This window comes from Polyodon spathula, chromosome 4, assembly GCF_017654505.1.
Source record: "Polyodon spathula isolate WHYD16114869_AA chromosome 4, ASM1765450v1, whole genome shotgun sequence".
In the NCBI taxonomy this organism is placed as follows: Eukaryota; Metazoa; Chordata; class Actinopteri; order Acipenseriformes; family Polyodontidae; genus Polyodon; species Polyodon spathula.
The window spans coordinates 37,114,699-37,236,594 of NC_054537.1; the positions used below are offsets into that span (position 1 = coordinate 37,114,699).

Consider the following 121,896-nt stretch of genomic DNA (forward strand, 5'->3'; position numbering starts at 1 on the left):
GGCAGCAACTGCTGAGGGGTGTCGCATGCTTGCCTTTAACAAATGACAGCACTTGTTTTAGTAAGGAAACAAGAACCACTATATTTAGGCTTTTTTGGTGCTGTGGAATGTTTACAAATGTTTATTCCATAACCTACCTGTGAAAAATACGTAAATTTACTGTGATTTACAGCCCCCCTACTCATAATGTATCAGAGTAGAAAAATGCAACATGCCTAAGACTTTTGGGTGGCAGTGTGTGTGTGTGTGTGTATATATATATATATATATATATATATATATATATATATATATATATATATATATATATATATATAATATTCTTATATTATGGTAATCTTTCTTAAATAAACCATTCTAAAGTTGTAGTTGTGTAGAAAAATGCTGTTGTTAATTGTGTCTCAACAGAGTATATTTATTCAATAGAACTTTTTATAGCTTACAGTGACGTCTTACGGATTGGGTAGCCCTCTATAGTATGGAGAACTAAAGTCACCTTTTCATTTAATATTTATATCCACTAGCACACAGCCCAGGCTCCTCCAATGGTTACATAGTTATTATCTGATAGCATAGTATGTACCAACAAAATGTTCAAGTAGAAAAATACAACCCAAGCACCTCTGGCTCCAAGCAAGCGAAACCAATTTCAACTGTCAGTGGAATTTTACCCAATATACATTGTGTAGTTGACCTGTGTACAGAACACTAGGTGGCTGGCATTGCAGATCTTCAGCAATTAAATTAATACAGTAAGTGTTATTCCCAATACAACTTATATCATTATAGCCATGTTTTACTGGCTCAATTGAATAAAGACACTTAAAATTAGTTTGGTTAGTAGCATTCTTTCATCCATACCCCAGATATGATTTTAATCTATCATCCGGACACATAATTAGTTTGCCTCATATTACATCCCTCTAAGCGTTCAACTTCTAGTTTTTATGTATGTATTATCAGGCTGTGTCCTCTCTGAACTTCATATAGTATGGAATGTTTCAGAACCTTGAAGTAGCTCCCCAAAGCCCTGAAGCCTGTCTGCAAACACATAGACACCTTAACTTTAATGGTTAGTGAAAAAGCTACCAGGCCACTTTAGACCTACAGTATCAGTGACAAGCATTTGAACACAAGACCCAATGAAATCAAAATGTCTATATGCTTGGTCTCTGGAGGTCATTTTTTCATACAGTTTGAAAATGGTCCATATGAATGTTTCAATACTGAGTATGGGCTTCTCTGGTGTGGATACACTCTCTACATCCACAGGATATGCTTCTAATGAAGCAGCAGATGATATACTGGGGGATCCTGTCCAGTTCTTCAGTCAATACAACACCTACAAGTGAGACCATAAGTGTGATGCACAGTTCACCCCCAAGTCTGTAAGTCACTTTGGATAAAATCTTCTGCTAAATGACTAAATGAAGAAGAAGAAGAAGAAAAAGAAGAAGAAGAAGAAGAATTTAATTGGGCAAATTGTTCTCCATACTCAAACAAGTTGATCACTAGTGGAAAGATTAAATCTTGATCAGTGAAAAAAACAGGAGCCCAGTGATGGAGCTGGCAGTTCTGGTGATCAGATCTATATTTAGTGGTCTCTTCATTGTTGTGGGGTCAATGGAGGCTTCTGTTTCTCACTATCTAGTTGCTTATAGTGACTAGTTGCTGACCTGATCAGTGGATATTGAGTGGAGTGGTGATGTCTTTACTTTCTATTTTATACGAAAATATAACTCATGGATTACATGTCATTACAATTATATCATTTTATGGTTTACCCATGGTTAAACCAGACCTTGTTGGCTTTGCTGTCCGGTTGCTTTCTGTGCAGATAGTTACACAAGATACTTGTATTTTCCAAGTTATTCCCTTTCAGAAGTTCTGTGAATTAAAGGTAATCCACAGAACAAGATCAAGTGCTGCAGGGATAAAGAACCCCAGGAATTGACAATAGAAGTGCTTTGTGGGTATATGGTTTTCCACTTGGCTCGCAGAGGTGAAACCAAACTAATCAGTCTCCAAGGTTGGGAAGCAACTGATACATATTCCAAGGGGAACCTAGAAGTGAGTGAATGAGAAAATGAAAGAGAGTTATGCGGGGGTCCCCCTAGCTCCCGCCCCCTGAATCACACTGAAGACAACAATTAAATATTTTAATTGCAACAAAACAAGTCAAGTCATCTCCTGCCATGAATTGTGGGATGTAGTCCAGGGCAGGATGTAATCTCTGATTGAACTCGACAAAGAAATACGTATCCCAGTATGCACAGTTGTAGCTCTTAAGTTAGGTCAAAGGAAAGGTCACAAGCACGTGACAAATCAGTTTCACAGCACATTTTCATTGTCAGTAAAAATGTAAGCACCCTGAAAAAAACATTCACTTCCAAGCGGCTTTCAAATCACTCAATGTGGAAATGAGTTGCCACTGATTGGTATTAAATTGTAAAGGTGAGTAAAAGGCAGCGTTTCTTGTTGTTAAACAATATTTAATAGGTTTATTTGGATGTATTTAATACCTGATGACAAAATTCATTAAAAAAAAAGAATATCTGGAACACCTCTAATGCGTACTGTAGATGAAAAAGTGGAAAGTATTTGAGTTTCAAAGGAAAATTATTTTAAAGGTAAATAATTGCACAGTTAAGGTACAATAAAAGGATCAGCAATATAAAACCAGCTGAGTACATGAGAAACATGCAGGGGTCAACTACTGTCAGCTTGCACTGAAAAACTGTGACAGAGAAAGATAGCCAGAGTGCAGGGAAAGTAAGGGAAGCTGTGTATCAATCAAGTGCAGCTTTTAGAAAGTTTTCAATGTGTGCTAAATTGATCTATGAAGAATCTGGCATAATTCTAAATTAGGAAAGATGGAGCATAGTGGGGAGACAATTGATGAACTTGTTAATGTTGGTGTATAGATATTGCTGCACGGGATATAAAAGGGTCTGTGTAGCACAAGTGATTTAAAATATATAATTGTATTTAGGCATGGGGATTGCACAAACACTTCACGTGCATTTAAAGTATGTAATATATATGTGAGCGCTGGGATTGCTAAAATTATTTGACATGCTGGGATTCAAGTGAATAATTAATTAGTAATTGAATCTCAGCACAACTGTATATACAGATGCATGTTTCACTCACTCGGGGTTGGGTGTTCAGGGAGAAAGAACAAGAGTAAGAAGGGGAAGAAAAAAAGGTTAGATTCAACCTACAAAGAGCCTATGTTGTTTACTGTGATACCAAACGTAAGTGTTGTGTTTGTTTGTCTGTCAAAGTAAAACTGTTTGTTATTTCTGGACTACTAACACAATCCGGAGCTGTCGCTATTCAGGCTGCATCAAACCTGGACACCAGCACTTTCCCTTTGTTCATGGAGAACTGTCTGCACCACGAGTACTAATATCACTCACTGTTACCTGTGTCTGTTTTGTGTTACGTGATGATATGCTGGACTTTTGGTTACGGGTCAAACCCGGTGATTATAAATACAAAGTGATACACGCCACTGTATCACTCCAGCTTTATTATTTACAGTTGTTTGCCATCAGGCTCTGGACATTGTTCATTCAATAAACACCCTTGCTCCTGTATATCGTTGTCTGTCTGTTCATTCTACCCCATTGCCTTCACCTGCACTCATTTACCACTTTGCCACAGTTTCTTGTCTCAAATTTTTGTTCTAGCAGATAGTGTATTGTAGGTACTGGTCTATTGAAAATATAGCAGCTTATCATCTCAGTGTTTGTACTACTTCTGCAATAAAACCCATTTTTTGTGTGCAAAATCTGTCAAGCATATGGTAAGCTGTACTTCACTCTAAGTGTAAACTTCAGCACCTTTGAAACATGGAAAAAAGATACATGAAAGAACACAAGATGAAAATACACTTAATAGAGATGATGAAGCTAATTCTATTTAAACCGACATGAAGCATGGATTCAATGCAGTAAGTTAAATGTAGTATCCAGCTTTATAATGCTGTAGTCAGGAGCCATATGAAAGAGGTTGTGCAATTTGTGTTCCACCTTAAAATGAAAAACTGTAATAAAATAATAATTTCAAAAGAAATTAGTGTGTAAACAGGTATATGTACATGCACAACTGTAAAAACAAAAGCAGTTTTTAATTAAAAACAAAAATAACATATGTTTTCTCTTGTGTGTGTCACTCAGTGCAGCACAGACTCCAGGTTGAGCTGCTGCAGCCTGCTGCTTTGCAGTTTTCTGATCAAAAGTTTTCTGCCGAAGCGCTGTGGCTAGCTTCAAGATGAAATCTCTCCTACTGATATTTTTCCTGGTACATTCCTTGTACAAAACGAAGAAATTGATGGCCTCCAGGTCCAGTAGAGCTAACAGGTTAGTATATATAAATAAAACAAAATATTGTAGGTCGTATTCAAAACAAAAAACATGCATTGTAAAATGCAGTAAAAATGACTGCTTTGGCGGTTCTAGATGGGCGGGATGATTATAACGTCTTTATTTTTGTGATCCTGCCTTTTGGATGCCGTCACGGTATTTAATACATGTATTTAGGAAAAGTCATAAGTGGACAACGTTAGTTTATTTCCATAACCCTTGTTCCCTGAAAAGAATGACAACCATTACCGAACAGGAAGAGCCTCTCTGACCCGTCAATCACTGAGCATATATGAAAAAGCTGCCCTATCAGGGCCCTGCTGTGAGGAGGAAGTCCCTCCCACCTCCTGCTGAAGAGGGATGTCCTCACAGTAGCATATCGCCATTTTCGAAATCGAAGGTCAGCTGGGGACACGACCTCGAAGGGTAATCGTTGTTATTCTTTTCAGGGAACCAGGGTTATGGTAAAAACCTAACGTTTCAAGTGAAATGACAACCATTACCGAATGGGAAGCTGTACCAAAGCTGACGTGGCTCCAGATTACCGACAGTACAGCCTCACGGTGATAGCCTCAGAGCCCTCATGACGCCTAAAGGCATGCCGCCTGCAACACCCTAGAGCCCAGAGGGCCTCGCTCGGTTTGCAACATCAAGGTGGTAAAAACGTGCAAATGTTTGACTACCTGTCCATGTAGCAGCATTGCAAAGCTCATCCAAGGAGGCACCATGAAAGAGAGCCCACAAAGTCGCTTGGCCCCTGGTAGAATGGGCCATAATGTCCCCCAGCATGGGGGAGTCCGCCTGTTCATACGCCAAGCATATGGCATCTGACACCCAGTGTGCTAGACATTGCTTCAGTAGAGCTTGACCTCCAGAGCAGGACCAATAGCAGACAAACAGCTGGTTGGACTGTCTCCAGGAAGTTGTCCTATCCAGATAACAGAGCAGAACCTGGACCGGGCAAAGCGGGTGCTAGCTACGGTCCTCCTCTGACTTGTGCAGGGGAGGTCTGAAGCTTCCAAAACCACTGGTTGGTTCATATGGAATGATGAGACCACCTTTGGCAAAAATGCTGGATTTGTTCTTAATGTTACCCGCGAGTCATTTCCTGTGAAAGCCAGACATGTGTCATCGCTGGACAGAGCATGAAGCTCACTTACTCTTCTGGCAGACGTAATGGCTAATAAAAACACCACTTTCAGGGAAACAGGGCGAAACTCTGCTGAGGCCATGGGCTCAAATGGGGGATTCGTAAGGGTGTTTAACCCCTCTGGTGAAGGTGGATCCTTGCACCAGCACCATAACCGTGTCCCCAATGGGAGGGAACGTGCTCAGGCCAGCTTCTTGGGCTCCGGCAGTGTGCAGCAGGGACTCCGTTGTTCTGGGGTCTGAGGGAGCAGGGTGGCTCCATGAATAGCAAACCAGCTCTACAAAGTCCTGACACAGAGAGAGGGCGTGTTGTGGGTGCCCTTTCTTCTTCAGGAAGCAGTTCCCCTTCCCCTCCTGTTCCACCAGCCAGGGAACGTCCGTGGCAGCAACTGCGCACTTCATCAGGGCCCGGAAATCCTCCCTTTGAGAAGTATGAGGTATGGGCGGTATGGATCCCACCACTGTAGCCTGCCCAACTGAAGTGACGGGGTCAGACACGTCCGACCTCGAGTCTGACCGAGTAATCTGTGTCGCTATCTGCCAAAATGAGTGCGGACAGTGCAGGGCTGTTGATCAGTGCTGAGTCAATCGCCCTCAGCGTTGAAGGAGAGCACACTCGGTGCCGAGCAATTGGTGCTGAGTCAATCAGCGCCAATCTCTATAGAGGGGTCAGAACCAACTCTAATAAGTAAAATCTACCGAAGCAAGACAAAGGCAACTAACAGTCTCAAAAACAGGTCGAAACGGTACAAATGAGCCAATTTCCAGCACAAAGAAAAGCACAAGGCAATCAGTGTGTTGTCTCAATGAGGTGAGAGAGAAAATGGTGATTTGCTACTGAGAGGACGTACATCTTCAGCAGGAGGTGGGCGGGACTTCTTGATAGGGCAGCTTTTTTATATATACTCAGTGATTGATGGGTCAGAGAGGCTCTTCCCGTTCGGTAATGGTTGTCATTCCACTTGAAAGGGAACAGTATTACTTTCAGACACACAGAGTAATTTAAATTTGAAAAGCTCAAACTGTCAAAATGACTGCCGTGGCGGTTCTAGTGTTATCAAAAGAAATTCTTACGTTCAGGCTAGGCAGTTACTGATCCTCTCAATACTTTCGCCATACTCTCTTTCTCACCAAACAAAGGCTTTGTTTGCCTTTTTATACATGTGACCATTCCCAATTAGCACCCAATTATTTAATCTGGGAATGGCCACATGCTACACATTAAATTTATATAACAAAACATGTTTACAAGTAGGGCTTCCACCCTGCCATGACTATGTTATTATTTTGTGTTGTAATAAAGGTATCCACTATGATGCTCCTCATTGGCAGTTGGACATTAAACGTGATGTAATGTGAAACGATTTGGATGTCATAATAGAAAAATACTGATAGACAAGTCTATTAATGTGCTTTTTCTTGACCAGATGTTCAGATGAAAAAAAGGTAATATACTGTTTTTAATGAACAGCAAGAAACAAATACTTAGCATATGTATAATTATGTATGATTTAGTATGCCTGAAAGAAGCCACGGTAACTGAAGCTACATTATCTGTGCTGTACTAAAAATGCCTAAATGTATAGATAATATGGTTGTTTATTGAAAAGATAAAAATGGATACCAGAGATCAGAACTAATGACACTGACACCTGAACTGCTACACTCATTAAGCTTGAGTAACACTGAATCAAAAGTGGGCAGTGGCACTACAGGAGTGCCAGACAAAGAAACAGTACGCTTCATCATTAGTGTTCCGCACCTTTGCTACCCTGTAAAGACTGTAGTGGAGAGCACAGTTCTGAGACATTAATTATGTCAGTTTTTTACTGGTTTGTGAAATTTGTCTTCAACCCTGGCTGGCACACCACTGTCCATTCATAAAGCATGAGCTTTCTGATTTTTAAATAGCTGTTCACTAAACATGGTTAAAAAGCCTTTTTTAATTGATGATTTAAAAAAAAAAAAAAATGATGATGAAGGCATTTCAGAGTGTGGTGCAGCATAGCAAAAGTATATGAAAGGAAGGTAAAGCGAAGGCACCCATGCTACACCACTGAGGTACAGTAAAGCCCAAGCTTAACCTCTAAGTCTGGTTATTGCTTTTGCAATCTTGATTTTTTGGTTCTTAAAAATTCTGTGATATTGTGTCATCTGTTGATGCTACCTGCTTCATGGTATTTCCAGCTTGATGTCCTTTTATATGCACAATTAGGGTGCAGATCTTTAAAACACATGAAACTGTAGGATTATTTAAAAAATAAGTAGCGGGGTTTCAAAAAATATAGCGTTACATGTCCTCACATGTTCCTACAACTGTTTAAATAACATAATGTGACAGAGAGAGAATGTTCTAGTCAACAATCTCCCTCCCGACCTGTGAGGGCGCTGTGCAACAGGAACAGTGTGCCCCGGACTGGATGGTTTGGCAGTTCATTCCAGGGTCAGTCAGAAGCCAGCCATCCAAGGAGGAGGCGGAGTCACAATACCAGAAGCAATCACCTTAATGCGGTAAGCGATGTGTCAGTCATGGATTGAAGGAGGCGTGATTGAACTCGCTACCGAAGGGGGCGGGACTGAAGGTATATCAGGGATGTGACAAAGCAATCTGTTCCTTGTGTTATGGGTACTCATCAACCTATGAGGAAAAACCTTGCATACTAACCGCAAGTGTTTTGTTTGTTTTGTCCTGTCTAGTAATTGTTGTATTTGTCATTGTTAGACAACTAAATTATTTGGGAGCTGTTGCTAAAAGGCCAGTTTCCAAACCTGGACTTCACATCACTACTGAGCACATTACCTGTATTTCACCACCTACACTAACAGCACTTACTGGACTTGTGACTGTGTGTGTGTGTGTGTGTGTGTGTGTGTGTGTGTGTGTATATATATATATATATATATATATATATATATATATATATATATATATATATATATATATATATATACACCGTGATATATTATTTCCAGGACTGAACCCATTGTGTTGCATGGAGTGATACACATTGCTGTGTAGAGCCTGTGCTTATTATTTAAGTGTTGCCGGCATGCAACCCAGCCAAATAAAGAGATGTTTTCCTGTGAACTGTAGTGTGTCTATTATTCCTGAGCACCGCATCACCACTAGACCTGTGCACTGCAAACCACTTTGCCACACATACCTGTCATTTTTCTTTTCATTGTTAACATTCTGACAGCTTTTTCCACCTATAGCTTTAAAGTCTGTTTTAAAGCTCTTTTCCAAATCCCCTCTAGTGCATTGAGGTTTGAGCTCTGTCTAATCAAGGAATGATTTAAAAAAAAAAAAAAAAAAAAAAAACAAGTACCGACCGAAAAGACTTTTGTGTAGCCATAATGACAAACTTAAACTGTTGTATATATGACCTATATATTTGATATATATATATATATATATATATATATATATATATATATATATATATATATATATAATATATATATATATATATGTGTGTGTGTGTGTGTGTGTGTTGTTTATATTATGATTTGTATTATTATTTTTTGCGGCGCAGACGAAAAGCCGTTATTTGTTATTGTTTTGTATTTTTGATTTTAAAACCTTGTGAGGATGCGTGACTGATCAGCTACTGATTGTTTAACTAGCTGACAGACTCGCACCCTTATTTAACTCATACAAAATGTTACCGAGGGATAATAAGATAATTGATAGCTAGTTAACCCCTCGGCCAGAATATAAAAGCCTGCAGCTTTCCTTGTTCGAGGTGGAGAACGAGTGTGGAGAGGAGGTAACAACGAAAACGCAGAGCGATAACAATTGCGAAGCGTGCTGGTTAATAAACCAGCACGATACCTGTTATCGTTTACTGTTTGTTTGTTTGTTTGTTTGGCCAACATGCCATTTTGTTTTGTGTTTTGTTTAGATCTTTGTTTTATTATTTAATAAAAGCTGAGTGCCGTAGCGTCTCAGTTTCACCCACCAGTACTATCTGTGTATGTGTTCCATTCTGGTCTGATGTCACCCCTGCAGCCATCCTGTTCACACTCCTGCTTACAATTCTACTTACACATTTATAGCATATTGTTCACAGAAAATCATTCCATGTGGGCTCCAACAGTATATGGTCTGATCACTTTACAATTGTACGAAAATTACAAGTCAGTGTTTCAAGTACAATATAACTGAAAATAGACATGAAAGTACAAAACTAAACAGTATCTAGAATAGAAAACTGATGTTTAGTCAGTCATCGCTACGACCAGGCGTTTCTAGCATCTAGCAGGTACCATGGAACCTATAATTCAACTATTAGAAAATATAACAATGTTTTAAAACAATGACTAATGCTTTTTACAACATTGTAATTAGGGCTTCTAGTTTTGGGGTTTTATTTTTGAAAACATGATGTCCCTTTAAACATATTTTAAGCCGATTCGCTTTTTTAATTAAACACTAATTACCAAAGGAAGTTGTTTCTTTTTACCCTCCTATCTTGATTGAGTTAACAAACGACGTGCATTGATCTCAACTGATTCTGTTTGACCCTGCATTTTGTTCTGGCTCTAATCGCTGAATTCAGCTTATTAATTTAGTGTTAGTTTCTAGTAGTGCATCATTAATTTAAACAATCTGTTAAGACTTAACAACTATTAATTAAGGTTTAATGGGAGGCAGAGAGAAGGAAAATAAAAACCAAAAACTAGAAACCCTAATTATAATCCAGCGATTATACTGACAGTAACTATATAAAACAGTATTGAGTAATTTTATAACTTATTTTGCAATATTACTTTAAATATAGTAATTACCTGTAACATTTAAATATAGGGTGCTACACTTACTCTAGCGTAGATATTTAAACATGGCTCAATTTCCCGTCCTTCCTAATTTTTTTTCATATATTCATTTCAAATACACACTTTCTACAGTTGTGGTGTTTGTATGTTATCCAAAAATAAAACATGTTTAAACATGGATAAAATATTTGCTTCACTTGTCAGTAATGTAATCTACAAAAGAAATAAAACTCAAGTGAAAGTGGCTTTAAAACAAAGGGCCAGATATTCAGCAAGGGCAGTTGAGGGGATTCTTCTCGTGAGTGGAATTTAAAATGGGGGTTGTGGCTTGTCTTAGTCTGGAAGCATTTTGTATTAAAAACTTATGAAAATGTATTTTTAATATGTAGAGTACAGTAACGGAGTAATCACATAATATAATTTTTAATACTTTCAATTTCTTTTTGGTAAAATCTTATGTTTAGTTTTTTTTTTTCCCCTTTTTTGTCAGCTATTGTTATAATCCACTCTTAATTAAAGTTCCCCTTTCTATGATTTTAAATCCTTTGATCCTCATTCTTTAATTTTAACATTCCTGTATCGATTCACATTTTTTACACAGAAAGGTTTATCCAATGTTTATCAGAATTGTTGTAGCAAGGAATTTCAACAATAGTGTTTTGAAGCTACTTTTACACATTGCATTTTTTTTCCCTCTGAAATGTGGATAGCATCATTGTTGCCGGCAGGAAGTAGACTCGGAGACAGGATTTTTGCAGTTTAAGCACTAGAGCACATATTTATTAACAATAATTAAAAAATGAACCAAAAGGGTTAAACAAATAAATCAACTAAAGACCAAATAAACAGCACCCAAGCAAAAGCTGCCTTGGTCCTTCAGCTGCAAGCACACCCTGCTACTCTTAGCTTTTATATCCCTACTACCTCCTCTAAACTATGGGCTTATACCACGTGGCTGGGACTTGATTGGCCATCAATGAATCAATCAAGACCTAGACACATTCCACATGTGGATCTGGCAGGGATCGGATTTTAACTAAAATATGCAGGATTGCTGTGGATTAGCAAAGCACAAATCTGAAAGCAACTGTCGTTGCCCTAAGAAGACCCATTGCACTGAACTGTTAACAATTTGGTGAAAAACAACAATGCACAGTCTCAATTGACTTTTGCAACTGGTTAAAAAGATAATGATGACCATGCGGAGACCAGCTAACTAGACACCTTTGTCCAGTCTCTTGGAGATGCTATAAATGAGCTAATTTCTTTCAGACTGTCATGATAGTTTATTTCATCTTATGCCTTATCCGAGCAAAAATTTGTAAAGCGTTTTTTCTAGCTATTATGCTGTTCCAAAAATAAAAATTAAAAGTAATTCAATATGATAACTTATTACAATTTTAATGATATCTAATTATTGTAAAAATCTGTTCAAGTCCCATATCATTATTAACTTCATTACTCATCATTACTTTATTACACAGCTGACCCTTTGCCCTCCCAGAAAAATATGCACTTACATTAAGAGATTGGTTTCAAAATGAAATATTGAAAAATTGAAATATATGACTTTTGCATTTCTTTTATTTTTATTATTATTATTTTTTTTTTGTGAGTTTTGGTTCTCAAACATATAAAAAAATGCTGATAATTATCATTTGCACATGGGCAAAGCGTTTCGTGTTGATATAATATATATCTATATAATGATGCTGTATCCCCCTTACACTAGTACAGGGGCAAAGCATGTCACAAGGGGTGATCTCTTTCCATGTGAAATAATCACGGAATTTCAAGACTACCAGAGAACAATACTAATGTGCAATGCCACAATGTGCACCACAAATGGAGTATTTGCAGCTTCTCTGTGATTGCTTTCCACATGTATTAAATCAAAACATCTGCTGGCATCTGTTATTCATAGTTTTCACGTTCTTACGATGACCTACTATTATTCTACAATGTAAAAGTAATGTAGGCTATTAAACCCACAACAACAAAAAGGGCTTATATATTTTCAGGTGAGATACATCAATTATTTAAATAGAAAATACATGTTTTCTTCCCTTCATTTTGTGCAGATCCAGAATCTTCTGTTTTTCAGTCAAATTTACCGTACCATCTTGAGAAGGAAAAAGAGAAATGGCCTACTCAGGATGACAGTTTTAATCCCTCGGTGGGCGGGACCGATTGCATCACCCCAGGAAGGGGCCTATCAGCAGCTCTGATATAAAGAGCTCAGCAATACCTACCCAATGGGTAGGCATATCCTATTCATAATGTCATTGGTGGTTGTCTTCGAATTGACAGGGAACCAAGAATTCATGGAAAGTTCATCAGATAATGTAAATTCAGCTACATCAACATGCATAAGCTATTAAACAGTACACCAAAACCAATAACATAAACACTATTGCTTTCGACTACTGATAAGTTTAAATGTTACTTTAGAGTACACAACTTGCAGTACATATTTCAGACCGACAATATTTCTGATTGGAATTGGGTCTCTGACCTTGTGCGACATATGCGACAAGATCTACAATCTTTCGACGTGTGTCTTTTTTGAAAAGGCGTACAACCTTAACATATTGTCAAACCTTTCACCTGTTATTCTAAAATACTTAAAATATCTCTCACTGTCACATACACACATCTTTCTAATTAATGTTTGAAATTCTCCCTTTCGGGTTGTTGGTTGAGAGGACATATTTTTTTTAAACTTCTTGAATCAGGGGTACAAACTCAGCACATCTACTTAAATGTAAATATATCCAATTTCGCAGTCTGTATTTAAAGTATGAACAACAGCTACATCCACTTTGCGCGGTCAAATGGGCTGCAACCCGGTGCATCCCGTACAGCAAATAGTGAAGCTGCACAGCTTTTATAGCCATCTGTGCCTGTCGTATTGCATTCATCTGCGACAGAAGTATGAACCAGGCTTTAGAGTTTTCCACGATTCTGAAACCCTATGTTGTAACGAAAGCCTCTGAAAGTCAGTAAACTTCTGTTCTCTGTTACATTTGTCATTCGGTCTTTAAAGAAAACAGCTCACTCACAATTTTCTTGTATTTTAGCTGTAACCCATTTACATGCTTGGTCGCTCAGTTATCTCATTCACTGACCTACATAGTTACCAAACAATTTACAGATACTCACAGATTTGTATTTTCAATGAATGACACACTGCAAAGGAAATAATCCTACCTAATCAAATGTGTTTTTACATCCATTTCCAAGATTTCACTGACTTTATTAATTTTCACGAGAAAATCATAGCCTTACCTGTGATAGATGTTACTTAAGGCTAGTGTAACAAGAATTCAATTTTATCTTGCTGCTACAGGACAGAAAAGCCTAAGTTTAAAGCAATCAGCTATTCGATCATCAAACATGAAAATAACCTGCTCTTGTCCCAAATGGCGAGCTGGCACAATGCCAGCTGAGAGTCCCAAGGCGGGCTGGCATAATGCTAACTGGTGTAAAGGTAACACGCAGTCCCACAGCGCTGCCTGGACTGTCACAATATGGAAAGGCTTTTTAACTTGTTGCATTGCAAAAAGAAACCTTTGTTTTTAGTCAATATGCATGGCTTTTTAGTGTGAGAAGTGATTTACCCACCCTACGTCACATTCTCATGACAATGGAGATTTGCAGTTTCTAAACTGCATGTAAACCAATCTACACACGGAAAGAACAACACAAATTGGCTGTGTGTATACATAGCTGTGTGTTTTGTGAAGCCCAAACAGCCAGTCACAGAAGAAGCTTCATAGTGCTCTGATAAAGAGTAGAGTAGGAGCAGATGCGAGACTATTAAAATCATTTCTTGTACTGTTCACATTGCACAGAATATATAAGAGATTACCTTTCCTGGTTATTGCAACAGAAAATCTGACTCTTAAAGTCAACACAAAACAAAAGCAGCAGGTATGCTCTGCGTTTTGCTTGCAGCCATTCGTAAACTGTGAAATGTTCTATGTAAATTTAGAAATGATTTATTTCTGTAAAGTGCAGTATATGTAAGGTACTGTATAGCATCATAACGTGTCATTGCAGCACCATGATCTATTTTGTGTTAATTGTGTATTAGGTAGGCTACAGTAAAAAAAAAAAAGAAAAGAAAATGTGCTAAAATAATGTAGTTCAAATTTTAAATGATTGTATTATTGCTGCATTGTACAGTAGTGTGTACAATGCAGCAGCAGTGTTTATTTTGTAGCCTATAGCTAAAGCATTAATTTGATTTTACTACCGTACTGCATACTTTACTATATAGACTTAATGTTTATATTTTAGATTGATATTTTTACATAATGTAATGTGTACAGAGAACACATTAATGTTATTTCAGTACAATGATGTGTACATTTAAAATAAACTGTGCACTACAAATGTAAGTATGCAACTTAATCTTTTTTAAAAGTGGACACCTTGTTATTTTGAACAACTTCTTTCCTGACATGTCCGTTTCCTGACATGTCCGGTTCAGCAAGGGACTACTGTACACACATTTGTAGTGGAAAATTACATTTCCTTAGAGATATTTCAGTTTTAGCCATTCCCACCCACCAGCTCACCATGTGCCCCGGTTGAGCATCCCAGAAATTTGGTAACATAAATTAACATGTTCTCGCTCTGGCTCAGGGCCATCTCTACTTGCTTGAAGGGCAACTCTAAATGTTATGTATACCTTTTAAAGACTTTGATATGCATACCGATTTTAACATGATTTCGAGCAATCACAAAACGCTGGGGTGTGCATAAACCCCAGGCCTTTTTATTGTTATACACAGAAAGAAGCCAACCCATAACCTTGAACTGTGACTAACCATATCTGGTCTACCACTGTGAGAAATTGCAAACAAGATCAAGGTCTCAATAGAGGGCTCTGTAATGTAGCTCCCCCTGCTGTGCAGGCACAGAACATCCCATTTTAAGGATCAGAAGGGCTGAAAATATTAGTGGCACTCTTTTATTAGAAGTTAAGGTGTTAGGCCATTGACTGTTTAAGAAAATAAACAAAATAAAACCTAACTCCATTGGAATCCAACTTAAAAGCCTGAACAGATGAAAGAGTGGTCATGTGAACATTGCTGCTTCCGGGCTTTGCATACACACATTGTGTACTTGCTTCTGTCACCCAGGTCAACCCTACTTCTTCAAAAAGCATTGTGAAATCACATAACCGACCCGCATGACACCAGTCCTGAATAGAGCATGCCAGTGTGAAAGGGGCTTATGACTGGTTTGGCTGAAGTAAAACTCAGAGCAGAAGCGACAATTAGCTAACTTTTTTTAAGCAAATAACCAAAATTCTTGTCTTAGAGACTTTGTCTCGGCTGTTATCCACTGGGATGCTTGTTATCTTCTTGTACACTTGTAGTTATCGCTTCAATAAAATGTCAAGTGTCAAGTAAAATGTGAAGTGACCAGTTTGTGCTAGATGACTGACAACACAATACTGTGGACTGCAGCAAAACGATGCTTATAAGAGAATGCATTATTTTTTAAACACTGTGAAGGGTTAGTTTTGTGTGACAGGGCTAAAAGTACGATAACTTGAAATACCCTGACACACATTAAAGTCAGAGGAGGCAGCCAATCCTGGTGAAGTTTGTGTTTAACATTTTATACTGTACTTCGTTCATAGTCAAGGGCACTGTCATAGATCTGCTGATGCAAAGCTTCAGCAATTATTGTCCATCCAGGCAGTTATGGAGGAGGTAGTATCTTTTTTTCTGGTGCGGATGATGTTACAGGGACCAAAGATTATTATTACATTATTCTGCCAACACATGTCTCGTCATCTTGGCAGCACTTAACTGGGCTTGTAGCAAGAGTGTATTTAAAAAGTAAAGAACAGGTACACAATATGATCCTAAAACCAGCATACACTGGAAACTTTTTGTTACGAAACAAATGTTGCAACACATTTTAATACACACAGCTGCAACTTTTCAGGCTTATAATTTGTTAACTCATCCATTCTTTACAACTACTGTAATATCACAGCAAGTTTACAAACATAAATTACTGCTCGTTATGCAGGAGAGATCAGAATTTGCATCTCATTATTAATAAGAACATAAGAAAGTTTACAAACGAGAGGAGGCCATTCGGCACATCTTGCTCGTTTGGTTGTTAGTAGCTTATTGATCCCAGAATCTCATCAAGCAGCTTCTTGAAGGATCCCAGAGTGTCAGCTTCAGCAACATTACTGGGGAGTTGATTCCAGACCCTCACGATTCTCTGTGTAAAACAGTGCCTCCTATTTTCTGTTCTGAATGCCCCTTTGTCTAATCTCCATTTGTGACCCCTGGTCCTTGTTTCTTTTTTCAGGTCAAAAAAGTCCCTTGGGTCGACATTGTCAATACCTTTTAGAATTTTGAATGCTTAAATTAGATCGCCGCATAGTCTTCTTTGTTCAAGACTGAACAGATTCAATTATTTTAGCCTGTCTGCATATGACATGCCTTTTAAGCCAGGAATAATTCTAGTCGACTCTTTCTAGAGCAGCAATATCTTTTTAATAGCTAGGTGACCAGAACTGAACACAATATTCAAGATGAGGTCTTACTAGTGCATTGTACAGTTTTAGCATTACTTCCCTTGATTTAAATTCAACACTTTTCACAATATATCTGAGCATCTTTTTTATAGCTTTCCCACATTGTCTAGATGAAGACATTTCTGAGTCAACAAAAACTCCTAGGTCTTTTTCATAGATTCCTTCTCCAATTTCAGTATCTCCCATATGATATTTATAATGTACATTTTTATTTCCTGCATGCAGTATCTTACACTTTTCTTTATTAAATGTCATTTGCCATGTGTCTACCCAGTTCTGAATCTTGTCTAGATCATTTTGAATGACCTTTGCTGCTGCAACAGTGTTTGCTGCCACTCCTTCTATTTTTGTGTCGTTTAACAAGTTTGCTTACTATTCCAGAATCTAAATCATTAATGTAGATTAGGAACAGCAGAGGACCTAATACTGATCCCTGTGGTAGATTCAAAACACCAAAAATCAAGATTTAGAACTTCCTTCTGGCAAATATAAATGAGTGGTAAAGTGAACAGAAAGCAGTAGTAGGCAAATATAATAGGATTGAGCTATGGCTTCTGCAGACTCCAACCTTGATGCAACTATGGTACCGACCAAAAAGAAAAAGAAAACAAATTTCCACAAAGATGAAATTGATCTGTTAGTGAAATCGAAAAAACATTAAGAAACAAAACATGGAAAGAAATAACTAACAAAATAAATTCACTGAGACCAGTTCTGGCACTATGATTGACCTAGCCCTGGTGCAAGACTGAAGTAACCCCCACCCCACCCCACCCCAAAAAAAACATTTTGAAAATAAATAAATCAGCAGCAAAATCAGAATCGGTCAAAAACATAGTTCATTTTTTATTCAGGTAACAGTATATCCAAACATTTTAATAAATCAATTTTGTAGCAAGCTTAATCTATTTGTTTAATAACTTGACTTAGTGGATATTGAAACATATTAGTCACAAAACATATTAATCATAGGCATCCATTGGATTTTTTAAATTAATGTTATGTTTGTGTTTAATTAAAGAACTCTGCAATGATTTGTTTCCATGCTTTCCTTCATTAATAAAGCACCTTAACATAGAAAAGAAACCAAAACAAAATGTATATATTGCCAGTTATTTAACATAGACTATTAAAAAAATGTATATATAGGTTTCTTTTATATTTTATGGTGCTGTATTTTGAAGTAACTAAAAGCCTGTGAATGTTTAAACAGGAGGTTTCACATACGAGCAGCTAGTTGAATCTATGCCAGTGAGAGGCATGCGTAAAATAACAGCAACAAACCGAAGTCGTAAATCAAGAAAAAATGACAATACATCAAGGGTGTGCGAAACTTTGATATTATAATGAGATTTGTACATTTGCATACGAGGGCCATTTGAAACGAACAATCATAACTGAACTACCATAGCAGGGATAAAACTAAGTTACAGAAGTGTAAATTACTTTAATACATCGCGGATGTCTACAAAGTCACAAAAACCACAAGAAGTCAAGCTACGAAAGAAAAGTCAATGATACATATAGCCCATTATCTTATCTAAATTTCACAAAAGGGTTTTTTATTGCATCCTAACATCAGCAAGACAGGAAGAAAGTACTTTAGGTGTCATCGAGGTTGACACTGATTGACTTGTCTTGGGAGTGATTATTTGCTTTCTTGGCATTATAATAAGTATAATTGCTCCAAGAATCCATTACCCACACATATTATGTTCATAAATGTACTGGTATGAACAATGAATTGAAGATACTAATTGTTTGTGATATCACTATAATTTTTTTTTTTTTTTGCAGCTGCTGCTCCTGGGTTTTCCAGTTCTAATTCAATATAAACTACCTCCCTCTAAAGGGACAAAATAATTTGCTAACTAATAACATAAACTGGGAACATTTAAATAATAAAGCAAACCTGGGAACTGCCACCAACGCATTGACATCTATGAGTGCTTTGGAGACTGGATCCTTTACAATCTGTACTCCCAGAGCAAGAAGGAAAAGCCCTGTTTTCAGATCTGCGATGACAGCCAAAAGCACCCGGTTCACCCTAGGGAGTCTATTATAATCCTAACAGTAAGAGGAACTAGTCCACAGTTGGGATGCTAACTACATTCAAAATGCCCTGTAAACTCCATTAGGAAGTTTACAAATAATGTTTCAAGTGTCTGGCCAGATTCTATTCATGAATTTAGAGACTCCTGTTGGTCCCTCTCACATATATATATATATATATATATATATATATATATATATATATATATATATATATATATATATATATATATATATATATTTATATTATATTATATCATTTTTATTTTTACTAGTGATGGGCACCAATATCAGTATTTTAATGAGATCGATATTGTTCGATATCAACAATAATTTCCATATCGTGATATTGTGGGATTAAAAAAAAACATTCACGTACACTCGCAGAGACATACTTTGTATTGCTAATACTGCTAAAAATACAAACGCAGTATAACCACGTTGATTTTATATGAAGATACAACAAACCCAATGCATGCCAATCCTTGTCAGTCTCGTAAGCAAACACCACACTCTAAACCATTTCATTGATTGTCATTTAGGTACCAAGCTCTATTTGCATGCTGCATTATTTTGAGTTATGCACATACATAAGCGGTTCATTGCATTTTGTCTATGTGATTACTTACGCTATTGTTAGTGTATTTTTTAAATAAGAACTTTCAGTATTATAAATGAGATGTACTTTTAAACATCAAAACACATCTCAAAATAATTTAAAATCCGGCTTGACACCGTACCTAATACTTTTAGAGGTGTCGTGAGGCAACATTTACACACAGCAGCTGAAGATTCAATTGCTTCCAGATTGGCTAGAAAGTGTGCATTGTATAGAAATATTTCAGTTTTGAGGTAGCTGATGATGGAATAGTTAACCAAATAACAAGCCTTGTTTTTCTCCATGGAAGTTGTGAAGCAAAGCACGACTAAGTTAGATATTGCAATTGTGTTATTATATTTTTCTGTGTTTTGGAATTATCAATATCAATATTGAAGTATATCGATATACAATTTTCATATTGTTGCCTACCACAAAATTTTACTTATGCAATAAGACCAGACAGGGTATCCATACACGTCAAATATACAAATGCCTCAGGGCGTTGCGTGGCAAGAGACAAAGTTGAATGCCTACAGCCTCCGAGAAGTCAGTCTGTGTTTTTCTTTACCATTTACAAACTGCTAAAAAGACATTATTTAAAAAGTCAGAGTGAGTGAGTATAAAGACTTTTTAGGGATATTTTGTTCTGTCAGTTCATTTACTTGTTCTTTATCTAAATTGTCTACTTACTATGTTTGGGATGTTTTGCAGGTAATTGGTCACTCAGTTTCGTAATTACAGATGTACATCTGTAAATGTAAGCAAGATGGCTACTGGTACTTTCTTTAGAAACTATATAGATTTCTGCTTTTTTTATGAAACGTTTATAAGCCCATTTTATAAAAAGCAATAAGGCACTTGAGGGCATTTCTTGGTGCGTCTCGTGCCTAACAACGCACCAAGGTGTGACAATATTCAGCACAACCCATGCCCTCTTGTGCCTTATTCCTTAAATATATGCCTTTGTGACAGGAACTGGTTGATCTGCACTGCTGTTTGATAAACAGGAAGCCTTGCCCTAGGCTGAGTTGATCGGGAGGTCCTGATGGGCTGTGGAGCATGTCAGGGGACCTACATCAGTTTAGGAAAGCAGCAACACCACAGTTCGAGGCTACTGCAATGCCATGGCCACACAGACGGGTGCTTTTAGTTTGGCTAGTGCTCATCTTGTGTGGCAAATATTTATTTATTAGCTTTGTTTGGTATCTTAGTGTCGGCGCCTGTGTTGTTCATCATGAATACAAGGAAATAAACAGACCTACAGGTGAATACCATTATCTTATTAGCGCATGCTAAAAAAAAAATTGTTTACTAGCAATTAGAATTTGGGGGACACACAAAATATGAAGAAAACCTAACTTCTATCGGTTATTGACTATATGCATGTTACGTTATTCATAACCATTTCTTACTTAAAACTATATATTACAATTATATTCATTGTGAGCCACCCTTCATTCAATTTCAGAACCTTTTATTTTCAGATAATGGTTATTTTTAAACCTGTTAGTTTCTACACTACAGCTCTGCCAAATGTGTCACTGAACCTTCTGACAGTGGATTTAAAGGAGCACTTAACTCAAAACTCCTCTGTATTGCCTGGTGTATATTAACTGTATACCCCCATGTGGTGGTCCCTTATGGGAAACCATCATGGGGTTGTTTTAACACCTTTTAAGCAGCAAGTTTCATGGGGAGGGTAACAATGTTGAATGAAACACCATGGGAGTTCCAGAGGTTTGTATGATATCTCATGGGGTAACAACAATGTACCTAAACAGGAAGGTAGAAATTGGTAAAGCATAAGTAAGCATTGTAAAGCACATAGAGGAATGCAAAAGTATATTTAAAAACATGACAAACTATGGTAAACTTGGGTAAACATGTAGTTTAACCTTGGGAAAAGCCTAGGAAAACTGTAAAATTACCACACACATTTTCTGTGGTAAACATTTACAGCATAAGGGTTTATATTGCAGGGAGGACACACTTGGACTTGACCTGTGACTATTCCTCGTCACACTACAGGGAAATCAAAGAGTGTGTTAATCTCAAGTTTACAACTCCTAGTCCAAGAGGTTGTTTCAATACGGAACTAGTTATCTTTAAAAAAGAACATTTGAAAAAATTCTAAAGTGGTGTATACAGCAAGTACAGGAAGTTGAATTAACATGAACCATTATACATGCTTGTTCTTTATTCCTACATTAACATGTGCTACTGAACCTGCTACCTGGTTCTGTTGTTTGTGCATTCTTTCCCTACTCCATAACTGAAAGTCAATGATAATACCAAAGATGTATTAAGACTGTTTAAATGGAATTCTAAACAAGATTAAATAATTGAAAAGTCTACAAGACTTCTGCACATGGTAAGTATTCTATTTTCTGGTTTAAACATGTGGTGCTTATTTGTTGGTGTCTGGTATCTCTATGCATGCGTAGATCAAATTAATGTAATGTGCTGTTAAATGTAATGTACCTGTCTCAGCCATCTCTACTGGATGCACTCACATCATTTTAATCTCAACCTCTCCAAATCAGACCTCCTTTTCTTCCCTCCTCTTCCTCCCCCACAGTTGATCTATCTGTCTCTATTGCTTTTGATTCCCTCCCTCCTCATCTACCAAGAACTTCTGCATCATCGTCAACCCCCCCCCCCCACCACCCTTAGCACATCTCTACTCTGACATGCTCCTGTCGCTTTTTCCTCAGCAACATACGTAGAATTCACCCCTTGCTCACCAGCTACTCTACGCTGTAATGAGGTTATATCTTTGTTCTGGGTCTTTCTGATTGCTAATTGGTGCACTGTGGCTGGCCTATCTTGTTGCCTTTCTCTGGGACAGACTCGCTTTCTGGAACCTGCGCGTCAATAGGAAGAGATCATGGAATCCTCAGCTCTTGGCGAGACAGCCACCAAATACAAGCGCTGCTACCTGGAATCTGAACTCATCCACAATCCGGCTTTTCACAACACGATTCAAACCCCCTCTGCTCCTCTGCCACCAGACACAGCCACCTGACCACCTTCCGGTGCCTTCGCAAGGCACATCTGTTCAGACAGCTTCTGTAAACCTCACATGATATTTTGTAACAACTGTAAGTCGCCCTGGATAAGGACATCTGCTATTAAATAAATAAATACATAAATAAATAAATACAAAGGTCAGCGTGTTAGCAGTTTTTGCTTGTAGACTAGTTCCCTATTTTCCTATATTTGCATATTAACAGGATTTCAACGTTGGGAGTAAAAACTATAGTTTTAGATATCACTAATTATTAATGATATCTTTTTGATATACCATTAAAAAAGTGGTTCCTATAAATAAATATGTATCTTTGCACTGAGGGATGTCTCTTTCTTTGCCTACTGGAACCTTTTGGGGAAATCCCTTTACTCACGGAAAAGTCTGTAAAATCATTGTATAGGCTATCCTTTCAGGAACATGTACTGTATGGGTCCACGTAATTTAATTTGAGATATCTCTTAATAATGTAATTGCAGTGCTCCCTTTGGGTGAATAATGGGGATCTTATAACAAATGTGTATGGAGCTCATAATAATCAAGTGTTCCTCATAAAACATTTATAGGAACCCCATGGCATATTGGCCAAGAACTGTTTTTTGTTTGTTTGGGTTTTTTTTTAAATCAGTGCTTTGAAGGTGTTCATGATCTTTTATAATATAATACCCTAGTTGAAGTGGAAAAATATGATTAACAGGATTTTAGCTAAATGTAATGTTAGCGTTAAGCTTTATTAAAGTGAGTGTTAAGCAACTCTGGAAACTGCTGTACGGAACAAGAAAGATAGAAGCAGGTTTCTGGGAGTACAGCCAAGCAAAGCCTGTGGTTCATAAGCCGGTACACCAGCATGGGGGAGAAGCTGTTAGCCAAGAAAGAAGCTAGATAGAAGCAGTTTTGTACACTGTTGAAAAACCAGTATTTATTACATAGGGTTAAGTACGTAGCATAGAGTGTTCCAGAAGATTTGGGCTGACACTACTCCCGAGGTGGGTGTGCTGTGCTTAATTCTCCAGCTACAGACCCGTACACCTTTACCCAAGCTTGCTTACTAGTTTTTGCCTGTGTTGAGAGACGCGTACAAGCAGCCACAGAGGAACACCATCGCTTCCACGTCACTCGGCTTGCCTACCAAAAATGGTACATGAATGTCCCTGGCATCGGATTCTATTGTTAATGCACACATCTTTATGCCTGTCTGAAAACTGTCAGAAGGCACGTGTTGTTGTCCATCCATCAACAGTCCAAAGCACCTTTGACCTTTGTTCCATAGTCCAATTTCTGTGTTTTTGTGCATATTTTTGCCTTTTAGTCTTGTTCCCCTTTCTTAACAGAGGTATTCTTACAGCAACACATCCTTTCAGTCCTAATTTCAAGAGTGACCTTCACACTGTTGATTTGATAGACAACAACACCTGTGCCTTCTGTTCAACACTTCTCTAATTTCTATTTTTTAAGGATATTATCTTCAAGTATTGCTCATCCCCATTAGACAGCTTTTGGGGTCTTCTACTCCTGGGTTTGTCAATTATAGATGATGTTTCTCTATACTTTTTGATTATGCTTCATCTACCACACCTTGAAGATTGAGTGATGCAAGCTATTTCACTCAATGTTTTTCCTTCTTTATGCAAGTCAACGTTGTTATAATAGTAGAAAACATTAGTGGGGCTTTGAGTAAATTGTTGATGCTCATAATGCATCACTGTAGTAAAAATGCAACATAAGCCCTGCTTCAAACTCTTCAAGGTAGTTTTGTTGGACGATTTCAAGACCTTCAGTTGAAAAGACCTCAGGTTAGATTTGTGGTTGACCCTTTCCATGCTGAAGCAGACTGTTTAAAGTCTGTGTTAGTTGCTGATGACTCAGTTTCTCAAATGGAAATCACTGAAGCTTTAGAAAGATGACAGATTCTAAAAGAGGGAATGCTTCACTTTTGGAGTACTGTGCCAAAGAACATATACCCAAACATAAGGCATGCTGCCCTCTGACTTATTTCAATGTTTTTCTACTCTCAAACATGTCAAATCCAAGTAGAGTCCTGTTCTGACTGATGCACGCTTACGTGAACTGTTGTGTTCAAGCACAACTGAGTACAAGCCACATTTGAAGAAAAAAGTACAAAATAAAGAATGCCAAAAGTCACACTGAGTACAGTTCCTGTCTGTGTATCGTGCAAGTTAAGGAAGTTTTATTATTGATATTGCTGTAGTCATTATTTTTTCTAATAAGAAAATAAACGATAGTTATCTGCTCACCCAAATAAGAAACAAAAACAAAACTTTCCTTTTATATATACTGAAAATGTATTTGTTTGGATATCAATATTAATTATGAATTGGAAAAAAGAAAGGTTAGCTGCATTTAATATATCATTGAAATGATCATTGAAAAGCACTTTTTAAAGTTTGTGGCTCTTTGTCACTGTACATTTTATTTTCTTGGCTCTTGGTCTGTGAAAGCTTGGCCACCCCTTCTATTTAAATGACCAGCTTTGCATCTTGCCGGGAGCCAGACACTGCACGGGGGGCGTAATTCCTTTGTTCTAAACTGCACACAAGCGTTTCCCAGAGACCTTTCTCCATTTTATGCTGCATATCCGGTGCAGACTGTTTGTTTACTTTTTTTATTTTCTTATGTCTAGAGTGTTGTAGAACTTCTTTTAGTTTTCTGATTCCTTTTTATTCATTTATCTCAATGAGATTTGAGCGTGATAATACAACGCATTGTAGCTCAGGCACGGTTTTGTTTATGCTTATTTTTGGTTATGGTTTTGTTTTGCTAAACTTGCTTTGTTGACTTTAACTACACTTTCACTTAGTATGTTTGATTTAATTTAATAATCTTTGTTTGTTACTGTTTAATAATATATTCACTGTGAATGTATTTTGGCTATTGGCTTTCTTGCACTGTATATATTATTTGTCCTATTTAATGGCCAGTAGGCGGACCACACCAACTACTCAGTAGCAGCTGGTGCACCAGCTGCCCAATGGCAGCCAGTGAAAAAATTCAGGTTTAGCATCCCCTAAACAAAAGGGGGTGCTAACAAAGACTGGCCATTAACTAATTAAAAAAAAAAAGTGGAACTTGCTTGTATGAAATAAACCATCTTGCTTATTAATGCTAATTACTCTCTAGATCCATGACTAATAGCATACTACTCAATGTAACAGTCTTTTGGAACTAATGGTATTATCTTGTGCTGTATTTTAAGGTATAGCTGATAATCTTATTATTCTGATTATATTATAAGTAACTGTTTTTAGATATCCATTCTCTCTTGATCTTGAAGAAAGTTTCCAGAAGTTTTGTACTTGAAAAGCTGCTATATGACTAATCTTTGATCTTTTAATTGCCTCATCTTTCATGTTCTTAAATTGTATTGGCAAATAAAGTTGCATATTTTGTCTCTGTCTTTTTCCTTTGATTGAAAAGCACCCGCAGTGGGGATAAGTGTTGTGGTCATCATATTTGCAACTAGGGTTTTTCACCCTTGGTTGTTACAGATGGAAAGATTTAAAAAAGCTCTAGATAGAAAATGTATTTATCTGATTATGGCTAACAAATTCTGTTTAATTGTGGATTTCATGTTCAGCACCATGTGCATCTGATTTGGGTGATTGGCTACTGGCATGATAATTCCACGATATGAATGTGACAAATGTGATACAGAACCTATATTCATTAAAGTTGAACTTCCTTATGAATTACATAAAAAAGATGCATTGTATTTCTGTTGGGTTTTTTTTTTAGGTGCTTGTCAAAGCTTTCATTTTAATAAGTGGAACTGTACATGGTAGAAAATCTGCTGTATTATAGCTGTATTATACCCCTCAAATACACTTTATTTAATGCAAATACAAAAGAGAGACATTTAAATAACATATTTAGAAACAATTGCTGTAAAGCCATCAATATTTGTGACCAAAATATTTGCAGACTCACACCCATAAAACCTATTTTGCTCCAGAAATGTTGACGACCTTATGCAATATGAAGTATGTATTGTTAGTTGAATTTGATATTCGTGTGTGGCGCTGTGCCCTGTCCCTGTGTGTATTTTGTGTTTTATGTTGTTATGTATGTATGTATGTAGTGGTGCACAAAGTGAGGGTTATGTAGCACAGTTGATTTAAAATGTATAATTGTATTTAGGCACGGGGATTGCACAATCACTTAACGTGCAGATCAAATGTGTATTAATATGTGAGCATGGGGATTGCACAAATTAGTTCACGTGTTGGGATTCAAGTGAATGATTAACTAGTAATTGAATCTCAGCACAGCTGTATATATAGATGCACGAATCACTCACTCGGGTTGGTGTGTTTGCAGTGGAGAACGGGAGAGAGAGAGAGAGAGAGAGCGAGAGAGAGAGAGAAATAACAAATAACAATTGCTACTTGTGCTGAAACACAAGTAGCAATTGTCACTTACAACAACATCTCACCCGAAAGACGGAGCACATGGAGGTTAAGTGACTTGCTCAGGGTCACATACAGGGAGTCAGTGGCTGAGCCAGGATCTGAACCAGGGACAAACTTGTTTCTTTAACCACTGGACAACACAGCCGCCTTATAACACATTTATTTTTGGAAAAAAATAAGGTATATAAATGATGGACATTGATGAAATGCTTTTGGTTTCTTTTTAATCACTCATTCATCCTTGACCATGACACGCTTGAAGCATATGCACTTAATCACCTAATTACTGAGACAGTTGATAGGACACTGGATATTGAGTGATTTCAGCTGTTGAATTCCAAGCTTGAATAAAAGCAATAAAGAAAATCACAGAAAAAAAAAAAAAAAAAAAAAAACAATATGCCACGTCTGTCAAGAGAGCAGCGCCCTCGTGCAATCGGCATGTTGGAGGCTGGACTAGGGCAGCGTACTGTGGCTCACCATCTTGGGTGTGAAAATGAACACCAATTCGATTTTCTGGCATATTTTTGTGAGTAGGGCGTGTGTGTGTTTATAGGTTATTTAATCTTAAATTTACTCCTCAGATTTTAATGGTAATATGTTATAAACATTTCCCAAATCAGTTTTCAGACATTTCCTTTGGTGTTAAGTTGAATGTTTGTATGTTGGAGTCTGAAATGGTCACCTGTTTTCTGCTACAGTGCTTCGCACCAACCTGAGACACATGTAATTTGTTGTTTTTAAGCCACACAGTACTTTGAGCTATATGGGCATACCATAAATATAAAATTAAAATGGGGAGCTATACGGGTTAGGTTTCAATAAACATCCCATTCTAGACATAGAACATTTTGATACATTGCTTCCCATCACCTGTATAATTGATGTAGTTTCTTCACAACCTTCCCTATGCACTTTTTAAAGGTTGTCATACCGGTGCCTCTTTTGACCCTTTTTTTCACATAATGGAGAGCTAGTAGTTGTGCTTGAATAGTGACAAATACTTTACCTATCTGTAAATTCACTTGTTCCACTGTGTTATAAAAGCTGTAGGAAATGCATGGAGTACTACATTTAAATATTTTTAGAATAATATGCTTGACATACTTTTATACTATTTAGCCTATACAGCTGACATAATTATAGTGATATTACTTGTTTCAAAGATTAGACGAAGTTGTGTTGTTTACAAAAATTTATTCATACAAATTTTACAACACTTTAGACATTTATAAATGTTACGTGTGTATTTAAATAATGATGCTTTGTTAAAATCCATTTTCCACACAAGAGTAAGCTTTTTTTAAATTATCCACAACTATTAATAGTGCTTCATATATATATATATATATATATATATATATATATATATATATATATATATATATATATAGTTTTGTAAGGCTTTTGGCGCTTCAAAAAATGTACACAATATAATTACGATTATCATAATGCTTGCAGCCATTTAAAAATATAAACTAGAACTCCTAAACAAATTCAAAGTGAACGCACTTTCAAGCCTAATCCTGACACTACTAAAATAAATATTCAGCGCATTACAATAATTACCACTAAAAGAAATGTAAGCTGATGGGTTGCAGCATTGTAGGGCCACTAAATAGCCATCTGTGAATCGTGGCGATTTTAAAGTCGAAGCAAGGCACCAAAGCTGCAAGCTGCATCCTGCGTCACATAGCCTGGAGGAGAATGCAAAATTAAAGTAAGATTGATTTCACACACAAGGCTCAGGTACAGATCGAATGACTGGCAATGTCTGTATGGCATTGGTCTGCTAACTAAATTTCCCCTTTGACTCACACTTCACATTTAATAAATTGATAAAGGAAGTATTTTCTTCTTGTTTTTAATCATTTTAAATAGGCCAGTCTTTGGATAATTTTCCCAATGTTTTGTTTGTTTGTTCGTTTGTTTTATTGTGTTTTTTTTCATTTAAAACAAGATTTATGAGCTCATAAACAACACCCTCCATCCGTTGATCGAAACTTCCGCACTTTCTAACTTCCTGATGCATTTGTGAATCCAAGTTATTCAGTGCCACCTCTTTTAATTAGGCCTGACAAATCTGAATCATCACTATTCCTGACTGCAGTCTTTCATGAACAGTTTTTGCAATAGACTAAAGATGAGAAGACAGGAGGTTTGCCAGTTGTTGGTAAATTTACATTCAATATGAAAAAAGTTATGTAACAAAATAGCGATTTTTAAGGAAGGAATCTTGAAAAAATAAAACATTTACTACAGTATACAGAGTACAATGTAAACAACAATCAGTGAGAAAAAATAAACTGTGGCTTTAGGTTGCATACTGATTTAGTGGCTTTTACAATTGTTTCCTTGGTTTTGTAATAAGAGTTTACATGAAGATTTGTTTACAAGACAATAGATACATGAGGTACAATCATGAAACTAGGGTGTTTAACACTGTTCTGTAAGGTTTGAAAGAATAAAGAGCAGATGACAAACAAGGTCAAGTTTAAATTAAATCCAGTTAATTATGAACACCTTAAATATTTTTTTTTAAGATTTTCATAAAACTGATTTAAAAACATGGGTAGCACTGGAGAGTAACACAAATTACTTTGCACAAGGTATAAGGACACAATTGTGGCTCTACCGAATTTGGGTGGAAATAAATCATATTCTTTATATAAAACTTGTTCATTATTTCCATCTCTCTGGGTTTGCAAGGTTTGTCTTTGGGATATTTGTTTCTGTATGGGACACCTTGCCAAAAACAAAATCTGTACTTGTTTTAATAATAGAATAATTCATATATAGTTATACCTTCTGTTACTCCTTTCCTATGCACATACATGTTGTATAAATTTAGAAATGTAATGATTTTCTAGAAGACCAATAGCACGAATTAGGAAAGGGAGAAATAACTGAGTAGGAGGTACAAGTGACAGGGCAGCATTGAAGCGTAAAGAAGGGGGGACAGTTCCCCCTGGAGACAGGCTTGTGCAAAGACAGCCTTTATATTCTGACTCACCGATGGGGGGGGCGCTTTCAGCCATTGTCCCCAATCACAAGCACCATAATCCCCATGAAGCAGGGCATCAAACATGTCCAGTAGCAAATGCTCAAAATTAATGTCTTCAGGGCTGTCATAAATAAAAACACTAACCTTTTAATGTCAGCTATAAAAATAGTGGTAACATTCAAAACAATGATTGTATTTTTCGATTTGTTTCATTATAAAGGATTAAACAGCTCAAGTTAATTAGTTTTGTGTGCACACTTGATTGACTTGATATGAATATATATATATATATATATATATATATATATATATATATATATATATATATATATATATATATATATATATATATACAGTCAAAAACATAATGGTTGGTCCACAAAGTAGATCTGTGTGGTCTCAAGTGCTTTTGTAGAAAAGAAAAACAATATAATTAGCAAAATATTCATTTTAATGGCTTTACTTCATACATAAATGCATGTTTAAATAACACAGGAGTGATCGATGATTGTTCGGTTATCTCAAAATGACTCTTCCGACTTTAGGGGTGTATACATAGGTAACTCAACGCTACAAATAGGTCAGTCGGCGTCCTTTATTTCTAACCCTTTGTCTATACCTTTTCCCCAGGACTGCAGCAAGATATTTCTTGACAGCCATTTGTTTCCTGTAGCGGCTGTAGCTGTCTGTAAAGATGCCATCCGAGTGTCTTTTGGATAAAGGTTCTGAATCTTCCTCCATACTACTGATTCCACTGCAAAATAGAAAGGCAGAACACATTTTGAACACATGTGGTTTAAAACATTGTTTTCAATTGATTTAAATGTTTATAAACAGTGCAATTTAATTTCTCTGAATACGTTTTTGATCTGCCAACCAAAGGATTCTTATTGTTTAAATAAAGTCACAAATCTCATAAAGTGTATAAATGAAACCTAGACTTGGAGACAAAATCGCAATATAAATTATTCATAGAGGAAATTGAATTTATTCAAGCACGTGGTTTCTTCACAGTGCTCATTAGAGGAATATTAATAAAGCAGACTTCTATTGTCTTACTTGCCTCCTTTTGAAGTCCAATTAAAAACAAATAGTTTGCATTTAAGTTGAATGCTGCAAGAACAACCACATGCTTGAGATATTAGTGAAGCATTGTAGATTATATTTTAAGGGCTGGGATGAAATGGGATGAAAATATGTTTTAAGAAAAGGAAAATACAAGCCATGGCAAAACAGACACAGTTAAATAAACTAAAGAAAACGCTCTGAGGAAAACTCCTTACCCTACACGCTTTTCCATCAGAGAATGTAGATATTTTCTTGCTGACAACTGACCCAGCACCTTCCTATAGGCTTTATTAAATATTCCATCAGCATGTCTTTCTGTTCTGAGATAATAAAATGCCAAACACAATTACCATCAGTGACCCGTCACAGAGGCAACATACCAAAATGAATTTGCCATTAACGGTCAAGAATGTAAAGTTGACTTATTAATAATTATTTACCCGGAGGGGGTGGTATTGCTGGTACATTGCTCTTTGTATACGTTTCTTGAAATTTGTGAGTAATTCACTATGATGTATTTTACAAATGACTATCTTTCTGGTAGTCTACTACAAGTTTTTGCATTCCAGAAACATGTGAATATTTAAACAACAGAAAACGTTTAACAGAAAAAAAAACAATGTAGTCATATTAATGAAATACCCTGCATGCATTGCATGAAAATTTTGTTTTTCAATCACCTCTTCTCTGGTGGGTAATATAATGTATACACATCATCAATGACAGATGGAGGGTTTCGTATAGCAATCTGATCACTGTCAAAAGCCAAGTCTGGTAATGAGTTTCCGTCTTCATCATATACTTCATTTTCAAGTCTGGAAGAAAGAAAGAAAATAAGTTAAATAATTACCTTCTCTCCTCAGGTCTTGATTAATCATAAATTTATAATAACTTGAGCAATGCTCCTCGGATTCTGTTGCCTGGAAGAGGTTTGTTTCTAATTTATGTGTACAATCCTTTATGAAGATGGCTCAATGTTGAGATTAAGGCACACCAGTGTAGGAGTCCACAGAGACCAGCATCAATCTGTCACATCACCCCTTAGAGAAAAAAAACTAGTTCAGCCAACCTGTAGTGATTGTATATTATAAATAAATGTCACTTTTACCTCTCAATATAAAGTTCACACAATCATTACGTCTAGTGATTTAAACCCATTTTGTAATGATTAGCAAACTATAATTGGAATTTTACCTTGTGTCTAAAAACGGCAAGTTTACATGTTTGCATCTCTAAAGGCAGAAAGGATACCATATAATGGCCAAATTGATGTGTAACAGGTATGTAAAGAAAAAAAATCACAACATATGTATTCAGGGTACTTGGCTTGCTTTGATCTACCATTGAAATCTGTGCATTATTCTGTAAATTAACTTGGATTGTTCAGGATCTGGTAATAAAAAAGGGAATAATATTTCAAACGGTTCTCGTGAGTAATGCACACTTAACATGAAACTTCAATGCAGCTATAACAAAACTGAAAAAGAATGTACTCATAGTCAAATTTAACAGATCAAAATGTATTTTCTCCCTGGATTTTGAAAAGCAAAAGCAAACTCCTCTTAGTCCGTTCTAATGAAATGCACTCTGCAGTCGATGGGGACTCTGCTTATTGATTGATGCTTTGAAACAGCATCCACCTCATGCATTTAATGATGAGCATTGCTGTATGATCTTGCGATTGGGCGGTGTAGCAGCTTCTCGTTCACTTCTCCCCATGCTTCAACTAATGACATGATCCCACCTATACCCAAAGGATTTCGGTCCTGTAATTATCTTTATCAAACTCCATTTACAAAAGAGGAGAAAGTATTTTGTGGTTTAAAACTCCCCGTTAATTGTTATCTCGGTAGCAATTAGACTCACTGTAGTGAATAGTAATGTTGAAAACATTTAACAAGCTTAGGAAGAGGTATTGTGCTAATACGTTTGCCCATCAACACAACTAAATTGTTTTAAAAATGCACTTATTATTAATAATAATAATAATAATAATAATAATAATAATAATAATTAATAATATTATTATTATTATTATTATTATTATTTATTATTATTATTATTATTAGTAGTAGTAGTAGTAGTAGTAGTATTATCTGGTAGGTACAACTAAATAATACATCATATATACATTATTGAAGAACAGAACAGAACATGTATTCTTATACATAATACTGCAATAGGTATAAAATGCATCTGATGATCGTTAATATTTTTATAACTTTTTATAAACGATTTTTATAATGTCGTTTTTACGAATAAATCTTGTCCTACAAAAACAATGAGCATTTTCAAGCATTGCCTTGCTGAAAGCAAACAATCTTTAGGTCGAGGCAATCAGAAGACAACGTTAAACAAATGACAACACACACACACACACAACTACAAATCACATTAAAATAATGAAATACACAAATAAGTACAAAATAGAAATATGACATACCTAATTTTAGGATAACTAAGCCCAGTAGGTGAACAGTAGATGCTGCAATGCATTATGATCCCGTAGATGAATAATGCTAAAGTCGCTTTACTGGACATTGCCATTCTGCAAAAAGAATACCAAAAAGTTAAAGTGAACAACAGTGAGCATAAGTTCACGTTGAGATATGCTGTAGTTACAACCTCCTGTTGCAACTCAAGAAAGGGAACATAAGTTATATACCTAAATACGAACCCACCAAAATACACGAATTATTACAACTTTACAGCACGAGTCGAGCATAAAGAATACCCTTTCCCTACTACTGCTAAAATCCAGTTATGTCTCAAATCAGATCTTCCTGTAGCAGCAAAAAAACAAAGACAGATAGAGATTTTTTGCACTGTAATTCGTTATTTCCTCCCGCCCCCCTCAAAAACTTTTTGAAAATCAAGAAGTCTCAACTGTCTTCCCAAAGGTAAAATGGAGAAAAGCTCCCGCTTTGCTGCAAAATCCGACAGATGTACTCCACGGGTTTTTTTTTTTTTTGTTTGTTTTCTTTTTTTTTTTTTTTGGGGGGGGGGGGGGGGTGTCTTTTTTTGTCATTTTTTAAAAAGCCTTTAGTAGAACTTGATTTTGCAAAGATCGAGCATTGCAACGTACCTATTGCAGTTGAGTTGAGAGCTGTGCAGTAGGATGCGATCCGGATGAGGCGGAGGTTGTGAGAATGAGATCAAATCTTTCTCACGGCACTTCTTCACTGAAGCGCCTCTGCTGTTTTGTATGTGCCCGTCAACGTGGCCAGCCTCCACACTTTTATATACAGAATGAAATTATCAATCTGTACAAACACTGCTTTATGAACGGCAGTGTAAACATTTGTCTACATATTACCTTTATCCAAAACTTTTGTTTGTTGTACCGATTCACCTGGATTTATATTCAGAATCCGAACAGCTTGCCTTTTTTCAATAAGTCACATTAATGATGCTACGGACGTCATCAAGCCTCCCTCCCGGAATATAATAATACTTTTTCTTCCTCATCGATGAAGTAGTCAGGGTCATAAACCACTCACGTGCGCTGTTTCATGCTTAGAAATATGCTAATATTTGTCAATGTACCTTTTAGGGTCACGGGAATATATTCGGAACGGGATAATTGAATAACTTCTGAATAAGTCAAGTTACATTACAATAATGACAGATTTCAATAAAATGGTATACAATACAGACTATTGGAAAAGACTGGGTGTTGTGTCAAAATAACTCTACTACTTTCTGACAGTAGAGTGGTGTGTAAAATTTGCTTTGTTGTATCTGATTGTAGAGTTTTTGATTAAAATTGCGCTGTCCACTCTGTGGTGCTGAATTGGAGTTACACGTTAATTATAAGTGTTATGGACTTTAGCTATTCAGTTCATTATTTTTATTTTTTATTTTTGTATTTATTTATTTGAAATCCAGTTATATCTGATAAAAGTATTTACTGTATCTGGCTTTTAGTATACATGGAAATTATATGATCACGTTTCAAACCACTAAACAAAAACAGATTAAAATCGTATTTCTCTTTGTAGAATGTGCAGTACAGTGACAGTGATGTGACACCTTTTTACTGATGTTTGATTCTTTACAAATTAAATATCCATACACCTAATTCTCAATGATATTATTGATCAGCAAGTTGTTGCTTTATTCACAAGCTATTGTATTTCTTTTTAAGACATGTTGTACAAGAAAATATGGAAATTGCATTTACATACATAAGACGTGAAATTGAATTACACATGTTTTATTATATAAAAAAATAAATAATAATTTATTTTTAAAGGTTAAACTCTGAAAAATGTGTTTTGCGTCAATAATAAATTCTGGCAGAGATAGACACATGTTTGAAAACCCTAGGGAATAGACTCGGTGCAAAATTGTAGAGCCCCGAATGAATAGTCTTCTGAGAAATAAATTATTAGATATACATTTGTGTTTTTATGGCACTATTTTTAATCTACTTGGTGTCTACATTTTTGAACCATTCTAATGATAATACTGTTATGGTTATGCAAAGTCATAAAGTTTCCAGGTGACCGTTAAATATAATAATAATAATAATAATAATAATAATAATAATAATAATAATAATAATATAATAATAAATAACAATTTGATTAAAATAAAATGTAATCATATGGGGGGAACTGAATGAAACAGGAACCAGTCCCTATTATGAATTGTTCGTGCAAGGATGTATTGATTCAATTCGGCTTAAACTTTTCATTGACGTGAAAGACATTTTGTATATAGCTATAACCCTAAGAACATCTTGATTCTAAACCATATGCGTACAGAAAGCAGTAGCATAGCAAAAGGATATGTTAAGAGTGCCACCTGGCGGCGGTAATGTGATACAACTCTTCCAAATTAACCTGTGGTTTTCTTGCTTAGATTTCAAACATGAAAATTAAAAATAAAAAGTATTTTTTATTCTTTAAGCATTTTAGGATCGTAGGCCGATATCAAGCTGGGTAGTGTATTTATTTTATTTCTTGTTTGTTTGTATTAGGTTTTCCTGTGAGGAAGATTCAAGCCGGCTCATTAATGGTAAAACTACCAGAAATGTTAAATAAAAGATCCATCGTACTTGGAGCTGTTGTGAGTCCATTGCTTAGGTGCGGCTGCGCACTCATATTTTGCCGAATTCATGAAGGGTTACTAATTAAATCGCTCGTGTGCAGTCTAATAATACTATTAGTATTATTAGACTGCCTAATAATACTAAAGAAAATATGTTAGATTTCTTGAGGACTATATATATATATATATATATATATATATATATATATATATATATATATATATATATATATATATATATATATATATATATATATTGTACAATGGAGAATGGTTCTTCGTGAGCATGCTCGAGAACAAACGTTTCGTATTTTGAAAAACTCATCAAAGGTTCTGAATTTATAGCATCAGATATGGAACCACATAACTACTTTTTTTTTAATCGAATGATTCTATTTAGAATACTTTTATAGATTAATGTGTTATACAGTGTAATGCTATTAGATGTTATATATAGATTCCCTCTTTTCTAAAACACATATATCTCTATACACATATTTCCCGTACCCTCCTTAGTGAAATAACTGTGCATATTACAACTTTATTATTGAGCGCCATTCAATACTTTCTGATATTAAAATGTATTTCATTTTATTAATAAGCCTTTTTTGTTTAATTTGTGTTGTAAAGCCCAATTCCTGTTTTCAAATTATTATTAATAAAACATTAGATTGTGTTTATTACTATTTAAGCCTAGTCTGATTATACAACTTGCCAGATAACAAGCCCGTACGGGTGTACACTCATATTTACTTTAATTACATATGAAGTTTAATTAAAATCAGGTTAACAGCAATTTTTTATTCTAGCTATTCCTAGAGTGAATGGCTTGTATTTACATTTCAAAACTCTAGATTAGTTTCCGATTTAATTAAATGGTCTGGGATTAGTTTTGTTTATAAAACACCCACTGTTATTGCAGAGTGCTATAAACTGAGTCACCCCCTTTTGTTATATGACTTGTTTATTCTCCACCCCCAAGGTTGAATTGTATTACTTTATTTGACAGCACCTCCTAGGTCTACACAGACCACAGACTACTCGATTAATGTATCACTCTGCTGGACCGTGGTGTCTCTTCTGAGTTGTTTCCTGGACCCCAGTGACTAGATGGTGGCAGGAGAGTCAATAGCAGCGAGAGAGGTGTTATGATTGGTTCATCTTGTCCGCCATCTATACCAGAATCCTGGTCAAGTTGCACATGCCCTATGTGGTGATGGCACAGACCTAAATGCCACTAAAGAGATGGAGCAGGAAATAAACAAGAGCACAGCTTTCCAAGGTTATATGATATGACAGTAATACATTAAAGTTGCTTATTTAAGTGTAAACAAGATAACAATCACAAGAGCAAGTGTCATCTGCAGAAAACCAAAGGCAAAATGTTACACTGTTCCTCCGACTCATCCCTCTCCACCTCTCCAACGGCATTTTTGTTTGCCCTTGCCATCTTTACTACACCCAAATAATCACTAGGTATGTGCAAATAAACACTGATGAGCACTGAAGCACAAGTTTCCCACTTGGTTGTAAATGGATAACATTTGGGGTAACACTGTGAGACAGATTCCTGTTTCAAATCTTTTACATATCCTAGAAGAGGAGATGATTATCAATTCAGAGATACCGAGATGTTTAGTGAAGAATACAGGGCAATAAATGCCCCACCCCTGTGAGGTGACATGATCAATACATTCATATTTTTAATGTGGAGATGTGACGGGGTGCCCTCCCCTTGGGGTTATTATGTATGTATATATTATTATTATTGTTATTTTTATTGTATATTGTTTTTGTGTGCGGATGGACAAAAGCCGTCTGACATTATTGTTTATTGTTTTAAGTGTAGCTGGTGTGGATGGGGTTAAATACCCATCCCAGTAAAGCCTGTGGGAATGCGGCTGGAGCCTTAATAAGGTAATTGTCTAATGGGTAATTAAGGCTCCAGTCACAATAAAAAAGACCCACTCCAGGCTCAGACAAAGGAGAGAGTATTAGAGGGTTGTAAGGAGAATTATAGTAAAGAGTAAATGCTATCAAACATGCGAACAAGGTACTCATTTTTATAGTAAGATTTATAATTGTTGGTGTTATTTTTTACTTTGGCCAGAGTGCCCTTTTCTTTTTGTGTTCTGTTTAAATCTTTTGTTTTATTATTTAATAAATATACGACTGCGGCAATTTCAGCCCTGTACCTTTTGTTTTGACTGCTGCTTCCTGAACCTGAGGTCACCACCCACACTCACCACTCTAGACATCCTGTTACAGGAGATCATTAACTATTCAGGGATCTGAGGGGTCGGGGGTCTCCTGTAGGACACTATATTAACATGGATGGTTGCAATGTGTAAGTATTGCTGCTATATTGTTGCTAGGAATACTGTATGTACTGTTGTTAAGGACTTCAGAGGCTATAGTTCAAACACTACTAAATATTTGAATATTCTAACAACATTTTTTTTTAAATAATAAAATAACCAAAACCTACATCAATAAAGTAATATAATAAATTGGTGACTGTGCACCTAAGGATAACTTGGTTATGGGTAATAATGTTTAGTGGTTCGAAAAGTTGTATGTGTATATTACTAAACCTCAATTCATTTCTGAAAAACAAAGGGTTTTACATTATAACCTTGAGTTCCTGACATCATTGGATGTACAGTCAGATATTGCTAATCCACCAATGCAGAGGAAACAATCAACCAGATTTCTCATCTGTAAGACATGGCAGTCACTTGGTTTTGCGTGGGCAAGTTACTTTGTTGGATAATACTGTGGTAGATTTAACCTACGCATTTTACATTGATTTGGTTTATGAATGCATGCAAGGTTCATTGTCAGGGATGTGTTTCCACTCAAAAACTAAATTACTACACACAAAAAGTACTCTCACATTAAACTTTTGTCGTGGTCCAATATCTAACAATAGAAAGAACTATGCCGCCATGTAACCTTTAACTGATTCTTGGTCTGACAAGTTACCATGGTACTGCTAAGCCTCTTACTATCAAGACTTTTATAACTCAGTATGATTTGTACATGCACTGATGCCTTCCATTGCCAACAGGTGGTTGAATTAGATTTTTAAAAATTGCTAAATAAATTAAAATAAAATGTACACAGATACCCCCGGCTGGATGTTTAACACAATACAGCTAACTAATTACAGTACATTGCTCAAAGTACATTATGCATTTAGGCAATCCTCCAGTTGTTTATCTTGTAGTGCATCACTGTAAGGGACTGATTGAGTAGTTAGGCTCCACCCATTTAAAATACAACCACCCAACATAGGGGGCACTAAACACAGCTGCTTTCCCTAGCTGTTAGCAGAAAAGGTTGTTGAAAGTTAGATTTCTCAGTCCCATGCTTACTGTATATAGGGAAATAACAGCTGCTAGTGGGCACTTGGCAACCACTGCTCACTATTAGAAAGGATTCCTTGACGTTCTACACAGAACTATAAAATTATTTCGAAAATACAATTTCATTACATTGGTTAAGGGCAGTCCAGACAGCCACTCAGCTATGAAATGTATGTTCTTTATTTTCTAAATGTAAATACCACAATTAGCCTGACATGGTCATTCGCTTCCAGTCTCAGGGGTTGGATTACTCAGCCTAATCTACTTTTCCTTTGTGGTAATTCAGAGGTCAAATGTGAAAAGTATTATCTAATTCAGGGTTGGGCAATTCCGGTATCCGATGGCCGGTGTCCCTCCTGGTTTTTGTTTCAACTGTACCCTGAATTACGTAATTGGACCAATTAAGTGCTTTTTAGAAGCTTAATTGGTCAATTGGAACAAACACCAGGAGGGACTCTGGCCCTCCAGGATCGGAATTTCCCACCCTTGATCTAATTGGAGAAAAGTGACACACAAAACATATGGTCCAAATAAGCTGACTGTTTGGTCCATTTGATAATGGTTTTAAGTGACCTTTGTAGAGAAAAATAAAACTGATTATTATTATTATTATTATTATGATGATGATGAATGTATAATATTAATAAGTATATGTTTATTTGTATAGGTCAGAAAATAATAATTTTAAATGGACAGTGTCGCGTACTCTGAGCTACAGAGAGATTGAAACTGAGCACCAAGCAATACATTCTATGCAGTTTTGTAACTTTCAACACACGTCCTTGTGCTGATGTCATTTATGACCCCTCCTTCCTCAACTTTCTGTATTCCTGGTACTTTTCCAAACCTACACAAAGACATTGCTTTGTAAAAAGAGGGCATTTTCCTTCTGAATCTCTTATCAGTGAGAATCACCATCCCCCATGCAAGCAGAAGCTCTTTTCACATTCCTGAGCTGAAGCACCACACTCAGCTTCTCAGTTTAACAAATTAAAAGAATAATTAGTTATAATATAAAAACTATTACAAAATGCCTTACACCTGGAACGTAACCAGTAAAGAGAAAACAGTGCTGTGATTTTTAAAAAAAGACAACATGAAATATCTCAATATCATTTTAACTACATTTCCTGTTTATGTTTTTTTTTGTAAAAAAAAACGACGGTTTACTGCTATATTTACCTACTATGTGATATATGTATATATATATATATATATATATATATATATATATATATAGCCTTTCACAGGCAATCAGAAAATAGGAGAGACAGACACGCTTGGTTCTCATTCCAATAGCTTCTTTATTCAGCACTCGGTCACACACACAGCTCCCTGTCAGCTACTCTGGAACCATGGCAACCATGACACAATAACAATAACAGGGCGTCGCAGCGCCTTTTATAACCCCAGCCCCCTGCTACTTTATTTAGCCTTACACATCCCATTGGTCCTCAGCCGCACACTTCGGGCCAATGGGAACACAATGAACACATGAACACAGTTACCATAGATGGGATCAATCACGGGGAGACACAAACCATTCCCTACATAACTGATACAGAGGGAAGGGCCAGTCACAGGGGAGACACAGAACATGCCCCGCGTGCAGGCTAGGGTCACACAGCAACAGAGAGAGTTAAAAAATGTCAGGAAATAGAGAGAGGGAAGGGAATACAATCACAAACAACAGGAACGACATGAAACACACATACACAGAAGTACAGTACAACACAAATGTACAGATATACTGTTTCCATCTTAAATGTGGTTTTAACTTTATAAATGATGTGGTAAATGTTGCTGCAGGTTTCTATTTAAAAATAATAAGAAAAGTATGAATTAAAGCATCTGTTAAACCTTGAAACACAGCTTGATCTGCATTCGGTTTCCAGATGGCAGAGCAGAAGGCGTGTCAGGTGTTCAGACTCGTAGTTTTCCATGTCTTCTCCAAGCCTGTGCTTATGGTAGCAAAAAATACCATTTGTTATGCCCATTTTGCCTGTTAAGCATGTTTTGCACCTTTGCCAGTTTAAGAAGTATATAGTTTCTTTTTTTAAACACCACACAAAAAGTAAAACGTTTATCATTCAACTCAAACATTTTATGCCCAATCGAGAACCTTACAATACAAACAGAAACTATTAGAATGAAAATAGGGGAGTAACTGAGTCAAATTGAGTATGTCATCAAACCTATGAAAGAAGAACAGGAACCAGCAGCAAACAGTACCGCTCTGAAAGCACAGAGCACACATAACAATCACAATGAGGCAGAGCAAATAAGAAATTCATGTCTTCATACATAATTTGGGTGATTCCATTACATCATAGATGACTTGTTGCCTCCTCAACTACCACACTGTAAAGTGACAGCCTCAGTACGGCAGTATGGCATTGTAAAGGTGGGGGAAGGTTTTATTTTTTTATTTTTAAATCAATTTAATAAGCAATATATTTATTTAATATCTGCAGATAAATACTTGTTTAAAGCAATTATGAGTTCTTTGATGTGTCATAGTCGTGTGGGGATTATCATATATATAGATATATATATTATATATATATATATATATATATATATATATATATATATATATATATATATATATATATATATATACTGATCACATTTTTACAGGAAACACATACAAGCTATATTATCAGCAGGCTCATATGGTAAACACCATTTTCAAAAACATTATTGCAGGTTATGTTTTGGAAATGTCATGAAGCTTCACTGAGATTTGACAATTTCATCAATCAAGTCACTTCATATGATTAAATAAGCCTCTGTACTGTAATTTATGAATGTTCCTATTCCGGTATTTTAATGCGCTGTGTTTACTGTAATGTTCATCTGTAAGTGGAAAATGCTAACTTTCACCTTCTCTGATCCTTTTTATATTAACATTAACAATTTACTGCCAGTTCTGGGAATAGTGTCAATTTACCATAAACACCACTTTATGCATTTAAAAACCATGTGAAAAGTGTTGCAATTAGGCAAACAATGGGGAGGGTGTCAGTAAAAATAATAACATTGGTAGCAGGGTATATAGACAGTGAAATATTCACTGTAAGAATAAGTACTGTCTGCTTTAACATGACAATCACATTTAAAAATAAAGTCTTGTACAAACGGATGCTGGTTAGTGGTTCAGTAGGTAGAAACTCACAGGTTCAAAGCATTTCATTGTGTCTTTAGACACAACTCTTTCCCCATTCATCCACTGCAGGAAAAAACATAATCCCATCTGCTTCATGGATTTTGATTATTACACCGCTCAGGAAACTGTTGAGCATATTTCCACAGAACCAGACAACAAATGCCTGCTTCACATTAACTTTCGCATGCTGAAAAAAGCATTGTCACTGTGTTGATTGAACATGGTTTCGGTAGTTTAAATAGGGTATAAGTAATGCAATTCAAGGACTTCTCAAGTTTTTGTCTCAGTTTTGTTAAAATTAACATTAGGATTATTTTAAAGGAAACTCTGTGACAATAGAGAGGGACTCTTCTGGAATTAGCATACTGCACTGTACACTGTTGCATAGCTCTAAACCTCATCTAATCTCACGGATCCAAACAAAACTCTCACTCAAAACCAGCAGGTCAAACTGCCAACCTTGTTTCAGTTCTTTCCGCACCAGCCAATTCACTCCCTGCCAGCTTGAATGACGCCCCGCCTCCAACAAAAAGTTTCAAGTCCGACTCTATTCTACACAGACTATTCAACAATTGTACAGTTAATTTATCTGGCAATATCATAATAGTAATAAAAACTGTTTTCTCTATGTTTATGTCGTTTTTCTATTCTTCTAATTATGTTAGGGACTATTTTCCTCAGCAGAAGGTTACCCGGCGAAATATCAGAAGTTCAAGGTAAATATAGGTTTTAAAGTTTTTTTTTTTTTTAAAATAGAAAATAAAGAAATAAATAGTTTTCTAATAATGATAGTTCCCTCTTGATGCCTTCATTACGGTGTCCTGTCACAGACATATGATTTTTCTTGTCTCAAGACCAGTGTCAGAAAGTATGTTTAAGTAGCTTTTTATGTTATCAGATTAGTTGTTGATTAGAATGTCTTCATGCACGGATTGATTTAAAATTGAATTCATAGTTAAGCACTTCAACGTTCCAGCGGGCATCTATACAACATAGAAGCCTGCTAGATCTGGAAGCTGATTGACTGTTCGCACTCAATCGTTTTCTAATACACCATAACCCAAGAATGTGTTACGTAACATGAGAACGTGTTAATTTCTACCTTTGCTTATGAGATGTCATAAGCATGCAGGGAAAATAACACATTCTGTTTTATTTTTGGAGGACCTCTTGAAACCCCCTCAAGGTCCCCTAGTGCAGATATATTTTAGCACAGTTCACCTTCACATCCCCTTATATACCATCAATCACGCCCCCTTGGTTAACGATCGCAACCACTCCTCCAATATGCAGCTGCCACATTGTTTCCCTGCCGGGTTGATGATTTAGTATACTGTAGCTCTGCCCCCTTTCTAGATGGCCAACTTCTGCCTAACCCTGGGAATGAATTGTCTAATCATCAAGTCCAGGGCACTCTGCTCCCTTTACACAGTGCCCTCACAGGTTGGGAGGGAGATTTATCACCAAGAATGATTCTGTCTCTGTCACACAGCATCACATGACCATGCATATATATGTAGCGTATACCATGGTTTGCATACTAATGAGTTGCTTCACACTGAATAAATCAATACTCACCACTACATTAGAAATTCTGTGACAAACTGCCATTTTATTTGTTATCAGTTACAAAACCACTGCCAAAAATGAGTGACATTCCATCCATTTCCTTTAATATATTTGGGGATGAAAACAGATAACTGGTACAACACCAACTTGCTGAGTGAAGACAGCAGCCCACCTGAAAAAAATAAAATAAGTACAAGAGCAGAACAAATTCACCTCAAATTCCAGCTTCAACATCCATCGCAGCTACTGTCCTGAAACTCCGCCCAGACCATCAACATCATGCGCAGTCCTCTAATTTTAAGATGCTACCCTTGATGCATATATTCACAATAAACAGAGACTTGGAATTTATTTTTAATAAGTGAACAATACATTAAATTAAATTAAATTAAATGTGGGACTATATTGCACTGCAAATATATACACAATATAAGTTTCTGGTTTTGTCTTAATTTAAAATGTGTTTTAATTATTTTAATTATTTAAATTCCCAGTATAAACAGCAGAAGCAGTATAAACCACTTTGGTCTGTGCAGTTCCGATGATATATACCACTTCTGGGGTGGATAGAGGCCATATCACCACCCCAGGAGTGGTATATATCATGGGAACCGCACTGTCCATCATGGTTTATACCTTACATATATAATCTCCCTCTCATGCATATCGGTAACTGGATTGGACAGCTTCATTTAAGTGTTTTTTCTCCTACAGAATAGCTGTTTTAAAACCTCTAATGAATGTTGTCCTACAGTGGTCATCAACCTATTTTGTTATGTCGCCATCTGCTGGTAAAGAAACGAAATTACAACGATTTGAAAACGAAAGCAGCGTGACACAGAAAAGTTCTGCGACGTCGAGCATATCGGTAAATACATTTTACAAGAAGAGACCACTGCAGGTAAAAAAAAACAAAACAAAAAAAAAAAAAAAAACAGTATATTCAATAAAAGTGATAAAGTATAAAGAACACTTGGATACTTCATGATTGTCTTAAACCAAACGGCCACTTCAGTGGAAGTCATGCACTTACACATTAGTAACGTTGTTTTTACTGCTATTTCCAAATATGTTAGTATTATCACAGCACACATATCACAGTTGTGTCTGTGATATTATTGAAAGTATGCTTAGTTTCAACTTTTCTGGGGCACAACATTGATTTTCATCTACTTTTAACTTATATTGATGTATTCAGCTAAGAACACGTGTGAACATGCATACATACTTATTATTATTATTATTATTATTATTATTGTTATTATTATTATTATTGACAGTAATGATTGGCTGCCAGACTTGCAGGGAGAAAGCTGAAGTAACACCAACATGATCAGGGTATCTAAGCAACTGGCAGATGCTGAGCAAACAGGCTAATGAGAGCACAATTTACTCTGAAGAGTGAGAAATAACTAAAGGAAGAAGGTAGAGGTTTAGGTTACTAAAAGTGACAACATCACCATTAGACAATGGCTGTACGGTTCTGTGATACATGTTGCATCATGCTGTGCAGCTACGGAACCAATGGATTCTGCTCTGAAGTGGAGCAAGAAACTACTAGCTACTAGCACAATAAAAACAAAGTATATTTGCATGAAGTGCCAGGAGCCATTGTGTCCAGGTTGCTTAGCATACTTTCACACCGAGCACTAACATCCACAAAATTCAGTTTACATGTAAATATTAAACAGGAAATGTATGGTACGTTGCACTAAATGAAGTATACTTTGAAGAAGAAAAAATATCGTTTAGCTATATATATATATGTGTGTGTAAAAAAAAAACAAAAAAAAACAAAAAAAAAAAAATGTGTGTGTGTGTGTGTGTGTGTGTGTGTGTGTGTGTGTGTGTGTATATCTATATATATATATATTACATTGAGGGTCATTTTTAGTTTACAATGTGGATGAAAATGTGAACAAAATGCTACAGTATTCATTGGACTGGTACAGGGAAGCTATACCATTTACATTTATGTTTACTTTATTTGCACATATAAGAATTTCAGATTTCGCTTTACAGCTAGCTGTGCCAACAGCATGGAGTAGTTCTTTATCTCCATAATGCATGATGTCCACTAAAATGTACACTTCTGTAACTTATTTAATTTTTGCTTTATTTTTCTTCCTGCTAAAAAACATTTCATGTTTATTTTTTTTATAGTCAACATTTAGGACTTTCTAGTAACACACTTGCGCCAAAATTAAAATTTACGTTTGCACAAGTATATTTTCAGTCGCACTGTAGAGCCCATGTTATTAGTTATTTTATTTCCGATTACTGAGAATAGTCTCCGCAATTATTATTATTGAGGTGTACTTGCCGCTCGTTGTGTTACTGTTTTCTGTAAAACTTTGATATCCTGTCAGGCTTAATGCAAAAGCTTGTTTTAACATTGTCTTTACTACGACTGACAGAGACCCGCTCTTACAACTGTATTGTCATATTCTCTACATTTTCTTTAAATTCTCAAATTAATAAATCGAAACCCGGATAGTAAAAATAGACTTGGGTAGCGTCGTGTAATTTAAAACCCGTGCAGACCTCTAAGATATATATACACCACCCACTCGATATATCGCGGGTGTCGGGGTCCAGTATAAATCCGCTATATATTGAGGGCCACGATATAGCGAAAGACCCATAGAAAAACAAATAGGCTATTAACAAATACTGAACAACCTTCCCCGTTTTATCGGGGGCGTCAGAGTCCGGTAGCGTCACACCTTTTTAATTCGTACTGGGGAGGGTAATTGCTTCTCATCAACTTAAGTCGCCAATTAATTTCACGAGTCTTCCTGTCCTTTCTCAAATGCACAAACCCGCTGCATTGAAATAATCCATTCCCAACATTTGAGGCTTTTTGCTGGGGAGCTGACGTCACTGCCCTGTGACTTTAGCTAATGTATTTATTACCTCGACAAGTAAATACGTTGGCTAAAACAAAAAACACTTCAGCAAGTAGATATTTAATTAGCATCGTATTATTGTGCAATAGGTGTGTATGTGATAACGGTACGTTATTAATGTTTTGTTTTTAATTGTTTTGTATATTTTTGTTTGATGTGCAGTGCAATACGAAATAATAATGAATAGTTATTCTAAGAGCCTGTGTATATTGTAGCTAAGACATAGGCAGTTAGACAGTATAGCGATGGGGGGGTGTGTGTGTGTGTGTGTGTGTGGTATATATATATATATATATATATATATATATATATATATATATATATATATATATATATATATATGAGCATCAAAAGAAACTTATCAGTTATATTTAGATAAAATTCATTAAATGTGAATCAATCCTGGCCCATTCCTCTTGTAGTTCCTGGATAAGCATCTGCCTGTTCATTGGTCTCTGAGCCCTAGAAGTCACACGCCTCCCAGTTCATGGCCTGTCATTGACAAAGTGTCTGGTTATACCGTCTTGCCCGGTTTGAAATTGCTGGCTGTGAGCACTCAAGATGGCGAGCCACAGTATGCCGCCCTAGTCCGGGCTCCAACATGCTGATTGCTCGAAGGCACTGCTCTCTTGACCGACGTCGATTTTCTTTATTGCTTTTATTCAAGTTTGCAATTCAACAGCTGAAATCACTCCATATCCAGTGTCCAATCAACTGTCTCACTAATTAGGTGATTAAGTGCATATGCTTCAGTCACAGTCACTCAAGCATGACATGGTCAAGGATGAATGATCGAGTGATTAAAAAGAAACCAAAAACATTTCCTCAATGTCCATCATTTTCAGTATATACCTTACTTTTTTTTCGATAATAAATGTGTTCTAATACTGATGTTTCTTTTGCTGCTCAGTATATATAATGTATATGGTGTGTCATGGAATTGTATTGGGCGGGGGGGGGGGGGGGGGCTTAGAAGGTTGAGAACCCCTGTTCTAAAGAAAAAGTTTGATTTCATATTTGAGTTTGTCTTACATTTATGAATATCTGTAAATGTGACTTACTCTGAGTTTGTGGTATCAGTTATGGAGCAATTTGCATCACCAGACTTTTTTTTTTTTTTTTTTTTTTTTCAATTTAATGTATTGATAAAGTCAAATAGCCTGTGAAGTAGTGGTGTAGTGTTTGAATGCCACTTGATGACAGTGTTCAAGGTGTAATATCTTTGTGAATCATTCCTCAGAACATCATCAAACTAAATTGTCTTGCGTTCTTAATCTGGTCAAGATATTTCACTATATTTTTTCCTGGGGCTGATTAATGTTTAGTTATGATGTGGGCAATCATTTTGAATTCTGTTACTCCAGTATTGAATTTTAAACATCTTTCTCTGCAAAAGAATCAATCTGGCATGATCTGAGCCTAGCCTGTAGAATCCTAGTTAATGGAGTTACTTTTCAATTTATCAGTCCAACCTGCTTCTGACTATTACGACTGTATAATAAATAGACTTAAGGCACCTTCCAGAAAATAATGCAGAACACTATTGCAGAAGGTGAGTCAGGATTTGAGGCTTGTGTTTTTTCAGTTTCTAAGTCAGTGTTTTTTGTTTTTGTAGCTATTTTTTTTTCATTTTTCAGAATTTGTTGAAACTTATCTTTAGTTAGCTGAGAGAAATATGTACTGTTGATTATATGTACAGTTTATATATTGGTTCTACTGAAAGACATTTGAGACTATACTCTAGTAGAAACTAATATGTCTTTTAACAAATCACAAGACAGATTATTTTTTTAATTGTGTGCCCAAATATTTTACCTCCGATTTTCTCCCCAATTTAGAATGTCCAATATATTTTTCCCCTCACCACAACAAATTCCCACACAGTTCAGGAGAGCGGAAGGTTCAGTGAGCTTCCTCCGATCCCACAGCCAAGCCAGCTTCCTCTTCTACACCTGGGAACTCAAGAGAGGTGTCAGTGAGCTGCCAGCCTCTGGAGTACAATGGCCACCCCTGCAGGTGTTTGTCTGAGCTCACTGGGTTCCTGACCAGCAGGGTTTGCTGTAGTGCAAGGAGGAGAAACAGTCCTTGCTGGTTTTTCATCTCTAACCCACAGGAGTTTCAGAGACAATGCGACTCTCCCTTTGGAATCCCCTGCAAAGACCGGGGGATTTTTCGCCTGCTTTGTATCATGTTTATCAAATATCAATCTTTTTTAAAACATTATTTAGACAACAACAATATTATATCAAATATGTATGTTGAGGGATTATGAGTGTGCAGAAAGACGACACACATTGTCACAACAGGCCCCAATTGTTTCTACTAACTTGGCTTATGTTTTTGATGTCTCCACTTTAAATGGCTGGGCAATTTTGGTAACTTGCTGTGTTTTTCACATTTCCAATGTGTTTTTGTTTCAGGTGTGACACACTAGTTGACTATAAACATTTGTCATAGTTCCAGTATGTTTATGCAGTTTCTATGTATACAGGCGACAGAAAAAGTAAAATAGAAGGCTTGATTTCAGTACAGCAACCACCACAAGCAACCATTTATCAGCCAACCGGCAGGGTGGGTATCTACAACAAATCAACACATGGGATAGTTGATATCGCTTTGCACTCCAGGCACTAGATGGTGCTAGATACAAAGGCTCTGCAATTGCAGTTTATATATATATATATATATATATATATATATATATATATATATATATATATATATATATATATATATATATATATATATATGAAATTCTATTCTCAATACAATTGACTGTTGTGAAGCATTTAAGCAAACAACATGTAAGGCCTGGGACAAAGAAAACTAACAAACTAAGACATTCAATTAAGCTTAATAAATAACTGCAAGAATACAAAACAAGATACCTTATTCAGGTTCTAACTGCTGTGCATAATCTTGACTGCCTCCATATGATAGAATGTGTTACTAAAAAATAATGTAGTAGGTGTTGTCCTTTGGATGAGACATTAAACTAATTTCCTGTAAACTGTGTATGATAAAGAACCTGGCCACCTAAATACCACCCAAGCAAGGATCCAATGCCCCAAGCCCTGTAAAAAGGGACAATGCAATGTCACATTTGAGTGAATACATACTGGATAAATATTAGTTTCCCGCACATTCAGTTGTTTGTTTATGCTTTGCAAATTGTAAATGTAGCTAACAAAACAGTTCCATATCATTTCTCCTCCATACATACATGCTCATGATATAGGTCTCAAATGTGCAGTTTAGAAAATGATATGTATCAGCAAACCAGACCACCCCCCAACCCAAGTTGGAGGTGACTGTCGTCACCACTTGACAGTTTAACACTACTCCCATTCACACATCTTCACGCAGCTGAGAGGTCGTCCATCAGCAAAGGGCTGCCAAGCACACGTGAGACACAGTCAGCCGAAAGTGTCTGTCGCATTTGGTGTTGAGGTGTAACGTATTGAGCCACGCTTGTAGCGGGCGTATGCGAAGCAGACCCAGCTGAATGGCCAGTATGGCTGCAACCATCAGACCTAATAGTTTCTGGCACAATAAGAGGGTGACCTGTGATTCCTGTTGGAACAGGGAGAGGCAACCCTGGGTAGCTGCAACTCTGTTGTCTGACAGGTATGCGTGCATCGTACTGGAGTCCAGCCGGAGCCCCAAGTAAGTTGTGCAGTGCACTGGTGTAAGCTGACTCTTTGCATTGTTGATGGTGAGGCCCAGCCTCAGCGGATGTTCTGTCACGACCATCAGAAAATACGTAGAATAGTACCCCTCTCAGTGGGAGGCAGGGTCTATGAGACGAATGTCTCGTTTTCATGGCAAGGCGGCCACTTCCTTCTGAAGTACCGAGGCCTGGAGAGGGTCTGTCACAAAAGTATCATGATACCTCGAAAGGGAGGAGGTCCCATGTGGAACTGAAGCACGTAACCATTTTACATGGTTGCGAGCACCCAGTAGTCTGAGGTGCAAGCACGCCAGTATTGCAGCTGTTGTGCCAAAAAGGGGGTCTGAAGCCACCAGCCTTCAGGGGCCCTGCTTGGGCTGCTGAGGCTGCAGCAGGGCAGTTTGCGGTGACTGTTTAGGGTGCTGGCCCTGGAAACGCTACCTGGGATGCTGGTGTGTGGGCTGGCCACATCCTGCATTCCCTCTGCCTCCAAGGTGGGACGGTTGTTTCCAGCGGAGCTGGGAGGACTGGAACTGTCCTGGTGACAGTCCTCGTCTGAGGAGCTCGCCAGCGGTTTGACCTGCCCCACGCAAAAGCGTGGGGAGGGAGCAACGCGGACACCTACCGGGATGCCTCTCATTCCCGGTGGGATCTCCACTGCTGGCCCAAAGGTAAGTCGTGGGGATATAGGCACGTCTAGCAGCGCGGCCTTATCCGCATCAGGAACCCTGGCTTGTGACAGCCACAGCTGTCTACAAGCCAAAATCAAAGAAGCCAGGCTGCGACAAAAAGCTTGCCCTTGGAGACCGGAGATCTGCAGCAGTGTGCCGGACAAGAGATGTAGCTCTGTGGCCACCAGACCAGGGAGTGGGGCCTCACGCAGTACACCATCCATAAAGGCCGGGAGAACACTCACTGGTGGAGCCTTAACCAGGGCCACGATGGTGGAACATACTGGGGGGAACCCCGCTAGGCCAAGCTTTTCCGCGCCTTGTAGAGAGGCAAGTGGTGTGGCCTGCTTTAGCACACTAGGACCTGAGGCCTGACGATCCCTGGAGAAGCATACCTCCTCCACGAAATCTGGGAAGGCCGGGAACTTTTGAGGGTGAGCAGCCATCACCTGTGTTCAGAAAATGCCCGGTGTTGTTCTGCCGCTGGCATCCAGGAGACCTGCAGAAAGGCTGCAGTGCGTCCCATAAGTGCCGAAACCAAGCTAGACAACTGGGGAGCACTGGCTTCACCTAGGTTCACCACAGGTTCACCTACCTGCATGTCAGAGGAGAAGGAGGCCCCTCCCCAGAGGCCGTTATAGATGGCGTGTCGGGGATGCAGGTGCCTGTTTGGCCAAGAGCTCCAGGATCTGGGCCATCTGGGCTTTGAGGTCTATAATGTCCCTCGCCTGCGGAGATGGGGAGTGACTAGGGGAGGCCTGTACATCAGGGATGTCCAGCAGGGGGTCCTGAGACAGGTCATGGAGGAGGGTCTTTGGGGCTCCAAGAGCTGCCGACGGTTCGACCACTGAGGACATGGAACTCGCCTTCATGGCCCTCTCCAACCTAGCTTCCTTCAACCGGGGCTGAAAAGCCGCACAGATGCTGCAGGCCACATCCCTCTCGAGGGCCAAGGTGGCATGTTGGACGCCCAAGCACCGTGCACAGAGGGTATGTTTATCCCCCTGCGGGATATCTGCATTGCAGGCCGTGCAGGGGTGGAACCCCGACTTGGCTGATATGGGTCTGGTGTTCTGCATGGGCTGTGCACTGAACACCGCTTGCACTGCGCTCAAGCACTGATTAATAGTGCGATGCCGTGCATTCGCCCACTAGGGCTGTAGCAGAGGGTACCGAACACCCTGTGCACTGTGCACACCGAGTACTGTGGGCACCGAGTGCTCTACGTACCGTGTAGCACCGTATGCTCATGTACTAGTGTAGCAGTGTACCACATGCACTGTGCATACTGAGTGCCGCTTGCACCAAGTACACAGAGCACTATGTACACCGTGTACTGTGCAGTACTGTGACTGTGCACTGACGATTTAGCGCTGGGCACCATGTGCCATATGCAATGATCACTTTGCACACCAAGAAAGCTGAGTACCAAGGGCTATGCATGCGTAGCAGTACACAAGCACCAGGGGGTCAGCTATAAAATTGTGCCTACCCTAACCACACAGTCACACACCTCTGGTCAGCGCATAACATGCACCAGGGGGACACCAGGGCTGAAGCCGCGGTGGGCGAGTTGAAGCAGACAGCAAAAACCATGGTAGAATAGATTGTATAGGGGAGAGCACACTGTTTGTTTACAAGGCCCGAGTCACAGAGCTGGGCGGGCCTACGCAGCCGGCAACTCGACAGCGGGGATGTGGCAAGACCAAGCCCCGTTGAGGAGAACGCGGCTGGAAGAGTCACTCAACAGGATCTGTTTACTCTCAGAAAGAAATAGACAACCACTTGCAGGTGACTGCACAGGCAGTCGCTGACACATGACAGACAAATAAAGAGTGGCCCACCACACAAGTGAGGAGGCCGCTGAAAGACAGAAAGGCGAAAGGCTTGGTCTTTTCAAAGTCGTTAATTCCGGGAAAGGGGCAAACCAGCTTTTGAATGCAAGGGAAATGCAATTCAACTTGAGAAGCTCTTTACTATCAATATGCTCAGCTCAACACAGAGGTCTTACGGTACCATCTTGAGAAGGAAAAAGAGAAATGGCTTCCTCAGGATGACAGTTTTATTCCCTCGGTGGGCGGGACCAGGTGCATCATTCTAGGAAGGGGCCTATCGGCAGCTCTGGTATAGAGAGCTCAGCGATACCTACCCAATGGGCAAGCATACATAATGTTCATTGGTGGTCCTCTTCTGCTACACTACAATCAAGATTAGCAGGTGTGCTAACTTTAGTTCAATCAAGTAGACTAAACCTGCTTAATCCACTAGTTAAACATATCAAACTGGACTAAATTTGGCACACTGCAATTGACCCGGGTATGTTCAGAAATTTATGAGTAAAGGGTTGGAGGTTCTAACCCTAAAGACAGATCAACCAAAATTTTCGTTAAGGTTTGACTTTCTGTACTTCATATTTCAGCCTGCCTAGAGGGCAGCACAGAGCCAAAGCCGAACGAAAATAAAGCTACAGGCTGTATTACTGGAAAGTGTCCAGTTAAAAAGTACGATTAAGCAATTTTTAATGCAGTGGGCGCTTAATTGATAGTTTAATGTAGCTTTGAAGTGGAGTGCATTGTTTGAAAATATTTGTATTTCTTTTGCCAAATCTCAAGAAACAGAAGAGTTGCGGTCTCAAATTAATATGTGACTCTGGTCTTGGGCGGCCATGTTGTTCAGAGGGTTAGTGCAAGTTTAGTGAGGAGGGAGTAGGAACTGCTGGGGAGTTTAAGTCACTTGGCATGTCTTTTGTCATGTAGATTTCATTTTATACCGTTTCCATGTCTTAGGTCTTTTTAGTTTGAGCTTTACATGTTTTAGTTAGTTTTGTTACGCTATTTGCCATTTATAGTTCGCTTTGGTGTTCTGTTTTTTATTATTTATTGCCAAAACATTCATAAACAGCGTTCGTTGCGGTTGCTTTGAAACAGTGATGGGAGAGGCAGTGATTTCTGGTTTGAAATAAAAAAGGCTTTATTTCTTGTCGATATTTACTCTTGAAAAAACAAAGAAAGACACGTATGTAACCAAACAAAGAAGGAAGGGGTATTTTGAAAAGGTAAGTTTTTTTTATTTTTTTATTTATTATATATAAACGTGGTGAAACAAACTAAAACGAAATGAAAGTAAGGTGGCAAGGCCTGTCATTTTGCTTTTGAGAAGAATTGAACAAGAAAGTTTGCTTTGACCTTTTATTAACCTTAATTTCCAGTTCTTTGTTTTAGAGCTGTACTATTCTTTGTTTTTTTGCAACTATATAAATAAATGTGTTTTTGAACATACATGCGAACAACGTGGTCACGCAATGTAAAGTTAAAATGTATACACAGTTTTTTTGTGTGTGTGCTGTTTTTTTTTTTTTTTTGTAGTGACTAACCTTACGACCCTTTAATCCAGAAAATACTACTAGTAGATTTATTTTATTTTATTTTAAGAGATTACAGTACATTTTGGGTATTGCTTGTACACTGCACACATTATCATGTCAGGCTACACAGTGCAGGGGAGTGGGCGCTTATGGCAACAGCTGTTACAAGAACCACAACACAAGAGACCAACCAGGTAGAATAACACTGAGCAAGACACAGTGGACCAATACAATATTATTCTCTCAACAGAAAACATTGCCTTGAGAGCATACGTGAAATGAATACAGTAAATTATTGAACCTGTTTGGTTCGCTATGCCTTTGCCAGTTCAGGTCTCATGGGACGTGTTTTTCCTTTTTTACTGAAAATGGTTGTTTTGCTGTCCTGGTATTTGAGACAAATTAATGATGTGTTTCGTATTGGGCGTCGGCATATTTGAGTCTTATTTTTAGTCATTAAAACATGTAGGCTGTAGTACAGTGCATTCGAAACATTTTACATGTCTGCTGCATGAGGACTGTTGTGCTGAATAACTAACTATAGTAGCATTAATTGAAGGAAAATGCATATTGTACTTGTAATATGTAAGCCTTTATTTCTTTAAATGATCTATTTACTTTTAAATACAGATCTATGTTCCATGAGATGGCCCTGTATGTATATTTGACAAGGTTCCAAGTGAATATCATCTTAATATAAATATTTTACATGCTATAGGCTCATACGTCATTTGTAAGACTTTGAGTTGATAATTGTCCTCCCTACTGTGCAAACTGTTTGTTCAGCGTCAGCAGTACTGTATTTCTTTGCTTGCTTTTTTATTGCAACATCTGTTTCCTGCAGCAGTGTATGCTTACAGTAACTGTTGTCCTCTGACAAGTGTCTGCTGTGGAATGAACTGTACAAAAATAATGAAACATTTATGGCATTTTTTTTTTTTAAAGATGTAGAGTTTCAAACTTACTGTATCTTCAGTTGAAACGTTTCTGTGACCACATATTTGGACTAATAATTGATAAATTCTACACATTGTTTAACTAAAAGTGGCTTAGAAGAGAAGGGGAGTGCAGGGAAGATATATTGTTGATGAATACCATTTTATTTATTTGCATTTTTATAGCGCTTTTTATACAAAAGTATCTCAAAGCACTGCATGGTACATAGTAAAAAAAACAAACAAACAAACAAAAAAACAATGCATTTGTAAAATATGTTTCACATCTACCACAATCATACCATTTAAATAACTTTATTCAAACAACCATAATAAAATACACACACACTTATGTATCCATAGATAAATATATGTACGTACACACATTAATAATAATAAATGCAGCAATATAAATTACATTAAAACCCTCTAAACAAGAAAGCCGTTTTATAAAAGTAAGTTTTCAGTCTTGACTTATTGTAATGGTCCCAGCTTCCCTGACATGCAGGCAGAGCATGCCACAATTTAGGATCTTTACAAGAACAACAAAAAAAACAAAAACACTATGCAACAAGGGTAGTTCCATGAAAAATGCTAATTTAAGGTTAAAATTTAATTAAATCGTTTACTAATTATAGATGATGTTATGAGGGATATTTACAGTGTCAGAAATCACATATTTGCTGCTAATTCAAATCATGTGACCAGCAGCCATGTTGTTTTTCATGTCATGGGGTCCAGTGGCTGCAGTGTGTTTTTTTTTTTTTTTTTTTTTTTTTTTTTCCCCACTTGCCTGATTTTTCAATTCTGCCCTACATTTTACCACATTTGATGCAAGTAATTATGCCTTTTTACTTAATACATAAAACATTGCTGAAATGGCAAATTTCCAACAACCAACAACTTTGTTTGATAAGACATTTCCCCCAATGCCGAAGTACCACGTCAGTTACGTTTGTGATGTAAAAGTTTTATTTTATTTTATTTTTCTGATTTTTCTATGGATTGGCTGTTTCAAAAATAATGAAATTAAATAATCTTAGCTTTTCTCATGACTAATGTCATGGCAAATTAACACAATAATTATATTCATACTTAAAAAAAAATATTTACCTGACGTGGCATCTGCAGCTAATGCAGTTTTAGTCTAATGTATTGTTGCAGGAAGCACTGAATTTAATTTTAGTATAATTCAGTTCAATAAGCGCCACAAAAATGCATTGTAGCTGGATCAAAAGCTTCTAGAGCACCTAGTAATGAGAATCCCATCCTCATCACTGTTTCTTTTAACTCTCAAATGATATGGCAGTCATAACAAGCCAGTCAGTGAGCCAGTTTTATGCTGTTACAAGCGATGAGCTTCAGCATAAGTACACCGTGACATCCTTCAATAGAGCAGTTTTTTTAATCATGCTGTGACTTGAGGTAAAAGTGTCAATACTGTCCATTTCTTCTCTGATGGTGCTGGGGGGGGGGGGCAATTTAAGAACATTTCACATTGTTCACACTTGAGGTCTGAGTTATTGCACAAAGATGTTGTCAAACCAGATCAGAGGTTTTTTGCAGAAGCACATGGCAAAGGGCCTGTTGATGGAATTGGGGGAACAGTGAAACGCACTCTCTGGCGGTGGATTCTGCAGGAGAAAGCATTGGTGAATTCTCCAGAGGACTGTGCTTTTGTTGAGAAATCTGTTTGCCCAAGTATCAGCTTTCTGTATGTTGATTCAAAGGAAGTTGAGGAAGTCAGAAAAGAGCTGTGCCTCTACTATATCTTGTGGCAGGGATATGTACCTGCGTAATCTTGGATACTACAGTAACCTTACCATACAGTACACCAGGTTTTGGACAATTTAAATACCTTTATCCTATATAAAGGAGATAATAAATGGCCTTATTTGCCATCAGTGTTTCATCCTCAGGATTCCTTGTAAACTTATCAAAGCATTCATGAACTGAATTTCCTGATATGCCCAAAGTTGTGTATGCTTTATACAGTACAATTACTACAAGGCACATTGCGTGCACAAGGAGAGAAGTCTTTAGACTGGATACAGTTAATGAAATGACTTTGAGGAATAATGTACTTGACGTGCCCTAGTGTAGCTATTATGATAGGTTGTTTGGTCTTTTCTGTTTAAGGTCCTGGATGAAGAGCACAATGTGTCTGTTTTTTTCCGTTGAACAAAAAACCCCCACATCAAACATGTTTTTGTCTAAAGTTGCAGTCTCCATTTGTTGTGGCATTTGAATTAATTCTGTAAGTACTTTATTCATTGCAATACAAATCGATTAAAACAATTGGTTTATTTCTTAACAATTAACTAGAAAGGGGGACCCCTGGATTTAAAATCAGGTGTGTCCGAAGTTGGCCATTAGTGTCCTGGACATTTGTTTCAGTTCTGTGTTAAGCTAATTAATTGAACCAAATAAAGCTCCATTCAGATCCTAAAGTTGTTAATTATGTAATTGTACCTGTTTAATGTGGAATGGAATGGCACTCCTGGACTGTGATTGGCCATCCCCGTTTAATCAAATCAAATTTTTTTCCTATTTTCTTTTTCTTTTAAGATCAGAGTAGTTCATTACATATTGACAGCAGTTTACGAGGCAGGTGAGTGCTGTACTCAAGGTTGGAGTGACCTGAAGTCAATGAGTGGAAAGGGAGCATATTTGTTCACTCCATAAGGTTGCTTTTTAAACAAAGATAACTGAAACCGTATTACAGGATTGCTTAATGAGCAAAGCACGCATTTGATTAGAGTCACTACACAAGTGTTTCCAAATTACTGACACTACAATTATATAAAAATAAATAAATAAATAAATGGGCTTCTTTTGGCTGCTTTTGAGTTTTTCACAATAAAAGCATACAGCTGTCTTGGAATGCCTTCCTTACAGGCTCAATGTGTGCATTCATCAATACATGGACTTTTGGTTCATCACAGTTGTCTTGCCTTGCATTCCAGACTATAAACTGGCGTAGCAGGTGGCACAACAAACAATGAGAAAGGAAGGAAGCCCTCATTTGACACTGGAGGCTGCAGGGTGCCGTCATTTGTATATTCCACTATTGAAACAAAATGCCTCAAGTTGTTGTTCTTAAGAAAACATCAAGTCACTTCGTTTTTGCCTCCTTTCCAAGTTTTGTAGAAGGGTACAAACCACTGCTTTCCCAGCAGAACTTGCAGTCTTGCCTGAGGGCTAGCACAGCAGCTCCTATAGGGAAGAATCATTTTTATGTCATTGAAGTTGGTTACAGATCTAAGGTTGTCAAATAGCAAATGTCAATAGAGCACCCTTCAGTTGTTTGTTGTACAATTTGGCTAATAGTTTATGCACATGACATACAAGGGGAAATGCTACTGGTTTAGAAAGAAAGTAGGTTTTGAAAGCTAAAACTTATAATCCTTTCAGTAAATGATGGCTGTATTTGGATTTACATGTTTTGCCTTAATTTTTTTAAGTAGATTGTTTGCAATAGTTCTTTGAGGTATTGAGCCACTAGGCTGAAGTACATCTTTAGATTTAGACCTTTGTATTCAGATGTGCTATTATCATTTGTGTTTTGGGATTTGTTTTGCCTTGAGTTACCCCACAGATTTTTCACCTTCGTAACCTTCAGAAGACTACATTTCTTGATTTAAAATGCACTGAATCATAAAAGGACACTCAGTACTGTATCTCCAGCCAAGCCCCACCCCTGTGTTCGCTGTATTTATTTTTCACATACGTCTTTATAGACTTGCATACTGATAAATCCTCTTCTGATCACTCGTTTTATCACCAAACTCCTCAGTAATGCGATCCAAGTCGTTATTTTATGACTATAACATCTCAAAAAGCTCTGCAAATGTCCATTATATTCTTTGAGCGCTGGATGCAGAAGCAGCTGTCTCCTTTATGTCCGTGTTATCTCAGTGGTGCAGGGGCTGTCGGATACGCCCTTTTTTTTCGGCTTCATTCGGCTCTTATCGGTCGCACTTGGCCATCGAAATGTTTTCTCAGCTTTTTCCGGAGAAAAAACTACTGGAGACCTGTACTTCACGTCTTTTGATGTCGGACAGGGTCTGACATCGGACTGGAAAGGGAAAATTGTAATGTCGGACCTGGTTTGACATAGGACCACAAAGGGTTAAAGCTATATTACAGTACTATAGGTAGGGGTCTACCTAAATCACGATTTCACGGAAATCGTGAAATTGAGGGGTCACCACGAAACTTTCCTCTTTTAGGGGCCAATTCATACCGGACAAGTAAAAAAAAGAAACCTCATTTAAATTAAAGTAAAATAGCAGAAATGGACGAAAAAGCAAAAAAAAGCAAAGTATATTTCGGTGATTGATCCTGTCGAGTTATTTCCCAAAGAAACTGTATATGCAGATGGAGGTAATTGTTTTGTATATCCTTAATGTGTCTTTGGAGAAAATACAATTGATTGCTATTTTGCTTCAGAATCACACATTAAACAAAAGGCTATTACAGAGGCTGCTGAACAGAACATAAAATAAACAGCTTTCAGAAACCAAACTAGAAAGTCAGCCCAGACAAAAAGTAGCCCTGTCTGCAAGTTAAATCAGTACTACAATGATCTAGCACAACCACCTCGCTTCAACCTGCTGCTTACTTTTTCGCAGTTGGAATTTTAGACCCAAATAGCCACACTTTATTTGTTTTGACTCGGTACTAATAAAATAAATATAGTTTTGGGGCTGTTTCTAATCGATTTCCACATCTGTGTAACTTGCCAAAGCTTTGCCTTTACTTTCGTCCAATTCAGTGGATGTAGAATGTGCAATCTCAATGTATGGGCAAGTCAACTGCAGGGGGATGCTGCATGCTTGCCTTTAACTATAGGTAGTATTTGTACACGAAAACCCCAGAAGATTATGCCTGTGACCACAAAGATTTTGTTGTTGAAGACTGCAAAGGAAAGAAAGTACATTTGAAGTGTGCAAGTACTGTCGAGTTACTATATCTATTGTGACAGGAAAAAACAAAACAACCGAACCAATAATTTCATAAGTATGTAAAAAAGCAAAAGCCCTGAAAAAAAAAAAAAAGGATTTCCATATTACTCAGAAAAAAAAATCTTTAAATTATATTAATAAAAACTGAAACACAGAAGCCCTATGTATAATGCCCAAAAAGCACTCAAAATAATATCATATAGAAACACCCCATGACTGGGTCCAGTTAACTGGTCTGCTGTATTAACAAGACAGGTTTTTTTTCCTGGACAGCATTAGCAGTCTGACACTTGAGTGATGTTATTGTCCTACACATCTTGAAAGTCAAAGTGCAATCAAATGATGTAAAAATCTGACAAATTTCAAAATAGTTTCAATACATGCTAACAGTAAGGTGTATTTTTTCACCCTGTTTGTTAATGTACTGGTGGAGCCCTCATGCTATTGAAAGGATAGTGCTCCCTTAAGAGCAAACTGGTTGTAAAGTTGTAATTGCCCAACAAGTAATGGATTAGGGACAGATTTATAATTTAAATTCATCAGCAATACACCTGTAAGAGTATCATAATTTGTTGAATTGTTTTGTTACTATGGTAATGTGATTTAAGAGAGGCAGTTTTGAATGGAACTGCAGTACTGGCATTTTTATAATTTAAAGCAAACTTAAACCAAGCTGGACTTTTAACCCTAGTCCTGTCATTCATTCTTTTCAGCTGTGCTTTTGTTCTGTCCGTAAATTCCATATAGATGTAATGTACTTGAAATCTGAGATTATTTCTTGTCTTAACTGCAATTTAAGACATAAAACCCCCAAGCACAGAGGATGAAGCTTTGAGGTTATTGTACGTCAAATCTGACAAATGACACAGGTCTTCTCGCCATTTCAAAATACTGCAGGTGGTGGAACGTTCCCCTGAGCGAGAACATTCAGAAATGCAAAGCTCAACAAGAAACATCTTCATTTTCGTAGCATTAGTTTGAAATAAAACTTTTATACAATACACTGTCCTGTTATTAACTCTTTGCGGTCCACTGCCGGACTAGGTCCGACATTACAATCTACCCTGTCCGACATCGTCAAAAAACCATCAAACACAGTTCTCTTGTCGTTTTTTTCTCCGGAATAAGCTGAGAAAACCTTTCAATGGCCAAGTGAGACGGTTAGGAGCCAAGAGAAGCCAAAAAAAGGGGTGGGGAGGGGGGCGGCAGATCTGAGCAGATTATTTGTACTGATAAAACAAGGAAGTCGGCATTGATAAAGTAATAATCATCTACCTTTTATGTGTTAATTTTTAGCATGGTTGAAACCAGGGTTAACATTATAACAAAGTAATCTCCATGACAGATTCAATTAGCATCTTATAGACACTGAATACATTCAATGTCCTGTTAGCTTATCTTATAAAATCATAATGTTTAACAGTTATTTAAGTTTACTTTTGGTCTGTAAAATAAACTTCATACCTTGCAATTGTGTCCATGTTCTGTCAGTCTGTAGGTATGTGTACTCTCTGTCCAATACGATTTGCATTGTGGCCCTCACGCTTATCTACATGGGGCGGTACAAACCTCAGTCATTTTCGTCAAGCTCTGTTAGCATTCGTTTTCCTCTTAATGAAAGAAACTAATAATGTATGTGTTTAAAAAAACTAGTACCGGTAATTATGCACGTGTTCACTCAGGGTCGGTCATATACTGTAGTGTAAGGTATCAGAAAAGTGCTACTGCATAAAACTAGTAGCAAATTAAGAGTTTTGGGTAGCAAATGCTACCAAATATACTTTAACTTCGAGCTGCATATACAGTCTATAGAAAAATCACTACATAACATTTTAAGGAACTTGGGTATTGTTTAACCGAGGCATTTCTGATTTTTGTATCCGAATACGTGTCAAAAAAAAGTCTGGATATTTGTCCCAGCATTATTGTAAATAAAAACTTGATTTGGTATAATTAAAGTAACACTGTTATTCAAACTCAAAATGTTCAGCAAAATTGCTATGCATGTTCGTTAACGATTACATTTAAATATCAGGTACCATTGAGGGTCCAGGACTCAACTAAAAAAACTGAAGGTCCCAGAAGAAATGTTGACGGTCCCAATAAAGTACAAAGTGTTAATGTTCTGGTACACCTGTTGGTTTTTATTTGTTTATTTTCTTCATTTATTAGTTTTGACCATTTTAACAATAAGAAATTAACATAACTTGTTTGTTTTACTGTCTTCAAGAACAAAAAGACACAGCAAAAGAATCTACAAAAGCAGAATTCCATAAAGATCAAAGGACAATCAACCATTCTACTCCACCCTGCCCCACTGCTTTTAATATTAGAGATCAAGTTCTCCAGTAGTTTAGAACTTGTCATGTTTTTAAATTCATAAATTATCATTAATTTTTTGGTCTCACTTAAGACTAACTTGCTTATTCAGTATTGCAAACTATGCATGCTCTGCTCTGTGTCAGAACACTAAGCTCTAGGAAAGCAGGAAGTGAAGTCCTGTTTTTCATTGCAGTTTTTAAAACTGCATTTAATATCAAACTTAATTCGAGGGGAGCAAATTTTTTAAACATATTTCCTACTATTGGCTAGTAGTAGGAAGATTTAAATTATCGCATTTTGTTCTTTTTCTCTATTTAGCTGCAGTCATTTAAAAAGCTACCAAGAATTAACAAGCAACCAGTAGACCCTTAAACTTAGCAGTATTGTAACTATAGTGCAGCAAAATAGATAACAGCAAAAAAGTAAATTAAACATAGTTCCCAAAAAATGAGTAAGACAAATTTAGAATATAAATATAATCTAAGATAAATTTATATATGATGAACGTCAGTTTTTTTTCTTACCAAAGAGAATCATTTAGAAATCCTCTCTAGTTTGTGTAGTTTTTATACTCTGTCTGTCCAGTCTCCGTTTGCTCTGAATGGCTGGGGGTCGCTGTCATCTTGGTGGTGCATTAGTACTGTAGTTTCATCCTGTTCTGACAGATCTCATTGACTGAAGAGGTGCTAGAATGCTCTCATTTGTTTAAATGATTGTCTCTCATCAAGACCTGCGCCGACTGTGCACTTTTTTGCCAGCTACAGCGCCTGTCATTTAAAACGCCTACTTTGAAATGAGCAGTTTAAGATGCACGAAAGTGTTTGCTTTGGGTGTCTGGTAACAGTTTGAATTGAAAATGGGGTGCAAGAGAAAAACACTTAATGAGTATTGTGCACAATACCCTGGCCGACGGCTGAAGTCTCCGGCAGGACGAAGTGGGCCTGTCTGCCTTGCTTTCCAGTGACAGTCCAGCTGTGCTGAAGCAGGAGTGGGGGAGCTCAGACTCTGAATAGTAAGTGCAAGTTAGTTCTGGTCAGTTTTCTAATGTTTTGTTCTGTGCCTGTTATTTTTATTCGTAGATGTATACTGTAAAAGCCTGTGTAATACACTTTACAAGTTTTTCATGGTCTGAGACAGTTTTTTAATTTTGTGTAGGATCTTTCTTTACAAGGTATAGCTCCGTTGTGACCAAACGTTATTTCAGTTTGAATGTTGATAACCATGGTTTGCATGTTGAATATGGTAGAGGTTTCACTAAATAAGTCGTTTCTCAGTGGAATAAAATATGTGTTTTTTAAAAGCATAAATGTTGATTTCACCCATTCTCTGCTTGAATTAAATAGATTGAAAAAGGTAAAAACTTTCTAAAATAAACGTCTATTAATTGTCGATTTGGCAAAAAAATAAAAATTGAGTATTAGTAAGCCTAGCAATAACCAATAAATGTTTTATTTTCAAATTGTGATTGTATTATTATATACTGTTTTTAATTGCTTGAGTGTTGCTGCGGCATCAGTCTGGAGATCTGGTAACCTTAGATGTGCATATATGTTTAAACACTAGCTTCAGGTACAAAAACACTTTACTTTTTATCTAAGGACGGTATTTGCCCCCTAGAAGGAAATCTTTTGATTCATGAAAGGCTTTATTGTTTTAATTGTATCATCGATAGTACCGTAATGCGTTGTTAATATGTGGTAAAGAAACGAGTTCTGGGGGGAGAACATACATAACAAAGTAGATGTTTTTTTAGTGATTTAAACAAATGAGTTTTGCTTTTGTTCAATAGCAAAAATAAGTATTTCTTGGGTAACAAAATTATTGTTTACATTTACATATAAGTTGCCAGACGTGTATATGTATAAAATAACACCTGTTTGTTTAAATGTCCAATATGCACGTTTTTAATACTTCGCTCCATTATGATGGTGAAATTAAATCTTAGTTAGCACGGAAGGATCAAGTAGAAACTGACATAACAGGCTTGTTGATCTAAAACACTTCTGCCTCTGTTTTTTTTTATGGGCGGGGGGGGGGTCCACGCAAGGGGTGACTCATATGATGTCATTGGGCATGCAACAGTTCGGGGGCTGTTCGTAAGAATACTGGACCAACGCCTCCTCAGGTTTGTCCTCAACTGTAAACTGGTGGCTCAGATGATACTATATTCTAATCTGACCGACTCTGTTCATGTCAGAGTTGTAAATGTAAACACACTATTGGCATCCCAAACCAGAGTACCAATGTATGGGGGCTTTTGCTGTGTAAAAGAGCGCTTTAAAAGCACAGTGTATTAAAGTTTTTACACAGCTGTGAATAACATGTCATTTTGGGTAACATGGAAATACTTGCTCTCTTGTAGTTAAGTGCAGTTGTGCTTCTCTGGTTGACATTCCAAGCAATCCTGGATGTGAGTTTGCTGTCACACTTATTTATCAACAAGCAGCCTGTGGTGGTGGGCATGTAGTGTATGGAGCTGGGAATCTGTCACATCATGAGGGGGGAGGGGGTGCCCCCACACACACACATACACACACACTTTCTCCTTGATTCTTATTGACTTAAGTACTGTAATTGAGCACAATTTGTGTTATGCTTTTGGTGTCTTTTCAAATGGTCAGGCAATTAACACTAAATAATTACAAATAACCCCCATCCTACAAATGCAGAGCTATTTATAATATATCCCCAGGCTTTACCTTGATCTTGGATGCTCCCGCATTGCAGTAAGCACTAATAAGCTTACGATCTGATAGCGCCTGTCAGAAAAGGTATGTTATTTAATCATCACATGTCTCAATAAGCCATGTGTGATGTCTTTGTAGTCTGGACTAAAAGCTAGGGCTGTAACAAAGGGTACATTTTAACCTTCGAGGGTTCGGAACACATTACTGAAGGAAGGTTCGAAACTTCGCTAGTGGGCAATTCCAGCATTATGGATGTGACATTTGCACAGAATTTAACTTTGTTACCATATGCAAGGCCTCATTTAAACAATTAACTAAATATGATACGCTATTTAGATAATATGCTTTGTGAACTGTGTCTTAAAATTTCAAGGTTCAAGGTTTCACCTTTCCTTATTTTATCATCCAAAGAAACTTGCGTTATGGATGTGACAGAAATGGACAAGTATTGCTGGGTCACTTCATATGTTCTCAAAAGTCTGTGATTTGTGGAACTTGCAATCAAAACATTAAATGTCATTTTGTAAGAACAACTTGGCAGCTCCCAAAAGTGATATTAAGTAATACATCAGGTTTTTAATATTTTCATAGCACAGCTTGAAGTGCAGCATTATGGATGTGATGCTCTCTGAATTTTATTCAAGAAATGTATTTAAGTCTTTAAAAAAAAAAAAAAAAAAAAAAAAAAAAAAAAAAACTTTAAATTGACATTCATCATTGGAAGCCCAGACATATTGTTAAAATATTAAAATATTATTTCAAATGAGATGTGCCACTACTCAGAATGAACTATTTGACCAGAAAATATATAACCAAAAAAAAAAAAAGTACAATGAGGGAAATATTTTAATAAACTGGGGACATAATCACATACAAAGACATAAGCCTGATATACGCTCCTTGCAAAAGAGCTGGCTCTTTTGTACAGCAGTGTCAGCACTATGCTTCAGTGAGAGAGGTCATACAAGTTCATGCAAGTTCTAATTGCGATTTAAAAATATCAGCTGTTGAACAATTTTTCACATTCCAAACACAGATCATATGTTACTGTAACCCCGGGGGATCTTCATTTACTGCTCGTGCAAATTTTATTTTTTAACCCAAAAAGAAGGGTTGCAACCTTTATAAAATAAATGCTGGGACGAACACAGGATTTTCATGTTTGGATATTCACTCATAATTTAAATATTTGTTCGGATATTCGTTCATTTTTAGAAGGTAGTAAAAGCCATTATTTCTCAGAATGGAGGCAGAGGCAGGGGGCCATGGCCCCTATGTGTGTGCCTTTTTTTATTTTACAGCAAGAAGTTACAATGTATAACATGTTAAAGTAGACAGATATCCCGGGAGCAAAGAGTACGTTGTGTAGGCCTTACTTTATCCATGAATTAACTACAAAACAAAGGAGGCCATTTTATTGAAGCAATATTGCTGCTATAGGTACCCCACCCCCAGTGCTTTGGCGTTATACCCTGCTCCGTTGATTGGTGGTGGTGTCATTGATAAAGACGCAGTACACATACCGATCTGGATATTGAGTGGATTTTAGTACAAAAACTTTTATTTAAGTGATGGGCATTATACATTTCAAAAGATAATTTTGCAGTGGCATTTAATGTGTGGTTTATAGTATTCTGTGCATTGTCAACCGGTTTCTGTTAATGTGTGTGTGAATGCCCCTTGACGAACCATTTGAAGGTTTAGAACTACCTTCGAATTCCTGGCTAGTGAACGAACAACACAGCTCTAATGAAAAAGGCTGAATACGCTAAGGTTGGCAGTGTACTAATGCAGGGTTCAATTAACGGCAGCCATGCAGCAATTGCTGTGGGTGCCCTTAATTGTCGCAGTGGTACTGTAAGTCAACTCACAGGCCTTGTAGAGTGGAATGAGCCTCAAAAGACCAGTTACAAGCGCTAATAAACCTATCAAGCGCCTGCCCAGTGGGAGTACAATTTCACCAATAGAGTTGGCCTCGCTTTACAGATGTAATAGTAGGCGTTTGGTGAAACTAACCTAAAGTTATAGCTCGTCATTTTTAGCAGAAGTTTGTGGTTTTATAACCAGTTATACCGTCCCCATTTACAAGAATGCAGAAGATGTATTCAGGTAAATGGAAAGGCATGCAAACGAGGAGGCTGAGTTTACCAGAGTGCATTCTTACAATAGGAAATACTTCTGTACATCGTATTGCAGTGTTCCTGCATCGTGAACAATTAACCAATAAGGGGAAATGTTACAAAAAGTTGAATGCATCTCCTCCATGCCCGCTGACCGCCCATAAAAAACAGTTGCTTTGAATTAGTGAATTATGTCAGACTGAAGGAAAGCCTAAGATCTTCATGTTCAGAATTGCATTTAGGATGGACCTCGCCACACAGTTTATTGGTAGTTTGAAACTAGCTTGGAAAGCTGTGAGGTACAGACTTCATATTTGCAGAAATGTACCAGTGACCTTAACCTCCAACCTAGCATGGCTGACATTGCATGTGTGTTTTTACTAGGCTATTTATTGCAAATAAATGTATACCCACATGCAAAAGTGAGAGTTAAGATTTTCACAAATAAAAAATATTTTATGAAGTTACATTTTAGATGTTTTGGTTTGATTCTAGCAAATGTCTGTTAGTGTTACAGAAGACCCTGCAAAGTTTACAGGAAAGGCATTATTTTCCCTTTGGCCCTTGTTGTCCAGACCGTAGCATTATATTTTTAAACCTATTGCTGACTCTAATTTTTGAATCACACATCATGCTGTAGGTCATAAATAGGGCTTCTTATTTTTGGTGTTAACTGATAAAACACCCCAATACAAAAAAATGTAATCAGTGTACGGCCAATAAACACTGGGAAAATTAAAAAAAAAAAAAAAAAAAAAAAAAAAAAAAAAGGTTTGGCAATGACCCTCCTTCCTGACTCATATCTATCATTCAGTCGTTCTGAATACTTTAAACCCACCACAAATGCTGAGTGGCAGCAAATTCTACATTTCTGCAAGATTTAAAACAAGATCACAATTGCAGTAGAAGGCTTATTCGTGGGATTTAAAGCTATATTAGTCAGATAAATTTATCATTTTTTTCAGGTCAGTAGTTTAGAAATGTCTTAAGCATGCTTACTTGTGGATTTTTTTTTTTTTTTTAAGAAAACCATATTTACTGTAATTAACTTAAAGATGGCTCAGTTGCTGTTATCTTATTTTTACCTTGTGTTTTTATTAGGATGGGAACAAATACAAAACCTTGTTTATGCTACAATATCTTGCTCTTTGTGAATCTGACGTTAGGTGTTTTATCAACACCATTGGCACAGAAGCTATTTTTTAATTTTTTTTTTTTTAAATAAGCTGCCTTGTTACTCAAGGTGTACAGGAACTTCAAACACTCTGCTTCAAAGTCACTTGCATGAGGTGCTGTTATAATATAGCATCTAATTTTAATTACTAAATGCAGGCAATAAATTTTTGTTTAGAAACATTAATTTTTGTTGTCTCGAGTGTGTAATTCATATCACCCGACCCCCGGGACAAGTTTTTTACCGTTAGACTTTGGGTGTCAGACAAGTACTATTTTTTTCTTTCGCAACGTTCTGTTGCTAATGTGACAAATCTGAGCAGCAAAGTTCAAATGTCACATTAGCTGAGTTTCTTCAACATAAATCTTAATATAACAAGGGTCAACTGAAACACAGTGAAATTACAAATGCCATTGCTTGTTTTATGTGCAAGGATATGCAGCCATAAGTTGTATGTAATTATTGATTTTAAACAGTGCATGCATTTAACTTTACATTGTGGTTTCATTTTTAGCCTAACAAACAGAATTATTGGTAATTGTAAATATATACCTCACTGTAAATTACTGTAGAAAAGTGGACCTTTTGCCTATTTATCATTTTGACAGTTTAACGTACATTAAGTGTAATCATTGTTCTCAAAACAAACGTATGCAAACATTTAATATTAACCTGAACTTCATTTTTTATGTCATGTTTTAAACTGCAGACATGAGTACAACACAGAATTTTAAAAAAAAATAAAGTGCATTGTAACTTCGTCAATTGTATCTTCTGGTTGTGTATCTCAATTAGATAATTATCATAAATAAACACTTGCAGCTTGCAAGTATCATTCCGTCTGAAATTTAAGGCTGGTCCATGGATGTGGATTGATGGTGACCCCGCAAAGTAATCAACTCTGCTCAGTGTTCAACAGCTGATATTGTTATCACAATTTAGAATTTGTAATGTCTGTATATTTTCACTATCGATATATCGTTCACCAAAAAAGCCAGTGCATCGATTCATCGACATTATGAAAGGTTAAACAAACAAACAAAAAAAAAAACTCAGTAATACATGTGGAACTGTGGATTACTGTGTAACATTGCAAGTAATGCTTTAAAAACTATTCTGCATATTAAAATGGTTACATCAGTTTATGCATAAACAATAGTGTATGTGTAATATATGTGTGTGTGTGTGTATATGTATATGTATATATATATATATATATATATATATATATATATATATATATATATATATATATATATATATATATATATATATATATATATATATATATATATATATATATATATATATATATATATATATATATATATATCTATATATATATATATATGGATAAAATTACACACAGTGCCTATAGAAAGTCTACACCTCCTTGAACTTTTTCACATTTTGTTGTGCATGTATATATTAAATATAAAACTGAAAGATCATAATTGGATAAGTCTCCACTCCGTTGAGTTAATACTTGGTGGAAGCCCCTTTGGCAGCAATTACAGCTGTGAGTCTGCTGGGATAGGTCTCTACCAACTTTACACACCTAGATTTGGCAAATTTTGACCATTCTTCTTTACAAAACTGTTCAAGCTCTGTCAAATTCTTTGGGGAGCGTTGATGGACAGCAATCTTCAAGTCATGCCACAAATTTTCGATTGGATTTAGGTCAGGTCTCTGATTGGGCCGCTCAAGGACATTTACCTTTTTGTTCCATAGCCACTCCAGTGTAGCTTTGGCTGTGTGCTTTGGGTCGTTGTCATGCTGAAAGGTGAACTTCCGTCCCAGGTTCAGCTGTCTTGCAGAGGGCAGCATGTTTTCCTCAAGGACTTCTGTGTACTTTGCTCCATTCATTTTCTCTTCTATGCTGACAAGTGCCCCATTCCCTGCCGATGAGAAACATCCCCATTACATGTTGCTGCCACGACCGTGCTTCACAGTAGGGATGGTGTTTTTTGGGTGATGCGCTATGTTTGGTTTGCGCCAAACATAACGCTTTGCATTTAGGAAAAAGTTCCATTTGAGTTTTACCACATAGCTACAGAATCTGAGTGTTTTTTTTTTGCATACTTCAAATGGGATTTAAGGTGGGCTTTCTTGAGTAATGGCTTCTTTTTTGCCACCCTACCATACAGGTCAGAATTGTGGAGTGCTTGGGATACTATTGTCACATGCACACTTTGACCAGTCTTGGCCATTAAAGCCTGTAGCTCTTGCAAAGTTGGCATTGGCCTCTTGGTAGCCTCTCTGATCAGTCTCCTTCTTGCTCGGTCATCAAGTTTGGAGGGACGGCCTGATCTAGGCAGGGTCTTGGTGGTGCCGTACCCCTTCCCCTTCCTAATCATATTGACCGTGCTCCAAGGGATATTCAAGGCCTTTAATTTTTTTTTATACCCATCCTTTGATCTGTGCCTTTCAACAACTTTGTCCCAGAGTTCTTTTGAAAGTGCCTTGGTGCTCATGGTTTAGTCTTTGCTTTGAAATGCACTACCCAGCACAATGAACCTACAGGAACTGCTGAATTTATCCTGAAATCATGTGAATCTCTACAATTTAACACAGGTGGAGGCCACTTAACTTGGTATGTGATTTTAAAAGCGATTGATTACACCTGAGCTAATTTGGGATTGCTATTACAAGGGAGATGGACACTTATCCAACCAAGCTATTTCAGTTTTTATTTTTAATTAATTTTCTACAGATTTCTAGAATATTCACTTTTGGAAGTTGTGGGGTAGGATGTGTAGATAAATGAAAAAAAAAATAATACATTTTAGTTCTAGGCTATAAGGCAACAAAAGGTGAACATTTTGAAAGGGGGTGTAGACTTTCTATAGGCAATATATACACACAGGGTTAGAAACAATATGGGGCTATTATTCCAAAGGAATAGTACCTTTTGAAACTTGCAAGTCCTGATGTAAACTTACCAGTCCTTTTGTGAAGTGCATAAGTTGGAATCAACAACAGTTAAGGTCCCCAAAATAGGCGTAGATTTTATTTTACTAAAAAATAAACACTTAAGTTTATTTATTTATTTTTAAAAGCACCTTCGTAAACGCTCATACAGATCAATCAATCGCTTCTTTGCACCTCGTTAGTGAGCAAATAACTGTACTGAATGCTGAGAAACTGACAGCACCAGACGGGGTGACAGAGGAATAAATTCTCTCAGCTGTGTCACCTTGCACACCATGATGCTCTGCCTGAAATTAACACCAATGACACAAGTAAAATGTTTATTTTATTGTACATTACATGTGTTATTTACAAAAATGCTGGCTGGCTTTGAATTACTATTTACAATAATTAATATACTCACAGTCACAGTCTTCACTAATGTCCCAATTTAAAGACTGTACGTTTCACTGTGGCCGTCAGGATAAAATTGCTAGGTGGCCAGTTTATTTATTTATTTATTTATTTATAATTGGCATTTGGAGAAAACCGCTTCAGCAAGTACAGTAGTATCTGCCAGAACTGAAGAATGCTGAATTTACTGTAGATGCTAATGAGAGCATAACAAATACAAAAGAAAAACGAGGGAAACGTAGATCTTTTCAAGAAAGCTCAGAGACATTGTATAAATGGATTTTATATTTTTAAATGCTGCAGTAAGTTCTGCTTGTGAAGCATCCACACAATATATTGGCAAAACAAGTGATTTATTTGCACTGTGCAGGATCTTATTTTCACCCATTGGTGCTTGAGCTAACAGAATCAACGCCTGTGCACCTATCGGTGATTAAAGCCTGGTTTTCAAACAAACTGATTGATTATTGCGTTTTTTGAATGCAACTGTTCATTTTAACAATGTTATTAACACAACAGTACTCACACACTTTTGGTTACCTTCATAACTGTTGCATGAAACTGCAATGTAATAATCCAGCACCCCTGCACTTAAGCATTTGTATGTCAGCTGACAAGTGTTCAGCTGATATCCCATCACGCCTTTCTTCTTAAAGGCGTACAGCCTCTAAACATAACCCCCAATATCTCTCACAAGCACCTGGATACATATTGTTATGATATCACAACAAAAGGAATATTTTTTTTTTTTTTTTTTTTTGGTGCATATGTATAGCTATTATGTACTATATATTACCTTATAGTACAACAATACGACAAAAAATGGGCTGAATGATAATACCAGACAATAATCTTAACATTTTGACCCCGTGTGTTAATTGTCATTGTTTTTTGCTTTGAAAATAGTTGGTTATTTTTAGCAGTCATTTAATGTTTTAGCCTCTCAAAGTGCTTAACACCAGAAAACCCGCCCCTTCAACTCTTTGATTGGTTAAATGTTGTGTCAAGACGTAACACATCTGTCTATGTGGTTCCAAGATTTATTTATTTTTTTCACCCAGCAACACACAACTGATCTAGTCTGCTAGAAGTGCAATCAATCCTTATTGTTAAAGGCACAGTAACATCTGCAAGATGGTCAGATTGGGGAGAACCCTGATTGTACTTGTGTAATAGAATAGTAGCAATTTACTTTGTCTGTTTTCACTGTTTGATCTTGTATGGGCTATTGGGTTCATGCCAGAGTTTGTAGAATCAAACAAAACCATTCGTTCAATGTCTAGTTACTTAAGTACCAGGGCTTGAATTTCATTTTTGTGTGCTGGGGGGGATTTCCCCCTATGCTGCATCCAATGGGGGTGGGGCCCTGTGTTGCTGGGGGGAAGGCCCCGATTTTACCTTCCTTTATTCCTTTTATATATATATATATATATATATATATATATATATATATATATATATATATATATATATATATATATATATATACACACACATACATACACAGCTGTTCATCACTGTGAGACAGAGCACTCTCCATTGTTTTGCCATTGCCTGACATGAAGAGAATAAAGTCTTGCAGTACTTAAAATATCCAGCACTAATTTTATTTATTGATTTTAACCAGAGCTACTCAGAATGCGGCTTGTAGCGCTTTCGTCACTGACACTCATTTCCTTAGATTGTTGTAGCGTTTCAGGCATTCTAAATTGGGTGGAAAATACAGTAGCTTGGTGCCTTCAAATATCTCTGCAGGATTTTCTTGCACTGAAAGTTGTAGATATGTGGGAGCAACTTGGAAAATGTGCAGTCTAGTGGTGATATTCAAGCCGTGGGTACTGTAAAGCAATGCTGCCTCTTAAATTTATGTCATCTCTAAAAACCTGTACACTTGTGCTACTGTTGTACTAGGCAGCAAATGTTTGCTTGCTGCGTTTTTATTTGTTGGCAGCCTATAAGAAATGCAGCAAGGACCAAATTAAATATATTACATATGCTTCTCTGTCGGCCGTGCTAAATACCATCCTCCTACAACTCCACCGTAACTGTTAAACATCAGTTAAAAGTCCTATTTTTTTTTAATCCCTGTTATGCTATCTTATGTGGTTTTGTAACCCACTGCTACTGCCGACTCTGCCAAGATGAATGTGCGTCATCCCAAAATCCATTACAGATGCCGACTTATGTGAGTATCCGTTTTATGAAAATGTCTTGGCTTTAATATAGCAGTACTCCAAATAAGGACCAAACAGATATACCCCGGGGGTAAAGTTTACGAACCATTTCATGAAATTCCTCTTGTATAATACCCCCGGTGATGCTTTGTTTTGTTTACAATGAGCATGCCAATCCTATTTTAGCTCTCTTCATCAGATTTGTCTCCAGTGAGCGTGTCATGGCAAGAGTGCACAAGTTACTCATTCAGTCTCTAATAGTGTTGTTATCCTCTCGAAGATTAAATCAGCTGAAGATTAGAGTAGAAGTGGGACATTCAGACCATGTATTAATCTGTCAGAGGGAAGCAGCAACCTCGCTGTGTACCTTAAAGGTCAAAGCTCTCGGAATGATGATTGTTTTGTCCTTTCCTGAGTTAATTTCTCACAGGAGCAATTCAAAAAGGTGTTGGTACAGTTCAGTACAACTACAATTACTTATTGTTTTTAATTGGCTTAACTGATTCTACTGAAGTCAGATTTCTCTGTCACAGATGTCTGCATTTTAGGCCTGGAGTGGCTTTAACTGCTGTGTTCACTGGTGCAAATTTTGTAAAGGAAATTAGAATTTTAATCCGGGGGGGGGGGTACCCTGTTTGTTGCACTAATATATATAACAGTACATGTAGTGGATTATATTGATCAACCTTTCCATGTTAGTAATTGCTCTAATTCTGAAACTAATATCGATATGCTGGTTTTAGTACATGCAGAATGGCTTATTAAATGGGGAGCAACGTTTAATTACACAATTCCTGAATGTTTAAGCATCCACGAGAGAAGAGTTATGTAAAGTAGCCACAGCTTTTTTTTTTTTTTCTTGCCATGGCACATCACATATAGCAATGTATTGATTGAAAAAGCTAAGTGTAGTAGTACTGAGAAATAGACGTGGTGCGAAATTCATAGGAAAACGGTGAGGTATTTGTTTAACTGGTATTGTGAAGAGGGATTTGTGGAGGAAGATCTGGTGAATGTATTCTTTGTAGAGGAAGAAGAAATTAAGGGGAGTGAGGTCAGTCGGTTTTGACAAGGAGAGAGAATGTAAGCAGGGTGACGGGCGGAGAGGCGAAAATGACGGAGTTGAATTTTAACACATCCAAATCGAGGTCAACCCGTGTGCATATGATTTATGTTCACCCCCGATCTGTTGGGGTTAATAGTGAAAGAAACCACGAGATATGCTAAGGCGATTCGTGCTGATAGCACTTATGGTCCCATCTCCCGCTTTCATGATTGGACGCAGACTGATCAGAAAGAAATTTAAAAGGTTTATAGGCATTCAGATCCTATGGGTATCTCTGGCAAGCCACAAATATCAGATTACTGGAGTAATGCCACACAGTCCATTACATGGACTGCTAATTTTTCTAAAGCGATGCCGGGAAAACGTTATGAAATTCTCAGTTCTTGCCTGCATTTTGTAGACAACAGCCTACCAAATTGGAGGGATCTGCTGGGTTATGATCTGTTGTTCAAGGTTTGCCCTATCTTGAAAAGCTAATAGGCTACTTTCAAAGAGAATACTATCATATTCTGCCTATTGATTAATCAGTGGTGTCTTTGTTAATTCATTCCAAACAACCATAATCATTTCGGAATTAAATCTTGTCCTCACTGATGCTGTCACAAATTACACCTATTTGTTTGTCTACTGGAGTAGCATAATATGTCAAAGATGTAGGAGTTGGTCAATGCAGCTTTTAAGAAACTCAAACCTGCAGGGAAAAGGACACATTTTTAGAATCTGAGTAATGTATAGTAAAATATTGTAGCTATAAATATATAAACACTAATATATTAAAGCTGTGCAGCTGTATAGGAATAGTGTAGCTGTTTATTAATAGTGCAATTAGAAATAAATAAAACAATTGTAAATTTATCTAGCTAAATTTACTAAAGTGACATTGTGTAATATTATTTTAACAGGGAGAGATCAGCAAACTCAGTGATAGCGCTTTTTTTTTTTTTTTTTTTTTTTTAAAGGTAAAACTGTCTTTAGAATGTTGGCATCCATCTTGAATCGACAGGCTGAGTGCACAAGGTTCCATGCCAGCAAGGCAGGGAATGCGTTAACAAATGTGAGATGCCACCTAAGTCAAGGTTCACTTTTACACGCCACCTAATGTGATTGTCATAAATGTGGTCATGTGACTGTAGTTTCTGGGTGACCATAATTTTTCATACAGTTGTGTACTGTGTATGCTTCACTAAAGGTCAAACTTTGTGCTTTTGTGGCATTCATTTTACAAAGCTATCATTGCACTGTATTTTGGTAAGGCTGTAACGTTTTTAGCATTTAAACAGTTTGGGGAAAAAGTGTTTTACTAAATATTTAACTGCTCAGTTTGATGCTCTTGCATTTTATTTTTGTTTTTCAAAAAGTTACATTATTCATACTGTAGCATCTTAATTTGTTAACCACTGTAATTGAAAACTGCCCTTGAAAACCAATGTAAAATTTGAAATACAGGAGGAAAATTTAAAGGTGACTGTAAATGCCTAATGAAGACACTTTCAGTGACAGTTTAAACCATAAACAACCATTTACACAGAGGGTTTAAATGTTTAATTCATTGATAGTTGTTGAACAACCTCATATTTCAGAGAACTGTGAGGATGCAGAATTTTACCTTTGCAATGAGATTCATTTGTGGATATTGCAAAGATTAAACAAAAATCTAAATTAAATCTTGCTGTGCCGCCTGTTAAGTGTTCTGCATTCCTGACACATGCACACATAGTTTTAGCCAAAGAATTCTGCCTGAATATATAGTATGTAAGAATGATTGGTCTCTGTGTAATATTTGTCAATGTAAATTTTGTTTTTAAATGTAAAGTTTCAAATAATTACTCAAGATTGTATTTAAGGTCAGATTACTGATTGACACTTTCACACATCCATACATTTTAATCAAATTTCACAAGCCATTTTATTTTCTTTTTTCCCCAGACGTGACAATGGGTTGCATCAAGAGTAAAGAGGACAAGGGTCCAACTATGAAATACAGACCTGAAAACACTCCAGATTGTATAAGTGCACATGTTGGACATTATGGACCAGATCCCACACAATTAAGTCAGTCACCAGCTTCTAAGGGACCAACTTCTAACTATAACAGTCATTCCATGACGCCATTTGGAGGATCTTCTCTGATGACACCTTTTGGTGGGGCATCTTCATCCTTTTCTGTGGTAACAAACCCTTTTCCAAGTGTTATTACAGGTGGGTTTAAAAAGTCCATAAGGATGTATATTTATTTAATTTTTGTTTTTCCCCCTTTTGTAGAAGTATTCTGGTTCACATTAGTTTTTCTAAAAAAGTTTTGAGATTAATACTCATCATTTCAAAGTCAGCATCAATAACAGACCACGAGATGAACATTAACATAGTGGCCTGAGAATGCACACATTGAAAACGCCAGGGTGTTGCATGGGTGTTTTTTTTGTTTTTGTTTTTGTTTTGTTTTTTCTCCTTATCGGTACAGTTAGTCTATCCAGGGCTGGGGATTATCATCTTGCTTTGCAACCAGTGAGGAAATTTACGTTTTTCAGCCACTGTTTTAGCACATTTTAAGATTGGCAGTTGTTGGAATATGTTCAACTACAATAGATCACCTTCCAAAAGACGGTCAGATTGCCGTAGCTTTTGAGAATGTCAACAAAGGTTGCCTCAAATCCCTTGCATTATTAGAATTAAGTCTGACATTAAATTATGATTTCAAAAATGTGTAGGTGATGATCTCTTGCTGTAAAATTCACACAGCCTACTCCTCCTCCTCCTCATCTTTTCATTAGACGTGACCATTGGGAATGACAAGTTTGTCATGTTTGCTGTTGATTGCCTAAGATTGCTCAATAGATTCAATAAACTTGATTACAAGGATAGCTCTGTCCTTTAATCAAAGCCCACAAATTGAGTATGCCCAGTAGTAGTTTTTAGAAACATCTGCACTGAAAATAGCACCCTCCCAGTAAATCCTCCTTGCATTTGAAAGTCTATTACAGTATGTTTACTCTGCCCTTTTCAAACATAGTCAATACCTTTTTTATACAGTTTCTATTAAAATGAGAAGGGTGTTTGTCTACCATTGTGCGCTTGCACATGATAATGCTCATAAATCTGTTAATTGCTAAGGGGGTGGTGTTTTGTTTGAACACATTTTTCTGTTTTGTTAAATATATAATTCTCTCTGTTTCAGTCCCCTGTTATTCAGAAGCCGTATACACATTTGTCAGCCTCATGTTTTCATGGAAACAAACATCCAAACCAGAAATCCTAGAAACTGTAATTACACTAGCAAACAAGTCCACAAAGATGGGTATCTGAACTGAGCATGTGCCCTGCGTTACATACCGTCACTGCACTACACTGCAGAGTAGCATTTGGAAGAAGGCTACTTTAATGTGCTGGATTAAGACTTCTGTTTATCGTAAAATTGCTTCATAATTAGGCATGTTCTTAAGGGGTGACCTTACATATTTTTGTAAGTTTAGTGGTTCTTCAACGGGTCTCATTATCTTAATCCATTTGAGATATCGTCTTTCATTGACATGAAAACGCCTTTTATAGTTCCCTTAATTTTGACCTGTGACATACACAAATATTAACTTTTTTTTTATGGCACTTTTAAAAGCTGCTACCATTGTACTGTTAATGCCTCATATTTATAAGAAATGTTTACTAACTTAAGATTTGCATGGTTGTAGGTCGGTGACTTCTGATCTCTGACAATATGAATGTCAGGTGAAGGTCATGTGGTTTCTAGGTTTCTGTATGATGAACAGTGCTCCTTAAGTCTTCACTTTCCGTACACAGCTGTATCATTTGTTGTCAAGTTGCATTACAGGTTTTCAAATAAAGTAACACTTTCCACATGTGTACACATGTTCTCTTTTGGTCAGCTTTGATTTATTGGTATTGTCTAATTTAAAATGAACTATTTTGTGTTGACAATTCTTCCTATTCCCGGTTTACCACTATTTTTTTTTTTCACATCAATTTCAATTCACGTTTAAACAGCATTGTCACAAATTACATTGCCAAAAGATCACATTGCATTACTAAACAAATGCAGTTATCAAATGGACCTTATTGTACATGCATTGGCTTTTAAATTATGTTGGAATATGTGAACTTAATTATGACATTTAATCTCTGTATTTAGGTGGGGTTACAATTTTTGTGGCCTTATATGATTATGAAGCAAGAACATCAGATGACCTCTCATTCAAAAAGGGTGAAAGGTTCCAGATCATTAATAATACGTAAGTCTAAGCTCACTGCAAGAAGAAATGCTTATAGTTAAAGCAAATGTTAATACAGTAGTAATGACCTTTCTTAAATAACCAGTTACTTTGATGTTCTCGTGCACGTATTATAAACACAACTGAAACAACAACAGGGATTACATAAAGAACATGTTCCCTCTGCCCTTAGAAACTGCTGCAACAAAGTCATCCTTTTAAAAGTGAGCTGTTCACATTAAGTTGAGTTAGGCCTTCCAGAATATTGGGTTTTGCGTGGTATATGCTGCAACAAGTCAGTCCACATACATGACAAGTGCTCTCTGCACTTCATCTTTCAATACAAGTTTTGTAAGTCCCATTGGTAACAATTCCTTACCTCCGTGACACCTCTCAGAATTCCCTTTAACATCCGGTCTGTTCAGTGTGAATTTAATAGGTAGTTCAAAATGCATTTATTAAATATGAAATGTTTTAAATGTTTTTTTTGTTTTTTTTATAAACAATTTTAGTCAAATTGTGTGTTTCTGTATTTCAGGGAGGGAGACTGGTGGGAAGCGAGATCTATCACTACGGGAAAGAATGGATACATTCCTAGCAATTATGTTGCTCCTGCTGACTCCATTCAGGCTGAAGAGTAAGCCTGTTTCTTATCACTGCTAATCCAACTAATTACTGATTATTTTAATTTGAAAAACATGTTTTGTTTGTTTTTTTTTGTCATATTTAATTGCCCTTTACTTAAAGTAATGTCCTGTTTTTAAGTGTGTTTTGATAAGGATTAGCTTGTGTCAAACCACTGATGCCATTTGAGATGATTTATCATTTAATCAACAGAAATTACATCTCCACATTTTTTATATTATCTAATGACCTATTATCTGGATATGTGGGGTTCTGTTGAGATTAAAATATAGACCTCATGTTACTCCCAGGGTTATCATATATATATATATTATATATATATATATATATATATATATATATATATATATATATATATATAAAATACACACATCTTACACAGACCCACATTGTTTTTAAATTTAAAAGTTCACAAATCACTGATATATCTTGGTGTCTATGCTTTAGTCACCTGGCGTTGACATGTACACCCCATTATGCTAACACCTTTAACCTTGTTTTTTTGGCTGTAAGAAAATTGTGAATTACTTTTTGGGTATTTGTTACATGTATGGAAAGAGTAAATATTTCATTTTTTTTTTTTTAAACTCATTTTCAGATGGTACTTTGGTAAAATGGGACGCAAAGATGCAGAACGACTACTCCTGAATCCAGGAAACCAACGAGGCACTTTCTTGGCTCGAGAGAGTGAAACTACTAAAGGTAAAATGGGGCAAGGGGGGGATTAAGGGAGTGGTTCTTGTCATTGTCTCAAAAGTAAAACATAACACAATCCTTACGTTAAAATAAAATAAAAGTATTATATATATTGCTTATACCTGCATATTACAGTAATGTATGTATCACTCCAAATATTGTGATAGTTAAATTTTAAAGCAACTCTCTCTCTCTCTTATCTAGGCGCTTATTCTCTCTCCATACGAGACTGGGATGAAATGAAAGGAGACAATGTGAAGCACTACAAAATCCGAAAACTTGACAACGGTGGCTACTACATCACAACAAGAGCACAGTTTGAAACGCTCCAAAAGCTGGTCAAACACTACACAGGTAAGGGGACTGTCTGTGCAATTCACTGAATTTAACATACATTTCAGTGTGAATAAAATTCATGCAAATATTTAGTGTGTACAGTATTGAAGGGTTTTGTGTTTCCTGCAACAAATTATTTTAGAATAACTGTAAATGTGTATTTAAAAAAAATCCAAGATCTTTTTGTTCTAGTTGATCTTCACAGATGTTAGCTAGGATTTATAATTCAGGGATAATCATAGTAGTGTGTTATGAGGTAATCATGGAACTCCTGTTGTAGTGTGATATGAGGTAATCGTGGATCTCCTGTTGTAGTGTGATATGATGTAATCGTGGAACTCCTGTCATTCTTTGAATGAGGGTGTCCTGGTATTACAGAACATGTCACAGCAATGTCATTAACAGTATTGTACTACATTTAAGTTGTTTACCTTTGTATGAGATTGGGGCTCAGTGGTTCTTGTGAAATGGTTTATCAGTAAGTAGTGAAATTAGAACAGTTGTCATTGTAATTAGTGTCATCTCTCAGCTGTGATTTATTTGTCATTCCAATTGCATCCACAAGGAAACTTTTTTGTTGATAAATGAGAAGCCAATAGGTCAGATTCACAAAGCATTTGAACAGCTTTAAAGGTCATCTGTCTCCATTAGGAAGATTTACAGTGGGCTTTATAAGGGCTGCATAGCTCTTTTCCATCTATTGAAGTGGTGTCCGTTTTACAAGAATTACATTAGTTACCCGTACCAAGATTTGAAAATTTTAACACATTGTGTAACACTTCATCCAGTTAGGTGATACAGATAGTCTACTTTTCAGATATTAAAAGCTATAATTCAATTGCAATTAAATAATATATATATATATATATATATATATATATATATATATATATATATATATATATATATATATATACTGTAGCACTGCAGATTTCTGTTTATTCATCATTCAAAAACCATTTCCAATATACAGTATTTTATTGTATTGCAATTTAATAGTAGTTTATTCTGGCTTAGTGGGACATTTTAAAAGAAAGACACTGACCCTACTTCATGGAGATACAAAGTTTAACTTTTAGTGTTTTTATTGTTTTTCAGAACATTCTGATGGTTTGTGCTACAGACTGACAACAGTATGTCCTACTGTGAAGCCACAAACACAAGGGCTGGCGAAGGATGCCTGGGAAATCCCTCGCGACTCCTTGAGGCTGGAGGTGAAACTTGGACAGGGGTGCTTTGGAGAAGTGTGGATGGGTAAGTGAGACGCCTGTTGTCAGAGATGACTGGTTATAGAATAAGAAGTGCCTGCGGCTATTAATGTCTGACACGCTGTATAAATCCTCACATTTTGTAGTGTAGAAGTAAAAAATGGAGAATGATGGTTTAATTTTCATTCAAACTCTGGGGAAATATTAGATTTTTTCCTTTAGAGCATACGATAAGTAGATTTTATTTAAAATTTTAGGACATCAATTTTAGGAAAAAATCCTAATTGTTTTATTTGTTTTACTTTATATAAATGTTTATAAGGAGCCTTTTTTTTTTTTTTGGTTATGCTTTTCAGGAACGTGGAATGGAACGACAAAGGTTGCAATTAAAACACTAAAGCCTGGTACAATGTCACCAGAGGCCTTCCTGCAAGAGGCTCAAATAATGAAGAAACTCAGACACGATAAACTGGTACCTCTCTATGCTGTTGTCTCTGAGGAGCCTATATACATTGTTACAGAATACATGGCAAAAGGTAAGTCTCCCTGTATACCATAGTTTGGATGGTTTAGTTAACCTAGCTGGTCATTTGAACTTGTGCAAGTTGGCATAAGAACATCTGTCCTTTATACTGCTGACATCCTCTTCAGCAAGGTTTGTGAAACCCAACTGCAAACTTTGGTTCCCATAATAACTAACACAGCGATTTAAGGTTTGCCCAGGACAGTCAAAAATGGACAAAAGCTTCCAACATACTCGGTGGTCGGTAGGACAAGTGCTTCATAAATATATTTTAACAACGTCTTGTACAGTGACAGTCGTATATATTCTAGAAAACAGGTAACGCTTCCTGTATTGGTGTGTGCCGGCATCTATGCAGTGTTAAAGTAGCAAAAATGCTGGGAACCAGCGAATGCTACTTCTGCAGTTTGTCAGCTGTGTGCAGCACTGTCATGGGAAGTTAAGAGATGCGTGTCTAGCAGGCAACTACCTCTGGTCGGGAGTTTTATGAACTGTAATAGTTCACCATGTTTACATTTATTTGGCTTTCTTGAAATTCAGGTAAAGTGACATATTTACTGTATAAGTTTTGTAAACCCCCAATTATTAGTAAAATGCCATAATCTCTAATCAGTATTTCACTGTCATTATCACCTCCTGTTGTTGGCCACCATTAAAAGGCTCAATCCACGCACTGTACAGATTGCCTGTGCGTTTCCCCATTAATCAAGCAAACCTGGCATTTGTCAGAGCACACTGTTGTGGGTCTAGTGGTGTGCATTAGGAATTCCAGTCATGTTTGTCATTTTTTGTTGTTAAACTTTATAAAGTTAGCTCTGTATAATAATAGATTTTCTGTTGATGCATGACCGCCATTCATTTGCTTGGGGCTTTCCTAGTCTGCGTTTCTTGGACCTTTGCATACTGGTAGTGAATTAGTAAATAGGCCTGCATAAATGTGATATAGTAATAGCCTATAAGCTTTTACATTAACTGCAGTTAACAAAAATATACATAAGAAATTATTAACTTATCGTGTTTGCGTTTTGTGTTCGTCTACGTGCCTAAGGCTATATGTGTGATCCACATTTATTATTTACTGTTTTTTGGAGTCATCTTATAGTATATTTATGTACTAAAATATTTCAAAATTGAAGTGTTTTTAAATGCCTTTTATTTTATTATAGTATTACATTTGATGGTAATTACCCTGTATTTCATATTTTGAAATGTTCCAGAAAAACAATATTAATAGTGCCATACAATTTTTAAACATTTCAAGCTTATATACCACTTATTCATATAGAATATCGGTAATCGGTCCCAAAAATCGCAATCGGTGCTTCACTAGTTAAAACTGCTTATCACTTTGAGCTATGCAAGCTATGTGGCTGCAGTGTTGTTCTTTAGACACAAAGTTTAACTGCTACATATACTGTAGTATACTACTGTACGTTTGTATATTAAAAATATTTAGTTTTTTGATGTTTTGTTTGTGGACAGCCAGTGATTTGCCTTGCACTTAATCATGGGACAATCAAAAAAATCCCTTAATCTAACAATGTGACACAGTTTTAACCAAATTTATAGCCTGCTTGAATGCTAGCGCTCTGAGAATTTAAATCATTTTGCATGAAGCTTTTGTTTCTGTCCAATGAGGATCAATTAAAAAAATAATAATAATTTGATTGGGAGGTTTATTACCGTCTCGTGTTTTCAGTTAATATTCCTGATTAAAACACTGGGCTGACTGTCTACCTTGTAAGCCTATGTTTTTTTTTTTTTTTTTTTCATTCTTTGTCAGTTAAATTCTTTTGATTTGAAAATGGTCTCATATTAGAAAAGTGTTAAGAATTAGAATTTTTATTTTATTCCAACCCCCCTCCCATTAGCAACACTGGTACCTCAGCAGTGTGTGTCTTTTTTTTTTTTTTTATAATAAAAAAGTGCAAGTTGCCCTCTTATAGGCAACATTTCTTGTGACATTTCAACGGAGATGCAGAATTGCATTGTAAGTGCAGTTTAAGATCACATTTAATAGAATCACTTTAACTGCATAACACCAAAAAAGCAGTAAAAAAAAAAAAAAAAAAAACTAACAAAAAAACATTGTAATTTCAGTTTAACAGTAGCCTGTAATAGAATCACATGAACTACAGATTTACACAAGATTGGACTAATAAAATTACATTATAACTGCAGTTTTACACTAGTTACAATTATTTCACTCTAGTTTAACACCTCAATGTAGTAAAATTTAATAGGTAATTAGAGGTTTTTATGGACAAAACATGAAGCATTGAGACCTTGTGAAATTGTTTACTACATTAAGTCGCTTGTCTAGCGTGAACCCACCTTAAGATACACTTAATTTCTTACGTTTACAGTTATGAATCCTAAATTTTAAAAAACTAGTGTACATAAAAATGATCAACATTGTTTTACTAGAATTACTGAGTTTGCATTAACATGTCTAATAAAATGTGGTAAAATGCAGCAGTCATGTGTGGAACACCTCCACAGAAGTGGTGTAGTTTATAATGAAAATAGTCTCCACAAAAGCAAGTAAATGTGACTTTGGGGTTTTTAACCATATCTCGCCATTCCCACCCCCACACAAGCAGCCAAAGGAACCAGATAACGCAAGCAACTGCGGACTGCCGTCATCAGGTAAGACCTAGAACATGCAACTCTTTCCAGGTAACACAAGAGACATCCATCATCATGGTCCACCAGTGCTGTAGACATGGATATACATGAACACTTCAACACATACACACCCACTGCAGGCTGCAGAACTGTATCAACTTTACAAAAATCTCAATGCGAGTGTGAACGTTGACATGTCTCAGTGCACTATTACAGTTTTCTAGCATTTCAAAGCATTCAAATAACCATATTGGTTGGCTGGTAGGGAGTGTGCAATGGGGCTTAAGGCTCATTCCACCAGATACACTGTTGCCTCAGTGGCTGCTTCTTGGAACATTCCTAGTCAGAAATATGCAGGGATGCTATCTGGAAGTCAGCACAGACCTGTACCTCCCATTACCGTATCGACCTTCAGTTACACCGGGGTGCTTGCCTTGAGGCTTTTTTTTTTTTTTTTTTTTTTAGCTAAATAGGGGGTGTGCACCTTTACCCCTCCTGCCAGAGAACTGCTAGTTGTCTGCCATAAGTGAGGATAGTGTACCTTATCCACATCCCTAGAAATGAGGGTTACTTGCATGTAACTGTAGTTCTAGGAGTGAAATGTGATGCACATCAAACAACCCGCCAGTCTCCTCTGGCACATGGCACACCCATTCTTGCTTCCAGTGTGTAAGATCTGACGTCACAGGCATGTGCTAAGGAGGGTACCACCCGGATGGATAGGAGGAACCAGGTTAAAAACCTTCCGGGCAGAATTAAAGAGGAAAAAGAATATTATCTGCATGTCATTCAGTTATCTCCGAATCAGTCGACCCACCAGCACTATGCCTTCAAATGTGGAGAGATTTACCATTTGATGTCAGCGCATGCAGCTAGACCTGTCCTGCCTAGTGGTAAGCATCTTGGATTACCTCTGGTCCTTCCTAGTTGGGCCTACGGTTGACGACCCTCAAAGTGCACTTGGCAGCCATCTTTTAACACCAGGCGTGGGCTGCAAATATAGTTCTGTTTTTTTGTAAAGTTGATACGGTTCTGCAGCCTGAAGTGGGTGTGTTATACATTGCTACAGCACCGGTGGACTATGATGGATGTCTCTTGTGTCATCTGGAAAGAGTTACATGTTCTATGTCTTACCTGTTGATGTCAGTCTGTGGTTGCTTGTGTTGGTTCCTTTGGCTGCTTGTGTGAGTGGGAATGGCTTTTGTGGCAAAGAGTTCAACCCTAACTGATGCATTAACATAGTTTTTTACTATATATGTGTGTGTGTGTATACATAACAATAACAGAAGAATTTAAACTATTTTTAAAACGGCAAGAAAATAAAAATACAAGAAGAAACACTTCCTGACATAAACCTCGCAGTCATATTTGCATTCAGGGGGAGAAATTTCACCAGATACCTGAAAGACCTGGACAAACACCTTTCAAATTTCATCTTGCCAGTAAAAATAAAAAATAAAAATGGGGACGACTTTGAACAAAGTCTCATTGCTTTTGAGCTAGTAATGCGTCACTTGTGAATTACGGCTCAAAACCAACTTGAGACATATGTTGTTGTATGGTAATGTATTCTGACCCATATATTATACTATTTGTCTATTGTATATCTATCTCTCTATCTACATATTTTTTCTTTCTGTTTTCAGGTAGTTTACTGGACTTTCTGAAGGAGGGTGATGGGAAATACCTGAAGCTTCCTCAACTGGTTGACATGGCTGCCCAGGTAAAAAGGAAGAATGGTGTTTTTCTTTATTCTATAATTAAGCAAACTGAAATGCTCTTTAGCCTATAAATCATAAGAAATGGGTGGGTACAAAAATATATAGATGGTGGTTTTAGCCCAATTCCTTTTTTGATAAACCTGTAAATGTGTTAATTCTTTCTTTTTTTTTTTTTAATGTATATATATAAAGATTGCTGATGGTATGGCATTTATCGAGAGAATGAACTACATTCATAGAGACTTGCGAGCTGCTAACATTCTTGTAGGAGACAGTCTGGTGTGCAAGATTGCAGATTTTGGGCTGGCAAGGTTAATTGAGGACAACGAGTATACTGCAAGACAAGGTGAATATAATAGAAAAACTGGGACTGTCTTTACAGGTGGCTTCATTTCTCCTTCCATAACTAGTATATAAAGTGTAAAAATGTAAATAGTCTTTATTTTCTAAAGATTTTGGATGGAACTTTGATGGGTCTATCTGATGGAAAACTGAATGAATGCCTGTGTTCATTTTGAGTAAAGAATAATGCTGTATTTGAATCAAAATCAAAGGGCTCCACATTTTTATTCTGTGCAATTTGATGTTAAACACTATTTAAAAAAAGTATATATTGTATTTCAGGACTTCTTTCTAACCAGTTTTCCTTTTTTATTTAGGAGCCAAGTTTCCTATAAAATGGACAGCGCCTGAAGCAGCTTTGTATGGACGTTTTACAATTAAATCAGATGGGTGGTCATTTGGCATCCTGCTGACAGAGCTGGTAACCAAGGGTAGAGTGCCATACCCAGGTAAGCAATGGGGATAAACGCTGAGTGTTGTAATGAGCTCTGCTTTAAAATACTGCCTGTTCCTAAATAATGGAACAACCTCTTCCAGAAATTAGAGAATAGCCTTAATAGCCTACAGTATTATTTTGGTCAGTGTGTCTTGTCTTTTGCTTGTCACAATACTTGTGTTTGCAGGCTTTGTCTGTCATGACCCACTTGTGCCCTGTGTTGTGCTTTCCTGTGGTGGTTTTCTGCAGGTACTTCCTTACCTAATTATAGAAACCCCCAGGTGACTTGATAAACATACTGGTCAATGCATCCATTACAGGGAAGAATCAGTTTCACAGACACCTTACTATTGTGCTGTTTGTAAATTTTCTTAGTTGCACACTGTCACATAAATGTGCATATTTTGCAGAGGAAGGGGTTTTCTGTTAACACTAGAACAAGAAAAAAATCTGCCAACCGAGAAGAACCAAGGTGTAATTTTGACCCCTACTGTGTTTTGTATGTCATAGTTGCCAGTGTTAAAATACCATTATCATTTCTGATTGCATGTTTTCTACTACTGGCTCTTCTGAAAATGTATTTTTAGGACAAAAAAAACACTCTAGAAAAACACATCTTTTTTTTATTTTATTTTTTTTTTAATTCAAAACATGTACATTTACCAAATCATTGTGCATTTTATTTGCTTCCATTCAGCTATGTCTATCATTGGGAATATAACAAACATGAAGTCAAAACAGTAGACTAGGAAACCCAAGAATGATTTATCATTGAACAGATCATGAGGCGCTCTTGAACCATTTAAACTCCTTTTTAATGCAAATGAACCACAGATGGCTTTCTTGCACTGAATGCATGTGTTCATTATCTTATTCCCATTGCATAGGCAGACCTTGAAGCTTCCTGTCCAGTGCCTGCATCCTAGTTTGACCGAAGAGTCATGTCATCTGATCAAGGATGTCTACACCAGATTCTGTGTTGTAGAACAGTCTCTGGTTTCTTCTTGCCATCAGGTTGAATGGCTACATCTTCATGTGTAGAGCTAAAAAGTAACACTTTTACTTGCCTTAGTGTTGTAGACGGACAATATGCATCCAGAATTGGTGTCCTTGAAATACAGCTGTTTCATGCACTGTAACCTGTCTGTTTCATGCATGGCTCTTTGCACTTGGAGGCAGTTCTCCTGTTTACGCTCAGTGTCAAATAGATTTGTTTTTTGATTTCAGCTCTCTTGTCAAGCTCACATTTGTAAAGTAATTATCACATGTAACATTGTACCCACATCCTAGATATGGTTCCATTAATTACAGCACAACATGTTAACCCAGCTTGTGGTTTTGTGGCAGAGTAGGCCTTTCCAGTATTGGGGAAATCCATTCATCAGGTACTTGATTTCTACATCTGCAAGGAGCCAGAACTTTATACTAAACTTGTCAAGTTTATTTGGCATATACTGGAGAAAGGAGGAGGAGAAATGTTCCTCAACACTAGATTTTTCTGAAGATTGGTTGGAAGCCTGATGTTCTCAGCAGACGTGTCCTAAAGCTCAGAAACCAGTACAGATCTATCCGTTTTATTCTGGTGGAACAATTCCAGCTGATGCTGTTTGGGGAAAATTGAAGCTCCCCACTTTTGTGACCACATATAGTGTAGGGGTGCATGTCTCTCAAGTCCAGTGAAAACTTCAGGTCCACTTAGAGATGCAAACAAGTCCTCACTCTGCAGCACATTCCTTACATGTGTCTACATGCACTGTTGTATAAGATAAAGCATTGGCTTTTCACAAACAATTTGAATGCTAACATGAGTTCTCATTTACAAAACGTTTGGCGATTTAAGTTGGACCTGGTCTATCTTTCAGCACGTTCTGTCCATCGGTGCGTCCTCGTCTTTACCCAGAAACATCTACACATACCCACGCTACCATCAACAGCTGTTTCAGTGTCTCCATGTATAGGAGATGTGATAGTTACAGCTCTAGTTATGCCGCCTTGTGGGTAGAAGCAGATTGCATGGACAATTCAGACTCGCTGTTTTCACTTTGAGGTGTCTTACCTGATTAGCATTGGGTCAATCACAAGAGGAAATGTCAACATCATCTGAATTGCTGTCTTGGATATTTTTCAGCTTTTCCAAAACTTGTATTGCACTAATACCCCTTCTTGCAGCCACCATCACTGTGAAAAAAAAAACTGCATTCAAAGGCAAATGTCATTTTCAAATACCATTCAAAGAATACTATGAGGGGTCAAAATGACCCCTTGGCCTTTTGTATATGTGTGTGTGTGTTACTTCCAAAAAATATAATTAGTACTTTTGAATGTAAACCTCATGTAAAAAGATGCTAATGAAAATGTATCAGGTTTTGTGATTATTTTTATTTTTTAAAAAGGGGTCAACATGGCCAGTATGTGTGTATTTGTATCCCAGTTTACAGATTTATTTATTTATCTGTAACAGTTAACACCAAATAGTAAGAAGTAAAATGAAACTAGTAAAACATTTTAATTAGAAATCTGTGTCTAATTGACATGTTGGATACATTTTTTTTATCAATCCTGTGTATTCCACATTAATTCTTCTTAACACACTGTTGATTTAAGAGCTAAGCACAATAGCCATGCGTTTTTGTCTAAGTAAAGAAACAGTTAAGACTTTAACAAAGTTTGTTAAAATTGGTCCATCTCTTAAGAAGAGTTGATGGATTTCTGAAAGAACTGACTAATGAATAAATAAATTGCCAGTTCTTGAGAGATTAAGACTCAATTAGCACCTCTACTGCCTCATGTTTTAAGCCTCTCTTCAGGTTCCACAAACAATATTCCTGTTTTATTTAAACAATATTCTATGGGCTTTAATTGTTTACTGGTCAATAATACTTGCAAAATTGTTTTTGCTTTTTATGTTCCAAAACAAGTAACATATTTGAATTAATGCCATTTGTAACTACTTTAAGTCTGTGCAGAAAATAGGGTTCTGCTTTTTTTGATGATCCCTGAATTACAATTAAAGTAATTCCCTTTGGGTCCTGATAATTACAAATCCTTTAAGAATACCCTTCTAAAGTTTAAACGTTACCATTAGTTCTTCCCTCCTGAAGTACATGCAATTACTAAGGCTGACAGATGTATTTATAATAATGTAGTGTATTTTAAAATAGTAACTAAATTTCTGACTCTTTCTGCCCTAGGTATGGTGAACCGAGAAGTGCTAGAACAAGTGGAGCGTGGCTATAGGATGCCTTGTCCTCAGGGTTGTCCAGAGTCTCTCCACGAGTTGATGAAGCTCTGTTGGAAGAAGGATCCGGATGAGAGACCAACCTTTGAATATGTTCAGTCTTTCCTGGAAGATTATTTTACAGCTACAGAACCACAGTACCAACCTGGGGATAATTTATAAGCCTCGCAGACTGCACTACGGCCCGTATGGTCTGCCAAATTCACTAAAGGACCTTTTTAAGGTCTTCAAAAACTACAACACTTTCCGTGCTGTAAAAGGCAGACTGGAATCCAATTTACAGTTGCACAAACTACTTTCTGTTTTTTGTTTATTTTGTTTTGTTTTTTTATTTAATTGATTCCTAACACTAATCCTTGAAATGCCCCATTTCAGGGTACTGATTTTTTGTTTTTTTATAGACAAATATGACTCAAAGTGAATAGTACATTCATGTGAAATATATTTTAATCCTATCAATCTTGATTTGAATCATGAAGCAATCTTATATCAAAAAAATCCTCAGTATCACATAACTTGTTAACCATGTTAACATGCATGCTTCCTATAGCATGTTGATCAAAATAAAAAAAAATCACACTAATCCATTTGTAAATTGGCAACACAGATTTATAATGCAGTGCTTTCAGTACTTTTATCAGATAAACTGGAAAAGTGAGATATAATTTTTCTACATAGTTCTTTGGTAGAATGGAGATGAATAGATTAATTTTATAATGTTGATTAAGTGTGATTTTTATAACAACTTAGATTTCCATCTTCTGATGGTAAATAATCATTTAAATTCAAAAATATTCAGAAGGTTATGTAAAGATTTAAATAAACATGGAACTGACAATTAAATGTGATATGTTCTGTTATTTGTCAGCTGTAGTACAAATGCTCCCAATGGACATGTCAATATTGTTTACCATTCAACCTTCAGATACACAAAACCTATTCCCAGCCATTCTGTTGAGTAAATGTGTTTTGGAACTGCATTCTGAAAAAACATTTAACAGTTTGTTTTTAATAGCCAACGGAGCTAAATCAAAGACTCCCTCATTACATGTTGGTTCAGATGCATTAAACAATAACTATAGCATGTTGTTCTAAAGTGACATTTATTTTTGAATTTTTGATCAAGGTTTGTTTCCTTTCATGTGTACGTTTTCAGTAATTTCAGCATTTCATACTGTGATTGTAAAGATATACTTAAACCAATTACCTTCTTGAAAACGGAGCCTAACTGAATACTGAAATTAGATCCAAGTGTTTACCTTTGTATTAGTGCTGAAACCCTGAACCAAACAGATCCTCATAAAGAGTGCCATCTTTTGTATGTGTATCCTTGTCCTCTTCCATTAACCTGTGATAGCAGATTTTAAAAGGGCTTTTATACAAAGTTGTGAATGTGTGTGGGTTTTTTTTTTTATTTTCTATTTTTAAATAAAGTATTAGACATGTCATTAGAACACTACATGAAAGAAAACAGTGGCAAGATTATGGTTTGGTTACTAACAAGAGGAATTTGTACAGTGAAGAAATAAAACATTAATTCTTGCATTTAGCTGTTGCTTCTTTTGTTCACATTCTTGTAATTAGGCTCTTACCAGACTAATTTTTTTTTTTTTTTTTAATTGTTGTATCTATGCTATTGCACTGCCAGCGAACTGCATTGACTTAATTGTTGCACTCCCCCTAAAACACTGCAAACTCCAATATCAAGAATTTTTAGGAATGAATCTAATTTTAAAGAGCTTTAACTTTGAATTTTACCTACACACAGGCTCAACAATTAAGTATTTACTAGGATGTAATTGCAGAAATGAACTTGTCAGTTATCTCTGCATCCTGTTTGGATTAAACTTGAAGAGGGAATTGCTATTACCTATGACACTATACAACATATATTGGGAGCATTATTTTACAATTTAAGAACATTAATGGGAAGCATGAAAAATTCTCCACCAGCAATCAACAGAGTTGACATTTACACCTACAATCTGAAGTTAATTGGAACAAAAGGTCTGCAACTTGTCTTTGTTACCTGAAACAAATAAAAGGTTCCTGATAGAGTATAGAAGAATGCACTCGCAGCTACCAGCATCATTTTTTCCATTCAGAGGACTGAATCTAACAGGAGAACCATAGACATAAGTACTTCTATCTGCATAAATTTTCACTATTCTGTATTACACTACTAATGCGATCATGTTTTGTCATTGCATTACACCGTGTAACAATTTTTTTTTTTTTTTTTTTTTTTGTTCCTGGGTAGTGTTATTTCCTACAGTATAATTGTAAATCTCGAAAAACTACTCAAATCTTTTGTAGTTATTTTTGTATTACTTTAGTATAAATACATGTTAATTTGGATTCATATGTTGTTTTTTTCTGACTTTATGTGAAGGAAAAGACACATTTGCCCGTTTTCCCATTGGAAAAAGTGGTATTTTGAAATATCACTGTCCTGGTCACAAAAGCAAAGTTTGTGGGGAATAATAGCCATTTTCTATACTTTTGAGGCATAAGCAATTAGGAAATAACACTTACTACCCAGGAACAAAAATTGTGTTACATAGTGTTATTAGTTTTACTAACTACATGTAATTTTGCACACCGCCTGTTGCTTGTTACTTCCTGCAGCGGCCTTGTGCCCTGCGTGAAGTCACCCCTTCCCAGGGATCAAGCAACTTGAGTTGGCTGACTTGTGCTCTCCTTGCAGTCTGCTTAGCTCTGGCTGGAGTTCAAAATAAAGTTTCTTTGCTTGCAGTCTCTGTCACAGTATCTCACTGCGGTCTTGGTATCTGCTTGCAGCACTCTTAACAGAAGGCTTCCCTCAGTCTTGTATGCGTTCGGACTGTTTGGGTTTGCCAGAAGCTATATAGATGGGCAACCTTGCATACTGCTTCCTGCGGTAACGCAAACTATTGACCTGTAGGTCCCAGACCTGCTCCGTTCCTGACCTGGTATCTATCAAACAGGGATCAAGGTTACCACACCAGTACCATACCGACCCGGTGCAAGTCACCACACGTGTACCCTACTGAGGGTACCACACTGACTGGTACCATCTTGCTTATGTATCGTTATGACTTGGTGCCCACCATCTGTGGTCCAGTACCAGAGGACTTGGGTTGGGTCTTGCGCCGTCTTGTTAGTTTTTAATGTACTGTACACGCACCCGCCCTGCTACATTACTGTACAGCGCCGTTGCTCCTTTAGCACACATGTTCAGCCTGGGCTGGGGCGTTGTGTAAAATGGCACGGGGGTGCAAGGGACGTGTAACCCCCATTACTCACTACTATACCAACCTAGTGCTACAGGCACAGAACCGGTACCAAACTGATCCCGTACCATTGCTGTACCGTTCCGGTTTCGGCCTGCTACCAATCAATGTTTACATCCCCAGTCTGGTACCAAGCAGGCCTTGTTGACAGTACAGTTGCTGTCTTTAGAAAACATCTGTGCCAAAGGAAAGCCACGCACCTGGGACTAGAGAAGCTCTGGGCAGCAGTTTCCCACAGGCATGCGTACCTGATGGGGACAAAATTTCGCTGTAGGATGACCCTATTTTAAAAAATGGGGTATACCTTTGGTTCCATGGTGGATGAGATGCTGCAGCACTCTCACAATGCGCAGGAATTCACAGAGGAGCTGGTGCGCTTGCTCCATTTCGGTGTTTACATCCTGGTCTGGTACCAAGCAGGCCTTGTTGACAGTCCTGTTGCTGTCTTTATCAAACCTCCGCCCGGCACAGAGGCAAGAGCCTCAGGCCAAGCAATAAGGTGTGCAGTGACCCTAGGGGGTTGCTGCCACAGGCTCAGGGAGCCATCTGGAGTATTGCAGTCAGTGTGCCACAGACATGTGGGTGCTTACTACTATTCAGACCAGCTACTCACTGCAGTTCAAGCATGTCCCCCTCCCTTTCGAGGTGTGACTGCAGCATCAGTCACTGACTCACAGGATACTGCTGTGGTGCCTCAGAAGGTAGCAGCTCTGCTGCAAAAACTGGTTATTCGTATGATAAACCCCCTCCAGTTTATTTCTACATGCCTAAGCGGGATGGTGGCTTCAGACCAATCCTCGACCTCAGGCAGGTCAGCCTGTATCTGATGATGTAACAGCTGTTGCAGTTTTTCAAACGAGATGACTAATTCACCACGGTGGATCTCACAGGTGCCTATTTTCAAATCCCCATAAAAAGAGGCACACGTGAAGTACCTGCGGATTGACTTTCAGGGAACAACATACAAGTTCAGGGTTTTACCATTTGGCCTCTCTAGCTCCCTGTGCCATAGGGAAGCTATACTGGCCCCATTGAGACTCAAAGGTATCAGAGCACTCTATTATTTGGATGACTGGCTCCTTGTGCAAAATTGTCTCTCAACACTCGGGTTGGGTCTGATTTTGTTTACTCAGTAATACACAAACATAAGAACATAAGAAAGTTTACAAACAAGAGGAGGCCATTCAGCACATCTTGCTCGTTTGGTTGTTAGTAGCTTATTGATCCCAGAATCTCATCAAGCAGCTTCTTGAAGGATCCCAGGGTGTCAGCTTCAACAACATTACTGGGGAGTTGGTTCCAGACCCTCATGATTCTCTGTGTGAAAAAGTGCTTCCTATTTTCTGTTCTGAATGCCCCTTTGTCTAATCTCCATTTGTAACCCCTGGTCCTTGTTTCTTTTTTCAGGTCGAAAAATTCCCTTGGGTCGACATTGTCAATACCTTTTACAATTTTGAATGCTTGAATTAGGTCGCCGCGTAGTCTTCTTTGTTCAAGACTGAATAGATTCAGTTCTTTTAGCCTGTCTGCATATGACATGCCTTTTAAACCCGGAATAATTCTGGTTGCTCTTCTTTGCACTCTTTCTAGAGAAGCAATATCCTTTTTGTAGCGAAGTGACCAGAACTGAACACAGTATTCAGGATGAGGTCTTACTAATGCATTGTACAGTTTTAACATTACTTCCCTTGATTTAAATTCAACACTTTTCATAATATATCTGAGCATCTTGTTGGCCTTTTTTTATAACTTCCCCACATTGTCTAGATGAAGACATTTCTGAGTCAACAAAAACTCCTAGGTCTTTTTCATAGATTCCTTCTTCAATTTCAGTATCTCCCATATGATATTTATAATGCACATTTTTATTTCCTGCATGCAGTACCTTACACTTTTCTCTATTAAATGTCATTATGTGTCTGCCCAGTTCTGAATCTTGTCTAGATCATTTTGAATGACCTTTGCTGCTGCAACAGTGTTTGCCACGCCTCCTATTTTTGAGTCATCTGCAAATTTAACAAGTTTTCTTACTATACCAGAATCTAAATCATTAATGTAGATTAGGAATAGCAGGGAACCTAATACTGATCACTGTGGGTCTCCACTGGTTATCTCACTCCATTCTGAGGTTTCTCCTCTAATCAATACTTTGTGTTTTCTACTTGTTAACTACTCTAATCCATGTACATGTGTTTCCCTGAATCCCAACTGCGTTCAGTATGAGAATTAATCTTTTATGAGGACTTTGTCAAAAGCTTTCTGGAAATCTAAATAAACCATGTTATATGCTTTGCAATTATCCATTATCGATGTTGCATCCTCAAAAACATTGAACAAGTTAGTTAGACATGTTCTCCCTTTCCTAAAACCATGTTGACTGCCTCCCAGGATAACTGTTGATTACGATTAAAGGAGCTCTCTTTGCAACTAAAAATCATTGTTTATAATTCCTGTTGCATGGATTGGCTTCTCCCAGTAGCACATGACACGGGTTGCAAAGTGACAACGGTTTGGGGTTTGAAAATTCATCAAGGGAGAATGAAATGCTTGAGGGAGAAGGGACAAGGACCTTGCATTGATCAATACTTTTCATGAAGTCAGTCAAGTCAGTCGAATGAAATCCAGCATCAGGAAGCAATCCACAGTTTGAGGGATATCAGCACACCTGTCATAGATGAGAAGAGGACTTGCATAAACACAACTAGTGATGAACCTAATGATCCTTGTGAACCCATTTAGATGCCAGCATATTAGAGAAAAGAACCTCAAAGGGCACGAGCCTGGAGTTAAATGGCCAAGAGCTTCTGAGAAAACAGCGTGGGACACAGTAAACATGGATCTCTGTTTTGCTTTGGAAAGGTTGAACAGTCAAAAAGAAGCTGGATAAATTTGGGGATACCATATACACATATGAAATTGAGCGTTTTGGTGTTGCAAAAAGAAAGGAGAAAGTGAAAACTATTCCTGTAAAATCTAGATGGCAGCAGGAGATTGAACGCTTAGACAATGGAAGCAGTTGAGGAAATGGAGGACAGCAGGACAAAGTCAGATGGAGGCACTCAATGTATTACACATTGACATAAAAGATAAGCTTGCAACACTGCGCAGAGCTGAGCGCCTACAGAAATGCTGCAAAATAAGAAGCGTGCAAGAACTAACTTTTATAAAGACCTATTTAAATTTACAAAGAAGTTATTCACCAGGGAGAAAATGGCACACTAAAAGCAAATAAGTCTGAGGTGGAGTGATATCTCAAGGAAACACACACATTAAAAAAGGCAGGAGCCTATGTTGATTCCTTCAGACATCCTACCTATCAATCCACCAGAATATCAAATGGAGGACTGTGCACCTAAGTGGAAAGAAGTAAGGCAAGCTGTGAAAAAGGCAAGAGCGTCATCATCTCCAGAGCCTAATGGAGTTCTGTACAGAGTGTACAAGAGTGCCCCTGGTGTTCTACAAATCTTATGGAAACTGATGAAAATAGCATGAGAAAAACAAGTTGTACCAAGAGCATGGCGCCAAGCAGATGGGGACTTTATACCCAAAGAAAAAGATTCTGCTAGTTTTAGGTCAGTTTCACCCTATTTCTCTGTTAAACATGGATTTTCTTCAGCCTTGTTGCTCAGAGATTGTCAGCTTACATATTGAAGAACTGCTTCATTGACACTTCAGTACAGAAAGCCGGTATTCCAGGTTTCCCAGGATGCTTAGAGCACATCAGTGTGACCAGGCAACAAATTCAAATAGCTAAAAAGAAGAGGAAGGAGCGCCGTGTGACATTCTAATGCATACAGCTCAGTACCACATGAGCTTTGGGCAGCATTTAATTTTTTCAGTGTACCGAGGACAAATTTGGTGAAATCCTACTTGGGAGATTTGCAATTTAGTTTTTCAACTTAAGAATTCACCACTACATGAATAATGGTGGGATGCACCATTTCTCCACTGGTTTTTACCATGGCAATGGAAGTAATTATTAGGGCAGAAAAATAAGCAGTGGGAGGAGAACGCTTGGCTTCTGGAATGCGACTGCCAACAATTACAGCATACATGGATGACATGACAATCATGACTACAACAGTAGCCAGCATTAATCGGTTATTGGGCAAACTAATCAATAAAATCAAATGGGCACAAATGCAATTCAAGCCCACTAAGTCAAGGAACATCTCTATAATTAAAGGTAAATTAGTGGATAAGAGGTTCTACATTAACAGTGAGGCAATACCAATAGTGTCTGAGAAGCCTGTGAAAAGCCTTGGGTGATGGTATGATGGGGACCTAAAGGACACAGTTTGTGTGGAAGAAGTGAGACAACAAGTAGTACAAGGGTTGAAGAGCATAGACAGCACCAGTTTACAGGGCAAACATAAACTCTGGTGCTTTCGGTTTGGTCTACTGCCAAGACTTCTGTGGCCACTCACTGTGTATGAGGTTTTCTTGACAACAGTAGAGATGCTGGAAGTGTTAATCAGTTCATACCTCAAGAAATGGTTATGAGTTCCACTCTGCTGAAGCAGAGTAGGACTGTATGGTAAAGGGATACTGCAGCTGCCAGTCTTAGCTCTAACTGAGGAGTTTAAGTGCACCAAAGTTTCAATTGGAAATTATATTGGTAGAGTCACACGACGAATGTGTTAGGGAGGCAGCACCTGTGTTGAAAACTAGAAGAAAGTGGGCTGCAAAGGAAGCTGTGGAAAATACAAAGGCTGCCCTTCGTATCAGTGATCTCATGGGGCAAGTACAGCATGGAAGAGGATGCGTTGGTTTCAGTTTCGCCCCTCCTACATGGCACAAACAGCCCCAGCTCAACGCAGAAAGCTGGCAGTAAACGAGGTACAAAAGCAGGAGAAGAGGATGAGGTGCGTAAAGGCAGTTTCCCAGGCCAAGCAGGGAGAATGCATGAGATGGGAGAGTGTGGAACAACACAAGATCGGCTGGCGAGATCTACGGACAATGGAACAGAGCAGGATCGATTTCCTCATCAGGTCAATATATAATCTTCTACCATAACCACAGAACCTTAATCTATTGTTAGGAGAGGATCTGTGGTGTCCTTTGTGTTCATCGCCAGCTACATTAAGACACATTTTGACAGGATGTAAGGTGGATCTTAGCCAAGGACAGTTTACTTGGTGTCATGACCAGGAGCAGTAATCTGGGGAAGGTATTCTGCAGTATCATTATCGCACAGATACTGACCTTCCATAACAAACAAAGTGTCTTGACTAAGATTCAGATTGGCTTCCTTCCAAAACACTGCACTTCTGATCATATTTGCACCTTACACACCTTAACAGACAAACATGTCCACCAAAAAAATAAAGGGAAAATATTTGCATGTTTCACTGACTTTAAAAAACATTCGATTCTATTTGGCATGAAGGTCTACATTATACAATTCTCCAAAGTGGTGTAGGGGGGAAAATTTACGACATAATAAAGTTGATATATTCAGAAAACAAGTGCGGAATAAAAATTGGCAACAAAAGAACAGAATTTTTCACACAGGAATGTGGAGTGAAGCAGGGCTGCAGTTTGTGTCCAACACTGTTCAACATCTACTGTATATCAACGAGTTAGCAACGATGTTGGAACAGTCTGCAGTCCCTGGCCTCACTTTACACAACAAAGAAATTAAATTCCTGCTCTAAGCAGATGACTTACTCTTGCTGTCCCTCACAGAGCAGGGGCTACAGCAGAGTCTGTCACCACTAGAGCAGTACTGTCAGATCGGGGCCTTGACAGTAAACCTGGACAAGACCAGAGTTATGGTTTTCCAAAAAAAAAAGGCCAGAGCTCATGGAAGCAGGCACCATTTCACTCTAGGCCACACAACCCTAGAACACACCATACATTATAATTGCCTAGGCCTAATTATTAGTGTGTCAGGGAGCTTTAACCTGGCAGTGAATGCATTAAAAGAAAAAGCCTGCTGAGTTTTTTAAACCATCAAAAGATAGCTGTGCAAAATAAACATACCTGTTCAAATCTGGATAAAAATATTTGAGTGTTATCCAGCCCATTGCACTAGATGGAAGTGAGGTGTGGGGTCCAGTCAGTCAACAAGATTATATAAAATGTGATAAACATCCAATAGAAACCGTGCATGCTGAATTTTGCAAAAACATATTACAGGTACAGCAGAAAACATCAAACCATGCATGCAGGGCTGAATTGGGCCACTCACTACCCACTGCTCACCAACATACATAAAAGAGCACTAAAATTCTGCATGCATCTAAGCAGAAATTAGCCAGACTCCCTCTCGTACAAGGCCCTGCAAATCCAATAGCTCAACCCAGAAAAGAGTCAGCTGATCCTGAAGCTCAACAATAACCCACACTAACACTAACCAGCTTCAGGACAGCACTGCTAAAGCACTGCCAACAAGCACTGCTGAAGCAGTCAACCAAACTGTAAAACAAATTTTAAAAACTCATATTTGGAACATTGGGACAAAGAAACAAAAACCCCAAATAAATTTGATTGCTATCAGGCCCTAAAAAGAAACTTTACCCTCGCAGAGTATCTCTTCACTGTCAAAGATACAAGACAGAGGCCGACGCAGGCAGACTTGGCTACCCAGAGAGAACAGGCTCTGTGGTCACTGTGAGACAGGTGAGGTTCATAAATATGCCCAAACAAAGGAACATATTCTTTAAAAAAAAAATAACTACTCCTCTCCCACATTTCCAACACATGACAAACCCAGTAAAACTGGCAGTCGTACTGGGAGTGGGACACACAGCCCCACTGTCTGCCCAGTATGTAGCTGCCTGTCACAGCCTGAGGGACACACAGTGTTGTATTTTTATTTTACTTTTATTATTATAATTATCATTGTTATTGTTATTACTATTTTTGTCATTGTACTTTGTAAATGCTTTGGCAATACTGCCGATGTTAGTCATGCCAATAAAGCACCTCTGAATTGACATTGAATTGAATAAGGGTGTGACCTGGGTTTTAACCAGTGGTTTTAACCCTTTGCTGCCTATGCAGAATGACCATATATGGGCATGAATCTGACTACTTGTGTTTTAGCGCTTGTAGTTTGGCAACCTTAAATCAGAAATTAAAACCCAATATATTGTGTATATGATGTAGAATGTATTATATATTTGTTTTTCATATAAGCCACGCCTCCCATAAAATATTAAAAATGTATAATAATAAATAATATTTTTACAAACTGCCAATTTCGACCTTTTTCCAAGTTACATAGAAAGCTTAGATCTATAGGAGCTGCCCAATTTTCTAAAGATTTTATATCAGAAATCAGAAATTAAATATCTTGTACAGTTGCAGAGATACACAAGGTTTTATGATGCATGGTATTTTACGAAAAATAACCTCCTAAATAGCAAACACAGACCAGTTCTCCAAAAACCGAGATTGGAAACAGTATTACCCTGTCTGTGATAAAAGCATATTTAGTGTAGAGTTCACAAAAATAAAGAAATGCCACACAAGATGTTGAGTGATTTTATTATTTAAAAAGAAGCAGCTTACAACTTAGCAGAACTTTGACAGTAACATTTTTTTTTTCAAAACTAGAATAAATAAATCACACACAGAAACAAAAAATAATAATAATAATAATAATAATAATAATAATAATATAATAATAATAATAATAATATATAATAATACAATACATAGCTAAAGAAGAAGAAGAAGAAGAAGAAGAAGAAGAGGCTAATAATTATAGGTTCAAATCCCAGCTCAGCCTTGTGTGACCCTGAGCAAGTTACATAACCTCCTTGTGCTCTGTCTTTCAGGTGAGACGTTGTTTTAAGTGACTCTGCAACTGATGCATATCTTGTAAAGCGCTTTGTGATGGTGGTCCACTATGAAAGGCACTATATAAAAATTAAGATTATTATAATAATGACTACAGCGAAATAATGACTCCATCCTTGTTTTACATACACATACATGAATATCGTTTGTATAAATTACATTTTCTAGCAGAAATACACTGTATGGATAAAATCTATTTTCCATGCCGGAGATACTAAAAGCTGAGCCAGTGAAATCCCCCATCTCCCACCCCTTGCAATCCAAAATTGACACAAATAATCGCTTAGGGTCATGAACAGAGTTTTAGAAAGGAACATGAATTGGTAAATTGGTTGAATAAATTGGTTAATAAAAAGATACCAACTGCTTTCAATGTATCACTATGGTAACGACTCAAATGACTACTGTTGCTTTAAATACGCGACAACTTAAAGTCATATGATAGCACCTGATTACATTCACGCAGGTCGTTCAGTTGAACCAATCGCAGTTGAAGGGGAGGAATCGTATTTTCTCACCATGAAGGGGAAAGTGCACTGTGTCTGGGGGAATAGGCCGTTGCAATCCGTTTTATTTAAAGAATATAAATCATGTTGTTAGGTAAAATTATTAAATTATCGGTCAGCGATGTTAGATTTTCTACATCTTTGGAGCATCACGGGTCGGATGCTATGGTAAGTGTTCTATTTTGCAGAGTGTTAAAAACTTGCAATATATATATATATATATATATATATATATATATATATATATATATATATATATATTTTATATATATATATATATTTAATTTTTTGACTCAGAACTCAGATTTGGTGATGATACGAAGTTTACAAAAAGTTGCATAAACATAATCTAAAAGTAAATTACAGTGATATCTGTTATGCTTTTAAGATGAATAGCTCCTGATGATATACTGTACCAACATACACTGAGCCTGCAGAGTTGCTTGTTCCTTCATCTGGTCACACATTTTTGCAGTCAAACGTCATGTGTGTTGTAATACAACATGTAGCTGGTTACATTCTACTCAAGTTAAATGATACAGCTTTGTGTACAGCGTCTGATTTATAATGAAGTACAGTTTACAGAAGGGCAGGGCACATTCCCTACAGTAAAAATGTAGGAGAAATAGTAATCCGGGAATCGTATATAAAAAAGAAACTGAACATGATTTATAGCGCAGTGCAGCTTTAAAAGCCCTATTTGCTGTGTGCCCAAGCCCAATATGTAAGCAAGTGTGTGCTAATCCTGCTGAATTTAAAGCACACAGATCCAGACTATTCTGCTTATGTTGTGATTGAAACTGACGCAAGTGATGACTTAAAGGGTTATGGACTGACTTTTACTTTGGGGAAAGGCACAGAAATTGGTAAGTTGCTCAACATGTTTATAATAAAAGTGTAATGCACCAAACGTATTGTCTCATTCTGGAAGGGTGATCTTTTTTGAATTTGCACATACAGTGCTGTGTATATATTCACAGGCTTTTAAAACTCTAAATATAATTATATATGGATGAATATATTTCTTTCTGTTGAGTTATTTTCCCATTTGATGCAGAAAAGTTAAAGCATAAGAAGATTACAGTATGAAAACTGGCTTGTTATCAGTCTTATCAGGATTTAGGATTTAAACATTTATAAACTATACAAGTGTTAAATAATGTTGTCAAAACTATGTATGTTAAAGATCTTAGCTTTACTGTTAATGCAGCAGTGACAGTGCAGTGCATTTTAACTATAGTGTAATATTTTCTACATATTAAATGCTGTAAATATTTCATTTTTTATAAATTGAAAACAAGCTTATTTATGATGACTTTTCTGATCCAAAACAGCCTCTCTTTTTTTGCGTTTTAGTGTAACTTTAGTTTTCAAATATATAAATGTGTAAATATGTTACAGTTTCAATTAACCATTCGTCCTGTGCAACTGTTTTTTACTGTATTTACATTCGTGGCAGATACTGATGTTGTTGTCATAGCAACCTATTCCACTTTACCAGTTCCAATTCCAGAGTTTGTTCAATTCCGATCACCAAAGGGACTGTTATAGTAGTGAGCTAGTTCTAATAGTAGGTGATCTGCTGATTGTCTCCAAATTGAAGTAGTGCAGTTCGGCTGTCAGTTAATATAGAAATTGACACGAAACAACATACTGTCCTTCTTTGATAACTCTTCTATGTGACCCTTTACTCAGTCGTGTGTGCTGTGAAGGCCCTCTCGACGCATGTTGTTGGGAAGCATCTGACAGAGATTGTGAACGACTTCCGTGGGTTTTACAGGCTACTCACAAGTGATGGGCAAATGAGATGGGTAATGACTTTGTGATCCAGGAAATACATTTCAAACCTCTGTTAAGGACCACCTTTACAGAAGAACCACTTGTATATTGTGACCACTCTGAGTCATGTGATTTTCCAATCCAAACCTGCTGGAGCGCAAAGGAAAATGTAACACCCCCTGTGGGTCAAAAGACTTCCTTTTAAAGTCTGTTTAAGAATATAAATGTTTCTGTCGGTATTAAATGCCAACGAAGCAGAATGATCAGATGTCCAATTTTAAAATGCAGCTGAATGTTACTGCAGCACATTTCCCACAGCTAAAATCAACTTGTCACACCAGGAGCATCTGCGTGTAACTAAATGCACTGTATGATTACAGATTACTGAACTGCAAATGTTCTGTAACAGATTGGTCCAGAGAAAGGCATCATACAGCTAGCCACAGCAGCCATTCTCAATGCAGTCTGGGATCTGTGGGCTAAATCCGAAGGCAAGGTAAAAGACAATATTTCATATTTGTCTGACAGAAGTAGTCGTAGCTGGCAAAAATACATTTGACAAACGTTTCTAGCAATAGTTTCTTCAGTTTTGTGAAATCATTAGCCAAAATGTAAAAGCTTTTCAATTAAACCTCACACAGTAACACTATACAAATACAGACCTTTTTGAAAATGAAACATAAATATCAAGAAAAATACAGTGTATTAAAATGACAGCCATTTAGTTGTGTAGGTTAGGAAATTCCAGGATTCAAGATTTTACCAGATTGGAGTTCTGCTTAATTCAACTTACAAACTATGGTTCTAATGCTTCTTTCCTTTTTATTAGCCACTATGGAAGTTGCTAGTAGATATGGTGAGTTAATTGCTTCATACATGCCTCTTCTACTGCTTTGATAGAAGCCTTCTTAACTTAACAGTGGGATCTGCTGTGATGTTACTGATACGTACATCTAAGCTCATGAGTAATTGTATTTGCAATACAGTGCTGGGAGAATGACAATGAAAGCCCAAGGCAAAATGGGTTTTTTTTGTTTTGTTTTTTTTGTTTTGAGACATAGCCTACACCAATCCATGCTTGGCTTTTTTGCTTTAAAAATAATCGCTTTCTTTTCTCTACGGCAACTTCACTTTACATTCCATGATGGACAAAAGACACAGGTATAGCTTGCAAACTGTGGAATTTGTATAATGTTCTGTCCTAGGACCCCAAAAAGCTTGTATCCTGCATAGACTTCAGATACATCACTGATGTGCTGACAGAGGAAGATGCTTTGGGTAATTATTTATTTATTTTTGTTATTTTTCTGACGTTATGATTCACAATACATGTCACCTGTCTGTGCTTTTACCAGGTGAGCCACTCTGGGAGCACAATCTGGGTATACATGGTTGTCTGCCTGTCTGTACACATTTTACATACATTTTGAGAACTGCTTGTCCCATAGTGTTAACTTCATAAGGAAGTTCTTTGGTATGTTGAAATATGCCACCCTTTAACACTGGTATTTTCCCCAAGAGGTGATTTATTGACACACTTTGTAAGAATCCACTGCCATATCTTGTATGCGTTTGCAATTCTGCAGCTGCTCCCTACTCGGATGCAGGGTTAGAAACGTCTAGTAGTCCTGGGTTTCAGAATGACTCTTGTTTAATTTTATTGAAATGAACAGGTGCCATGACTTTGAACAATCGGGCCCCTTTTAAATCAGCTCTGAACTGATCACACTTGGATAAGTCTCGCCTGAGTCTGTAGGCTGACTTAGGAGCTGTTTGTGCAGCGATAATGGAAGGAGCAATATGTGTTGCTCCAATTCCTGGCTACTGAATCATTTAATTAATAGACTTAATTTATGGTAGTTCTGAAACCCAGGACTGTGTGCAGGGTAGTGTGAGTTTCTAACCCTGCTGATGGTTGCCATATTGGGAATGTGTCTTTTTTTTTTTTTTTTTTTTTTTTTTTGGATGATAAATGCCTAACTATTTCAGATACTAGCTTCATACTCCGTACACAGTGGTGTTCTGTGATTCCCTAGGGTAAGTTCGCTTGTCGATGCGAAGCCTGCATGCTAAGTGTGATGAGGATCATGAAATTGTCCTCTGACCTAAAATGGCTGCCATGTTATGGTCATGCGACTTTTAAATTTCCTCTGTATATATAGTGCACTGTGACAGTTATTGTCCAGTGCACATTAACTCTTCAAATGTCACCTTGCTTGAACCTCAGGCCATATCAATAATACAGACCACAAGCATTCAACCATAGTCTTCACAGGTTGTATTCTATGATTCTCACAGTGCAATTCCATTAAAGGGGCTGTCCAGTAGCAATGAATCCTTTTTCACTTTTCCTATTTACTTCATATTTACAAACCATGCAGTTTGATATAACATAACTGTTGGATTCTGAAACTGTTTATAACATTAAAATATACATGAGAATCTGGGGGTATATGGGACATATGTCACTGACATACTTCTTTAAAGGGGATTTCCCATTTGAGCCTTCTAAGATCAATTAAATATGCTCAACATATCTGGTTGCAATCAAGTATAAAACACTATTGGCATATAAAACACATTTTTAATGAAACAGTCCTCCACTGATGCACTCGCGTAGTACATTTTAAATTTAGTCTACCATATAATTCTTAACCTTTGTTCTAGTTTTATTGGCTTTTTTGGTGTTCTTATTCTATTTCTACAGATATCCTCCAGAAAGGTCAAGCAGGGAAGAAATCAAGGGGTATGTATATTTGGAAATTAAAAAGCCAGCTGCAATAGATATATAATGACCCATGGGACAGACAAAGTTTAAGAGGGTTTGGGGGGGGGGGGGGGGGGGGGATACAATGCAATGCAACACCCCAGTCAATATAGGAAGGAGATATAGTTATTATTAATAAGAAGAAGAAGAAGAAGAAGAAGAAGAAGAAGAAGAAGAAGAAGAAGAAGAAGAAGAAGAAGAAGAAAAGAAGAAGAAGAAGAAGAAGAATGTCTAAGATAACTGAACATTATACTTTCAGAGGAACACATTCTGACACGTGGTTATCCTGCTTACACTACTTCTTGTGCTTGGCTTGGTTACCCAGATGAACAACTGAAAAAGGTTGAAAGATTAATTTAGTAAATAACATTTCAAACCTATGTTTGTGACTTGCTGTGTGTTAAAGGTATTTTATAATGAGCTTCAGTTTTATTTTAAGTAGGTTTTTATTTCCATTTTTATCATATCTACAGTGTATGTTTGCTTTTTCTTGTAGCTCTGTACAAAGGCACTGGAGGATGGCTGGACAAGGTGAGTTATACATCTACAGTTTTCTTTTTCCAACCTTTGTACAGTGATTCAGTGTCCTGTACTAAAAATTTATAAGTAACTTATATGTAGTTATAGCCATAATTTCTCAAGTAGTAGCTGTTTCATTGAAACTGTTTTAGAGTGCTTCATATTATTTTAAAGTTTAAGTGTGTTTCATCTTAAGGTTTAAATGTTTAGAAAATTAAATGGAATCTAACTCCCCTACAGACTAATACCATGTCTCATAGAGAGAGACCTATTCGATAGACCTAAATGTTGAGTTAGGAGTGTTAACTGGGTTCAGTTTGCTAAGAATTCTGTTTTTGTTTTTTCTTTGGAAGTTTTAAAGTAAAGGTTGGTGCCGACCTACACAACGATATCCACAGATGTAAACTGATCAGAGAAATGATAGGAAAAGACAATACCCCGGTGAGGAGGAATTTCTGATTGCTGTAAACCATACTATCCTACTATAAACGCTTTCTTTGTAATAGTTACTGGCAAACATCTTTTTTCTTCTGGAGTAAAGCTACAGAGCTTCCTTCTCAGTTTAATAAAGAGGGAAGAGAGACTGCAGAGCTTATATAGAAAACTACACCATCTGCTGTCATTTTGTAGTCATTGCAAGCTTCTTATTTGGCCTTTTGTAAATAACTGAAGCACTTATAATAACTTCTGCCCATGTGACATAGCTTTAAGTTAGCAGTAATAGCGATATCAGCATTTATACTATTCATTGTTCTAAGTTTCAAAAATGTGTGATTCAAGTTCTTTCACAAATCGCTTTTGATAATAAATCTTCCTTGGACTTCAGAACTATTATTGCAATTATGTTAATTTCTTAACCAGTGATTGAGTTTTGAGGTTTTTTCTTTTGTTTTGTTTATTCCCAATGAAGTAGATTGATGCCAATCAGCGATGGGATGTTCAAGAAGCCATTGAATGGGTTTTCAAGTTAGCTGAGTTTAAACCTGTATGGATAGAGGAACCAACCTCGCCTGATGATATTCTCGGCCATGCAACCATAGCCAGGGTATGAGACGAGGGGGATAATAGTGACAGTTATCACCTCTTTAGGAATCGGGACTGGAAAATGCAATAAGAAGTCCTTGTCAGTGTCTGTTGTATTGTTAGAAATATAAAAAGGTAACTTTTTTTATCAACCTATACCCAACAGGATAAGCCACAACTGCATTTTATTGGAGCCTTTTACAGCACTGGGGAATCACCCCAGATTGCTGTTCATGGATAAACACAGTGGGGGATGCAATCCAGGGGGTGAAGTTGATTTTTAATACTACTGTACATCAACTTAGTAGTTTCCATTGTGTCATACGTTCCTTGTTCATTAAAATATAAACTAGAAGTTAGAATAACCTTTGTCTTTTTTTAGGCATTGTCTCCCTTGGGAATTGGAGTTGCAACTGGAGAGCAAGTGAGCGCGTTTTAGTTTTTAGTAAATGCTTTAGACAGTGAAATGGAGTGATGCAAATGTCCATGCTTTTATTCAGTTCCTGCAGTAATCCATCACGTATCTGACTGTGATGGGACCAGACTAAGGGCGGATATGTGAAAAGTCTAATGAATGAATCCTGTTTTAAATACCTTTATACACAGCTGTAACAGTTACTATATTCACACCCTTATTGTTTTGAGATTCAGCTTTGCTAAATCCAGCTATATGGGAGCACACAGAGCACATACAACACAGTGTATGAAAACTTTGGTAGGATCCACAATATCTGAACTAATCTTCTCTGTTCAATAATAAACTAATTTATTTTACACAAAGTGAACGAAAGCAACTAAATTTGCCTTCAGTTTAACAAAATACAGTTTTGGGATGCATGCTTACCATATTGAGACATCTTTTTTTTTAGATTGGAGAACCAGAGGAAAATGAAACTGTTGAAACAACATTTTCTTGCTATGCATTAAATGCATTTTGTGGCCTTTTTCTTAACAGACATTTATTCTGCTGTGTGATTTGAACTTGCATTGAACTCATTTTTATTAACCCATGTAATATTTTATTTACAGTGTCACAACAGGGTGATGTTTAAACAGATGCTCCAGGCTAAAGCTCTACAGTTTGTTCAGATTGATAGCTGCAGGCTAAGGAGTGTTAATGAAAACCTCTCTGTGTTGCTGATGGCCTGCAAATTCCAAGGTAAGAACACGAGAAAGGGCTAGTATTACCTGTGGGGCCTTCGTAACTACAGCTTATGTCACTTGTAAATGTTTTCTTTTTTCTAGTGCCTGTGTGTCCCCATGCCGGAGGAGTTGGCCTCTGTGAGCTAGTGCAGCTCTTAATATTGTTTGACTACATCGCTGTATCTGGAAGTCTTGAAAACCGGTCTGTAACGGAATACGCACATTCTTAACAATTTCTTTAGACATCCCATATTATGTAGTTTTCCATAAACTGGAACTAGAGTTCAAGTGAGCGATATGCTTGGAATAAAGTGTGCTACGAATCCTGCCAGGAGAACAGTTGATAATGGGGGAGAGGATGGTAAAGTTGTTCCGAGTAGGTGCTCTTGTGGTCACATTGATCACTTGAGCCCCCCCCCCATGCTACTGTTTACTGTGCATACTTTTTTTTTTTTTTTTTTTTTTTTTTTTTACTATGGATATCCTCGAACTGGTCAAGTGACTTTTGAGCAGTTCTGCACATTACTGGTTCAGAAACAGGATGATTAACATTGCCAGTAGGTGTCTGCAGTACAATGTATTATCTATTTATTTATTTATTTTAAAGTATAGCCCCCTGTTTTAACTATTCATATACTGTGTTTTAATATAGATTTAGATTAATTTGTATCTTCTTTCTAATGTTACTATTTGTAATCAGTAGTGTGTGTGTGTGTGTGTGTGTGTGTGTGTATAGATGTATAGAAATATATCTAATATATATTATCTATATATTATATAGATAAGATCAGGCATAGATAGAAAGATATGTATAACATATGTAGTTTTGTAATTGTATAGCTTTCAAACGACCAGAAACTCACTTTATAATCGAGTTTCTCGGTCGATATGCAACAAGCTATACAACATATATGCAATATTTCACTACGCGGACACAAACTTAGTTATATAGATAGTATCTATATATCTATCTATCTATATATATATATTTATCATATATAGATATATTTTGTAGATGTGCATATATATGACAACATATCGAACTTTCAGGCCTTAAATTTACGTTTGCAAATAATAAAGATATCCTCATTCAAAAATAACACTTGGTTGAGGCACGTGACACCCCCCTTGTAAATAGTTAGACATGTGGCAAAAAGTTTTGTGGTCTGACGAAATAAAATGGAATTTTTGGTCTAAATGCAAAGCGTTATGTTTGGCACAAACCCAACACAGCGCATCACCCAAATATACCATCCCTACTGTGAAGCATGGTGGTGGCAGCATCATGTTATGGGGATAAGTATAGGACTGTGGGAGGTAAATCCATTTCTCTTTTATATATCCTGGCCACCGTCTGCAGCCGAAACTGTCTAAACTGGGATGGAAGTTCACGCTTTCAAGAATGACAGCGACCCAAAAGAAGCAAAAACTGTCCTTGTTGGTCTCTTCAGACACCTACCTTTTGACCGAAAAGACGTGACTTCAAGATGGAAGTCACCTTGCCAATGGTCTTACTCCAAAAGGAACAAAAAGGTAAATGTCCTTGAGTGGCCCAGTACCCCGACCTAAATCCAATCGAAAATTTGTGGCATGACTTGAATATTGCTGTCCATCAACGCTCCCCAAGGAACTTGACAGAGCTTGAACAGTTTTGTAAAGAAGAATGGTCAAATATTGCCAAATCTAGGTGTGCAAAGTTGGTAGAGACCTATCCCAACAGACTCACAGCTGTAATTGCTGCCAAAGGTGCTTCCACCAAGTATTAACTCAGGGGGGTGGAGACTTATCCAATTATGATCTTTCAGTTTGTATTTTTAATATTAAAAAGAGTTAATTTTGGACAAAAAGGGTTTCATCACGTCACCAGACCTTGAACTCTTATCCCTTACACATGTAGGGAGTATGGTGTATAGTGGGTAAGGGGAGGGGTAAATTTACGGTTGATGCAACTCCGTGACTGTGAACACACTTTTTTCAGGGGTGGGGGTAGACTTTCTATATGCACTGTATATATATATATATATATATATATATATATATAATATATGACACACACACACACTGAGTGTACAAAACATTAGGAACACCTTCCTAATATTGAGTTGCACCCCTTTTGCCCTCAGAACAGCCTCATTTCATCAGGGCATGGACTCTACAAGGTGTCGAAAGCGTTCCACAGGGATGCTGGCCCATGTTGACTCCAGTCAACAGTTATGTCAAGTTGGCTGGTAGTGGATCTCTACTCCGATTAGCTCGTTCCATCTCATCCCACAGATGCTCAATTGGATTGAGATCTGGTGACTGGGCAGGCCACTGCAGTAAGCTGAATTCACGGTCATGTTCGTGGAACCATTCCTGGACAGTCCTAGCCTTGTGGCATGGGGCATTATCCTGCTGAAAAAATGTAGCAGATTTGATACTCTGCTGCCATGAAGGGATGCACCTGATTGGCAATGATGTTCAGATATCCTGTGGCATTCAAACGTTGCTCCACTTTTATCTAGGGGCCCAATGTGTCATGAAAACACACCCCACACTATCACACCACCAGCCTGCAATGTTGACTTGCAGCATGATGGATGCATGTACTCATGTGGTTTTCTCCATACCCTTGTCCTCCCATCAGCGTGAAACAGCAGAAGCCGGGATTCATCAGACCAGGCAATGTTTTTCCAATCCTCCAGTCTCCAGTGTTTTCGTTCCTTAGCCCACTGCAACCGCAGTTTCTTATGTTTTGCTGAAAGAAGTGGAACTCTGTTAGGTCGTCGGCTACCATACCCCATTTGTGTTAAGGTATGACGAGTTGTGCATTCTTTTATGGGTCTTTCGGCACCAATGTTGTACTGGACTGTCATTTGACTAACTGTAGCCCATCTATTGCTCTACACAATTCGTGTCAGCCTCCTTTGGCCTCTTTCATCAATGAGCCGTTTTCGACTACTGGCCTGCTGTTGGCTGGATGCCCTTTGGGTGATGGACCATCCTTGATACATAGGGGAAACTTCAGTGTGAAAAACCCAGCAGCATTGCAGTTCTTGACACTCACGCACGCCTGGCACCTACTACCATACCCCATTCAAAGGCACTTAAATTTTTTGTCTTGCCCATTCATCCTCTGAATGGCACACATATGCAATCCATGTCTCAGTTGTGTCAAAGCTTACAAATCCTTTAACCTGTCTCTGCATCATCTACACTAATTTGAAGTGGATTTAACAGGTTACATCAATAAGGGATCATAGCTTTCACCTGGATTCACCTCGTCAGTCTATTTCATGGAAAGAGCAGGTGTTCCTAATGTTTTGTACACTCAGTGTATATATGCATTACAGATATATATTTTTTGCAATACTATAAATGATTACCTGTCATTATTTTTTAAAAATTTTTTCAGGATGCGCGAATATGTAGACCATCTCCACGAGCATTTTGCATACCCAGTGGTAATTAAAAATGCTTCCTACATGCCACCAAAGGTATTGTTTTCTTTCTCACTTACCTGCTTTTATTTTTAGCCTGTGTCTTTTCAGTTAGTAGTCGCTTTCCACCTCTGTTTCAAGAAAGTCAACTATTTATTTATTTTTTTAATCAGACAGGATTAGAATGTCATTGGGCTGATTCCTTTCTTTTAAAGAGTCTTAAATATAGCATCGCACGTCCCCGCATGTTGCTACAACTGTTTAACTAACATACCGGTAATTTTTATTTTCATTATTAACATCCTGATGTTTTCAACTTAAGTCTGTTTCAAAGCTCTTTCTAAATGTCTGCTCTAGTGCACTGATAGTGTAAGGATTATTGCCAAAATTGTCAAACTGGTAATACAGCAATAATGATCCATGATGTGGTATGGAAAAGAAAAGCCAGAACACTTGTTTTTTGTTTTGTTTTTTATCGCTCTTACTGCAGGGGTTCCCAAACTGTGGTCCGCGGCCCAAAGGTGGCTGCAACGCAGTCCCAGGAACAATGAGAATGACATTCTATGTATTTTTTTCTATTAATAGCAAAAAGCAGGCCCCCAAGGCAGCTGTAACTGTAGAAAAATAAAGTGTAGCAAGGCAGTATTGGCGGACTGTCAATCAAAGTAGAAATTCTCGAATTAGAACAAATTGTCTACCTGTAGGCGGGATGTACTGAGAGCTTTGACGATATGGTAGTGTTAAGGTCATGTGATCGCTCTGCTGGCAGATGTAACAAGTTTGTTCAGTATTGGTATAATTACAATACATCAAATCCTCTACCAAAGAATATGTTTTGCAAAGTATGAACAAAAAGGCAGCTACAGGAATTTGAATGCATTTGTACAGTGGGCTTGAGGTGCTGGAATGGGTTTCTTTTTGTAGAAACGTTTTTATACTAACTTTTCTACTTGATAACATTCATTTAAAAATGTTGCAAGCCAACTGAATATGATTTTGCAAGTTGTATTTTGGTTTTTATTTGTGTTTGGCCTTATTTTATAAAACATGCACTTACTTTCGCAAGTTATTCCAAGTTCTGTGCATCTCACTTTTGACAGTACGAACACTCCAGATTGGCTGAAATACTGAATGCTGTCTTTAGTACCCCTCGACAGAATTTAATTATACATTTCTTGATTATGGCTCCTGTGGAGTCAATTTTTGAGGAGAGCACAAATACCACAATATACAACAATACCCTTTTAGAGAAATGATTTCCAACCTCTTGGATATTGATTACAACAAAGGCCAGGCTATAGAGGTTCAGGGATACATGTTAATTAACTAAGATTAGATTTATGTCCCATCTTGTGTGAGTCAAATGGCTGCTGTTTTTAACAAACAGTTTAATTGACTGGAGCAGTTGCTCACACCAATGACAATGTCTTCATCTCCACTCAGGATCCAGGCTATTCCACAGAAATGAAGGAGGATTCAGTAAGGAGATACCAATTTCCTGATGGAGAGGTCTGGCAGGAACTTTGCTAATCACAAGGTTAAAGCTTAACCACACAGATTATTAAACTTGTGGCTGACAGTCTCAACATCTTCTGTATAATTTATTCTGTTAATCTAAGAAGAAGAAGTAGCAAAATGCTGCCACCATTTACAGTAAATATGCCCCTTTGTGTACCATGGTTATGAAATGCAGTGGTAAAAAATATTAAATTCTTAACATAACAATAATGTACATAAGTGTTTTCTTTTTGTGCCAGTGAGTTTGTCTTTATGCAATGTTTAATGTTAGTATATAAAACATTAAAAAAAGAAAAGTGCCAAACAAACATTTATTACCATGACAATCAAGATTAAATTAAAATATGTATAAACTAAATTAAATCATTCAAACTTGAAAAGCTACTGCATCCATATCATTTAAAGTACTAAAGTTGTTACACTGCCATCTGCATTTTAATAGCAGGGTGGGGGTTATATTCAATAATTTCAAAGTCTTCAGCTTTGAAGTCATCGATACTGTTCACTTTGCGCAAGATTTTCAGTTTAGGAAAAGGCCTGGGTTCTCTCTGAAGCTGTAATAAGAGGTACAAAAAATACATTAATCCCTGCCTTGATTTTGAAAATCCATACAGCACTTAATTTTTCTAGATATTGAGTTTATTTGAATGATTTAAACAGGCATGTTTCTCCCACATAGAGTGATTTACAGACCCACTTACAACCATTCAAGTTATAACATATAAATACAATGAAGTGAGGTTTATAAAACATGAGTTCTGTAGGATCTGTAGCCATTCAGATTGTATACAGCAATATGAACTAGGGGTGGGAAAAAATATTTGAACACTAATTTTTTTTAACATGTATTCGAACACAAATAAAATATTTGTACTCGTCAAACGCATAACGTGCGTTAACATAATGCAGGATTTATTTCAATAGGCTGCTGTAATAAAATGTTAGGTGTCTGCTGCGAGAAATTACATTGCTGAATTAAAATCCTTAACAGATGTCAATCCAAGCTCTGTGCAAGTGCTAACCGTTGCTCTCGAGCCACGATTTAAAATGTTTAAGTTTCTTTCTGACGTCCCAAAAAAAAAAAAAAAAAAGGAAACCAAAAGAGAAATTGAGTCCAGATTATGCGCACGCAACCCTGAGCTGGCAAATACTGCTCTACCTGGGGTTTCAGGTGCTGTTTTGGATTTGGGAAGCGAGACAACATCGGCATTGGCTTCCGTCAGCAAAACTGATGCAATTACCACAGAAAACACCCACCGTGGCCAACAGAAAACAAAACATGACTACAGCAATTTGAGGACGTAGATGAGGAACCAGACACCTTGGATGACCGATCTGAGTACGATACTTTTTTGCAAGAACCCAAAATCTGTCACAGATGATCCGCTCTTATGGTGGAAACAACGTGCCTTGTGTTTTCCAACACTGTCCTAATTTGCAAGGGAAATGTTCTGCATAACGGCAACATCGACTCTGTCAGAGTGTTTCAGCAGCTGGTAACAAAGAAGCGCGCCCGTCTAAGTGCAAAAGTCATGGATGCAATACTGTTTAAAAAAAAAAAAAAAAAAAAAAAAAAAAAAAAAAAAAAAACTGAACTTTAACCTGATTTTTATTTTTAAATAATTCTGTTGGACTGTAATGTGAACAACGCAAGGGTGAGTTTATTTAAATTCTATAAAGGCACTTGAACACGTATTGCGAACAAAATCTTAATACATTAAAACTTCTTTATTGGTTGGTATTTATTAAGTTACGAAAGGATCTGAAGTACTGCCGTAATGTCAAAAGTATACGCAAATGTGTTGTTTTTCAAATTTTGTTTAAATGTCGTACGTAACAAATCTACTAAGTATCTCTCCACTTCAAATAACGTTTCATTTAAAACAGCTTTTTCTAAATTTCCAAACGAATATCCGAACAAATATATTTCTGACGAATATCCGAACATAAAAAAAAAAAAAAAAAAAAAAAAAAAAAAATACATGTTCATCCCACCACTAATATGAAAACAATTGTAATTCACTGACTCCGTATTAATTGGGAGTTCTGGTTTCAGAATTGTCAACTCTTACCTGGATTTTTAAAGGCTCAATGTGGTTTACATAAATATGCGCATCTCCCAATGTGTGTACAAAATCACCAGGCTGAAACAAAAAACAAAAAAACAAACAATTGTTCAAATATATGTAGAGCAGGTATGGCTAATCTACTTGTTTTTGGTTGACAAAGGGTAGTGTATAAAACCATACCACCTCTTGTTTTGCAGGCCACAACATACATTAGAGAGGTTTCTACTGAAGCACAATCCTTTTCTTCAGCACAAGCAAAAATTACTAACTATTTAATAGACCTTTACAAATTGTGTTTTATTGAAGTCGTTGCCGTCGTACATTTTCTTAAATATAAAGTAAATCCTTTACAACTCTTGTAACTAATATGTTTGTTTTGTGCTTGAAAAGTTGCCTTAAGTATAAAAGAAAATGTGTACTAAAAAAAAAAAAAAAAAAAAAAAGTCCTTTTGTAGTACCTTTAGCTCTGTTATATGGGCAATCATATACGTGAGCAATGCATAGCTGGCAATGTTGAACGGGACACCCAGTCCCATGTCTCCTGATCGCTGGTAGAGCTGACAGGATAATTCACCGTTACACACGTAGAACTGGCACAAGGCATGGCAGGGAGGAAGAGCCATTTGAGGTAGATCTTGAATATAAATAAAACTAAAAATATTAATACAATGAAAACAGGCATACAAATTCACAGTGCCATATGCTTTCTATTTACTACTGATGCAGAATGAATGGCTGGGATATTCATTCTTTTTTTAACACACAAAACAGGTTTTTCAACAATGGTAGCTGACAAGGTACCACATGAATTTTGTCTTAATTTTGACAGAAAACCATTTTGGGGGTAAAAATGAATCTCATTTATCCGACCCTGTCATTCCGTGTTTGTAGTAAATTGGTATCATTTTATTATTACCTATTTTTAAAGATGGGAAGATTACCTACAGACACCAAGACACTTTACTTAGTAAGCAAGCAAGCAGGGTTTTTAAGTAAAACAAAATGTTCATGCATCATTTTAAAATAGGGAATATCCTGTGACTTGCTCATAAAATAATTTGCATACAGTCAAAAGACCGGACAACTATCTATTCAAGTATTCCAAGATTGTTAGTAAGAAAACTGGTAATATGGGCACTACAAACCATCAGGGGGTGGTGTTCCAACACTTTTTTTCCAATTGGCAGTTATTAGATTTCATATAAATTGTTTGACAGAATATTTTACATGACAATTGTCACAGCCAGACCAAAGTGTCAGCAGGTTTACTATGGCTGCTTTTAAAACATCTGTCCTTTTTATAATAAATAAAATACCTTTGGGATTCCAAGCACACATGATAATCCTTCTATCTTCAGGGTTGGTTTTAATGGTGTCAATAACTTTCTGCAGCTGATCCTCACCTTGTTGAGTGTAATCTAAACATTACAAAAAAGTGTATATATATTATCGCAACCAAGGAGTCATGTATATTTTGCTTCAAAAGTCAGAATCTGGAACATTTCAAGTTTTACCGGTAACTGTCAACATTTACCAAGTGGTAAAAGGTCTGGAATTATGAAAAAATATATTGCTTTTCGGACATTTACTGAAAGCTTATTGGTAAAGGCACTTGGTTATTCTTGAGACTTAAAGGTACATGTCCGAAGCGCTACCATATTTCAGACATTTACCACTTTACCACAAATAGACATTTACCAGTAAATCTTGACTTGCCAATGTTCAGACTTTTAGCGTAACATATACATTGTTTGACATGATATTGGGAGGATATACTATACATATGGGAACAGCAATAATAGCATTTTTTTTTTCCCCACTTTGTTTTTATTAACACTATTAACTTAAAAACAGAACAAAACAAAAAGTGTCCAATTATTTTGTTCTCAACGTTCAATCCCCACTACCAAGCCAATAAGCTTGAGTGCTGATCTAAAGTGCACCAGGTGCCTGGTAAGCAGATGCTGCTGTTCAGGTTTATAAAATGTACAGCTCCACATTCCAATGGGATCTCCATCCAAAATAGTAAACTTGGAATGGTGAGGACCAAACCTACGCTTCGTTGAATGGACAACTCGCCCGGCACACTACAAAACAGTGCAATTACCAGGTTAGTCTCTCGGATCCCACATGCATATTGAATGCGTTACATTTAATATTTTGGGAACTGTGAAAAACATAGGTGACCATCTGTAAGTTTACTGCAAAGATTCCTGTATGTGTTTTTAAAATGTGAAGGAAAAAGGGTAAGCAATCACACCCGAGTTCATATCCTTGTATTCTGCCCCAAAGTGTCGCCACTGGAAGCCGTAGACAGGCCCAAGGTCTCCTTCCTCTCTAGATGTAAAGCCGCTTCTGTCTAAAAACTCCCTTGATCCGTTAGCATCCCAGATTTTCACACCCTTTGCAGACAGTTCTTTGGCATTTGTTGAACCCTTACCAAAAGACAAAAATAGCAATGTTCACCTATGCCTACACATTGTTTATACATTTAGATTAACATCACAGGACTTAATGAGTTATAACAATGCCTAATCCTTGAAACCCTTTTATAGCTTTTGAAAATTAACATTTTAAAGCTGTAAACAAAGTGCAGCATGAATCATAAAAGTGTGGTTGCAATACTGTTAACGCATTTGTATCTTGTACGTGCCAAAAGGAAATAGGTATTTGCCACCTGTGGGTTTGAGAGGAAATGCTTGGGATACAGACCGACAAGTCTCCTTTGGTAATTTTTGGGCTAAAGTTTAACACAACTGCATAAAAGGTCCTCAAGATATGCAAAATTGTAATGAACTGTCAAAGTTATAACATTTAACTAAACCACAAACGAACCCAACCCTCAACCCTGGCAGACTTAAACACAACACAATTACAGTGGAATTGTGAACTATTGGAGAAGGTACATACATTTCGATTTCCCCGCTGTTTCTGGTTTTACAGTTATTTTTTTGTACTGCACCAGAGGTTTAAGGAGCCAGAACCGTCTTTACCTTGATGAACCATAACAGCTCTTCCAATATGCCTCGCCAGAACACTTTCTTTGTTGTCAACAGTGGGAACTGGTCTGCAATGATATCAATGTACTGTCAGTTAATGCGTTATGTTTAGTCCGTAAACTTTACAATTAATGAATTTGACCAAAGGTATTCTAACTATCTACTCTTAAAGATGCAGGCTACATGGCGGACATGTTTGATGATGATAACAATAATATAAAACACTTCCGTGCGCCACTACTAAATCAGCGCCAAATGCAAGATTTCACAATGACCATTTAAAACCAAAACTGTAAGGCAGATAACATGGCTGTAACAGTTGTGTTATCAGAAATCCCACCCCTTTTTTATTTTATTTTATTTATTTTATTTTTAGATCATTGCTTACTCACTAGACTGAATAATAATTCATTTTAGAATGCAAGCTTAAAAAACAAACCAAAAAAACCAGCAGTTCACAAACAAAATGCATAGTTTACACAGAAGTCATTTTATATATATATATATATATATATATATATATATATATATATATATATATATATATATATAAAACGCTAGTTAGACCGCCTTTTTTAAATTTACTAGAAGCTTCTCACCCCTCAGACTGTATCTTGCTTGTGAACCGAACACGGAGACGACCCCAGTACCGGTCCGGTCCCCTTTTCTGAATCCGTGTTGCATGATGTACTCAACTTGATCCAGATAACCTTGCTCATCACAAAACATTGTGAAATTCTTCTCGGGTTTATAAGCTTCTTTCTTCTCCTTGATATTAACTTCAGAAGGCTGCGCGCATGCATTCATTTCTGAAGTTGCAGGCATGGTGTATTTATTAAACGAGAAAATGTTGAAATCTAAATGCAATATGCTCTTGGATTCAGACTATGCAGTGCAAAACATTGATGCATGCACCTTTTTATCTCTGCAAGCGTTCATAAAAAGAAAAATATACATATATATTATACTTTCACCTTGTGTCACGCTCTTTTCTTAAAACAAAGCTGTCAGTTTTGTTAAATTCCCGCGCAGTTGCTCAAATACAACAGACTCTGGGCGGGGATGTATGTGTCAGCTAAATCGTGAGCCTATAGAAAGCATAGGCTCTCTGTCGTGACAAGAGTGTAGTAGACGCTTGTTATGTGATCGAGGTGTACGCCCCCAGTGATGACGTCCTTGAAAACTGTGTGCCCCTTTTCTAAACGAGCTTTAGGGTACTTACTCGTTTTCCGTTTCTATTTTTTTTTTTAAATCTCAATATATGCCTTAAAACTTATTTTAAACTTCATTTTTTTCCACCCCTAACTTGAATGCTACTACTTAATTGAAAACAATATATAAAAAGCAGCTCTTTGGTTTTCAAACCGAACAATAGCGAGTGAAGTTAAATAGATGTGCCCTAATTTAAAATCATAATGACGCGTTGCAGAATGTGTATAACCTGTTTTACAAATATTACTATAGTCTATAGTATTGCAGTTTAG

The 121,896-nt window shown here is 37.0% G+C and overlaps 4 protein-coding genes across 8 annotated transcripts; 2 read left to right on the forward strand and 2 right to left on the reverse strand.

The window, feature by feature from the left end:
- Window positions 1-28,160: 28,160 nt before the first annotated feature.
- On the reverse strand, window positions 28,161-34,441 carry LOC121314495 (glucagon family neuropeptides-like). Of its 4 annotated transcripts, none has more exons than XM_041247851.1 (7): window positions 34,138-34,432; window positions 33,496-33,600; window positions 31,733-31,867; window positions 31,268-31,372; window positions 30,604-30,738; window positions 29,994-30,105; window positions 28,161-28,677 (listed from the first exon to the last, which is right to left on the reverse strand). In XM_041247851.1, exons 2-7 carry the CDS (start codon window positions 33,597-33,599, stop codon window positions 28,669-28,671), a joined length of 600 nt encoding a protein of 199 aa, XP_041103785.1. In that variant the 5' UTR covers window position 33,600; window positions 34,138-34,432; the 3' UTR covers window positions 28,161-28,668. The 4 variants fall into 4 exon arrangements, with proteins under 4 accessions (XP_041103785.1, XP_041103786.1, XP_041103787.1 ...); XM_041247852.1 differs by lacking the exon at window positions 34,138-34,432 and adding an exon at window positions 33,718-33,951; XM_041247853.1 differs by lacking the exon at window positions 31,268-31,372 and having other exon boundaries at window positions 34,138-34,433.
- A 19,481-nt stretch (window positions 34,442-53,922) lies between these two features.
- LOC121314496 (tyrosine-protein kinase Yes) lies at window positions 53,923-93,007 on the forward strand. Of its 2 annotated transcripts, none has more exons than XM_041247855.1 (12): window positions 53,923-54,518; window positions 77,523-77,795; window positions 79,738-79,837; window positions 80,355-80,453; window positions 81,060-81,163; window positions 81,362-81,511; window positions 82,592-82,747; window positions 83,058-83,237; window positions 87,499-87,575; window positions 87,766-87,919; window positions 88,233-88,364; window positions 91,543-93,007. In XM_041247855.1, the coding sequence occupies exons 2-12, from the start codon at window positions 77,531-77,533 to the stop codon at window positions 91,749-91,751; spliced, it is 1,626 nt and encodes a 541-aa protein (XP_041103789.1). In that variant the 5' UTR covers window positions 53,923-54,518; window positions 77,523-77,530; the 3' UTR covers window positions 91,752-93,007. The 2 variants fall into 2 exon arrangements, with proteins under 2 accessions (XP_041103789.1, XP_041103790.1); XM_041247856.1 differs by lacking the exon at window positions 53,923-54,518 and adding an exon at window positions 76,630-76,650.
- A 10,164-nt stretch (window positions 93,008-103,171) lies between these two features.
- Window positions 103,172-115,548, forward strand: enosf1 (enolase superfamily member 1). Its single transcript, XM_041247858.1, is given in 15 exon segments — window positions 103,172-103,344; window positions 103,937-104,042; window positions 104,872-104,987; window positions 105,365-105,451; window positions 105,785-105,811; window positions 106,161-106,233; window positions 107,663-107,701; window positions 107,982-108,064; window positions 108,219-108,253; window positions 108,595-108,682; window positions 109,152-109,286; window positions 110,294-110,423; window positions 110,510-110,609; window positions 113,802-113,883; window positions 115,270-115,548. Coding segments are annotated over 15 exon segments (1,272 nt in total). The 5' UTR covers window positions 103,172-103,260; the 3' UTR covers window positions 115,357-115,548.
- A 98-nt stretch (window positions 115,549-115,646) lies between these two features.
- Window positions 115,647-121,447, reverse strand: LOC121314497 (thymidylate synthase-like). Its single transcript, XM_041247857.1, has 7 exons — window positions 121,012-121,447; window positions 120,407-120,480; window positions 119,674-119,848; window positions 118,730-118,831; window positions 117,872-118,047; window positions 117,417-117,488; window positions 115,647-115,898 (listed from the first exon to the last, which is right to left on the reverse strand). Exons 1-7 carry the CDS (start codon window positions 121,235-121,237, stop codon window positions 115,761-115,763), a joined length of 963 nt encoding a protein of 320 aa, XP_041103791.1. The 5' UTR covers window positions 121,238-121,447; the 3' UTR covers window positions 115,647-115,760.
- Window positions 121,448-121,896: the final 449 nt, after the last annotated feature.

What these genes read in the sequence shown, in the direction of transcription:
- LOC121314495 (XM_041247851.1), bottom strand. Translation starts at nt 33,599, where the DNA reads ATGGCAATGTCCAGTAAAGCGACTTTAGCATTATTCATCTACGGGATC. An exon ending in TATTACCCACCAGAGAAGAG is followed by an intron (nt 31,373 to 31,732) that starts GTGATTGAAAAA and finishes TTATTATCTCAG; the next exon opens with AACAGAAAGACATGCTGATG. An exon ending in CTGATGGAAAAGCGTGTAGG is followed by an intron (nt 30,739 to 31,267) that starts GTAAGGAGTTTT and finishes TCTATTTTGCAG; the next exon opens with TGGAATCAGTAGTATGGAGG.
- LOC121314496 (XM_041247855.1), top strand. Translation starts at nt 77,531, where the DNA reads ATGGGTTGCATCAAGAGTAAAGAGGACAAGGGTCCAACTATGAAATAC. An exon ending in CGAGTATACTGCAAGACAAG is followed by an intron (nt 87,920 to 88,232) that starts GTGAATATAATA and finishes TTTTTTATTTAG; the next exon opens with GAGCCAAGTTTCCTATAAAA. An exon ending in GGGTAGAGTGCCATACCCAG is followed by an intron (nt 88,365 to 91,542) that starts GTAAGCAATGGG and finishes TTTCTGCCCTAG; the next exon opens with GTATGGTGAACCGAGAAGTG.
- LOC121314497 (XM_041247857.1), bottom strand. Translation starts at nt 121,237, where the DNA reads ATGCCTGCAACTTCAGAAATGAATGCATGCGCGCAGCCTTCTGAAGTT. An exon ending in AGCTGTTATGGTTCATCAAG is followed by an intron (nt 119,849 to 120,406) that starts GTAAAGACGGTT and finishes TCTTTTGGTAAG; the next exon opens with GGTTCAACAAATGCCAAAGA. An exon ending in CCCATATAACAGAGCTAAAG is followed by an intron (nt 117,489 to 117,871) that starts GTACTACAAAAG and finishes TTTTTGTTTCAG; the next exon opens with CCTGGTGATTTTGTACACAC.